At 37.2% G+C, this 144,179-nt stretch overlaps 4 protein-coding genes, 7 long non-coding RNA genes, 5 other non-coding genes and 2 pseudogenes across 26 annotated transcripts; 11 read left to right on the forward strand and 7 right to left on the reverse strand.

Moving 5' to 3' along the window:
- Nucleotides 1-10,539: 10,539 nt before the first annotated feature.
- Nucleotides 10,540-13,604, reverse strand: LOC147517579 (uncharacterized). Its single transcript, XM_086593639.1, has 3 exons — nucleotides 12,773-13,604; nucleotides 11,651-12,678; nucleotides 10,540-10,602 (listed from the first exon to the last, which is right to left on the reverse strand). Exons 1-3 carry the CDS (start codon nucleotides 13,602-13,604, stop codon nucleotides 10,540-10,542), a joined length of 1,923 nt encoding a protein of 640 aa, XP_086449765.1.
- Nucleotides 13,605-15,209: 1,605 nt separating this feature from the next.
- LOC147517580 (pentatricopeptide repeat-containing protein DWY1, chloroplastic pseudogene) lies at nucleotides 15,210-15,590 on the forward strand (annotated as a pseudogene).
- A 7,243-nt stretch (nucleotides 15,591-22,833) lies between these two features.
- On the reverse strand, nucleotides 22,834-26,593 carry LOC147517581 (uncharacterized). The gene is made up of 2 exons (XR_015211486.1): nucleotides 26,133-26,593; nucleotides 22,834-23,333 (listed from the first exon to the last, which is right to left on the reverse strand). It is a non-coding gene; the product is annotated as an uncharacterized LOC147517581 (long non-coding RNA).
- Nucleotides 26,594-28,377: 1,784 nt separating this feature from the next.
- LOC147517582 (uncharacterized) lies at nucleotides 28,378-29,702 on the forward strand. Its single transcript, XM_086589768.1, has one exon. It carries the CDS (start codon nucleotides 28,553-28,555, stop codon nucleotides 29,537-29,539), a length of 987 nt encoding a protein of 328 aa, XP_086445894.1. The 5' UTR covers nucleotides 28,378-28,552; the 3' UTR covers nucleotides 29,540-29,702.
- A 214-nt stretch (nucleotides 29,703-29,916) lies between these two features.
- On the reverse strand, nucleotides 29,917-34,797 carry LOC147517583 (pentatricopeptide repeat-containing protein At5g39350-like). Its single transcript, XM_086589767.1, has 3 exons — nucleotides 32,074-34,797; nucleotides 30,912-31,558; nucleotides 29,917-30,732 (listed from the first exon to the last, which is right to left on the reverse strand). Exon 1 carries the CDS (start codon nucleotides 34,665-34,667, stop codon nucleotides 32,451-32,453), a length of 2,217 nt encoding a protein of 738 aa, XP_086445893.1. The 5' UTR covers nucleotides 34,668-34,797; the 3' UTR covers nucleotides 29,917-30,732; nucleotides 30,912-31,558; nucleotides 32,074-32,450.
- Nucleotides 34,798-35,503: 706 nt separating this feature from the next.
- On the reverse strand, nucleotides 35,504-37,429 carry LOC147517584 (uncharacterized). Of its 2 annotated transcripts, none has more exons than XR_015211500.1 (5): nucleotides 37,332-37,429; nucleotides 36,632-37,038; nucleotides 36,404-36,518; nucleotides 36,233-36,283; nucleotides 35,504-35,759 (listed from the first exon to the last, which is right to left on the reverse strand). It is a non-coding gene; the product is annotated as an uncharacterized LOC147517584 (long non-coding RNA). The 2 variants fall into 2 exon arrangements; XR_015211499.1 differs by having other exon boundaries at nucleotides 36,404-36,521.
- A 348-nt stretch (nucleotides 37,430-37,777) lies between these two features.
- LOC147517585 (uncharacterized) lies at nucleotides 37,778-41,451 on the forward strand. Its single transcript, XR_015213901.1, has 4 exons — nucleotides 37,778-37,996; nucleotides 40,172-40,335; nucleotides 40,412-40,461; nucleotides 41,056-41,451. It is a non-coding gene; the product is annotated as an uncharacterized LOC147517585 (long non-coding RNA).
- A 1,325-nt stretch (nucleotides 41,452-42,776) lies between these two features.
- LOC147517586 (uncharacterized) lies at nucleotides 42,777-47,772 on the forward strand. 8 transcript variants are annotated; one of them, XR_015211492.1, is made up of 12 exons: nucleotides 42,777-42,930; nucleotides 43,358-43,510; nucleotides 43,614-43,663; nucleotides 43,810-43,868; nucleotides 44,040-44,133; nucleotides 44,222-44,332; nucleotides 44,417-44,655; nucleotides 44,741-44,815; nucleotides 44,959-45,021; nucleotides 46,751-46,840; nucleotides 46,944-47,027; nucleotides 47,125-47,772. It is a non-coding gene; the product is annotated as an uncharacterized LOC147517586 (long non-coding RNA). The 8 variants fall into 8 exon arrangements; XR_015211494.1 differs by having other exon boundaries at nucleotides 43,992-44,133; nucleotides 44,222-44,655; XR_015211489.1 differs by having other exon boundaries at nucleotides 44,222-44,655.
- A 13,137-nt stretch (nucleotides 47,773-60,909) lies between these two features.
- Nucleotides 60,910-64,266, reverse strand: LOC147517587 (uncharacterized). Its single transcript, XR_015213902.1, has 2 exons — nucleotides 64,159-64,266; nucleotides 60,910-61,134 (listed from the first exon to the last, which is right to left on the reverse strand). It is a non-coding gene; the product is annotated as an uncharacterized LOC147517587 (long non-coding RNA).
- Nucleotides 64,267-73,722: 9,456 nt separating this feature from the next.
- LOC147517588 (uncharacterized) lies at nucleotides 73,723-77,276 on the forward strand. Its single transcript, XR_015211495.1, has 2 exons — nucleotides 73,723-76,857; nucleotides 77,008-77,276. It is a non-coding gene; the product is annotated as an uncharacterized LOC147517588 (long non-coding RNA).
- On the forward strand, nucleotides 73,860-73,953 carry LOC147517589 (small nucleolar RNA R44/J54/Z268 family). Its single transcript, XR_015214679.1, has one exon. It is a non-coding gene; the product is annotated as a small nucleolar RNA R44/J54/Z268 family (small nucleolar RNA).
- Nucleotides 74,008-74,093, forward strand: LOC147517590 (small nucleolar RNA R44/J54/Z268 family). Its single transcript, XR_015214680.1, has one exon. It is a non-coding gene; the product is annotated as a small nucleolar RNA R44/J54/Z268 family (small nucleolar RNA).
- LOC147517591 (small nucleolar RNA Z267) lies at nucleotides 74,148-74,222 on the forward strand. The gene has a single exon (XR_015214652.1). It is a non-coding gene; the product is annotated as a small nucleolar RNA Z267 (small nucleolar RNA).
- Nucleotides 74,274-74,365, forward strand: LOC147517592 (small nucleolar RNA SNORD70). The gene has a single exon (XR_015214663.1). It is a non-coding gene; the product is annotated as a small nucleolar RNA SNORD70 (small nucleolar RNA).
- On the forward strand, nucleotides 74,906-75,060 carry LOC147517593 (small nucleolar RNA snoR145). Its single transcript, XR_015214691.1, has one exon. It is a non-coding gene; the product is annotated as a small nucleolar RNA snoR145 (small nucleolar RNA).
- Nucleotides 77,277-78,702: 1,426 nt separating the features above from the next.
- LOC147517594 (protein NRT1/ PTR FAMILY 5.2-like) lies at nucleotides 78,703-92,755 on the reverse strand (annotated as a pseudogene).
- A 70-nt stretch (nucleotides 92,756-92,825) lies between these two features.
- Nucleotides 92,826-96,091, reverse strand: LOC147517595 (uncharacterized). Of its 3 annotated transcripts, none has more exons than XR_015211496.1 (5): nucleotides 95,953-96,091; nucleotides 93,838-94,472; nucleotides 93,676-93,732; nucleotides 93,335-93,381; nucleotides 92,826-93,164 (listed from the first exon to the last, which is right to left on the reverse strand). It is a non-coding gene; the product is annotated as an uncharacterized LOC147517595 (long non-coding RNA). The 3 variants fall into 3 exon arrangements; XR_015211498.1 differs by having other exon boundaries at nucleotides 93,294-93,381; XR_015211497.1 differs by lacking the exon at nucleotides 93,335-93,381.
- Nucleotides 96,092-99,408: 3,317 nt separating this feature from the next.
- On the forward strand, nucleotides 99,409-101,727 carry LOC147517596 (uncharacterized). Its single transcript, XM_086589770.1, has 2 exons — nucleotides 99,409-100,341; nucleotides 101,337-101,727. Exons 1-2 carry the CDS (start codon nucleotides 99,603-99,605, stop codon nucleotides 101,417-101,419), a joined length of 822 nt encoding a protein of 273 aa, XP_086445896.1. The 5' UTR covers nucleotides 99,409-99,602; the 3' UTR covers nucleotides 101,420-101,727.
- Nucleotides 101,728-144,179: the final 42,452 nt, after the last annotated feature.

Consider the following 144,179-nt stretch of genomic DNA (forward strand, 5'->3'; position numbering starts at 1 on the left):
CTTAACGGGTTTTAATTGGGAATCAGGAACTGAGAAGACGAAAGAACGGTTTACTTTTTTTTAATTGGGAATCGCAAAACTGTGTCTCTGTTTTTGTTTTGTTTGCGGAAGACGTTGAGTTTTATAGTCCTAGAAATGCTTTAAATGACTGATTTACCCTTTCAATGAAGAACAAAAAATAAGTGGCTGTCTAACTTTCCGGTACCCTTCCCATTAAAAACTTTGGCATAAAGCGTGGAATACGGGAACTAATTGGGAAATCTAGTATCCGCTTTATATATAAGATTATTACTAGTTTTCGAACCAATCCTACGAACGGGTGCCGTTATATTAAATTATTCTAAAAAATATTAGCAACTATACATAGCTATGAAATATGAATATTATTTTAATCACTCATTCAAATTAAAAAGGAAGCAAAAGACATTGATAAAACCCATTAGTTAATCTCTGATTTTAGTTTAATGCCTTTGCATCCAGTTTATGATTTTCTGTTAATTATTCTTTGAGGTTAGTTTAATGCAGTTACATCCAATTTTCGATTTTATGTTAATTATTCTTTGTGGTGAATTCAATGCATTTGCATTAAGTTTCCAATTTAGTTAATTGCATTTGCATCTTGTTTCTGATTTTCCGTTAAATGTTTTTCTAGGTTAGTTTGATAGTTTACAATTTCTATACAGTTTTTATACATGTAAGAGTATGTTTTTATAAACTCACTTTCGTTTTGGGTTTCTAATTACTCGTAATTACTTATGTGAGAAGGATGATTGGGAACTCCTTGCTATTCAAGTAGATGTACTTGAAGAAATGATTACTCTTGTAAGTCTAGTTTACTTCTAAAGTACATTATCTGCAATTTTAGAACCCTTTTATGCATCTGTATCTAGTTTTTGGTTATTTATGCTTTGCGTGTGGCATGCTCCTTTAATTTTATGCTTCTATTCTGAATTTTGCAATGCAGAGGTTTCTTCAAGCACAGAACATTGTGAACGCTTTAGCTTACTACTTACATAGCTACTGGGATCTTTTTATTGCTTTTGCTTCTCACTTGTCTATGAGCTTTCAAATGGGCTTTTAAATGGGTTATGATATATTGATTTGGTATCTGCTTACTTTCAATTTCGTTATGTTATACAAAACAGAAAAATGAGTTGTAACAACACACAAATAAAACATTGTGTGATATGCTTTCCAGCTTTTTGCACTTTGCATAATTGGTTTAGAATTAATATTTTAAACCCAACACTTCTGATTATGTTAGAATTAATATTTTAAACCTAGCACTTCTGATTATGTCATACTGGCAAGTGGCAACGCAATTTTTTATTTATTTATTTTTGTAATATACATGATTAGAGCAATTTATCTGTTCAAAGATACCTGACATTTTTTCCCCGTGGTTTGGAGAGGATCATAACTCTACCATTCCCTCTTTATAATTGCCTTTAGATAATCAATATCTTCTTTTAGACTCTGAATTTCTTCTTCCTGAATTTGTATGCACTGATTTCTAAGCGTGTCGTTATTTTCTGCAATCTCAAGTTTGTTGCAAATTTCTTATATTTCTTCGTAGTTATAGTCTACTACTTCAAAGCCTATCTCACTGCGCATAAAATCAATTTTATTCAGAAATGCAATATATATATAGTGGTACTCTATTTTTAAATTATTGATACAGAAAATCAATTTAACATCTGTATTGATTTTTCCCAATATTTCGTTGGAAAATTCTGGGTCGTCTATCTTTAATATTTTGGTGATTAACCAAAAAAATATGAATGTTAAATCTATTTACCTTTTTATTTAATTTGTTGAGACTCGAGTACTGTTCTTTATTCTCCTTGATCATATATCGACCGATATATACAATATATCTAATATAAATTGTTGAATATGACCGATATTGGTGACTTTGACCAAATATTGTTGACTTTGACCGATATATTGTCAATATTTTCGATATAATCGATGATATTTTCGATATATCGACATACAAAACAAAATTTTGGCTGGTCACAAAAAAACTGGATATATCTGATATTTCCGATATATTCGATATATATCGGTTTTTGGATACACCGATATATTCATTGAATTCGATATTCCGATATATTCCTTGAATTCGATATCAGTTTTAGGATTGTAAAGAACCTCAGAGTGTGTGAGGCATCTAAGAATGTTGCTGATTGCCGAATTCTTTCGCACTCCCAATGGTGTGTTTTTTTTTTTTTAAAGATCATTTGGTATTTGGCATTATAATACTGAAAGAGGAACTCACTATCTCATTAATATTTGGAAGACACTGTCCAGTATTTACATTGTAGAATGTTAAGGGCATCCACTTATTGCAATATGGAAATAGCTGATCACCTATTATTCTTCACTTGTTTTTTTTATCGATATTTATTAATTGTTAGCTTATTTTGCTAAATTCGTTTGTAATAATAGTAAGGGAGGATAGGTAATGATTGCATTTACTCACTTTTTTTAGAAGGTCAGCAAACGAAACAATGCTATGATATGAATACCTACTCCAAAGATGACAAATGACTTATATTTTTTTCTATATCAAACACAATATAACTTAAAGTAGTCGAATTGGAAAAGCTAGCGTGCTAATATTATAAATTTAAACTAAAAATTGAAGGATTCAATAGTGACAAACTTTCATAAATAAGAAGCGTTAAACCTCGGCCATTAATTGTGATGATTTCCTTTTCTTTATTCTCAAATCTTTCTTCTCGTCTTTGCTGCTAATATCTTTCCAATCGTTTTTCTCTTTTTCCTTCACCTGTTTAATTATTTCCTTGAGCTCAAAGATCTTATCTCTGTTTTCTTTGTCTTGAATCATACAATATAGCATAAGGTTATTGAGGGTGTCAAGCTGATTTTGTTTTTCTTCAACTTTTTTTTTCTCTCCAACAGCTCTTTGAAATTGAAGTCTTCAATTTCTATTTCACATTCATCTTTTATAAACTTGATTGCATTAAAAGCAGCAGAATCTTGTGCCTTTTCTAAAGAATATGCAGAGCTTCCAGAGAATTCTTTAACTATAACGTCTTCATTATTAAAGAATATGTCTTTTGGTACATGTAGTGTTACACTGCTAATGAATCGTACATTCTCTATTTTTGTGTTGTACACTGGATCTTGTTGAACATCAAGAACTGCTTCTAGAATTTCTTTTAGCAACTTAGTTTTACATGAGTTGTAATTTTCATACTTTATGACCCTGCAATAGAATTTTTTATATAGGAAAACACAATTAAATATATAAAACTCATAAATATAGATATTTCGATTAAATTGAATTCTTTGTTATATAGGTACACAATATTGAAGAATATAAGAAGAATTGTTTACCTCAACTGTTTGTTTACTATGGCGTATGCTCTGGTTTCAATATGAATGAGTTTTATTTTTCTACATATATAGGTCTATTTATGTAAATTGATTAGACTTTTCTATGTGATTAGAAATTTAGTTTGTGTATTATTCTAACTTCATGTATACCTATAATTTTTCTATTTGGTCTAAGATCGCAAAATATTGGTTTTGGGTCTGTAACTTTAACTTGGGCTTCAAGCCCATTATATACACATTGATCAAAATAAGTCAACTTCATTTCCTCAGAGTTATTACGCGCCAAATTGGAAATGAATTTGAAATGAACAATAAACCCCAATAAAGTCAGTTGAAACCGAAATAAACCACAATAGTTTGGATTCGGCTTGGTTTTTGTTTGGTGTTTGTGCTTGTCTTGCACCCACGTTGGATTATTGGTTTGTTGAGAATCTCGATGAAAGTTGTTGACGAATATTCTATTGGGCCGAAGAATGCTCTGTTAAATATAGAGTGATTGGTTAGTACTCTTTTTTTCCTTTTTTTTTTGTTTTTAAAATATTGAAGTGAATTATAGTATGTGGTATATTGTTTGAGTAAATGTTTCATTGGGCTGTACATTTTTTTTTGTTCTGTTTTTTAATTTTAAAGAGTATTGTTAACGGCCTTTTAGCATGATATTTTGAGATTTTGCCCAAAAGCATTGTAAATGATGTAGCGAACTCATAAGTTGCTTCTGTAAGGGGCCGTCTTATGCTTTATCTAAGTAACTTTCTGTAATGCATAACAAATTCAGTATTCGCGCTGTTAATTTTCATATATTATATGGAAACTTGGTTTAAATTCCCTTATCTATAGTTTCTGTTATTATTATATTGTTTCTGCTTATTAGTTTTGGGTCATTTGTGACGGTAGGAGGTGACAAATGATCTTTATTAGTTATAAGATTGAGTGAGCTAAAGTCTTTGCTTCCATTCCAAAACTACAAAGATTGATTGGGACCTCTTTGGCTTGGATCGACTTTGGAGTGATTTTTGTATAAGGAAAGATGTCTTGGCTACTCAAAGCCTATTTCTTAACAAAATCGATTGTGATTTCCTTGCACAATCTTTTTCTTCTCCTAGTCAGAGCCTAATAGATAAAAAAAATTGCAAATAGCAAGTTGGAAGTAATATTTAGGACATTACAAGGGTGGTCGATGCCTCTTCAGAGCAGTGTCTTATGGGGCTTGCATGAAGTGTGGGAAGAAGCTCCTGATGGAAACCATCAGATAGAACTCGATGATGGCTTCTGGGACAGGTTCTCTCACCACTGTCTGATTGCTCTTCTAATTGCTACTTGTAAAATATGGGTCAACACTGATATACCCCTTTTTTTTTTTCCTTCGGCGGAAAAGAAAGAGAAAACTTGTTGTATAGGATTCTTTCTGTTAGTTGTCTTTGAGGTACAAAGTGTGATTAACTACTCATCTTCTTGGTTTTACAGGTACTTGGTACACCCACATGTGAAGAAATCAAATGTATGAATCCAGATTATACGGAGTTTAAATTTCCACAAATCAAGGCTCACCCCTCGACAAAGTGAGCGATTTCATTTACATGTGAAATGTCAATCTGATTGTTTGTTTTTAGTGCATATAATTGAACTTTATTTTTTGAAAAATGTTATGCAGATATTCCATAAACGCATGCCACCAGAAGCAGTAGTTCTGGTGTCGAGATTCCTTCAGTACTCTCCAAAAGTTCGGAATGGTTTCAGGTTTGAAAAGGCATTTGGGTTGTGAAGAGAATCTCTGTCTTAAATGTTGTTGGGCTTAGTGAAGAGGCTTAGGCAGCCCTTGGTGCAAAGAAAAACTACCTGTTCTATATGATTACCTTCAAAGTCATTATTGGTACGCTTATTTATGCAATGATTTATTATTTTTTCTTTCTTTTATCTGCTTGTCACTTTTCACGTAAAATTTCTTTTTGTAGTTTTTTAAGAATGTATGAAATATTTTGATTTTGCAATACCTTGTATAAATATATATGAGAAATCGTCCTGAGCTGTACAGTAAAGTAAATCACTATTTTCTGTGATTTGTAACTGATGTTTGTGTGTTATTATGATCGTTTGAAGTCAACTATAAAAGAATTTGTATGAGTGTTAAACATCAGGGGTGTAGGTTTCTTAAGATATTTCCAGCTCAAACAGCTACCCAACTTTCTTTTTTCTCCCCCAATACTGTCTCTGGCACTTTTTGCGATTGTACATTACGCAAAGTTACGGTCTAGAATTTTGTTATCATTGGGATTGTACATGCGCTGCTGTACTATATTCACTGCACACAACGAAAGAATTATACTTCTTGATTGGCCTAGGCTTATACCTTGGTTCAGATACTTTCTGATATAATCCGCGATAAGAGTGAAGGCCCTTGACAACATAGGAAGGATTCTGCAATAAGAATGAATGCCCCTGACAATATAGGAAGGCTTCCTTTAATCTTTGGGACTTGAGTGTACATTATTTTGTGTTCAAAACGTGGCCGTGACTTCCCACCCTGAGTCATTTCCTGATCATCTTATTTCAATGTCACTGTTGCTTGCGCTGTATTATTTTTATATCGGGATGTTAGAAAAGATGCAAGTTTGTAGCACTGCATCTGCCTATGCATTAATGCTCTTCAGGGTTGTTGTATGTATTTTTCGCTTCTCATATTTAGTAAGTGCTTTCACTATATATGGATTTCTATATAGATATTTTTTTAGTTCTTTATTTGTAATTGATAACATGTGTTTCTTTCTCCATCTATGACAGGTCAAAGGTGAACCAAACATATCATACATTTGCTCACGCTATTATCGAGCACCTGAGCTTATTTTTGGTGCGAAAGAATACACAACAGAAATTAACATATGGTATGTGGGTTGTGTCCTTGCTGAAAAATGTTATGCAGATATTCCATAAACGCATGCCACCAGAAGCAGTAGTTTTGGTGTCGAGACTCCTTCAGTACTCTCCAAAACTTTGGTGTACTCCTGTGCGTCACTATTCTATCTTCATTGTTTCTTTCCAGATATCAGAGTTCATCAAGTTAAATTTTCTACAGTTGGTTGATTCCTTCAATTCATTTATGATGAAATTAGCTATTTTTTAATATGTTGATGCAATTAGATGCCTGTGTCCATCCATTTTTTGATGAACTTCGTGATCCAAACACTCGTCTCCCTAGTGGGCGTCCCTTACCAACTCTGTTCAACTTTAAACCCCAAGGTTCTTTCTGCCTATGATCGTGCGAGTTAGATCGTTTTCAATCTTACTTAGGGAAGAGTGTAATTTTTCCATCTCGAGCATGCAGGGACCAGACCTTACAACATGGTTGTTAAGCTCTGCAGTCGCTCCAATAACCTGCGATGAGAAACGAAAAAAAATCAGAAGGACAAAGAAAGGTAGAACTAAATACATGCATAACAATAGTAAATAGGAAAACAGAAAGCCTCACCCCTGATAAGCATCTAGCTATGTGGGTGTAAAGCTGTGATGCATCCCTGTATTGGGTGAAGTACGCAATGTCAGCTGGGAGTCGAGCTCCATGAACTAACCTAAGAGCAACGTCATCCATGAAAGTAGATTGGTCAACTTTCAAGGGTCCGTTTTCAGGATTTCCACCAGTGAAAAACTCAGGGCTCCAAACAGTAGGACCTTGAAGAGGTAAGTTTCCAATACTCGGAGTATTGGTATCATCCCTCCTACATGGTTGTAACCTCTCCAACTGCTGCTCGGTTGCCTCTCCAAATCGCTTTGCTCGGTTGCCTCTCCAACTGCTTTCTTTGTGGTCGGAAAGGCATTGGAGCGAATCCTTCTTTGTGGCCACCCTTGCTGCCTCAATACCCTTTGCAACCAATGTTCTTTCTTCTCTTGTTTGTCGGATATGCTCGTAGCATCGGTTTCCAACTCTACAATCTCAGCAGAGGTCGAAGATGAAACTTTAACTTTCTTGAATGTATCGGTCCCTAGCATCCCCTTTCGCTTGGATCCGGAAGTCGATAATAACTTCGGTTCGGTCGGTTCGCGGGTGATCCAAAGACTGGTGGGCGACTTGGTAAGGGTGAGGTAATTAAACCTATAATCCATTCTTTACACTATGTTCTGTACTAAATAGAAGATTGTGTAGAGTGTAGACTGCCTGTTAGCTCAAACATAGGCGATATTATATCTTCTTGACACCAGAAGTAGTGTGTTCTGCATAAAATTAAGTAGACCTTGTGAACAATCTTACTATAAACATAAATAGATATGTTTAGTGTGTGGCAGGGTTTTGCCGAACTTGAATATGGGATGCTGCGTTACATGGGAGCTATTGATGACACAACTCTAGTTGTCACTTCTGCTAAGGATTTTGACTTGTAAGTTGTAATCCTTTCATGTATAGCTATTTTATTTTAGCAAATAAAATAAAATAAGGCAATCAATTATGCTGGAAACCTTTTGGTACTCGTCACACTGCAAGTATAAGGTTACTCATTACTGTTAACTTTCACTTCTTGAGCCACTTAGTTAATCAATAATATGAAAGACGCATCACATTCGCTTTCTCAACTTGTATTATTGCTTCTTTGCTAACTGGTGGTATAGGTTCTTGATCAGGATGAGACACTTTTCTTTACAGCGGGGTCTTTGGCGAAGGCATTGGTAATGATGCCACATCAGTATTGCTTTTCAATGCAATCCAGAATTTCAATCAGACAAACATCAACTACAACACCGTCTTAAAGCTTATTCTGAACTTTTTCTATTTATTTACTGTGAGCACACTGCTGGGAGAGTATTTGTAAGTCCCTCTCTCTCTCTCTCAATTTCTCACACACACACACACAAACTTTTATCTCTTTCTTCCTGCAGGCTGGGCAGTGCTTAAAAAATTCTGAGGTGTCTCTTTCTAAGTATCTTACATCGATCTTGGCTCCACTTCCTACTGGTCTGTGGTCTGTTTATCTAAGGATATGCTTTTCCAAACCACCATAGATCACATATGTTGTCAAAAGCATGTTCGCGGCACTCTCATAGAAAGACAAATATTTAATTTTGTTTCTTCTTAATACACATATTTTACAGTAAGGTAAGTAAATGTAGGTTGAGGGAGCCTATCTCATAGAAAGAAAAACCATAAATAGAACAGAGAAAAGTACAAACTACATCCCACACTTAACTAAAACAAATAGAATCCTCTAACATATGTTGTCAAAATGTGCTTCTTCACATCGGAAAAAATCGATTTGATTTTCTATTACTGCAAGAAATTAGATAGATCCAGAGTGGACTTCTCTTTCTTAACAAAAATCCCAGTTTCAATTTTCAAAAATAGAAAACTAATATGTATAGCAATGTGATGACAGCTTGGTTCCTATGACTATGTTTAACTTAGGGTACACTGCGACACAAACCAACATAATTAGAGCTGTGTCAGGTCCATTTGAATTGAAATAAACAAATAATGTCTATCAAAGCTATGTTGTTCTTGAAACTGCAACATATTGTCTATGCGTGAAAACTGGTGTTGGCAAATATATTCCAACTTTTTCGAAAGTTTGTCCTTGGCTTTTGTTTATGGTCATAGCTAAACAAACTTTTACAGGGAATTGCTTCGTTCTGAATACAAACGGCCATTTCGTATCGCTTGGTGACAATACTGTTCTTGGAATGAAAATTGGATCTCCTACTTTGTTCCCTGTAATAATATTTGCATATATCACTTTCAAAGCCAATTTTGTGACGATCATCCTAGTACCATTGCATAGTCCTTGACTCTGATTAATGTTTCTCATTAACATAATAGGAACACCAACTTTTAAATCCAGTTTGTGGTTTGGTATGCCGGAAAATTCTAGAGTGTTTAAGAATTCTGTCGGGTATAGAACATCTTGTTCAGCATGTTTACCTTCAATTGGACTTAGTGAGTTTGCACTTAAGTATGTCTTCAGTTCTGTCGAGAGTTCTGAAATTATTGTAGAGTTAATTTCATCAATCGTTTCGTTCCTTGGGGCTAGAATGCTTCTTTCTTTGAGATACTGAACATCTGTATATTTGTTGACCAAATCCGGATATATGCATGACACAATATCTTCTACTGGATCATCACTCTCAAGAATAAGCAAGTCTTCAGGAATTTTGATCCAAGTTGATTCCACTTCATCACTCAATCTAGAAGCAGGCAGATTTCCATCTCCAAGGTCTAAAACCCATTTGCTAGACTCTTCAATAGAGCTTGTTGTAGCTGAGTCTATATTTCCAATCTTCAGTCGCATGTTCTCAGTTAAGTGAAAAACTTTGCAGTTTTTCCATAATTTTGACTTATTGATAGAAGCATCAACAACATCAGTTCTTGTGCCCCTTGGAATGACTAGCAATATCTGTCTGAAATCTCCACCCATCAGGAATGTTTTACGACCAAAATCTTTGCCCTGTGGTTTCAAAAGATCCTCAAGTGTACGGTTTACAGCCTCAAATCCATGTCTGTGAGTCATTGGTGCTTCATCCCACACTATTAGATCAGCCCGCCTGATAAGGTTGTGTAATAATGTCTCATGAGAGATGTCACAATTGGTGTTTTCACTGGTCGGAATAACAATCTTAAACCTAGAGTGAGTTGTCCTTCCACCTGGAAGTAGAAGTGCAGCTATCCCAGACGATGCAACAGCAAGAACAATTTTTCCTTCAGACCGAAGTTTAGAAATTATTGTTTTGTAAAGATATGTGTTACCAGTTCCTCCGCATCCGTATACAAAAAAAACACCTCCTGATTGAGACTGAACTGCATCAGTAACAGAGTTGAATACCTCATGCTGCTTAGTATTCATTCCGTTATGAAGAATCTCGTATTCGTTTTGCAACTCCTTGCAGTTGTAGTCTAATTCTTCAGCAATCAATCTATTTTCTGTGGAGATCCTTGAAGACATATCAAATTTTGGGAAATCAAGAATGTTTGTGAGAGATAATCCTTTTTCAACCATAATTTGTTCAATTTCACAGAGTCTCATTTCTAATCTGGTCTTCAGTTAGTTGGAGCTTCTCATTATTGTTTTTCTTTCTGTATCGAAACAAAATATCATCTCCGAGGTGCTTTTGATGTTTCTCAAAAAGTTTATCAGGATAAGTCACCCCCCAAAACAGTATCAAAGTGACGAACAATTGTCTTAAAGATTTTGGAAGTTGCTAATGGCTTGCTTCCTCCATAGCATCATCCCATTCGCTGTCGCCCTCTAGTAGTCCATGCTCCTTGATATAAGAATTTAACAATATGATACATTAGAATTTGAATATACAAAATATAAATTAGTCGGTAATTTCAATTTTTTATTTTGATACAGTGAATATCTTTGATAGTAATTTTTTGGCTAATTATTACCTTGATAAACTTGGTTTTTTAATTTTTAGGTAATCCACCCTATTCATGAATTGTAGTTTTCCTTGGACGAATATGATAAGTGAATGCCTCTTTATCTTTGCTAGGGCAATCCTATAAAAACTATATATTTGATACTTGATGGTTACTTTTTCCAGTTTTTGAACCTTGAATGTCTCAAACGGCAAGATGTCGTCATCAAGTTAGAAATTGTCAGGTTTGTATCTATCCCATAAAGTGAACTTTAGCTATCATAAAATCATCTATTTCTGGACTCGATAATAGAAATGAAAGCTTATCTTAGTGTGATATGAACGTTGTCTCTATGCATGACTTTCCTTTAAGTGATACTAATAAGGGGTATCGCAGTTCTTGGAGGCCTATGCTGCAGAGCATCCCTGAGGAGCTATAAGCTGTTGAACTAACTTTTCATATCCATTATTTCGCAGGAATTAACAATCCCATTCTTTTGTATCTATGCCCTAGTGCCTATAAAGATAGCTATTCATCATTGATCTTAATCATGCCCCCTTTTTATCTTATGTTATTTACAAATTGGTATTCTCTGTTTAATTCTCCATACAATCATATGGTGATGATATGGACTCCTAGTACTTAACCTTCATTCGTTATAGCTTCAGTGCAGTGTAGGAGTAGAAGTCAGTATTAATTTTATTTTAAAAATCTGGAATATCAGAAAAGCTTCCCAAGCTGTAGTGAAAGCATGTGGATGAACATTGCTAAAAGACTAAAATTACTATTGTCAGTCCAGTGTAGGAGTAGAAGTCAATATTAGGTGTATTTTAATGCATTTACAACATATTTATCCAGTCCTTATTGTTTTTAACTTATAGATTATGTACAACATATTTATGTTAGAAACCAATATAAACTAAAGATAAAATGTCATTAAAAACATACCTGACATACAGCTTTGAAAATTGGATAAACTTTTCCATTAACAGTTCGAATATCCTCATAATTCAAAGGGCTTTTGACAATATTCAGAAATAGCCTCAAATAGAATCTCTCTCCTGATGTGGGATGTGCGTAGTACACATGTCCAACTTTCTTCCCTTTTTTCCTTAGCTTCCACTTCCTTTCTTTTTTATTCCATACAAATTTAGTAGGAAAATCAACATACGTAAGATTCCTGGCTAATTCTGGATACTCAACATTTGCCGTAAACCACTCCGTGAACTTTGTTTTTGAAGCATTTTCCCGATTTATTACATCTTTTAGATAATCTCTTTCACTATAATAAACCAAATGCTGACCTTCAAGATGGAATGGTAACCTTTCAACGCTTGGATTTTTGTATTGAATATCAAATTTCAATAGTCTCCAAACCGCTTCCGAAGCAAATAAGAAACGACAGTCTAAGAAATTTGCTACTTCATCAACATCCTTTACTATTTGATGATTACTGTCGTTGTCAGTAACCAAGTTTTCAACAATAATTGCAGTAGCTCTGTCCCTTCCCTTGTTAATGTATTTGAAAAGGTACTTGATTGATCTGGCCTTGTTGCAGTGTTCGACATTAATATGAGCTTGGTACTTTACTATCAAATCTACATTGTGTGGAACAACCCATCTGCTATCAACTTCTATTTTCTTTTTCATTGCTTTCCGATTGTTATTCCGCCTCCTGTAAATTGTGAATTCATTGGCATCAATAGTTGTCTCTTCACTAAAAGGTTTTGGATAGAACTTAGTACACTTCTTCTCTTCCATGCAAGGGGAAGCTGGGTTTTCATCACCACACGGTCCGTGAATCATGAATTCTACAACTGATTCATATGCAATTTTGTCCTCAATTGGGTCGGGTAACTTCAAAGATATGAGCTTATTGATTTGAGAAGGAGTAGTAGGCTTCGAAGTGTTGTCCAAAAAGAGTAAAATGTGAGCATGTGGTAAACCTCTCTTCTGGAATTCAATAGTGTATAATGCTGCAAAACATTAATAAAATTGTATCCAAGTAAAATGAGTATTATTTTGTTAAGTATAAATTTAATTATTAAAAAAAAAGTAAATCTAGGATACCTGCCCAAGCTTTTCCAAATCGTTTGCGCTTTTGTAAGTCTGTCATCAGTTCATGCAATTTAATCTCAAAAACTCTTGCAACAATATCGGGAAAATCATCGGGTTTATAACCAAGAGCTATCATGTCTATAAATCTTTGAATTTCTAGCCATTTGGGGTTGCAAGTTAAAGTAATGAAAAGATCTGGTGCACCAGTGTGTCTGCATATTGCAATGACATCTTGATAGTTTTGTACCATATAACGGGGTCCACCTGTGAAAGATGAAGGAAGAACTAATCGTTTCCCTACACAACCAGGCTTCGCGTCACCAGCAACAACAGCAACTACTAATCCTTGATACAATTCTGCATGAATTGTTTGTTGATTATTTCGAACCCATTCCATTCTACTTTGTTCAGTAGCTGTATAAAAATCTACACAAAACTGTTTTCTCAACTTCTTTCCACGAACCACAGTTTGGCCTTCACTGTGTCTCAGTTGCAATCTAAAAGCATAAAATTCTCTCATGCTAATATTTTTTCTTTTTCCAACTACTTTATTGTTTCTATATGGAATGTCAATTCTATATCCATCTCCAGCATGGGGGAACAAAAGTGAATATTGCATTGCCATGAAACTTGGAAGCAATTCATTGATTCTCTTCAATCCAAATCCTTTCTTGTCCACAATAACATCTCTGTGCTCATTAAATTCATCACCATTACCAACAATTAAACCATCAACCTCTGTTGATGATGGTAAATTATAAAATCTTCCATCTTTTTGTCTTCTATTAATCAGTTTTATGCTGATGTCTGCTACATGACATTCTTTAAATCTATCCCTTGCCATTCTCAGAAGTCTCAAAATGAGTTTGTTAGTAACATTCAACATATCTATCGGTCCTTGAACAATGCTAGGATCTAACTTCGTCTCTTGCCCTCTTCTTTACAATTTTCTTCTGAGTGAGTTCAACCTGTGTGTGAGACTTCATTTTCAATTATCATGTATGTACAACCGGTAAACCTTGGGCGACTCCTTCCGGTGGAAGCAAAGTTCCTATTTTATGGTGATTTTGTCCTTTTATTTTATAAACAAAGGGCCCCTTTCCATCGTTAATTGAACTCAGACTTGCACCACCAAATGGATGTGAACGCAAACATGGAGTTGTAGATGCTTTGATGTTTTCCATGTAATTTGAAGATTTCTCATCCACCTTTGCAATCCAATAGATTTCTCAAAAATTCAGGAGTTTCTTTTAGAAGAGGCAATTGAACCTTGCCGTTCTGACAACATATTGAGAATTTAGGATTTGTAGGTTTTTTGCTCATATCATTCCTTTCTTCATACCAGACAATAGCTCCACAATGAGAACATATTGAAGTTGGACAACCAATATCTAAAGGCTCAAAACAACTTCCTGCAAAACAATTATTAGATTATTTTATTGCATACACTAAAATAGCAATACGGTATAATTTAGTGTCAGAACACTTACTTGTATGTGAAACTTCCAAATCACAAATAGGTGGCACTTCTAGATTCAAATCATTGACATCGTCATCTTCAGAATCAGTCCTACTAATATGTGAGAGGTAATCGTCGTCATTTATATTAGCATCATCCAATTGATATGAATGGAACTGATTTGGAGAAATACCAAGTCTCTTATTTCTTAATATTTGACTTCGTTTAAACCGTCGTTCTCTAGCTCTTTCTTTAGTAATAACTGTTTAAAAATTTTAATCAGTCACAAATAATAAACTAAATGGTAAATTATGTGATATTTTGATCATACCTTTTTTTTTTTTTTTCTGGATTAATCTTGCCAGATGGATTTATTTTCGTCTTCTTTCCAGTATTTTCCTTCGTTGTTGTACACAAAAAAAATTACTTGATCAAAACAGGAGTTTGCAGCCCAATAAATGCAGAAACAATTTGTTTAATCTTCAAAATAGACAGGGCTACTAATTTCAGTACATAGACAACATAAGGTAGAGTTTACTTCCAAGCTTTAGAATTTGGTCTATAAAATCATACATACTTCGCTTGTTTGGTTCTTCTGGGCATGTGACCATATCTTTTTGTTTTATTTTCAAATTAGTTCTCTTGTTTTTTAACCAATTATTTATTTGTTTTTCAGAAATAGGACCATGTTGTATGAGATCATTGGTAATATTTTGTATTCTATCTTTACATGGATTGCAGGTCTCTCCATCAAAGATTTCATTCAAAAATCTTTTTTGAATTGGTTTTGGTGTCCAACGCTTCATGATCGACATGGAGGAAGAGAGGGATAAAGATGAATGTGATGAAGATTTATTGTAAACTACGTGAATTGGAGATGAAGAATATAGAATACGTATTAATTTATAAGTTTTTAAACTTCTATCGGTGGAAGAGTTTAGGAAAAAGGGGACACTATATAAGTGCAAATTGGGTGTGTTTAGGAAATTGATGTGGCACTCTAGGAATTCAGCAGGTGATAAGAGAAATGAAAATAGTGATAAAATCTACAAATTCCTAGACGAGTTGGGTGATAAGATGAGACTTGCAGGTTATCTTCCCAATATTGATTTTGTTCTGCAAGATGTTGATCAAGAAGAGAAGGAAGAGGTTTTGTGCAGTCACAGTGAGAAGCTTGTTGTTGCTTTTGGCATACTCAATTTAAGTGGTGGTTCTTCAATTTGTGTGTTCAAGAATTTGAGAGTATGTGGAGACTGCCATACTGCCATCAAATTCATGTCAAAGATTGTTAGGGTACAGATCACATTAAGGGACTCCTTGAGGTTTCACCACTTCAGTGATGGATTCTGTTCCTGTCGAGATTTTTGGTGACCCTCCTTTCATATAGTGGATGTGACTCTATCCAGAAGAATACTCTAGCTAGTGGCAAAAGAGCAAAGGGGTTCCTCAGAACTTGGCTCCTTTTTTTCGAGGTTGGCATGCTAAATAACTTCTCTCTCATGAAATAGCGAGCATTAGATGTTTCACGTCCAACCATCCACAAAGGATGTTCACAACAACCCGGCCTAAACTTTACGCAAGCTTAAGACCCAACTCAACCTTGTCCATCGCTGAAACCTTCTATGTTACTGGTCCCTTTGATCTGAAGCTTATTTGTTAAACATATCACAAAACATACTTGGATCCTCCTGCAAATTGTGCAAGCTCCTCATGATACTTGCCTTGATGTATAACCCTCATTGAATATGCAAGCAAACCATTGGCAGATTTTGCCAAAAGCCACTTTTTATTGGATTCTACTTCGAAGGAGAAAGTATCTAATTGTTACTCTTCGCATCAATCATCCTTTCTTATTTTATAGAATTAAGCTGTTTGGCTACAGTTTTTAGAGAGTTTTGTTGATTCGAAAGATACGCATATCTCACACAACCCCAAATACACAATGATTACCCCAGGGAATTTTGTTTCGATAATCAAATTACCCCAGGGAAGAGTTCTTTACTTGAAGACTTCAATATGATAAATATTTGCAGGAGCTATGAACTGATGGAACAGACGCGCAAAGTATACACCTACAAGGAAGGTGCAAGACCCGCCTTCCACCAAAATGTAAACCAAGGGAAGCAATTTGGTGCTTAAGGATAGGCATTGAAAAAGTTTTTGATAAGATGCTCAGCATTATTGTATAGAATGAATGCATATTAGAGTCCTTTGAAGCTTTAATGCCGGAGTTGGAATCTGATTTTACGGGTCATCGCACACCGCTTTGTTAACATTCCAAATTGAACTTGAACCATGACAGACTTGCAGCTTATAAGCAGAGTCACATTTTGCATTCAAATATTTCACCGTAAAGTTGACTACCCTTCGAGTCACACCAGAGTTTAACTACAGACTCTGGATTTTCATGTACCTTCTTTCAGTTCTTTGGAACAGAACTGGTGGAGCTGATCATTTTCTTGTTGCTTGTCATGATTGGGTACACTTCTCGTGCCTCCTTCAGACTTAAATTTCACCATTTTTTAGTTGAGACTGCAATTTCTTGTGTAGTCTCTGATAAATTGTGTATTTCCCAGGCCCCGCATGAAACAGTGATAAATAATTATTAATATTTGTTTTTAATGAGGTAAATAATGTTTGGTTAATGGGGTAAAAGGATACTGAGAATCAGGCATCTCAACATCAATGACCATATAGACTATAGAGCCATTTAATATGTAGAGATGTATATCTTTTTGTCTAAATTCCGTAAACATTCCTTGTCACAATCAATTCTTAAAGCTGTGTTGCAAGTTGGAACCCTGTGATACTAAGCGCACTGCTTTTTTGTTTGTTAATTCATAAGTGAAGTATTATCTTATTCCCACTACATAGAAAATTATGCTGAGAAAATGATAGTAGGGCATAAAGGAAGGTGCATAAGGATCATTCAACAGAACCCCGTTTGTTCAATGGACTCTGTCAACTTCATACAAAGCAACAGAGGATTGGTGATTAACATACTGAAAGCCATTTCAAGTAGGAAGTGCAACCATGCTAACCATCTTCGTAAAGGTTAAAAAGAGCCTAAATCTGCTAGAGCAGATCCACAAAGGTGACAAAGATAATTAATTATAAGCATTTGCTATACTGAAACGGAAGATAAAGATAACAGTCAATGGACAAAAAGAAACACGCCATGTAAAGTTAGCATGAAAAGATATTATGAAAGCAATCTCTTGCTGATTATTCTTGTTTCAGGTAAAACAAATATTAAGTTACAAATGACTCATATTAGTACAATCACAAGTTACATTACATGCTAAGGAGTAAGGCCTCAGGTTCTAAATTGACCATCAGGCATCACAACTCGATTGAAAGTAAATCTCTGAGGCATGAACCATCTATCCACCATCTCCACCAACACCAAATCATACGCTTTCTGAAAGAGATCGCAAGAGATTGCATCAAAACTGAAAGAGGATTTATAAATTTGACTTGATGTCTTGATCCAGATTCGACTTCGCTGTAATACAATAAGAAAAATAATTCAAGACCAACTTGAAAAGGTTATCAGCAAATCTCAATGGCTTGCAAAAATAAATTTGCTGTCTTAAGAGTCAAGAAAGGGCTAATCATCCTACCAAAAACAATGGAGTATTAATGAAGATCAATTAAATCAAGTCAATATTCAATGAGCAAAAAAGAACACGGAGAGTATTAGACATTAACAATGAACATACATGCTTAATTTCACGACAACTAAGCAGATGCAACAGTGGGGTAAAACCGAACTGTTGAATCTGATTCAACTCTTAAGAAAAAAACTCAGACTCCAATATTAATTAGACTGTAGTATGGAAGATCAACCCATGGTACATGATTATTATTAAAGGTGATAAAACATCTTAATGGTACAACATTTTCTAAAAACTCATTTATGTAAGTATCTAACTCTGTATCTGTAAGCATTCATGTAGGCAAGAAAATACAAATATTGAAATATATAAAGTAAAATAGGCATACTAAACAGCAAAAGCAATCATTGAAGTCACAAAGAGCGCCAGCAGTGTCCAATTTGAAGTTATCTAAGCATGATCTAGCTATTCCAATGATGGATCTTTATTTTAAGGTCATTCCCCATGTCACATTTAATAATCTGTCTTGCAAATAGGTGAAGTAGCATGAATTTCAAGCTAGGTTACAATAGGTAAAATCAAGTCTACACAATGTTGATGTTGAAATGTCGAAGTAGAAAAGCATAGTCGAAATTAGATATTTACCAAAAGAAAACCACGCAATAGAAATTCTTACTTACGTTGAGCAGATGGAGTGTAAGACTGATGACAGCAAACAATGATGCTGCAGTGAGGGTCTTTGACACTGAAAATTTTGCTTGCCTTGGTCGGTTCACCTTCCCCGGGTCCGCGTGAATGTGAGTACACCGCAAAGATCAACCACTTTAACACAATTTGTGGCAAGCAACTTGTCATCATATTTGGAATATTCTCGCTAACTCTTTGATGTCTACCGAGAACACTTCATTAGCCCCGACGGAAAAGTCGCTTGTCGTTCGGACAATGTGAATTGCCTTATTACCGATGCTTTCGGAAAAAAAAGTGCAATACTTGCATAATCAGCTAGTATAATCTTAATCAAGATTTATGGTGGTAACTTGGTTATATCCGAGAAGGCTGATATTGATTTTGTTGCGGTGGTTAGAGTCTTAGAGGACATTTGGACTATTCCTTCACCTCAGGCGTGGCACCCGATGGCGGATCCTAGCTACCGGTAACCGTGACAAACATGCGCACTTCGGGACATGAGGAATCCTTCTCAATCACTTGTCGTTCTCAAGGGTAGGATGGGAGTAATAAGAGCAATCAAGTTCACCGGATGGTCGATTCATGGCAATGTCCGAGCCAAGATTTTGTTCACATCTATGATACACGATCCGAAAGTACAGCCAGAGAGCGAGATTGATTGATCTTTTCGGTGAGATTGCAGGAATATCCTTCAATCTAGATACCGAGGCTCTCTTTGTGGCAGTGGCTGATCGTACCTATGGAAGCCTTTTGGAGTATAACAGGAAACGTAGCAATCAATATCTATACACTATCATCTAAATTGGGTTGCTGATGGTTTATTTAGAAAATTTTGAATACAGAATAGTAGTTCTCACGGGAAGTTCGATTAATATGTGTGCAATTTGCTCAATTCAAACGAAAAATCAATAATAATAACTTTTCGTTAATAATCAACAATTCCATATGTAATATAACCATATACCATAGTAATAAAAAAATTAGGCTACTCAAAAGTATACCATATCGTGGTCCTTATGTATACTACATCATGACAATCTCGCAATAATCAAAAGTAAGAGATAGTACGTAAAATTTAACCCTGCTAATTGGTATAAATTAATGCAATTATTCCAGTTAATGTGATTCCAGATAGCACACATCAAAGCAGTTGAAGTTTTACGTTTCCTCAACTGTAACATACACTTATGCAAAAAAAAAAAAAAAATCACTAAACATGCTTTAAATATATTAACTGTGCACACCAATGCCTCGAGGTTTCGATACAAATAAGTTTCATCATATGGGATCATATAAACTTAACTGTATTGGGTACCCAGGTCGACGCACAACCTAAATATAACTTGCTGGTCTTAACGTATCTAAAATTGAGTAGAATTCGAGGACTTTGGTTATCTTCGACTCTTCGCTCCAACAAAATTTCCACCAATCTATTTAAACAACAAAATAGATTTCACTAAACTACTATTGCCACCAATCTATCTGTCATACCCAAATTTGAATTGTTGGTAAAAGTAATCAATATTATATAAAAAAAAATAAAAAAAAAAAAAAAAAAAACAACAACAACAACAACAACAACAAACAAACCCAACACCTAGATTTACAGAAAATAGAGAAATCCATTTAAACCAACCAACAAATCGAGTAGTTATACTTATAAAGGGTATTCGCCTTGTTCCGTTAAGCCAAGGGTTTAAGGAATACCCTTTGTTCTGCAAATACTGCACGGCGCGGGAGTTAACTTTAGAACCGAAAATCGCCTTGGTAGATGGAACGATTTCATTCACGCTTAGGGATGTTGATACCGCGAGTATCGCCTTTGAGAGCAATGATCACAGCATGAGGAGAAACTACAGAATCAACAAAAGAAGTGAATTAACAAACACTCTACGCACTTTCAATGATAATCTCATTGAACCCAAATGATTCCAATAAATGTGAGTTGCTGAAGGAGCTCGTTTAACTTTCCATCTCCTTCAATTCTCCCTAACAGAAGCTTGATAACAAAAAAGAACTTCCCAATCGATCACTTCTTCTCCATTCTAAAATCTAGCCTTATTCGCAGTATACACATCCTTAAAAATCACAAAAGCAATCCCAGCACCCTATGCTCTAACTCAACGCCACGTGTTGGGAACTATATAATAGAGGGGACTGACACCACAAAGTTAACGTATCTGTCAATTTACTTGCTGACACGTAGCAACAAATCTCATTTCATTAACACATAGCATCTAACCTCCTAAGAGTCAGCAGTCCCCATTTAAAGCCCGAGATCTATAAAAAGCATAAATAACCTTTTGCATCCAAGTATCCAACATTCATCTTAATCCAGCTTATAAACTTTTTCCTTCCAAATTCAACCTCATTTTTTTTCACTCAGATTTCTTCACAATAAAAAAAAAATCTACTGACGGAAGAATGGAACTCCAATAACTTTAACTCCTAGGTTCTTTTGCTTCCTTAAAAATCAATAAGAGATCTCCAGTTACAGCAAAGCCCAAAACCATAGCTCAGCCATCTTTTCATATCTTCAAAGTACTCCTGAGGGATTTCTGAAGGAGATGTCATTGTTGCCACACATTTGAACTGTTTTCAGAAAGCACTCAGTTAGAATTGGATTGAGTTCTTATTGGGCTTCATGCAACAAAAAGAATCAGCAAAAAAAAAAAAAAAAAAAAAAACAAAAAACAAAAAACGCATCCATAAATTCACACCTTATGCTACTTGCATTTATCTCTTATTGATGCCAGTGTGCTTTCTTTTCTATGCAACTGCAAGTCATGAATCGCAAGGACACATTCCTTCAGATCAGACGGACTATAACCCGATTGGAACTGCAAGGTCGCTTTCTGCAAAGTGTTGAATAACGTTATTCAATACTCTTTTTAAACATAAACACTATTTTAAGTATCAAAGTAAAATTAACTACTTACCCAAGGGTGCATCTTTGGTAGAAGTGTAAAGTTGGTAAGAAAAATCACTGAGCTTGGCAATTCTATTGAGAAATCTCAACCTACATTAGAACAAGTATCAACTTTAACATCCACTGTCGTACCACTGGTCTTATATTGCATGCTAATATCACCGACAAAAATTTGATCCCTCACCAAACCAGCAGCAGTGACTAATTGCAACCAAATAAATACTTTGTACTGGGTAAAAAGACTAACTAATATTGAACCTCTGAAGATTTCTGAGGATAATTAAAGTCTTTGATTAGATTAAGGTTTAGGGTTTAGGGATCCTTCATTTGATTTGGTACAACAGAGTTTTTCAGGTAAGTCCTAGATAGGAGTGGTGTAAAGTTCTTTTTGACAAAGCTGCAGAAGAGAGTTTTTGTATATGAAATTATGAAGCAGAAAGAACCCACTCGTAAAGAAGGAAACCCAGATTTCTTATTTTGGTCTCGTACGTTTTCGAAACTTCCAGTTTTTCGCTCTGATTTGTAGTAATTAGTTGTATGACATGGACACTCTCTAAAGGCTCAAAAAATAGAGCCAAGAGGGTACAGTTATAATATATATCTAAAGATTATTATTATTATAGAAAAATAAAATAAAAAGACAGGGTGTTATAGGGAAACAAAAAGGAAATAATTACAATTTATAGTTTAGGTCCTTGGAATGAGTTTCCAGGAGCTACTGAACTTGTCTGTAATAGGTTGTAGCTGTGTCTTCTGTTTTCATCAGAAAACGTGGCTTACCATGCTGCCAAGCTTTGATCCCTTCTGCTAGCATTCATCCTTGTCGTGCACTGGTCTCCGCTGAGAAGTTTATCTCCTTCCAAGTATGTGTGATGTTCAGCCATTGCGCTGTGCTCCTTACCTGGTGCCACGCACTTCTGATTTTCCAGTGGACTTCATCCGACTGAAAAGCATTAACCGCATCTTTTGAGTGGGATTCAACCCATATGTTTCTCCATCTCATACTAAGAGCTTGTGCCACTCCCTATGAAAGACATTCATATCCAAGCCATGTAACAAAAGTAGATGCAGTCCCCCTTGCAACTGGGATATTGAGGAATAGCAGCCAGGGAAGAAATAAGCATTGTCAAGAAAACTTTCTACTGAATCGACTTCCTACTAGTAAAATCCAGTACATTGGACGTCAAAAAACTTATAGTCTCATGTTCGTCGTGACCAAGATGAAAATTTTCCTTCAACTCAAACTTGCAAATAAACGACCATTTATGTGCAGCTGCCAGGACATTTCCACAATATACAACCTTTTACAATCTTCCATAACCTCTGGGGTAATGTAAAATAAAGTCAACTTCAATTGTTTTTACAGCATAAAGTCAAATGCTAAATAAATGCTATCTATATCAAATCAAATCTGGAAGAGCGCATAATAAGCCTTATTGTAATACCATTTTTATTCTTTTACGGAAGTCTTATTACGTTCAAAGTTTGTACCCTGAAATATAATGAAGTTTTTGCTTATCCTAAGGGATGTTACTTCATCAATGGGGTCTCTTATGGAGGTTCACAATTGTGACAACAATCAGCACTAGGAAAATTAGAGCCCCAATCATAGATACGACTATAGATGAAATCACGAGGCTACAGATATAACCATAGGCAGAGCAGGTCTTATTCCACCCCGCCTTTGAGTTGCCATTGTACGCTAGGACAGCGACGTCAGTAGCTGCTCCACTTGCAGAAAACCACAATGCCATTATTATCAGATCAAGGACCGTTAGCGTCAACTTATGAAAACCCTTCAGTCCTGCTTGATATGCGAGTGATACCGTAAGAGATATTGTTGCGTACACGAACGCTAGGACATTTGCCACCATCAAAAACCTTAGCAGAGAAAAGAAGAGTGTTACAATGTTAGCTAATTTTTCCACTGGGGTGAAGAATAAAGAAAATATGAGTGAAATGAATTTAACATGTAGGGTTAAGAATATTTTACGACACGGCGGGAGAGAGAGGAATTCTGTTTTCCATCGTTTCTGATTTTTTTCAGTTATTTTTCCTTTGGTTTTATGAAACTGACCACCCACTCGACCATCTTGTGGAGCATTACCCCTGAAAGTGTTACGTTTTTGTAGGTATTTGTTATTGACAAACCGTAGGGGTGCAATTGGATATCCAAATATTCGAATCCTATTCGAATTCGTATTCTAAAAATAGGATATTATCCGAAAATTTCGGATTCGGATTCGGATTCGGATTTTTTTTTTTGTTCGAACTGGTTTCGGATACGGATTCGGATACTGACATATCCGCATCCGATAATATCCGATCCGATTTAAAAAATTAATAGTTTTTATATATAATTTATTTTTTTATTTTTTATTGTATAAAATATTATATAAAATCATAAACTAATAATATAAAACTATAATAACAAAATAATAATAATAAATGACAAATATATATATTTATACTAGTTTTTATAGTGGTAAAATGAATTATTCAAAGCAAATAAAATTTTAATTAATTTTTATTTTCGGATCGGATATTATCCGATATCCGTTACGGATATCCGAAATCGGATTCGGATAATTTTTTTAATATCCATCGGATTCGGATATCGGTATAAATTTTCGGATTCGGATTCGGATACAGACATATCCGACATATCCGCATCCGAACATATCCGTTTGCACCCCTAGACAAACCCCATATTGTGTTGGGCAGAATCCAACAAAAAAAAAACAATTATTACAAGTGTGTCATTAGTCCCAAAAAATCCAAAAAAAAAAAATATTACAAGTGTGCTATTGGTCCCAAAAAATTGAATTCGAAAAACCCAAGCTTAAACGACCCGACTAAACCGTTCATTGTGCAAATCCAACGATGTGGCCACACCGTTTGGACTAAGTCCCAAACGACTTGGCCGGCCATACCGTTTGGACTTAGTCCAAACGGTGTGGCCACATCGTTGGGGACTCAGTCCAAACAGTGTGGCCACATCGTTGGGGACTCAGTCCAAACGGTATGGCCACACCGTTTGAGATTTGAACTTTGAAAAAATATAAAATTCTGTTTTTTAGCGTTTGAGACACCGTTTGAGATTTGAACTTTGAAAAAATATAAAGTTTTGTTTTTTGGCTTCTTGACCAGTGTGGCCACACCGTTTAGACTAAGTCTCTCAAATGGTGTAGCCACACCGTTGGGGACTCAGTTCAAACGGTGTGACCACATCGTTGGATTTACACAATGAACGACCTAGCCGGGTCGTTTAAGCTTAGGGTTTTCGAATTCAATTTTTTAAGACTAATGGCACACTTATAATATTTGTTTTTTTTTTTGAACTTTTTAGACTAATGGCACACTTGTAATAATTGTTTTTTTTTTTGGAATCTGCCCAACACAATATGGGTCCTAAGAGCATCTCTAGGTGGTGGTAGTATACTCTTCAAATTTGAAGAAAAATTTTGAACAATCTGGTCGCAAATTTCGACCAACTCTAGGTGGTCGCCAATATCGACCGCAAATGCAATTGTAGGCCCTACCACGCGCGCCATTAGTATTGGCGCGCGCCAGTACTAATGTCGCGCGACATTACCACTGTCGCCCCCAAATTCAAAAAAACACTCACGCGCCAGTACTAATGTCGCACCAAATTGAAAAAGTTAAAAAAAAATAACTTGCGCGACATTAGTAGTGGCGTGCGCTGCATTCAATCGGGCTACCGTGCTAGTCAAAGTCAAAAAAAAACTTGGGGCGACATTTGCAATGGCGCGCAACATTACTAATGTCGCTCCGCATCCGCATCCAAATTGCCAAATTTGCGAACAAGCAGGTGATGCGACCACGAATGCGACCACCTAGAGTTGGAATTCCGGGAAATTCCGACGCATTTCTTCAAATTTGAAGAATGCGACCACGAATGCGTCCACCTAGAGATGCTCTAAGTAATAGGACCTTTTTTTTATAGGGGAAAAGAGAGTTTTCCCCAATGGTTTAATTTGTTTTTCGGTAAAGCCAATAACTGTATCAAATGGATTAGGCGGATAGAAAGTAAGTTTTCAAAAGTACACAATCCATCCAAAGCACACAAAAGATTCATAAACATATGCCCACAGAGCTAGCATCCAGACAGAATGTGGGATCAGACTGTACCTCAAGGGGTGTGTCTGGTTTATGAAATCCTCACGGGAGATTCCATTAAGGATACTTATTACTGTTAGGGTATTCAGAATTAGACCCTAAATTCTCTACGTGGAGTTCATCGCTAAATTTCCACACCTTAAAGCCACGCCACACAAGTGGCTAAAAGTTGATCCCGGGAACCACAAAATTGTACTAATTCGATTTATGTGCCATACGATGGCCCAAAATTTGATCTCAAATTGTCACACAAAGCACCCGTCATACAAATGCACAGAAAGTTGTGTTGCGCGCCGTGTCTCCAGAGTGTCCCTACCGTGTCTCAGCCGAACCCGTGCAAGACAGACAGAAAGTAACAAAAACATTCTGTTAAACTTATTCCACGAATGATCCTCTAAAAATCTGTGCTTAAGTACAACCTGTCTGGGGAGAAAAAGAGTTTGTATCTCCAATTCATTGGAAATACGTACATCTATCTTCGGAGCTCTAAAACTTGCATACTAAATGCGAAATAAAGGGAAATTGCACTATGATACTTACACTAGACTGGATAGATATTGCCATCTCGCAGTGGCTACGACAACTATAGGAGGCAAAAATGCGTCTTGGTAATAGTAGCCTACCGGCTTACTCTGCTTGCTAACTGCCAATACAATTATGGCCACCAAAGAAGTTATAATTGCTAGGAAACGCAGGATAAAAATAGTTTTCTCGGCCATTGATGGATTTGCTACCTTAACACCAATCCCTCCGGTTTCAGTCCTTTCTATTCCATCCATGTTAGGCTGGGATGATTGGGTTTCTATTTAAAAGTAAATTAGACAAAGTTCGAGCTTCCAGAAATGGAAACAGCTAGGAGAAAAATGAGCCTTATACGTAGAGGTTGAAAGAAATGGTAGAGAGAATAAAAGTTTGCCCCCAAATTCAAGTACGTAGGAATGAGGATGGGGGTTGATAGATTAAGATTTAGACCTATTTCATTTGTAAATTGTACTATAAATATGGTGGGAGATTCCACATATTCGTATATAAAGAATTAAAGAGTTGGTTATTATCGAAAAAAATAATAATTAGAGAACTAGATAGTAAGCGACAAGCAAAAACACCTGTGTTTCACCTGCGGCCATTGTAATCAACTAGGCTGATAAGATATATAAACCTTAGCACCTTGTATTGTGTTTATCAAATTTGATCATAGTAAATAATAGAGAGGCCAGCCAATAAAGAATGGCAATATTATTTTATTGATTCCAACATCAGTAAGGACTTTAACATTTGTAGGAAGAACATAATTTAAGAGGTACAATATAGTAGAATCATCCTGTAAGAAACAAAGTTTAGATGTTGAAAGAACAAATTTATCTAAGAACAAATTTTTTTGACTCCAAACTCCTGTAAGGACGACATCGCTTCTGACTACTGCAGGCTTGGAGCTCCAAAGTGGTGGACAAGACAAATACATAATGCTGGACTCCAAAGTCCAAATGCCTTTAAGAAAGACTTTGCTTCTGGTTACTGTAGGCTTGCACGGTTGGAGTATTCCAAAGTGGTGGAGAAAACAAAAAAAAATGTTATGATCTGTATACAGAGGTTCTACATTCTCTTCCTTGAAATGAAAGACCCATTTCAAAGCTGTATAACAGTTGTCCACCCGACCTACGGTCATCAGCACGGTAGATTCAGTACCCGCAGCTGGGATAATCAAAATCTATGACAGAGAATGAAGAATTTCAACGAAGGAACAAAGCATAGTCATGAAACTTTTTCACTCAAAACACTTCCTAGTAGTACAATCTAGTCTTTATACTTCAGTAGTACAGTCTAATATTTGTGGTGAGCGAGAGGGATGCTATACTCATCAAACTCAAATATGTGAACGACCATGTGACGCGCCCCAGACATTTCCACAAGATACAACCTTTCACAATCTTCCATAATCTCCGGTGGTGATGCAAATTCTATTGCCACTGGAATAGGGCTAGTGATATCACACTGCACATTCAATGCATTGATTCCCATAGTAGGAACAGCATAGTATTGACCATTAAAGTTCAAGACATCGTCGTCTACTCCTATGGGAGTCAGTCCAAAGGATTCCAACGTCGTACCACATAATCTAGCACAAACTAGTTTAACTGAAAACAAACTGTAAAATTTTGTATCTTTAAGACGAGTTTAAACCACCTCCAAATATGATTTCATCTCCATGTAGAATAAGGGTTTCATCTCGCATGAATCATGTGCAACTCGTATTACTGGTATACTCTCATAAAAAGCAATACTGACAGAATATATGAATTCTCTGATCTCTACGAGTTGATTTACATAATAAAAAAAAAGTTGATGTACTTTCTTCATATCTGCTTTCACTAATTCCCTACAAAATTAGTTTTCCTTTTCTTTCTTTCATTGGCTCTGAAGTTCTTTCATTTTCAATATACACCGACCTACATCTTTACCCAGCTTATAGTATTGTTGTAAAGGACTAAAGGTGCTACTGCCCACTACTCGCAGAGAAGTTGAAACTCATGTTTCTTTCCTTCTCCACTCTGAGAAATAAAGAAACCTCCTTAGCTTTTCCACTTTATTCTCTTAAAAGGAGAAGAGTCTCAAAGAATGCAGATTACCTTCAATTTGCGATTCTGTTTGCCAAGAATAAATGCATCAATCAATGCCAATGGATCTAGATATCAGCCTCAGAAAAAGCAGAATAATACCCTCCAGTGCGCACGCTTGGTATATATAATTTAGACATAAAGAGAGCCGCACATATTAATCTGTAAGCAGAATCTTATGCTTGCCCATTATTCCTCAAGTGGAATAACTTTGAAGGAACTTTGCTGCCTTACACCGATAGAAGAAGAATCGTTTTGACTGAATCCTATTTAAGGACTTAAGGAGAACTCCAGTTTTTAGTTATGTGAGAAGGAAAGTGCGAGAAAATAGTGCAGGCCAAACTAATGGCTGATTATAGCTACACCAACGGAGGGTACATGTCCCAAGAGAGGAGTGCGAGGGGACCGAGGTCCGATGGCTGGGAAAGCAAGTATGGGTCTGAAACACACTCACCTGGATGGGGTAAACCAGGCTTTGCAACCAACGGTGTAGCCCATCAAGATCACGTGTGCAAACCTATCATTGTTGATGCCCAGGGAAGGAAAAGGCCAATCATTTCCTTTGGCCCGTCAGTAGACCATCAATTGAATGCTATTGTCAGAAAAACAGAAACTATTATTGAGCAACTCCATGTGCCTCAGGCCACATATGGAAATGGCTCCCCAACAAAGGTCGGACAAATGAAAGACTATGGTGCTCTTAACCATGGATGGAATAGGCCTCTCAATCCATCTCATGATCGACCACCCAAAGTTGATGAATTTGTAACTAAGGTCCAGAGTGAAGCAAGTCGAGCCAATAATACAAATCCTGCAAACAGCAGGTACTGGGGTCAGTCAGGGAATTCCTACAGCTATAGCGAGCCAAACAGCTATAGCGGGAACTATGAAAATGGTTCTAGCAGATGGAACAAGACAAGTGGTAATAACGTACGTGATCCATATTTTGGTGGATATCAAGGGAAAAATCATATGGAACGAGATACAAACGAGGAACCTACCATAATCACGTCAGGTGGATGGGCAAGACCCAGCCACTTAGGATGGGCAATACCACCCAACAAAGACGGTTCACTTACGAACCCAACAAACAATATAGGAGCTGCCATTGATTACTTGAAGGACGCTACGGTGCATACAGCTGTGAACACCCCTGCAAAACCCTGGTTTACAGTGCCAACTCCAACAGTGGCTACTATAGACAGCAGAGAGGCTCGACGGAGATATGGAAGCGTCTCAGAATCACCCCAAGCAGTCAACAGAGAAAGTACCTACTCATCAGCCATAGACAGCAGGGAGGCTGTAAGAAGGTATGGTGGTCAGATAATGTAAGAACAAGAATCTTGTTCTATCGATTGGTTGATGAAGAATCTATTTCTATCCTATTACTATAGTTTAAACTTCATCTCCTCTCTAGTGCCTTGTTCGTTTCCTTCAAGTAACTACAGTGTGTAATTTCTGTTCTGATAATAAGAAAATAAGGTTCTTTTGTGTATCTGGTGTTGTTTAAGGAGCACATTGTTTGGACTTAAAATATTAAAACAAAGCCCTCTTTGAGTTAGCTTTGTTTCTTGAGTATGCAGCCAATTTGTGATATAGTGACGGACTGACGGTAACAAATGTAAAATCAATGTAACATAACTGATCAAAACCAAATTACCAAAGTATTTGGAAACTTTTCATGGAAGATAGTAATTTAGCCCAAAATATATGTGGTCTAAATGAAATTGGAAGAAGATTCACTAATGCCAACAATATCTTAAGAAACAAACTGAATGCTGTATCATCAAATATGTAAACGATGAAAGGGTTGCGCACTTCAAATATGTAATGGAGTAACCTAACCCAATACACGGTTCACACTTTTTTTTTTTTTTTTTTTTTTTTTTTTTTGAGATGGATTAGAGGTTATGGCTGACCTCAAATTGTCTGAAGTACAAAGATTCATTTTTGTTCTCCATTACAAAGTTCTGTAGCCTAACATCTACTGGAGAAACAAGTGTTTACATAGCCATCCTGTGACTGGCATGCATAGCTTTGACAAGTAGTCAGCTGCTTGATTACACTCCCTGTAGGTATGCAAGAATGATACATGTACAATTGACTTGCATAGTGACCCATAGCTGCTACCAGACTCCTACAGTACCAAGGTGGCTTCTCCCTACCATTTAAAATGTTGTTTTTTTTCGATAAGTAATCTATACTGATTGTAAAGTGCAGAAGCACAAAGTTACAGACATAGTTAAGGAGATCCTCACAGGGCCTATCACAGACTCACAATATCAAAGCATAAAACCTAAGCTTACAAGTTCACGCTCTAGTAATAACACCTGAAGATGATCCCATAATGACCTGCGGCCAGTTTAGTACAAAGTCCCTGAAATGATATTCATTACGGTGAGCAGAGCAAGACATTAGGGGTAAGGGACCTCTACAAAACCCTGCTTTCTGATCAAAAAAAAAAGCAGAGCAAGACATCCAGAACCATAGCAGCCCCTTTACTTCCATGTCATTGGCAAGTTAATCTGTAGCACACAAAAATAATTATCAATAATAAGCTGAAATCATCCAAATAATTTAGTTTGTATTAGAGATTCATGAAGACATTGGAGTACGTATAAACTAAAAGATATAAAAACCACATTCAAAAATTGTGCCACAAAACAACTTCATCTTGATAAGAAATCAAGTTTGTTTCTCTAACCTCTATTTTGTTACAAACATTTGGAGATCGAGACAATTACAAGATACTGATATCCCGTTTCTTCGCCTGTGACCTATTTCCTGAGCACACTTCTCAAAGTGCCCTTCACCGTAACAGTACAGTAGCTTGGTATCCGTCTGTGTAGTCCACCTCGATCTCATGTCACTTCAAAGCAAATCCCAAGTTACTTTCCAACATCTTCATTATACTTTACAAAGATCTTCATTATACTTTACCCAAACTCTCCAACATCTTCAAAGATCCGCAAGGTCCTCCTTAGAGAGAAATAATTTAACTAGGTTCCCTCAATCAGCACTTTGAATGTCTTGTATTGACTAGTTAGAACAGCATATTCCCCTTGTCCTACAGGTTCACGGCCTTCAGGACGTACGAACTGGAAGAAGCTGGTTAGTCTCTTTTTGGACATATGGGTTGCAAATCCTGGTCACGAATCTGCTATTTTATACTATCTTCCTGTATTCGCATTTGGAAACCACCAGTTCAAGCTTATGTCACTAAAAACTTTATCCAGCTTAATGCTTCTCTCTTCAACAAAATCAGCTAGACCACCAAAAATGTGGTTAACCTCACGATAATAAAACCTCTCACCCTTCCGCTTCAAACACTGAAGTGCAAAAAGGTTCTTCCTGGAACATATTGACAAGAGCCAATTTTTTTTAAACTTGACCAATCTTTAAATCAATTACTAATCAGTTTCCCGACAAAGCAAGACAAAACATAATCCATCAGAACTATATAGTGCTCATAACTATTGCTTTCCCATGTTACCTAAACTTATCATTGGTGTTTTGACCTCTGATCATGACTCCAATACTTAGTGTGTATTGTTTTGAACACAAGAAAATCCTGACGTAACCAATGAAACCCATTGAGTTCACACTTGAACATAAGTTTCTTTCAGAATACAGAGAAGATGATTTCAACAGTTGCATTAGTAGAAGCATTTAAGGGTAGATTGGATGTGAATAGTAGAGAACAGAACAGGCTTCCAAGTTCTTGACTTTGACAAGTGAAACAAAACCTCTACACATCTTCACAAAAAGTTTATTTTACAAAATTACATACTTATGGATACAATCTCAAGCATGCACCCATTAATTTCATTTTAGGTAGTTTGAAGGAAAGGGTCAAGAGTCTATACCTCTCAACTGAGAAATCCTGCTATGTAAAAGTCCCGTTGGTATACAGTCAAATATTTGTCCTTTAGAGAAATGATCTGTGAAAACCCAGTAGCAAATTCAACTCGATAGAGAAATCTCACCCAGTAACCTGCAAAAGCTCATATCACCAATAATCACCACAAGAACACTTCCCATCAACAAAGTGGTGGAAGCGGTTCACATCTCTGACAATGATCTCCCTCCTAACTATTTTGGAAATATACTTTGTTACAGTGTGGCAGTACCCACAAACACGGAGATTCTTAGTAATCCTAATCTAGCTTCCAGATGGGGTGCTTATAAGGCCAAATGCAATTGCTAATCTCTCACTATGGCCCCAAAGCAACTTCGCCTTCATCTACTCATCCACATCACGCAGCACACAACTTGTATCAGGAATGTATCCAGATGCTTCAATCTGCATATTTATACTCTCCAACATTTTATATATTTCTTCCCTGAATGGATGTGAATCGTCTCCTGCAAAGAATGCATGGACCACGTTTGCTACTTCAGTCAAGCTATACCCTGGTGTTTTTCTCAGCCCTCTCTTCCTCATCAGGCCTCTTACATAGTCTACTTCACTCCATCTCCTTCCTTCAGCATACATATTTGACAGTACAACATATATTCCCAGGTTCATGGCATCTAAAATAAGTAATCTATCTGCAGTTTTAATTCCTATATTTATATTTTTGTGAGTTTTGCATCCACTGAGCAGCGCTTCCAGCACAGCACTGCTAGGCTCAAAAGGCATATGTTCAATCAATGCTTCAGCCTCGTCAAGCCGCCCTGCCCTGCCCAGAAGATCCACCAAACAAGCATAATGTTTTTCATTAGGCATAATTCCATGGTCTCTACTCATAATATGAAATAAATTTATACCCTCGTCCACTAGTCCAGAGTGGCTACAAGCAGACAAAAGAGAAACAAAAGAGGTCTGATTTGGCCGAATTCCCTTCTTGTTCATATGACTATAAAGACCAACAGCTAGATGTCCATGACCATGCATACCGTAGCTGGTGATCATCGAGTTCCAGAGAACCACATCTCTGGACATCGATACATTTTCAAATACTTTCTTGCAAGATTCTATTTTCCCACACTTGGAATACATGTCAATAAGTGCGGTTCTAACAATTTCATCAAGTGAAAACACATGCCGTATCAGATAAGCATGAATGCTCTGTCCTTTCTTCAGAGAACCAACATGGGCACAAGCATGGATCAAGCTAACAAGAGTAAATACATTCGCATCAACTCCCTCTTCTTGCATTTGACAAAATATTTTAAATGCCTCCTCAGCATGCCCATTTTGTGCTAATCCCATCAACATTGCGGTCCACGAGATGACATTTTTCTCCTTCATTGCACTAAAAACAGATCTTGCAAGCTTTACAGCACCAGACTTTGCATACAAGTCCACAATCGCGGTTGACACAATGACATTTGATTCAAGACGTCTTCGTAATACACAACAATGGAGAACCTTCCCATTATCCACACTAGATAGCTGAGCGCAACCCTGAAGGAGGCTAGCCATGGTTCCAGAGTCAAAACCCCCACCACTTAATACCAATACACCAAATAGGTCAAATGCTTTGAACACTAACCCATTCTGTACGTATCCTGAAATCATAGAATTCCAGGAAATCAAATTCCTTGCGGTCATCCTGTCAAAAACCTGTCTAGCACTTTCAACATCACCCATTTTCCCGTACATATCAATCAATGACGTACCAACCAGTATGTCACAACACATTCCAAAACCATTCAAACATCTATGAATGCACTTTCCAAGTCTTAAACTTCCTATCCCTATGCATGCTTGAATCAAACCTGCCATGGTTATCGGGGTCGGTCTAATTCCACAACCCTGCATCTGGAAAAACATTTCAAAAGCTATATCAAAACTACCTACTTGCACATAACCTTTAATCATTGAGTTCCAACAAACAACATCTCTATGAAATAACTCCTCAAATACATCTCTAGCTTCATCAACCTTACCGAATTTAACCAAAAAGCTTATCGCCGAACTTCCAAAGAAACGATCCTTTTCAAACCCGTTCTCCCTAGCAATTCTCACTATCTCCATCCCACTTTCAAAATCCAACAAACGCGCGCACGCCTTAAGCGCGAAAGTACATGTACAACTATCAACCTCAACACCATTATTAGTCCTCATTTTCCTATACAACTCAACTACTTTCTCATACCTATCATTTTTAAGATACCCGCCAATCATAGCATTCCATACAAGTGTATTCCCATCAAGAATTTGACCAAACACTTTACATGCATCATTCAAATGACCCACATCAGAATAAGCTTTTATAAGTTTTCTAGCTACGTCTTCATTCGCAGATAGCGAACGGGTAATAATATGCGCGTGGATTGCTTCAACGCAAATGGGGTGTTTTGAATATTCTTGTAATAAGGCAATGATTCTTTGTATGATAAATGGTGGTGGTTGGTTGAGTGGGGTAGATATAAAGGTTTTAAAGAAGAAGGAAGAGAAGGGTAGTTTGAGTAATCTTTGATAGCTATGAAGAGAAGGTGAAAGAGAAGGCATGAATGGTAGAGAAGTAAACAAGTTTTTGATTTGACGAGTTTTAGAAGTGATGTTTTTGAAAAAATTGGTTTGGTCTCATTTTATAGTTGACTTAACGGTCAAGCTTTTTAACCAATCACATTAGTTCCCTCCAAATTCCAATTTTGTAATCTCTTTTTTATGCTTTTTTAAGGTTCATCATATATATTGAAATGTTGGTTTTTATTTGTCAAAATTTTCGAAAAAAACAATAGTTGAGAGAGGATTCCAGATGAAGTGTATTTGCAAGGGCAGAACATTGCTGCATCCAGAGCTTTGAAGTTCAGATTACAAGCTATTTTCAGCCTTGGATGCTAAAGATTTTCGATCGAAATGGATTTATTCCTTTGGAGATTTAACAAATTCTCCACTAATGTTTGTTAAACCAAAAGGAGACCATTCCTTTGGATTCTATTAACAGATATGAAGGACATTATGTCCTTGTTGTAGAGGATCCCGTTCAAATTTAGCGGAAAACTTTGCGGCAAACAAGGCAAGTGACGCACACTTGTATGATGGCTCCTGATGCTTATAAATCAAGCTGATCAACCTATATACAGAATAAGTGTTCCAGTTGAACCAAGCAGGTAAGCACCCCAACTCTACATGCAGCTGAGTAGCTGACGCATAAGCGTCATTTTTTTAAGAATTAAAGCAGTCATATAAGATCATCTAGCATTTGAATGCAAGCTGACTGAGTCTGTTTCGTAACTGAGTAAATCATGTGCAAGTTCAGAGTTCTGACACAAGTATGTAAAGGAAGCGGAAATAAGTCATTTAACTATACGATCAACTCAACGAATGGTGACACAAGAAAATGAAGATCATATGTTAAATCATTTATCGTTATGTTTGTATACAAAAAATCACTGTACTTATCCGTAATTGTGAGTGCATAGCACCAATATAATTGAGTTCTTCAAATCCAAATTAGATAATCAACAAGGGCTGCAAACCATCGTACAAATACTACAATTTGACTGTAAGCATTGCCACAACATAAACAACAACTCTTCTCGTTCCTTTCTTGAAGTGGACTAAGATGCTTCAAGTCAGTTGTCAGCTGGGCAAAATCTGTTGTACATTTCAGAAACATAGAGGTTATGACCATTTCAACAATTTAAATTAGTAGATATAACGCACTGCATAGATATGTTTTGTCTCTAGGTCTTACATCTCCACACTCACACACCAATTTGGTGGTGATAACGATGAGATATGTACATATTAAAAATGTATGGCGTGTGTGTCTGTGTCTGTGTCGTGTGTGTATGACACCCTAAACTGACACCAACACAAACCAGCAGGTGCCTTTTTTCCTTAAAAATGAGAGTTTTCATCACGGTCAGGATCGCTCATTGATCATAATGACCGGACCAATAAATCTTTAGATTGTGAAGGGTGAAACAAGGTAATTTTTAGTGATGACAAAACCAGAAAAGAAGTAAAAGCACAACACTTGCGAGTAAAGCCTCCATTTATACAGAAAAATTGCCAATTAAAATAGCTAAGGACAAAAGTGAACAATCAAGTCGTCCAAAAGTTACCTCAAGTTGGTAGCAAGTCAAAAATGAGATTGTTATCTGAGATTTCATTTCCTGGCCATGTTAAAGTGTTAAACCATACACACAACCATTAAATTGTGTATACATATGAATAAAGAAACTAAACAAAAAAACATGAAAGAATAAAACTAAACTGAGGAAAACAAAAAGTACCATGCATTGTGAAATACGATATAGCTACCAAGCCACTAAAGAACACCATCCCTAATGAGCAAAGTACGTCAACTCTCAACCGGTATGTAAACTTGAAATCAACATCAATTGAAGGCTCCTTCACCAAATCATTCAAGAGTGTTAATACTGAATGACATTCTGCACGATCCAAAACACGAGTAGAAACGGTTACCGAAGAGTGTAAAGTATGATGCCCTCCAAACTTACTTGATACACAATACAGTCCCACAATTGCATAGATGTTTCCAGCAAGTTCATCTACCGGTTGCCTAAGTAGCTCATCCTTTTTAAGAATATAATTAGTCTTCACAAAACTCTGCTTGATTGAGTAATACGAGAGCCCAAAACAATATATGAAGCAACACAAAACCAATAGCATCCACCTCATGTAGCTAAGCCAATCATCATATTCTAAAGTATGTAGACAGCGTATACAATTCGTCCCAAAGATAAGAGAAGTAGATCTTGTTAACCATATAATATCATTATTTGCTTCCTCCATAAGCTTAAACCCTTCCTCTTGGTTACCATATTTCATCCTCTCCAAATATTTTACATATTCTAGTTGTTCTTGAGTGAGTTGCTGCACTGGCCTAGTTGAGTATTCCATAGTCCTGAGACAACAAATCAAAAGCAGTACTATTTATAACCCAAATTACATTGATACGGATACGTGTCTCTTTATCCGACACGGACACCAAGGGCGGAATATCAAACATTGAGGTATCACATACAATATGTGTCTCACAAATTATTATGAAGAACATTTATTCATATCATTAATCAAACTTAGGGCTAAGTAACACGAATAGAAATTCACTGTTCTACGCTCTTTATTTCAAATATTCAATGCAGACAGATATGAAGAATTAAGGCAGAAAAGCGGAAAAAAGGAAAATGTGGTTACCTTAATAGGTTAACTCGAAGAGCAAGTACACTGTCCACTTCAGCTCAGCTCAGCTGCTCTACATTTTGTAGTTGGACTGCGGACGGACAATCTTTACATTTACCCATTTTCGGCCCAGGTAGGCCCATTAGCCAATCCTCATCTACTATAATAAAACACAATGGCAGGACAAAAAAAGGTCTGGATCGTCTAGGGATATGAGTTAGATTGGGGTAGATGTACGGTAGATATAGTTTTAAAACCCTTTCCAGACTAATTCTGATTGATACTTAAAAAATTTATTTAATGAATTAAATGTTTTGTAAATGAATTAAGAGTTTCTATGAATAAAATGGTTTGTAAATTAAATGAATTATTATATTTGGAATCACAATAGTTGGGCTTTGGGCTTCAATTGTGGGCTTCAAAGTAGGTTAAATTAATGCCCATTTAATGCCTAATTAAAAGCTTAAGAGGATTGCAAGGGAAATGAATGTCTTCCAAATTAAAAACAGGTTTTATTAAAAAAAATAAACCCCGCGATCTTCCAAGCACCACCAATTAAACGCCTCTCTCATGGAGTCTCTTTAATGTGCCTCTTAATTGTACCACTATAAATTCTCACCTCGCCACGCACTCTCTCTCCAAAGATAAGATGTAACGATGTCAGGAAGGGTCTTCAGAAGGTACAACTCGAGAATTTTTTTTTTCCCTAAATTCAATAATTGATTCTTATGGTTTAATTGTTCTGCTTTTGTTTCATTTCGTCCAAATTTTAAACTTTATTTGTTACATAGCACCTTTGACACAGTACATAGCTAAAAATGTGAACGCTACATTTGAATGTGTTTCTATAATTGGTTCTTCATATATTTTTTGTTGCTTCAACTTTTGTTTCACTTTTGGTTGGGTAATGCATAACTATAAATGGTTGGATTTGGTGTTTAGTGAACTGTCAAATAGTTGTTTGCGTAAAGGTCGAAGAGAATGCATAAATGAGCTATGGGGGTTATACGTAACTGATCTAAGCATTCTATGTTGAGTCTGAGTTTGTCAATCCGTTTTTGTGTGGTCGTTTTTTAATTTTAATTTTTTTCTCAATGGTAAATCAATGTTCAAGTGAAAAAGTTTATAAGAGTAAAAGAGATAAAAACCAAGGAATGGAGTTACATAAAGGAAGTCATTCAATTGTAAATACATGACTGAATTACTAAAGCAATTTGTCAACTCTATCCATTGCTTTTTGGTATGTATATATAGTGATGTTTTGGAAGAAACCGAAAATAGATTATGTTTATAATCATTTTATGGGGAACCTGATGTGAAGACAGATTTGGGTATTTTTACATTCGTTCAAGACTTTCATTTTTCATTTCTATACTGACTTTTCTTCTCCTTCTGCAATTATCTTTTGCAATACTTTTTTCTAGCGCAAAGGTTCCTTTTCCAAAGATATGAACTCTAGATAAGGTGAAACGTCTTGCGTTCGATTCCCACCTTCATAGTATAATTTATTGTCATTGTGAGCTTTCATACTTTTCTATATTTATCTGTTTAATTTTTTTTTTTTCATTTTTTGTCCTGTTAGGTTTTAGAATATTTTTAATATTTGACAACTTAGTTGATGACGTGATTTGATAACTCAAAATCAAAAGTTAGCATTCTACTTTTTTGAAAAGTCTAATTTCTAATTCATTTTTGCCCCACCTAATATGCGAACCAGAGGCATATAACCACCTTTTGATGTCGAGGTGTATGGACACTTATATCAATACATAAAGTTACTATTTTTTTTTGTGTTCACCGAGTAGCTTAATTATAAGATCATACTGGGGAAACTTCAAATGATCTCAATACTTGAGTGTTTACATCCATTAATAGTTAGCTTAGCATTGGATGTTGAAGGGGCTTTGGAGAAATGATATATATTGGCACTTAAGTTTCGTTTCATATAGTAGTAGACTTATAAAGTTATGGATTATGTTTTTCACTAAATAATGGCACATGCTTTAAGCCTTTAACACACATTTAGTCTTAATTGGTTTTTTAAGTTTTAGTTGTTTCGTCACATTTTGTGTAATTAATATATGCCAATTCAATTAAATATTTTTAAAATGAACTGAATGAATTATGTTTTGAAACCCATACCGCTTAGAAAGAGTCGAGTCGTCTCTCACATAACTCCCCAAAAGAAGTTTAAATGGTCCAAAAAAAATGAAATGGTTTTTAATTAGGTTGCCCCACTCTCTCATGTATTACTTTGCCGGTGTTTCCGTCATTATTTTTTATTTTTTATTTTTCATTTTCTTTAGTTTTTTCCCTCTCATGCACCTTTATGAATTCTGTAAGCACTCTTTATGCTCTCTGTGTGAGATTTTATTAATTTGTTCTACTAATTTGTTATACTGATTTGAAGAAAGCGGGCTTGGCAACTAGAAATCAAATTCAAGTGTGTATTTACTTACTCATAAGGCTTTTCAAGAATTTGTAATTAGTTTATCTCCTTAATGTTACCTTAGAATTAGTTCATTCTTTCCAGGGTCATATGGGTTTATGAGTTCAAATTAAATCTGGCATAACTACTGCTTCTTCTAGCTTTGTTAAGGGCACTTTTTTTTTGGTAGTCTTTAAAATGTTGATCTCAGTCCGTAACTTCTTAATTATATATTTGAACGACTCATTAAGTGATTTGTGAAAATCAAATGGTTGTTGTAATTGGAAAATGTACTTTAGGAAAACAATGTAACTCGCATAAATTTGAATTGTTATATTCGAATAGTTATTTGAAGTTTTACTGCTTTGTAATTTATCTATTTTCTGCCATCAATAGTTCATTTCTAATATTTGTTGAACAATTACAGAATCCACTTGAGGATTGATACATCGCAAATCTTTATGGATTGCACTCAGCGTAGGTGTGTGACAGTGTTGTCAGAGGAGTTAACGAGTGATGGAAATAGAGTTAGGAGTTGGACATGCTATATGGTGGAAGTTGTGACTGGGGCGTATCGATACCGTAACAGAGGTAAATAAATCCAATTTTTTAAAATTTAAACAAACCATCTGATTTGCTCCCTGCAAAAGTATATCATCTTTTGCAGGATTCTTTTCTAGCGCGGCGGTCCGTCTTCCAAATATATCGTTATCTAAGGTTGGTCTATTTTGAATTTTATATCCACTTCACTTTGGGTTTGAGTTGATTGGTTTATTGCTTTGATAAACAATATTGCTTATTTGGGTTTCTTTTAGTTTTCTCCACATTTTTTTTTATCTTAGTGTACCTGTGCATTCATAGGTATGGCTCATGTTGTGATGTCCATGAACACCATGCCTTGCTTATTCATGGTACTATTTTTCCATTCCTATTTGTCTATGCCTTTATCATTTGTCCATAGGTACCGCGAATCAATTTCATCACTATCGATATGTTTATACCTTGATTAACTTTTATGTACTGCATAAGTTTTGGCATATCTATGGAGCTTCATCTCATTGACCCTTTTAGTTACCTTTGAAAGTCGAGTTCAATGGTAGATTGTTCGTGCTATGAAAACATTCAATGTCTAATATCCAGTTTGGTTCACAGTTGCAATCGCAATGCATTAAATTCTCATTATATATATATATATATATATATATATATATATATATATATCAAATCAAATTCTAAAAACATATATAAATAATATTTTATGTTAGTATAATGTTCTAAAAAAAACTTGGTCCAAACATCTTATACTTGAAGGATGCTGCTATATATATTGAAGATTACTTGAAGGCTTGAAGCCAACAGACGTGCAAGCGACAAGCATTATGGACATGCAGGCTGGTTAAGGGTGAGCTAAAGAACATGAAGCTGGGAAATGGTTGACGTCAAGCAACCACAAGCTTTTATGGACAGTTGAAACATCAAGTGAAGATGCAAAACGTCAAACTGGTGAAATTTGATCCATCATACATACTGAATTACTGATGATTCCAATCATTTTTTATTTCCATTTTTCGGCGTCTATTTCTTATTTTCTTACATTGTTTGTCGTATTGGTCTATTTATTTATTCACCTGGAGAAAGACATTGAACTCCACTAGAATGCTTTGTGGATCCCGTTTTGTACTTGATTAGTTGTGTATTTGTGAGTAGTCCATTCTCCTCGATTATTATCACAAGAATATAGGTTACTGCAACTAAACTACAAAGACAATGTCTTGCTGACATCATTATTTTTTACGAGCTTCAAATCACATTTGATTATTTCATGTAACCATTGATGAACCCTTTTGAAGTTTTGCATGTTGAATTTGGGTGGCTTTTACTTTGTCCAGTCTATTTGGGTTTTGTTTTTGTAAATGTACTTAATTTGTAGCTGAGGTTAAATAGCTGGACAAATACACTATCACTTTTCCAAATAGTGCCTGACTAAAAAAATTGAAGGGGTCTCGAGATCTCATCTTCTCAAGCTTTTCTTTTCTTTAGCAGTGCAACTATTTTGCTAATTTCACTGCACGTTCATAGAATGTTAGTACTTGAGGTTTGATGGATGGCGTGTGGCTCATAATTATTTTGAAAGGTAATTACGCTATCAAATAAACTAAGCAGAAGCACATGACCAAGATTAATGCCACAAACAAGCACCTCATAACAAACCATGCCGCAGGCACGGGTAATATCTAGTTCCAATAATAATAGATATTTGAGTCGTACATAAGTACAACATTTTTTCAGAAAGGAAAAAAATTGATCGATGTCTTACCAAGAGGTTACAAAACTTTGTGAGGGGGAGATCTACCCTTTTTCATACCCAAACTACACCACTTGCATGGCTGCATAAAAAGAGACATACTCCACATACTTGCACACATTTGATCAGACGTTTTGAGGAATACACACAAACCACTTTCATCAGTTCCTGACAATAAATGATCCCGTGGATCTTAGGTACATTAACCGGTAATCAGGACTTATTGCGCAGACTGTTTGTTCAGGTTAAGCTCTTAAGCTTTCTGACATGCTCTTTGATGAACCATTAAGTTAAATTTGCCTTAGTCCTTAGATACAACTAGCTAGATAGATTCAGTCTTATTAGAATCTCAGCATTTATTAAGAAATAGCATCAAAACTTACATAGTCTAGGGAAGGCATCGGGTGGGGAAGTACCTGAAACTACCTCGGTCTATGACCTCACTGGACTTCAGGACTTGGTTCGGTATTATAACACCCTTTGTATTTCTTTTACTTTTGCTGGTACCATAATAATCTTATCTTATATATAAAGCGGATATCAGATTTCCCAATTAATTTCCGTATTCCCGGTTTTATACTAAAGTTTTAAATGGGAAGGATACTGGAAAGTTAGACAATCACTTATTTTTTGTTCTTCATTAAAAAGGTAAATTGGTCATTTAAAGTATTCCCATAACTAACTATAAAGGTCAACTTCTTCGGCAAACAGAGAAAAAGGAACCGTTTCGGCTGGTTCACAATTAAAAAAAAAAGAAAACCTCTCGTCTTCTTCGTTCCTAACCAATACTCAAATTAAAATCGAAACTAGAAATTTGATAATTCCTAACTTGCTCTCCATCAGAACAATTTCTATTGAACCAATAGCCAATCATTTTAAAGGTTAGTATGCATTTTTCTCTCTTAATTATTCTTTTAACTTCAAACTGAATTCTATGGGAATTCTTAATTTTAATTGCAAGCACTCCTTACATAATATTCTTCTAATACATTTGTTATTATCTTTCCAGTATGCATACTTTGTTATTCATGTTGACGTTGTTGTTTTTTTCCCCCTTTTCTTTTGGTGTGTGGGTGACGGTGGTGGGGAGGGAGTTATTGTTGTTGCCTTATTTCTAAAGACTGATACAGATTCACTTTGACTATGCTCACCATTATGCAACGCTGTAATACATTATTTTCAGCAATGGAATTTCCTCGGAATCTTTGTTGTTCTTATTAAATACAAGAGTTTTTCGCATCACTATGTTCTAATTTTACAGAATTTGCTGTTACCTTCTGAATTTTGCCCTCATAAAAAAAAATGTAGGTGATCGAAGTAATTTGTGAAGAATATGAGCTTGAATATGGGACAGATCATCTAGAGATGCATGTGGGGGTCGTTCAGTCTGAGGAGCGTGCAATAGTTATAGATGATTTGGTTGCCACTAGCAGAACCCTTTCCCTGCAATAAAGCTTTTAGGTGAGATTTTAGAGGTCCTCTTTTGGCTCTTAGTTCTTTTTCTTCATTGTGGTCATCTGCTTTCTAACATATGCATGGAACTGTTTGGGCATCATTTTACCAGAATGGGTAGGAGCGGTGTTATGCATTACTCATTGGTAATTCGTTCACAAGGTAATGGTTGATACATGAGACCTCCTAGGTAACGGAAAGCCATTTTGTTGTAGAATCGTGTACTTGCATTACTCTTAAATGCAAAAAAATTAGTGCCACTTTGTTTCAGTGTTTTAAATTTTATTTTTAGGTTTGTTGTTGTGTAGGGCGCGCATCAATTCACTGTGTGCTCCTCGTCTGCGAAAATACGTTCTCTAATAGATAGGTATGCACGAAAAAATTTCTTCTCTCCACTCTAATTGATAACTATTCGTTTTTTTGTTTATCGCCCACTATTATGATGAAACTTACTTGATGATGAAATATACTGTATATCTGCGTCTGGCAGCTTTTGGTCTAGCAGCTTTTGGTCATATTACTTGGGACTTTTTTGCAGATGGTGAAGAGGACAAGGAGGAGTATTTTTTCAACAAAATTTTTGTTCAACTAGTATTAGAGAACGATATTTGCTTTCTAAGTAACGAGTTCAGGTTTGGTCCTAATCTCTGTTGCCTAATCTTTATTGGAAAAAATGAAAATCTTTTTGTTGCTTATTGCTTTTCTCTTGCTTCCTTCCAGTTTTGAAGAAAGGGAAAGGAGTGGGAGTGGTGAAAGCGCAACTGACGATATCGACAGACAAGAAAACTTGAAAACATATCTACTGTATCATCAAGGGTATTGGTCAAAATGGTTAGTTTTATTTCATTTTGCACTTACATTAAAGTTTTGGAGTGCTTGGTCTAATTTTGTTTTTTCATTTTGCAATTAAATTAGAATTTTGGAGTGCTTCGTCTGATTTCCTGATTTAAATGGGGTTGTATTATGTTACTTTAAATGGGGTGAACAAGAACCCTCAAAACTATGGTTCTGTTAGGCACTCAGGTAGTATGAGCTCAAGCATTTCCTTACATATAAAGCGGATACGGGATTTTCCAATTAGTTCCCGTATTCCGATCTCTCGGCTATTATCAATGCGTTGTCTTCTTCACCAAAGCTAATGGATGCATTTACAGGTAAAGTTTCTATCCTCTTTTCTTCTTTTGCTTCAGTTGTTCTTTAATCCCAAATTTTAAATGGTTCAATTATAATAAACTAAAGGCCTGTTACGGATTGAATGTGCAAAACGGGTAGGAGCGGTGTTACTTCAAAAGGTGTTAGCCCAAGAATATTTAGGTGCGTTATAATAAACCCTGCCTATTACTCACATTGATTAGGTAAAAAGAAAAAGTATATTTAATAAAAGTTTAAGATAGATAGACAAGACATTATTTTTTATTTATTCAATGCATACTTTCTTTTTGTGATTATAAATGCAGGCCAAAGTGGAAATTCATACTCTTAATACTATCTACCCAAATCCTATATCCGAGCATCCAAAAGTGAGTGATTCTAAACTAATCGAAAAAAAAGTTTTTATTTAATTGTTTACTTCAGATAACTGTTATATATATATTAGAGAGAAAATGTATATACCAATATGCTATTACATATTTTTATGTGTAATTAGAGATAAACTTTTGAGATAAGCTATTGTTTTCGCGTTTTATTTAGTATATAAATTTACATACTAATACCTTCATTAGTTATGTTGCCTACCTTCTTCATTACTTTCCAAACCCTAAGCTGCCTACATATTCACTCGACCACTTCAAAAACTCAAAAGATGCATACTTTAGGATTTTGTAGGAAGGTTAATGTAAAGTTGATGAACAATAGCCTTTTTTTATTCTTCCTCCTTTTCCTTTCTCACTCATTTGAAGCTTTATCAAGAAAGCTAATTAGACTTCTAGGTACAGAATGCATAAATTAGTCACAAAATATAAACCAATCCAATCATTAGCGACATTCCAGAAGAAAAATGTCATATAACCCATTAGAAAGGAGAGCCAACAAATCTGCAGTCAGAGAAACCAAGTGAACTGATCACATTGCAGGATTTTCCTAGAGGGCAATTGCACAATGAACGATAATGAATTAGCGTTGTATCATGCCATTGGTTTGATACCTGTCACTGTGGATGAAGGGGTTGTTACTGCAAATTTAGTTGGGGCGTCACTTTTTATTTTTTTCCAAGAGAAGGTTTTTCTACATGAATCTTCCTTTTTTGTAGGTAATTTTGATCCTACTCCTGATTTTGTGGTTAAGTTTTTAGAAGTTTGGGGAGCAAAGAATTTGGGTAAAATATCAAGTAGGAAATATTCCTCTTAGAGCCAACAAGCCCTTACAATTTTGCCTGTATTTTCTTAAAAATGAGTTGGAATAATTCCCACAAATTAAACACACTCTTGGTTCTTAATTAACTCTTCTGAGATGTCTAAGATTTTGACTGAGCTAGCTCGGCATGTGCGGGACAATGGTTAGACTGCCAGTTTTTTAGTGAGTTGGTGATCTGGCTCAGGAGCTTCAAACCATTAATGGACTATCCGTGATGATTGATATGTATCTCTCTCTTATTTAGGTTAGGGATGTGTAGAGATTTGTTTAACACGATGAATCACGAGGTACGTAGTGCAATATCAATAGAAAAAACTCTGGGGACTTGAGTTATAGTTATGTTTGATGAAGTATTCTTGAAGAGGATGAAAAAGTATGGTTAATATGCTAGCATGTTTTTTTCATGCTTTATAATGAGATAAGTATGGTGAATATGTGCATGTTGTGTGTATATGCTTTATAATGAGTTAGTTGTTGACCATGCGTGTTTCTGCTTTGTTATAGAGGTGTATGCATGCATGTGGTTGTAGATGTGCTTACCTGCACCTGAACGTGTGTTAGTGACTTCGTGGGTATGCTAGCAAGTTTTTTTCATGTTAGTGCGTGTAAGGTGCTTGGGTTCATGGATGTATATTATTTTTAAAATCTGTATGATTATAACGTTATAAGCCATACCATTGTTTTTGGCAAAATAATTAAAAATAAATAAAATTGTTAATTCTTTCAATCTTCAATCAACCATCGGTAAGTTCTATGCCTTAAAGTATGTTATCTGTTGCCATCTTTTATTATTTGTAACAGGAGGTGTTTCAATTAGAAAATTGAATATTATTTTGTTAAAAATCATGTCTTGGGTAGGGTAGCTCATTAGCAACTCAATCCTTCTTGATACAGATATTACCATTTGAAAATTCTGTTGAATGGCCTGGAACCTCAACTAAGGAAACAAAGCCTAAACGGATGCATAGGAAGTCCGAATGTGTGGTAAATATACAACCGCAATGATTTTTAAATATTTGTTTTTATCAATTCTTTATCCTTTATAACTAACACGAGGGGAAAAAATGTGCATATTATGTTGGCACAGGAAATTTATCCATACAATTTTAGTGAAACCGTGGAAATTTCAGACACGACTGCTGCATCTAAGAGAATCCGCAAAATTTACCAGGTAATAGACTTTAATTATGTTCAGTAAAATGCTAAACTTCCATCTATTGTTATATTTAGTTTAAATAAAAGTTTGATGAAAGAATATGTCGTTATAGGAGTGAATGTGTGTGCTGTGGTGTGGTGTTGTGGATGTGGTAGTGTATGGTGTGGTCTGGTTTGGTGGAGGTGGTAGTGTGTGCGTGTTTTGTGTGTATGTGTATGCTGGCAGGTCATGTGCTAGAGTGTTGTGTGTGTGACGTGGTGTTGTGTTGTGTTGTGCTGTGTGTGTGGTGTAGTGTTGAGTGTTGGGTTTTATTGCTGCTGTGTACTTGGTGCTGCATTCTGCCTTCTGCTGCTGCGTGCTAGGTGCTATTTTCTGCCTTCTACTATTGCTGCTATTTATCGCCTTTGCTTCCAAGTCTTTGCGAATTTCTTTTTTTTGATGCCTGGTGGTGTGTGTGTGGTGAGTGTGCTGGTTCGTATCTGTGTGCAAACTGGTGTGTGATGCTGTAGTAATGTAGGTGGCAGGTGGTTTAGTAGTGTAGTTGACTTATTATGCTGCTGATGTTGCGGTTTGAGATTGGAGCATGTAAACGGTTATAGGACTCAATGCTGGAGATGGATTGGACCATGTCGTTATTATTATTGTCCTAAACTTACTATTGTTTTATTATTTATGGTTATTAGATATTTTGTTCTTGGAATTTAATTTGTATTGCAACAGTGATGTTACTAATGTCTACTAGATTTGCTCTGCCATGTAATAGTTGTGCAATAGGATTTACATAAATAGGTGTTCTAGCAAACTACTAGATTTGCACTGCCATGTAATAATGTTTGTTATGATATTGGTAAACAAGCGATGTACATAAAAGGACAAATCCTAATTCTAATTGGAAATTTGGGGTGTAACACCGTGGGTTTCAGAAACTTACTGCTATGTACATTCAATGACAGTCAGTGCATGAATTCTCATGAAAAGATGTAAAAACTATTGCATACGTATTAACTTAAGTTTCTAAGGACAAATCCTAATTCTAATGCTAGGGTGAGATTTCTAGATATTTTTCATCACATAAAAGGAAACGAGACTTTGTCACTAAATACACTTATTTAGACAGAAAATAAAGCTATATACAACCTAGAAATACTTAATTTTTGCGAAAGGTTACAGTAGGACGCTGTGTCCTCAAAGTGTCAAGATGAAGAAAGAATATACCTGAGAGGCTTGAGCAAAAATAAAGCTGATATCTGCAACAGAAAATTATGCTAACACAACATATAATATACAAAAACAAAAGGGAAAGGGCACATAAAAAACTAAAACAACAAATATGTACATCAACTTACACTTCCCTAATTAAGAATTATGGGTATGTCCATTCTAGCTTCATCTCTATCGAAGTGCCATTCTTTGGCATCACGCCAGTTTATCATGGCCTGCCAAACTTCACTCCACTTTCTCTTTTTAGAAGCATCCAAATGAGTTATCATGTCTTTGTCTTTGGGGAAGCAACGAACGTACTTCAAGTACCTTGAAGAGCGCCGACGCCAGACCCAAAATCTCAAAGAACGAATTATCCTGTTCGCCGGACACATAGAATCTACTTGTACCCAGTCATGAAAAGTGGCTGAAAACTGTGGGAAGAATGCCCTCATTATCCAGCATGCGGTAACGGGCAAGGTGATATAATGGTGCCGAAAATCACGAGCCCTTTTCAGGTTCTCAATTAAGAGGTTCGTGATGTCGAAGAAAGTGTGTTGCTGAGCGAGAGCATGGAAAGTCTTGCAAGCTGATTTGGTGGTAGTAGAAAAATGTCAATCCCCCATGATGTTCAGAAGGATAAACAACATGGCAGTCCCGACATTCATTGTCATACTTGCTAGGGGAATTGTTTTGTCCGGCCATCAGCCAGCTTCCTCACGTTCAACCACTCAGGTGAGGCCATCACCGCAGAGGCCGGCGAAATCTTCCCAAAAGTAGTGATTAAAGGAGTTCTGTATGATGTATTGAATTGTGGGGGTGGGCTCGTGATAGGGAAGGTCCAAAGTGATAGCAATTATTGGCTCGTGAAAGATATGTCTGGTGTTACCCATACGAATTGTGAATCTGTTAAAAAAGAAACCACGTGCACCATTAAATGTTGTTGTATCCTCCATATGATCATAAAAATATGCCGCTAAACGTGGAGAGTATGTCTGCTCAGGTTGTAGAACGAAGGAGGACCAACCAGCTTGGGTGATAAGGTCTTTGAAATAAAATCCATACGAAGGAGAATCCAACATAACCTAGAAGGATTGTTTAGAGATGATCTTTGGAGGTTCCATTATTGGAGATGCAGATAGGAAGGCAGGAAATGGATGAAAGAAGACGTGTGATGAAAGACACCACTTAGAGACAAAGGTAAACCAATTTTTAGAATTTGATGGAAATGACTGAGTAAAAACAAATAACGTTGATTACAACAGGAAAATTGCACTACACGTAATTAGGGTTACTAAAGAAAAAATAGAAAACGACAAAGAACGGAAATTCGAACGGAAATTTGCAAAATTTAATTTGGGCCATGGCCAGAGTAATGGTGAGGATCCTTAGGTGGGAGAAATCCATTTCTAAGATTCTCGACTAAGTCAATCCGTGCAACAGCCTGTTGCAACAGGGCGCTCTATGTCTGGTAAATCTCGGATTGGTTCTCCATTATGAGATTGTGATTTGTCAAGAACTAGTTGTGGATGTGCAAGAATTGTGCTTGTTCCTCGTCGTGCATTGTCTGAAGCTCGTGAAACTCAAGAAGACTGGTAATGATGATGTTCTGACGTGCAGTGTGTATAATGTCATTAGTCCTTGGTGAATTAAACGAAGGCCTTCTATAGGATTAAATATGTTGTGTATTGCATTGTCAGCGAAGATGTTTACAGAGGAAAAAGCTTCGTCGGTTTCTGCACCAGCATGGTTCTTTGCAACGTCGAGAGTCCAAAAACCATTCATACAAACGGAGTGAATGGTGAGAATGTTAGCTGTTCTGAGATAGGTAGTAGGAGCAGTAATAGGAAAATCCTAACGCACTATGATAAGTGTTACAATGGTTGGCAAAGGAGCTGACTTTTTCCTGACACGTGCGATCGCGTTCCAGAGAAATTAAATTATGCAAAAATCATTGCTTTTAGTCTACAGGACCCAGAGTAGATGGAGGAGGGGTTTGGTTATTTTGGAAGTCTTAGATGTGCCGAGCACATTATGGGATGGCCATTGGATCACAACTAATTGGTTCTTTTGCAAGGATCGCTGATAAACAATGTGGTTTTCTGGTTGTATTCACCATAAAGGATAGTTGCAAACATTAGATGCTTTATATTGTCGAATGGTGAATCTTGAAGGTGTACCCTATGGTTCGTTATGGGAATTTGAAGGACCTCGGAGATGATTTTCGGAGTCAATTCGCGCTTGCATCCGTTTGCACGGACAAAGAATTGCCCGTTTTGGAAATAACCGAGGGTATAGAAATGCATAACCAATTCTCTTGAATAAACTGCCTCCTTATGATGTAATAGAGGGAACCATCCGTGACGTAAAATTTCAGTGTCAAAATATGGTTGAAATAGACTGCTCTGAAAATTTTCCATAAAGTTTTGCTCGGGCACGAAAATTCGAGTGAAGGCCATTGAAGATGGAAGGAATGGAGTGGTGAAGATAATTGAGTGAAAAAAGGAAGATTGGATTTGAGAGGTGTCTAGCCTAGCTATAAATAGGCACCAATCCGAAAGTTTAGAAAATACATATCAAGGTGTCACAGGGTAGTTAGACCACGTGTATCTTCTCAAATAATTCTATCAAGGTACTTGCCCAAAAAATCGTTTAAAGTCAGATCCCTGAGACTGTGAGTTAGACGTGGGAAGAGATAGAATATACGAGAGAATGTTTCACAGGGTAGTTTGACCAACTTGTATATTCATATATCAATTAAACAAGGCGCAAAAGTGGATGTAGTGTGGAGGGGAAAGAATAGGGCATGTGACTACAAAGAGTGACGCACTCTACCTAATTTTATTATTATTATTTTTTTAGCAAGATCTCTAGACGTAGAGTAAGTATAAGAACAAGTAATACAAATACGTAAATAAGATCTTACATTAAGTTGTAACAATGTACAGGGATGTGAAAACACACCATAATGACAACGGAAAAAATACAAATCTAGATATTAGATATGACTATATGCCACATCAACAATATTACGATAATAAAACTAACGAGCATGAAGACGTGAGTAGCATATTCAATTTGCTGCTGCTCAAACTTTTCTAGTGCATCCATGAAGCTGAAGATTGGTAAGAACAAAAGCGTAATTGGAATTAAAGAAAAAGTGTAGAAGGGAGAAAATGAAAGGAGTGAATGTGAAGGATGTGGTGAACTTTATATGTATAGAAAGGAAATGGAGCCGTTTTTTTTACCGTTGTGGTGGCGGTTTTATGACCATTTTCTAATCGTTGCAGATCGTTAGTTGACGATAAAAATTATCGTTATGTGTGACGTCAAACTGTTATATATATATATATATATATATATATATATATATATATATATATATATATATATATATATATATATATATGTATAGAATAGATATTGGAGATATATAAGATCTAATATAATACTTGACAAAGCAGAATTTTATGGAAAATGTAGGAAATATAAGACATACGTAGGTAGAAAATTAAAATGGAAACACATAAATAAATTATTTGACATAAATAAAATACAAGTCCAGAAAAATAAAACGTCTACTGGGAATCCTCAGGGGCTACTGAAGAAGAACCATGATTCTTGCGATGGCATGCAGGACGAGCTCCCATGGAGACTAACTGCTCCTGGATATCGCCTAGAGTATGCATCACCTGGGCTTGAAACTGGTGCTGGTTTGCCATGAGCATTCACTGGAACTGGTTCTGGCGAGTACTTAGCTGATCCTAAAATGCATCCATGGAAGTGCACATTTCTTGCTGAAATTCGCTCATGGTACGGTGTCGGTCAGTGAATCGTGGCGAGTGCGCATATCTTCCCTAAATTCACCCATGTAATGTTCCATCAATACTTGGTGAGTATACATGTCTCACATGCCACTGTTCATAGAGCGTAGGGCATCTATAGGACGGCTCATCTAGCTCATAGCAACCTCATCAAAGAAAGGTGGAAGGGATGGGGGAGGTGGAGTCACGTTATCGTGTTCCGTTGTCATGTGAGCTGTGGGTTCCCATGGGAACTGTACGCACTTCTTGAAAACATGCATATTCTCATATTGCAGCATAGGAACTAAAGGTGTAGCAGACAGGAAACCCAAATTTATCATAACTTGCTTGACAAGAATAGCAAGAGGAGCTGACCTGAGTGTGGCATGAGTAATGATGTCGAATAGAAATGTCACAATGCAAAAGTTTCCCTTTCACTCTTGGAGGACCCATAGTAGGTGGAGAAATGTCTTGTTAATGTCAGATGGCTTAGAGGTGCCAATGACATTCTGACCCAGCCATTGAGTCACTACAAGTTGGTTCCGATACAGAGAACGTTGATAAGGGCATTTCCCATCAATATTATAACCACCCATGATTAGTGTGTCGAGCATTAGGTCGTAAGTCTGTGGATACACGAACTGCTGCTGAGTCAGCATATGGTCGACTAGAGGTATGCCAGTGATCCCAGAGATCAAGGCGGGTGTGACTTGGCAGGGCACGTCGTCAATGGTGACCCAAAAATGGTCGCCATTAAAACCGCCATTGTTGTAGAACTTCAACACCAAATCTGTCGAATAGAGATCGCCATTGGCATACAACAGATACTCCCAACCTCGAGATTGAATTTCAGTATCAAAAATGGGGAAAACATCCCATTTTCAAAGAGTGATCCAAAATTCCTTTCTATTGAAATTCGTCTGTTTCCGGCCATTTGAGGATTTGAGGAAGAGGACGGCGATTGTTTTGAGATGAGAGGAATAATTTGAAGTTGGTGGTGGAACAGAAATTGAAACGGGGTTGTGGTTGTCTCGTACGAAACTGGAGTTGAATTTGGGGCTATCTCGTGCAAGACTCGAATGGAGGGGAGCGAGATCCAGTTTTTGTGGGAGAAGAAGTGAGGGAATGGTGAGACATGGTGAGGTGTCTCGGGTTATAAATGGGCCGAGAATCATGAGATTCGGTCGGGCCCAATTTTTTTCCCAAGCCCAAATCAAACCTGAAAAATGTAAACGCGCACACATGACTCGTTTGAACTCCAAATTTGATAAATGAGCTGTTGAAATGATCGGCATGAAAAATCTCATCCAATTTGAGGTGACATGCTTAAAGGCCAAAGGAATTTTTGAAAATAAGGAGGAATGTTTTATTTATAAACAATGGTTTTTTTTTATATCTATGGTTTTATTTCTATACAAGGGGGATTAATGTGAACAACACTGGATGGCCAGAAGACTCTCTATCTAAACTCTCAGGCAACTGTCATGTCGGCTCTGGAGTGAACCCAATCCAACCAGACTGTGGCGTCACCTTTATATATTGTGGGTTTAGGGTGCAGGACGGTACCATCCTTGACTGTGCACGCTACAGTCTAATAATATTACCCTTATTACATATTGTTAGCCTCAAACCACCCCAAAGGGAACTCAAAGTAACCAATATCTAGGGGTTGGCCTGGTGGAATCAATTGCCCGTATCCCAAGTAGGCAACATCCGAGGTTAAACACGAATCTCTTTGTGCACAGCGTTAATGCAAGGGAAATTTTAAAAGACATCAATATATACATATATACAAGGTGAGTCTTTTAACGACAGATCCTCAAGATGAATCCCAACCTGTGGGAGGAACTACCTTGTGAAGTTGATCTCTAGCTACTGGTACGCTACAGTCTAATAATATTACCCTTATTACATATTGTTAGCCTCAAACCGCCCCAAAGGGAACTCAAAGTAACCAATATCTAGGGGTTGGCCTGGTGGAATCAATTGCCCGTGTCCCAAGTAGGCAACATCCGAGGTTGAACACGAATCTCTTTGTGCACAGCATTAATGCAAGGGAAATTTTAAAAGACATCAATATATACATATATACAAGGTGAGTCTTTTAACGTTAGATCCTCAAGATGAATCCCAACCTGTGGGAGGAACTACCTTGTGAAGTTGATCTCTAGCTGCTAGTGTCAAACAACTGTATATGTTATAATAAGCACCTTCACCAAGCGGCTGAAGACCAGGGCAGTTAGGGGTTTCACAATGCATACACCACCCCATTCTGCACGCACATCGGCGATGAGCAAAAGTACTATGACCTTGTCCTATTCGAGAGGGGTGAGACTTTGTCCAAATTATGATTTGAATGTGGGTAGGAAGAGAGTAGAAAAGAGTGGAAAAAGAAAAGGGAGAAATTTTTGGAACCTATCGTTTACCAGTAGGAACGTTTGCTCGCGTTTTAGAAGACATTTATACTCAGTTCTAAAATAGAGTTTTTGTGGATTACGGCTCCGGTGCTTGCAACCACACACTTCAAAGTAATTTTGAGATCATAAAATAGAAGATGACCCGACTACCAAAATGACGTACCCTCTACAGAAAAACAAGATTGAGTACGCTAAACAAAACATCTAATCTATGCAGATTGGATCCTGAAGAAGAGTATGTTCAACAGTTGGGGAGCATAACTCATGATAATGTTTGAGGCATTGGCCATTTACTTGAAATTCATTGTTATCTTGTGGATTAAGCAAAGAGATTGCCCCATAATAGGTCACAACTGACACAATGAAAGGACCAGACCATCGTGTTTTCAATTTACCAAGAAAAATGTGTAATGTGGAGTTGTAAAGTAAAACTTTTTGGCCAATTTTGAAATCTTTACGCAAAATGTGTTTGTCGTGCACTCTTTTTATATTAGCTTTATAGGATTTTGAGAGATCATATGCATCACTCCGAATCTCCTCAAGCTCATTTAATTGCAGTTTTCATTTTTTGCCTGCCGCATTGATATTATAATTGAGGCTTTTGATGGCCCTTAGAGCACGATGCTCAAGTTCAACCGGCATATGACAAGGTTTTCCAAAAATGATGCGATAAGGAGACATCCTTATAGGTGTCTTAAAGGCCGTTCGGTATGCCCACAAGGCATCTGATAAGCGTAGAGACCAGTCTTTCCTTTAGGGATTGACATTTTTCTCTAGAATGGACTTTATCTCTCTGTTGGAGACTTCCACTTGGCCACTCGTCTGTGGGTGATACGGAGTAGCAAATTTGTGAGTAACTCCATATTTCTTCATTAAAAACCCAAAAAATTTATTATAAAAATGTGTACCCCCCATTACTGATGATAGCTTTGGGGACACCAAAATTAGAGAAAATATTTTCTTTTACAAATTTCATAACAGTTTTATAGTCATTTGAACGACATGAGAGTGCCTCAATCCATTTGGACACATAGTTCACAACGAAAACCTTGAGAAATAGGGAAGGGTCCCATAAAATCAATGCCCTAAACATAAAAAATTTCTACAATTAAAATGGGATTTAGGGGCATCATATTGCGTTGGGTAATGCAACCAAGGTGCTAACAACGAATGCAAGCTTTGCAATGTTCGTGCGCATCGTGAAAAAGGGTAGGCCAGTAAAAACCACATTATAAAACCTTGGCCGCAGTTTTCTTCACACTGAAATGACCACCGCATGATTGTTTATGGCAAAAAGATAACACGTATGTGTGTTCCCAGTCCGAAATGCAACGACGAATGAGTTGGTCAGAACAATACTTAAAGAGGTAAGGGTCATCCCATAAATAATATTTTACAGTGGATAAGAACTTTTTATGATCAGGGCATGACCAAGAGGAAGGAACTTCCTCAGTAACTAGGTAGTTAACAATATATGTGTACCATGGAAAGGAGAAAATGGAGTACAAATGCTTGTCTGGGAAGGAATCACAGATGGCGTTAGAATCACTATAAATGTCACCAACCAGCCTAGATAAATGGTCGGCCACCACATTTTTGGTTTCTTTCTTGTCTTTGATTTCCAAGGTGAATTCTTGAAAGAGAAGGATCCAGCGGAACAATCTCTATTTCACATCCTTTTTCGTGAGTATGTACCGAAGTGCGGCATGGTCAGTATATATGATGGTTGAAGATCCGACCAGGTAAGGACGAAATTTATCCAAAGCATAGACAATAGCTAGGAACTCTTTCTCAGTTGTCGTGTAATTACGTTGAGCGTCATTAAGAGTTTTACTAGCGTAGTAAATGACAACGGGTTTGTCATCACGTCGTTGGCCTAGTATGGTGCCAATAGCAAAGTCGCTAGCGTCACACATCAGTTCGAATGGTTGAGACCAATCAGGGGATTGAATGATAGGAGCAGTAGTCAGGGCAATTTTTAGAGTTTCAAAAGCTTGTTTGCAATTGAAATTGAAGTTAAAGACCATATCCTTAAGCAGGAGATTGGTTAAGGGTCGAGCAACTTTAGAAAAATCCTAAATAAATCGCCTGTAAAACCCAGTGTGGCCTAAAAAGGCACGGATATCGCGAACTATTCGGGGGATAGGTAGAGAAGCAATTTTAGCTTTATCAACCTCTATCCCGTCTTTCGAAACAACATGACTTAGAACAATTCCTTTGGTAACCATGAAATGACACTTCTCCCAATTAAGTACCAGATTTTTCTCTTCACAACGCATTAACACTTTAAAAAGGTTGGATAGACTACCATCAGGATCGAGATGCACGTACTTCAAATAAGAGGGTAGAGGTTTTAAATCCGGAGTTGGAGGAGTGGGGATTAAGGATTTATGAGGGACCGCATCTTCAATGAAAAAGAGCGAGTCAGGTTCTTCTGAAACGGTTGGTAACGCAGCAGTAAGGTCAAATAGTGGTACTGACTCTAATAATGCGTGGACATCCTTAATGTACGAGTCATCGTCAAACTCAGGATTATCAAATTAAAAGAAAGAAATGGGTGTACCTCGGCTGTGGGAAAAGAGTTTGTGAAATATTCCTATGCTAGACTATCAACCATGTTAAACTCACCCACAATGTCAAGATCGGGAAGTTGTTTCATTAAGTTGAACACAATGACTTCTACAGAAAGGTTCCCAAAATACATTATCATTGAACCATCCCGACAATTGATGAGAGCGTTAGCAGTTGTAAGAAATGGACGTCCTAAAATGATAGGAATGGAGTCACAGGCAACTTCGGTATCTAGAATGACAAAATCAACTGGGTAGTAAAAATATTGGACCTTAACTAGGACGTTTTCTACTATGCCCTTTGGGTACTTGATGGAGCGATCCACTAGTTGCAGGGTCATGCTGGTAGGTTTTAATTCATGAAGACCCAACTGCTTGAATAAGTAGTAGGGAAGTAAGTTAACACTCGTGCCTAGGTCTAAAAGGGCAGTAACGGTATACTTGTTGCCCAACGTGCATGGCACAGTTGGTTGACCTGGGTCTTTGTATTTAACCACACCATTGGTAGCAGTAATGGAAGGAAACTGCTCAGTGAAGAACGCTTGTTGAGGAACATTTGTTCGTCATTTGGTGGTGCACATGTCCTTCAAAAACTTGGCATGCTTGAGCAAATGCTTAAGTGCATTGAGTAAAGGTAGGTTTATGAACAAATTTTTGAAGGTTTCTCGGATCTCATCGAAATGCTCGTTAGGTTTGTTCTTTACCAAATGGGCAGAGAATGGAGCTTTTAGGTAGAATTGCACATATGGATCAGTGGAGTCTTTCCCCAGGGACGTGGTTGCAAATTTGGAAGGAACAACTTCGTCCGATATAAGTTGCGAGGTAGGAGTTGGAAAGACGTCAGCAGCAACTTCCGTCGGTTGAATGTCTGGCATATGTATGTGATTGTCGACGGTTCGGCCAGAACGAAGGGTGATGACGACATTCACCTCACCTTGGCTGGGATTACTAGATCCTGGTGCATTGGTGAGTTCAAAAGCAGTGTTTGTGGGCTTAGGGTTGGGAACTGCTTGGCCAGGAAATACGCCCTTTTGACTTTTATCTTGTGCTAACAGCTGAAAAGACTGTTGGATAAATGCTAGAATTTGAGATTGTTTATTCATGTAAGTTAGTAAAATTTCAGCCATTTTATCAGTAGTGGATTGCACCAGTGGGGCAACAGGAACGAGTTCATGGTTATTGTTTACAGGTTGATTTTGGTAGCATTAACTTGGAGTAGCGGGAATAAGGCTGCGGTTGTTTTGGTACCCTATATTGGCGGTGTTGGGAAATTGACTTTGCCATTACAGGAACTGCTGAGGATTCCCTTGATGGTAGGAATTGTAGTTCATGGATGGCCATACAGGAGGGTTGTTGAAACCCGGAGGGGCTGACTATTGGGCAGGGGTACACCAAGCAAAATTCGAATGTTGTCACCAAGGTGTATTAGGGATGTTAAAAGCACAAGCCTCTTCAGATGGTTTGGGAGGGCACTCGTATGCCAAAGGGCAATATGAATCTGAGTGCTCAGGACTTAAGCAAATAAGACATGGGGAAGCATTTGCGACCTTGACTTGTTTGGATTTTGATCATTCACTTGAACAAAAAGAGTATCGACCTTTTTGGTTAGGGACTCAATCAGAGTTGTTAATTTTGGATCGGGTTTGGCCTCGAACATAGACGTAACTTTGGTAGGAGTATCTTTAGAAGATTTGGAAGAATCAGTGTTACCCCAATGGGTGTTTCGTGAAGCCTGTTTCTCGAGAAAAGTGTATGCTTCAATAGCGCCTTTGTCCATTAAACAACCACCGTTCATGATATCTAGTGTTTCCTTTTGATGGTCAGAGAGACCATTAAAAAAAGACGGGACTAAGACAGCAGTGTCGAGTTGATGATGGGGACATTCGAGAAGCAGATCAGTAAATCTGCTTCACGATTCCATAAAGGATTCATGGGGATGCTGGCGAAAGAATTGAATCTTCTGAAACATCTTTGTAGTTTTCTTCCGAGTATAGAAATTTATCATGAATGCTTGAACGATCTTGGCTTATGTGTCAAGGGATTGCGGCGCTTCGCCCGCGAGCCAAACTGAAGCTTTATCAGCTAAGGTGAAGGGAAACAACCTAAGCAAGACTTGTTCGTTGGTAACGGTCGGATGGTGGAAAGTGGTGGCCACTTGCTGAATCCGACTAAGGTGATTGTACAGTTTTTCATGGTCTAGACCATGGTAAATAGGTAACAGTCCGAAAACATTTGGCGAAATGCGAAAATCACCTGCAATCTCATCGAGTTTAATATAGGAAGCAGGTCCTTCTTGTAAGACAGTATAGAAGTCCGAAAACGGTTTCTCTACTGTGGGATTTTCCTGGGCCATAACTATTGGAGGTAATGGCAACTGAGATACTTGACGAGGTTGGTTTACGGAGGAAGAACTATGTCTAGGGGATATAACTTATGTAGTTGTTTATTGTATTTGCGACGACGATATGTATGTTCTAATTCCTTATTAGTACCAGAACGTAGTCTCATGCAAACACAAATTTTAATTCTAGGTTCATAAGGAATGAATTATTACATGAGGATTAGTAATTACGGAAGGAGGGAGGTGAACCACGTCCTCCTGAGCTATTGCTAATGTGAGTAGGTAAGCTAGGATAATGTGTGAATATTCCAGTAGCCAGGTCACATGAGAGAATTGAGGGAGGTTATCTGTGCTAGCACATTCCTTAATTAGATAACCTCAATCTTTCAAGTTTTCTAGACATTGATGGAATAGGATGATGATTGATTATGGTATATTATGAGATTATTATTAATATGATTATGATAATTTTTTTTTTTTTTTTAAAGTTTACATAATTAATGTATTATGGAGAAGAGGGGAAAACACATGTAATATATTCGCGCAACCGTATATGTAGCCTAAACATGTGATTAGATTATGAAACATGCAAATAAAGACGAGAAATGCCAAAATAGATGACTAATCATGCAATAAGCACATGCTAGTTATACACAGAAAGGCTACACATGCAACCCTATATTACTCATACGTGAATAGAAACACGTCCTACGCATGCAATAATATATAGCTACGCATATATAAAATACAACCTACACGTGCAACTAGATGCGAGGTAGAGGAATATCGAGAATGAACTCATGCACAGTAATGCCGCGTATGTGAATGGATGTAACATACACATATAAAAATAATCTAAGCAGGCAGGTTGAAATCATGCAGACATCCAAATATATTCGAATTATATTAACCATATTAATGTCAATATGCAATGATGAACCACACATACTCTGGAAAAATTCTATACATGTAAAGAGTTTTTATGCCAACATACAAATACGCAATGTAAAACAGGTTATAACAATCAACAAAACAATTTCCGCAACTCCACCTATTAGAATTAAGCGACCGAATTAACTCCTGAAATGAGTTGAACTCGTGCACGTACTGGAAGTTAGCTAAACAGGTCTAGAAAGTCCAAAACAACACTGAGAAGAGAAGTGACTTGGGCCTGAAAAATGGAGGGCTGATACTCCAGGGCAGTCTCACGCATAACCCTTGAAAGTCTCGTCCGAGACTATGAGATAAATACAGTACTTCAACTTCTTACAACGTTCTTAGAAAGTCCTAAGGATGATACTTCCGATCTAGTTCACAGGTAACTAACTGTAAGCAGAAAAATAAAAATCGTTACGAGCAGTTAAGGGAAATGGTAGAATTGCAAAATAAATGAAAAATCAAAAAGAGAAGAGGGTAGGAAGGGGGGAGGGGGTTCCCCAGTGATGTAATCCAGTTGTTATATTAAGTGTCACACCCCGAATTTCGACAGAATTTGGAAAAACATTATTTGTCCCCGACTCTTCGATCTCCGAGGTGTGACGCACTCTCCACTTCCAAAAGCCCATAAACAGTTTAAAATATGCGGATAATTAAAACCAATAAAATTTTTAACTTAAACAAAGTCCTCTTCATTATAAAACAATTTACAAATGAAAATGCAAATAATATTATCTCAACTGAAAATCTATATCACCTCAAGGGAAAACAAAACACAACCTGAGATGCAATGCTAACGCAAACCACAAGCAGCAACCAATCTTCTTCATCACTAAACCTGTCAAAACTTATCAACTATGTTCATTGAATGAACACACCCGATAAGCAAACATGCAAATCGGGTCAGCATTATAAAATGCTGGTGTGAGTAGCCCTAAAATACAACATATAATTATACATATACATACACAATCCATACGGCAGCTTAGTTCCTCCATCGAGGCTTTAACTTTTAACGACTAATACAACATCCTTAAGTTCAATAACTAAGGCGGTAGTTCCTCCAATCGGTAGCTTTAACTTCCCACTAACCACACAACAACCTATACTCATAATAAATAAGGCATGTAGTTCCTCCATCGAGGCGCCTTAGGTTCTAACTAAACTATAACCAGCCAAGCATATACAATCATCTATCCAAAGATACATCATTAACTAACATATTACCATAATTAGATTATTTCAGGCTTTCTTTGTGTGTCCCTAAAATCATGTCGTATCTATGTCTTACCTAGTTTCCCTGGCTACCACAATCGCTACCCAACGCCGAACATGTACATCCACATGCCTCCCTTTACATAATAAGCCACTCAGGTGCGTAACCACCACTGAAATGGATGCCGCGACACCGTAAATCCTCACACGGAAGCCAAATCTATGTAAGCACCGCCACTATTCGGCATAAAATATTTATGCATCATCGTTCTATTTTGCGAACGGAATAATCAAGCCACTATTATTCGGCTACGCCGGGAGGGCGCCGAAGGCCATTCAAATTTTAACCGAAGCGCCCGGTCGCCTGGCTAACCATTCAGATTAACTCAAACGCCGGAAAGGCCAATCACATGAGTTGTGGTAGTCGTTCTAGGATTTTCGTTATGTAATTTATTCAGTGTCATACATTAATGACTCATAAACATTTCTACTATATATCGCGGGGTCAATTACCTTATTGCACTAAGCCATAATATCTAGAAATATCTCAATTATATCTCATAGTCACTTTCATTCTTTCACGGGCCAATATATTATTGCACAACGCCACACTCCCGCGGCAAATATTCACCGATGCTATACTAGCATCTCACATATAAAATAATGGAGTGTATATACATTTCTCCAAGATATTGCATCAATATATTATAACGTATTATATCATGTCATGTCACAATGCTTCCCACGTGATCGCATACATTATTTATTATAACGTATTAGGAATATAATGTCTCCTAACATCTCAATATCGTCGCGTGTCAAAAATACACAACATCATCATCAAATCTTTTCTTAGACGGTGACTAACCAATTATCATGGTTTCCGTACCATTTTATTTTATGGCTTGTCCATACAATATACAACATAAAACGTAGAGACAATTAGGCGATCAAAAGTCTACAATCAAAGCCCAATATTTATATACTTTACACACTACTCACTAATGCAAATCTTAATTAGATAATGACCAACCAAGTTATATAATATCAACAATATTTTCTTACTATATATATCCATATGATCAAATATGTGAAAAAACCTGAAAAGTCAATCGGTCAAAAGTCAACCGTCAATGGTCAACGGTCGACACGCCATGGTCAAGGTCAAAGTCCACATGTCCCGGTCAAAAGTCAAAGTCCACATGTCCCGGTCAAAGTCAAACCGTCTCGGTCAAAGTCAAGTCCCGGTCAAAGTCAAACCGTCTCCGGTCAAAGTCAACCGGTCCCCGGTCAAAGTCAACGTGTCCTTGTCAAAGTCAAACCGCCGTGGTCAAAGTCAACGGTCCCGTCAAAGTCAACATGTCCCTGGTCAAAGTCAAACCGTTTTCGTGTTCGACAAGTCTAGGGTCATAGCCATGGTTCATGGCTAAGGTCAAAAGGTACATGGCTCGTGGGCTCATAGGCTAGGGGCATAGTTCGGACCTAACCGACAAGCCCAAACCTTAAAACCCGAAGTCTAAAAAGTCGGAAGACCCATGTAGATCTATTTTAAGTCCAATGGACTGGTCCCAAGCAATATTAGAAACGGGCCCAAAACAGTTAAGTGGTTCGGTCCAAAAATAAGAGAAAACCGGCCCACAATTACAAAAATTAGAACTGGCCCATAACAAGTTATCAACTAATAGGAAAAGGGCCCAAACAAAAATAGAAATGAACTGGCCCAATACTTTAGAACATAATCGGCCCAACCTCTAAAAATATAATCCGCCCAACCAATTAAAACAAACCGGGCCCAAAAACTTAAACATTTCGGCCTGGCCCAACAGCCATCTAAACAAGCTAAGCCCAAGAGAGACCGACCCAGGCCCAAGCCCAGCCGGTCATCTCCTTCCTCCAGCAGATCCAACACCACCAAATCCGGCCACCACCAAGCTCTAACCGACCGCCCATTTCAACCCCACGGTTTTGACCCTCGTAAAAAACCAAACAACTTTAATACCCACACCACTCCCTTTCCTCCACAGTTGAGATCGCTCCCAAATCTAGATCTAAAAGCTTCTGACCGCCATTAATGGCTTCCCACAGCCCACACAACAGCCCTCACTCACATTCCAACATCAAACAAACATCAAATCCAAACAAAAGCGGTTCAAACGATTTTAAAAACGATAAACCCCAAGTTCTTCAATCCAAGAATGGCGTTAACGCCATTAACGCCTCTTCCCCCGAGCTCCCAATACATACCCGACCACGGTATTCCATTCCATCCCACAACAAGAATACAACAACCAAAATCCAACTAAAGCAAAACAAAAAAACCAAAAGCGAATCCGGGGTTTTCATTTGCCACCATTGGCGCTTCATGCCATGTCGAAGCTTCGGCCAGTTCTCTCAAATGTATCGACACCCCACACAAAACAAAGATTTAAAACTATGTTGACGCTTTTACGTGAGGACGACGCCATTGACGCTTTGTTCAAAGTTTGAACAGAGTTCCACGATTCAACAAAGACAAGATCACAAGATATTACGGTTTAATTACAAATCCGAAATTTAAATAAAATTTAATAAAGCGAGAATAGCACGAAGTCCAATACAACAAAAATGAACAAAGATCAACACGAAAAACCATAAGTTCGGTGAAATAGCAAAATAGCTACTCACCTGTCTGAACAGCTCCTACGAATCCCTCGTCGTCCGAACCGTCGCGCTCCACCCTCCAGAAATCCAGCTTTCATCTCTGCCTCCATTTTTAATATTTTATTATTTTATGAACCCTATTTTCTAGAAAAAGTGTTTATATACTTGGGTCCGAAACCCAAGCCCAACACAGACTCGGGCCCAAAAACCAGGCCCACGTATCCCGAGTCCGGTCCGACGAATTTTGAAAATAATTAATTAAATTAATTAATAAATAATTAAATATGTCTTTTAAAAATACGGGCGTTACATTAAGTGTCTGGAGTCCTTAGGCGTGCAGCGACGCCATTTGATAATCAGACTTTTTAGGCTTGTTATTTTTGAATCCAAAGTCTATAAAACGTTCGACTAGTCAAGTTACCTTACTCACGTGGGTTGGTAGCATAGATCAAGTAAGGGATCGTCCAAACCTTAAGACTAGGCAAAGTTCACAATTGAATTTACAACTTCAAGGGAATTAGTGAGTAGGATTTTAGGTTATTTCTTATGTCGCTAAAAATATTCTCAATTAAAACTTGGAATGCAAGTTAACGTAGAACTACAAAGATTAATTTCTTAGTAAACTAGAGAGAGAGAGAGATATACATGAAGAGGGTTAATCATAATCATGCAAGATCAGTTACAAACTTTTAAAGCACCTTATCACTACATCTCTAATCCGTCTCTAGTTTATAGACAAACCCGAAACGGCGTCGAGTATTGATCCCTAGTAAGATGTACTCATCTTTGAGTTCATCTCACTAGCATGAGGAGTTGAATTAACATTCCATCTCTGGAATATCACTTCAACTCTTGGTTTAATTATACACCAGCTGGAAAAACTAGAGGGCTAACAACTAGCATAGGATCTCGCATGAGACTTGACCAAGTGTTAACTGGGTCTCGCACGAGATTGATCTGGAGTATCAGCACTCCAAACTTGATCAAACTCAGTCATTTTGGGACCGAATGTATAATCAAAACCTATTTTCCTAAGTAGTGATTTTGGACTACTAAAATGCAGCCTAATCCTCACATGAGCATCATTAGCCCTCCCCTTATGAGGGTTTTAGCTCATGATCCTTGGATGGATTTGATGTCTTTGATGTATGAAATGAAAAAGTAAGAAGAAGCAAAGTAAGAACTGTAAATTTAACTTGAAGAAAACAGATCTTATTAGAAGTTCAAGACTTCTTGTATTAACCTAATACAAAAGCTTCAAATAGAAGAAAATACCATGCATGAAATGTAAATAGCAAAAATGGAATGCAAGAATGAATGCCCCTTTCTCCATCCCAAAAAATATATCCCCTTCCTCTCACGTGAAGCCTTCTCACCTTTTATTACAAGCTTGTCTTTTTCCACCAAACCATGCCAAAAGTTAGCACACCTTTCCTACCTACAAGTCTAGTCAAGCATTTATTGTTTTGTCTTGTCTTTTCTTACAAGGTGTCACAAAAGTGTCCATAACTTGCCATTTATCCATACATGATGACTCATCACTTCTTGTGGACCCATAGAGTGGGTCCACGTGTTGTGTCCAGTGGCGGGTCGGGATGTTGGCGTTTTTACAACTTCTTGTCTTTGCGAATAACTTGTCGCCCTGGTCGTTCTGGCAGTTCACTTGCCGAAATCGGAGTCCAGGTTTGAAAGATATAAGCTTCAGAAGTTTGTTGCTTCTTTGCACGTGATCCTGTTCTGCATTGGTTCTGTCCCGTTGGAATCTTCGGCTTTAGTCAGGTTTTGTTGGGCTTCACTGAGGCTGAGTGGGAAGACTTCAAGCATGCACAGTATTCCCGTGCTTTGATGCAGGTTTTATCATCATATTCACATTAACTGCGAAAACCTTAAAATGTACGAAAATATAATTATTTCATGATTATTAAATACATAATTAACCAAAATGCTATGTCTCTATGGTTTAATATTACAGTTTTGGGTGTTTATCATTAAACCTCACGTGCTCGTGGAGGGAAACTAACTTAGCTACAAATGCTTGCACCAGATTTGGAGCCAATTTAACAAAGGGCGTGCCAAGCAATGGTGGGATGATAAACCACCTTTCATGCATCATATAGAGAATCAGCACCAGATGTACTACATATCCATGTAGTAACCTAGTGAGATTCAATCCAAATGTAAATTTGGAGATGTCTACACAAGACACTCAACTGATACAAATGTTTTTTTTTCTTTTGCTATTAATATAATTACCCATTTAGCGAAAAAAAAACTTGGAAATTATAATACGTTAACAATATCAGTTAAATTCACATAAACTTCCTTTGGAGGCCAAGCTCCTTGCCTGACTACCTGACCTATCCTGATGGGGCTGGAACTGGTTCTGGGCTGGGCTTTGAGCTTCATCCTTTAATTCTTACAAGCGGAGTTGATAGTTAAAACAGAAGGCCAAGACATTTCCCATCAACCTTTTTTTTTGGTTAATGGTGAAATTTCCCATCAACTTATTGAAAAATACTATCAACTTAGCAACAAAGACACGGTCAATTATAATTCTTGTGACAGTTTCAAAGTCAGAATATTGTCCACACCTCTTAAGAGTCCTATAAGTAGAACACCATGCACGTTACAATTCACAACATCCTTCGATATGATCTTCTTCCAATAGTGAATCTAATACATAAATAATCTTCACTCATCGATCAACATATAATTATAGTACGTATGTTCAACATATTATCATCTATTTTGCTTCTTGCTTTCCTGTCCATCAATAGTGCAGTTTCCAAAGACGTTCTCCTCAGTGGTGCAACATATATTGAACTCTAATGAATTCATTGAGAATGGTCCTTACAGGTTCATAATGCAATCAGATTGTAACCTTGTCTTGTGCATCAACCAAAATAGGACGCTCTAGAATTCTACAACTAATGGAAGGGGGCACATCATGTTGGGCTACTGTCACACCCCAAATTTCCAGAAAATTAAAATAGGAATTTTTTTTTCAAGATATAAATATCTCAATCGCCACCTTATTCAATCATCTGAAAACCCAGGGCGAAACGAAACCCTAATAACATATTATCAACCACGATATTAAAAATCTGAGATCAAATTTAAAACCAAAAGGAACAATCCTTCAATCACATTATTAAACTACAAAGAAACTACCCGATTCTATTACATTTGTCTCAAAACAAAACCGTACACTTCAGAAAAACTTAAGCCAGAAGACTCCAAGAGCAAATCTAAATCACGTGTCCTCATCCACTGCACTCCATCATTTATGTTTCCAAGAACACACCCACGTTGCAAAACAAAGCAAACATGGGTCAGCAAATTGAATTTGCTGGTATGAGCAAGACAAAAAATATAAAATAGTATAGCAGTATGTTTAATCTTTCAAATCAAAAAATATATTATTACAATCATTTCAACTTAGAAGACAATTTAGTCCCGTATTCTCAAAACGGCATGCAGTTTCTTCCCAAGTAATATTTCACCCCCAATATACAATTCCAAAAACCTCATATAACAATATTCATCATTCTCACTTTCCAAAAAAATCACAATATAATTTCCACTTACATTCCACTTATTACATACATATATGATAACTTATTTAAATATGAGTTTGATACACTTTACCTTTAAGCCAGCATGTCGTCTGAGTGTAGGACAACGTCTCTGCATAAAAAGTTAATAAGTCCTACCCTCCTGCAAAAACAAAGTTTGATTTCCCAAACGTAATCATTTGTAGTATACATCTATTTCATTCTCACTGCAACCATCATGGGTACATATAATCTGGCATAATATATCGCCAATATTAACATTATGTCACATCATCATATCCATTATATCATAATATATCACCAATATTAATTAACATTTATATCACACCACCATATCCATCATATCATAATATATCACCAATATTAACTAACATTTATATCACACCACCATATCCATCATATCACACTAACCATATTCACATTCCTTCGTAAGAAATTATATGCATCATATCATAATATATCACCAATCATATCCAACAACTCGCTCATACTTAAAACCAATATTTTTCTTAAAAACCACTCATCTACTTATAAGGTCGAGAAAATATATCACAACTAGGGAGTACATTCATCCCTCATGAGTATCAATTCACACAAACCACATATGTATTTCCTTGTAAAAAATCATGTACATCATAATACATCAATATTCATATATATGTAATAACTCAGTCACACGTAAAATCAATATTTTACTGTAATATCACTCGTATACTTATGAGAACAAGGAAAAATTCACAACCAGGGAGTACATTCATCCCTCGTGAGTATCAACTCACACAAACCACATAAACATTTCTCATAAGAAATCATATACATCATATGCAATAACTCCAGCACACGTAAAATCAATATTATACTTTGCTTATTAATTATCTCGTTGACTCATTTATTAAAAGGCATAGCTCAACCTTTAGTTCCTACTCCACGATTTGCACTTCACACATTTGTCAAATCACACATATCTGTGTGCCTCACTCACACCGAGTACCACTATAAGACATATGTCCCAAGCGGGGATATCGCCTCTAGGAAACATATTTTTATCTTGTAAACTCGTAACTTGTGAGTCACAGCCATCTATAGGCTTTCCATACACATACACAAAGCCTCTTTTGGGCATAACAAAATATCAGGTCATTCATGACATATTCAATGAATACCTTGGGTCATTCCTGCCATATTCAAGGAATACCCATCATAACACTAATAGGTCATTCATGGCACATTCAATGAATACCTTGGGTCATTCCCACCACATTCAAAGAATACCCATCATAACACTAACATGTCATTCATGGCACATTCAATGAATACCTTAGGTCATTCCCGCCACATTCAAGGAATCTAGACCTACATTTCCGTACACTCAAGGAATGCAGCCCACCCGCAAGGTGAATGCGTTAGTTCCTCTCTAAGGCAGCTTTTCACATGACATCATTAGTCATAAACATTTATTTTCATCAAAGAGGCGTGGAGAGATCTAAAGATGTGGGCGACACATTAAATTTTCACTGAACACTTTTACACCGGATTTTAACACTCAAGAGTTCTCATTCATTATAATATTTTCATTACAAAACAAACACCGTCTCAAACAATAGGATCATTACTAAAGATTCCAAATACAATAACTAATCACCAACCGAAATAAATCAACAACCCATTTGATCATCCAAACAATTTGGTTCACACAACTAAAGACAATATAATAACTTGCAAAATTCATATAATATAAAAATTTTGGGGCAGTATATCTCCATTAACAATTTATAACAATTCGAAAATTGTATTAGGGACAGTAGCTAAACCATATATTCGACCATACTGATCAGCAGTATGTATTCAAATTCGACAGCATATAGGGCAGAAATGAGTAGAAGAATAATGAGCAGAAACCTTATATATATTTGACCGTTTTTACACAAAAGTAAAAATCTAGGTTCAATGAAAGATAAAAAAAAAATATCTACTCACCTCGATTGTGTTTACGAGGGACGTGAATGAATATAAACTTGAGAACGAAAAATGTCACGTAACAATCGTCAGAAAAACAATCACAATAATCTTCACCATTCTCTCCTTTTTCCACTCTATGTAAAACTCTCTCTCTCTCTCTCTCTCTCTCTCTCTCTCTCTCTCTCTCTCTCTCTCTCTCTCTCTCTCTCTCTCTCTCTCTCTCTCTCTCTCTCTCTCTCTCTCTCTCTCTCTCTCTCTCTCTCTCTCTCTCTCTCCCTATTTAAAACTCTCCGTGTAAACACCTTTTTTTCAAAAACCCCTTAAAATAGGGAATGGGGTTTATCCTCTTTACCTTATCTCTTTCTAATCATTATCCTTTTTATTTTTATCTATTATTAATATTATTAATATTAATATTAATATTATTATTATTACTATTATTTAACTTTATATATATATAATTAAAAAGGAGAATAAAAATAGGGGTGTTATAGCTACCTTACAGAACAATGGCAACCTTGTGATTTTATCTGGTACAGATGTTGTGTGGAGTACTGGGAGTGCACGCGGTCCCAATGACTATCGCTTGATTTTTAAAGGCTATGGGAATGTTGTGATCTATGGTGCATCTTTTTGGACTACAAATACTATTCAGAGTAGGAGATGATTATAGCATGCAAACCAAAACTTGTGTTAGTTTGATATTTGTGGCTTCTATTATATTTACTGTTGTCTTAAATTTCTTAAATTTTTGTTTTTCATTCTTTGTCCCCATTTGATCAACTAGAAGATTGTAACCACTTTGAGCTTGTTCTTACTTATCATGGTAACATTTATGCAAAAAAGGGAGAAACAAAATAAAAATTATGAAACAATTTAAGCGTTTAGAAATAGTATATATACATAGCCCTCCCAAATATCTGAGTTGTTATGACTTAGGGCCATGGAATAAAATATATTCAGTATGTCGCCAATGTCATTGCAGCATTTCTGCCAAGGGTCCGATTAGGATTAGCTAATGGAGTAGAGAAGAGGTAGCACGTATCATACCTGCTACGTGTAAGCATTTCTTTCTGGACTTGGATACACTATAAGCATTTATTTCTCTCACACTCTTAAACTGGTGACAGATGAAGACAACTACAACCTCCCAAGGATCCCCGACTATATGGAAATTAAACTAGGTTGTACTCGGTACATTTATTGTGGAATAGCCTCAAATTTTACATTGTCTAGGGAAGGCATCGCCCGGGAAATTAGTACCTGAAACTGCCTCGGTCTATGACCTCACTGGACTCGGTTCGGTATTCCTGTCCTCCGCCTTAGAACCCACAATGCCCTCTATCTCTATTATTTATAGCAAATTAAAAACGGTACGGTGAATCCAAGTATCTAGCCTATGTGGGACAAACAACAATTTATGTTTTCAGTGTAAAACTTGCATGGGTTATTCGGCATATCAAATAGAAAATGCCGACATATATCTTCAATCCTTGAAATGTCAACTTATGGCGAGATATCGAAGAGACGTTCATCGTTGTAGGACTGGGATTGAGCTTCAATAAATGTGGTGCCCCCTCTAGAGAATATTCTTGTGGTGTCATCGGATGAGTTAATTGAGTTTGATGGCAGAAGACATGTTGACCGATTCATAAGACACGTTACTTTGGGTTGTAAAAGAAGAGAGTTGGAGGTTGTAAGGCTGAGTCCAATGGTTTGGTGTGCAAAAACACCAAATCACAATAGAATAGTGGATATAGTTAGCGGGTTCGCATTTTGACGCATCATTAGATTATAGTTTTCGGCATATTTGGTGGAATGGTGGATTACAATTTTCGTCATATTTGGTGGGATGGCACACCATTGGACATAGCCTAAGAGAAATGCACCTCTTAAAACAAATGAACTTCGCATTTATAAGACATTGAGATACGGTGATTTTATGGTTGTTGAAAGAAATATATATAAACATTAAAATACGACTAATGGTAGATTCCAGACAAAATGCGCAAAAGTAACCAAAACCCAACTTTTATCATTAGGGTTGGGGGTTTTTGTTGTTGGGCTTTTGGGTTGTAATCGGATATGACCCGCCTACGTGGTAAGTCATACATGACACAACCCATTAGAGCATCCCTAATGCAAGCAACAACTTGTTACCTCCACATATGACTATTTCCCCTCATAGCTACCTTAATTGCTGGTGAAAAACTACTTGGGGTTGCCCAATGCAGAGGTGACTTTAAAGCTTCGGACGGAATGCTTCATTCCATCTAAATGAATTTTACACCGAGTTGGAATGAAACATCCCGTCTGGCATTTTATAACTATATGGAATATATGAAACATCCCATCCTATCAGTCTAATTTAACATACTCGAAACATACGAGTTTACTTCATCTTCTCCGTCTCCATTATGATTTTGTTGCAATTTATTCAATTAAACCTTGCACCTAATGACTTCCCAACCCAATCCCCCAATGATTCCCCACCTGTCTCACCACATCAACAGCATAGTAGATGGTTTGGAAAACACAAAATTACAAAAAAAAAAAAAAATGGCAAAAAGGATCGCTGTCAATGACTCGAAATGTGGATGTAGATGAGGATGATGAAATTGAGTTTGGCTTTAACTTTCCACCGTGTTGTGAAGTCGACCAACACCCACCATTAGCGTCAACATTCGTCTAACACGTAGCAAATAGAGTGGTGGCGTCTCAAGTAAGTTTTAGAATTTTTTTATTTTTATTTTTATTTTTTATTAGTTTATATCAAGTTTGATGTTATGTATAATAATTAGTTTGAATTTGTTGTATTGCGTTAAAAAAATTTGAGTTGAAATTATATTGTGTTGAATAGTTTGTTGTATTGCGTGTAAATGAATGCAGACAATACACCTATGAAAAATGCGTTGGGCACTTTCAAATGCAATGTCATGGTGGCGTTGTTTGAGATCAAAGACATACCCTAACTTTGTCACAATTACTAACATTATAGCCGCCACGCCATTTGGGAACTTGTTATATTCAAATTTGGGGGAAAATGATCAAGCATTGTTGCTTGGGATAGTTGAGCGGTGGTGGCAATTTATCCACACATTCTATTTCCTATGGAATGAGCTTGGGATTACCCATTTGATTTCATCATGCTCACGGGTATCCCTATTGATTATGAAGATGTCGTTCCTTCTAATAAAAATTTAGAGACTTTTACTATTGCAATGAGTTTCTTTGAAGGTTTTGACATTGTATAAGATGATGAGGAAGACGTGTTCTTTAGATTATCGGCTGATCGAGCACTTTAAGGGATAAGGTATAAATACGAGTTGGTTTACTTCGAGATACTTAAATATGCTAAAGAAGAAGCCGAGGGACTATCACATTGGCGTTGAGTCGATCGAATAATATGTGCACGCCTTCCTCTTTTACTTTGTTATTGCGGTATTATTTGGAAACTCTAATAGTTTCTTACGTATAGGGTGGATGGGCGTTGTTTTAGACGTAAAGAGGTTATGGGATTATGGCTGGGGCCAACCGATCTTGGCGTACCTTTACCATTGGCTAGACCTCGCAGTTGAGACATCTCCATAACCAATATTTCAAAGTTTAATTTTGACCGTTCTGACTTTCTGACCATTGCTAGATATAAACTAGCTATTAGGACTCCGGACGGGATGTTTTATTCCATTCGGAGAAAAAATATATATATCAAGACGAGATGTTTTATTCCGTTTGGTGAGTTTTGTAATCTGGACGGAAAGAAACATCCTATTCAAAATTCATAACTCAATAGCTATCTCCTCATTGTTACTCAGTGAAAAATTATTCTCATTGTCACCCTTGCATTGGGCATTGTTTTAGGCTCATAAAAGTAACAAGTTGCTATTTCCCCGTGCTCTTACAACACAACAGGGAAATGGATTACATGTAAAGGTCTAGGTCTCCTGGACCCGATTCTCTTCAGGCCCATAGCCCATAAACCATAACCCACTAGGTTTAAGTGTTTAACTCAATAAATATTTGAGCCTTGGTCCACTTATTATTATGCCCTAAATTGGAGCAGATCGAACCTTTGCCGCTGTCCACCCTCTCTATATAACCACATCGCAAAAACCCTATTCGCCACTCTCAGTTGTATGTAGATCTATATATTGGGTTTATGTTCAGGTTAGACTGTTTTAGTGATTTACCAATGCAAGTGATAAAAAACTAGACAGGGACATCAGACTCTTTATATTATTTGAGAGTGATGACACAGTCTAAATGGGAATCTCTCTGATGCATTACTCTTATAAATCTGCATATATAGATTTTTTTTTTTTTTTTTTTTCTTTAAAAGATTGCAAGTGATGATAAAAAGACAGGGACATCAGCACTCCTTTTGGAGAATGTTGACTCGGTCTTTGGGAATCTCTCTGATGCATTGTTTGTTTTACATATTATCTGTTATGATTTTTTTTTTTGAAGCTTAACATTCCTCAAGTGCCAGTGATGGGTTTAAATATACTTTGAATTTTTTTTTTATAATGAAACAAATTTAATCTGAGGCACATTTGCAGTTTCTAATCCTTTATGTTTTATGGACTAATGACTTTGTTACTGATGTGTATGTATGCCAATGATGCATCAATTGCACGTATTATCAGAATAAATGATGATGATTATGTAATTGTCACTACCACTGAGGCATACATATACTGAAGTATTTTTACAATTTTGCTTCTTATTGATTTCGGTAACCATATTTAAAACATATTGGGTTCTATATGTTTGAAAATTTTGTGTTTCTAATGGAAATTGTGTTGTAACTTTTGGGCGTTGGCTAGGTTTTGGTGATATTCCTTATAATAATACATTTAAAAAATACCTGGCCTTTTGAGAACATTTTTGGTTCAATTAAGGGGGGAAGGTGGATTGGTTTGGTCATTTACTCACTGGAAAAATGTCTTCCAATGTCTGACTTGGAATGCATATACTGTCAATATATATATTCTTTGTTAGATTTTTCTCAATTGATCATAACATTTAAGTCATTATGCATTGGTCACGATCGTTCTATTCCTTAGGAAACCAGGATATGAGGAGAGGAATAACAAACCCTGGGGATTGGCCTTTTGCTATTGGATATATGTATGTGATGGAATGTGAGCTTTTGAGTGTGTTTATTTGTCTTGGCTATGTCAGTTTGGTGTTTTTCGTTCTAAAATGTGATGACAACTCTTAATTTAGTGGTTTCTTAGTGAAGGTCCCAGCAGAGAGGTAGGACCTCTATAATTGAGTCCTCTCTAACAACAAATCATACCTTCATAGACTAAGATAGTATTGGCTGTTTCGTATGGTGTCCAAAATTGTTATTATTTTTGGGGCATCTTTAATAATCAGCTATATATCATTTGAGAAGTTACTATGTATGTTATGTTGTCTGTGTTATTACTTTTACTGTTTACTGCTTGACGACCTTTCCTTTTGGGTTATAGTTTTTCATGCCTGGGTTTGTATCCCACCAATCACTTGCTGTGGATTAGGTTACCATTTTTATTTTTGAGAAAAAGAATTAATAGTGTCAATTAATTCTTTATTCCTATGGCCCTTGATAACAGATTCTTGTGTTTTGGCATATGTATGACTTACCTTTTGGTTTGCCCGTTTCTTTGAGTTGATGTCCTTGATGTTTTGGATAAGCACCACTATACAAATTTTTATGTATTTAAAATTTTGTATTTGGAATTTTGGGTTATCTAAATTTTTTACGAGTTTTTAGGTTTTCTTACCATGCCGCTGGGCTGTTTATTTTCTCTTTGGCGTGGGTTACATATGATCTGTTATAAGAACTTTATCTATGTTTTTTGAATGTTTTGTTAGTTATAATTTATGAAATTGATCTTCCTGTAGTAGTTTGTGGGGGCCTGATGATTGCTATAAGAACGGAAATTTGAATGGTGTTTTTTGTTGAAGCCTAACAAATGTTGGGCTCCAGAAGACATCTATGTAATCAACAGTTCTACATCCTAAAATGAAGGCTTTTATATACAAGTTTCCCTTTATATATATCTGGTTTTATTTTCTCTTTGATGATTTAACAAAGTAAATCCACATTTTTGAAGTGGCTCACTGTATTTACCTTTCATGGTTTTCTAAAAAAATTTGGGTGTTTTTGGGAAAGATACTTATAATGTATTTTGTTTTTCTCCTTTTTTGAAAATTTTCAAAGTTGTTGTAGCCTTTTGAAGTAGTTTTCAGTCGGACTATTTTTCCTTCAAGATTTTATATGCATTTTGATTTGATTGTATTTAATAATGTTCACTTATTTTCGGTGCTTTGGTTAGTTGATGGTGCCACCTGCTTATTTGAAATGGTTTGTTTGCTTCTGTTCTCTTGAAATTATTTATTTTGTAATTGATTTTGATTTGAGACCTTGCTGATTGATTGCATAATATTATTTGGGGTTGCTTCTCAAAATTCTAGTGCCGATGGTTTTAAATGGAGTTCAGTGAAAAAAATGGGTATATCTTGTTTTACTGCCATTGGATCTTTTATTTATTTTATTACACTCTGTAAGATGCTTCTAGTTGACCTAAAATTGTCGGAACCAAAGTGTAGTGGAGATTCAACTTCCAGACATTTTGAGGCATCCCTAGAGCAGGGATTGCTTTTGTGGGAGAGATGACAGTAGGACACCAACATTTTGTTCCTAGTTTGGAAAATCGTAATCCAATTTTATCAGGGAATGCACTTGTGGGACGGATGACAATAAGACACCTTTTGTTCCTTGACTTGTCACCCTAATCCAGTTGGATCATGGAACTTGGGGAGGGATGACAGTAGGACACCTTTTTGTTGCTTGACTGGAAAACCCTGATCCGGGTATATTAGGGAATGGACTTCCCTTTGTTGTAGTTGTAGGCGGTTCTACTTTGATAGTTTTATTTGGACTTGTTTTCTTAATTTTGAAATTAAACTGACTCAGAGAAATGTGTCTTTTAAAGTTGGATGGGGGAACCTTTTGAGAGATGTTGGTCGTCTTGACCACTGGTTCCTAAGATTCTTGTATGGCACCAACGGTTTTCAAGTCCCTCTCTTGTGCCTCTCTTTCAAGACTAGTTGTGCTCTTTGTGGCCAATGCTCTGCCAATTTTTAAGTGGTGCCCATATTCGAAGTTTCCATGGCCCGTTGCATTGCATATTTGTATGTGAGTTCTTGGATCTCTTTGAATATTTTATTCTGTTGGTCTCCTTGTTTCTGTAAACTGGCTGTGGATCTCTGAGCAGTTAGTGTTTTTTTATTGTGATTCAATTGTTCTGGTGGCTATTTGCTGAATTGTCTGCACATTATCTTGCAGAGTGCTTATTAGTTGAGTGCGTATTGGGTACAAAATCTGTTAAGCCAGGTGGACTATATGGCTAAGCTGCAGAGTGTTGAAATTACATGTCATTTGAACTAATCACTAAATAAAAAAGTGATGTAAATTTCTATGCTGCTTGTGATAGAAGTAGAACCAAGTATTGCCATTGTGCCAAACGTTTGATAATTTCATCTAGGGCCAAGTTTTGTTAGTAAACAGGTTTTTCCACTGTATTTTATCTAGGGCATAACAAAAAAAATTGGAAAGTGGACTTTTATCTGGGGCTGGTCATCGAGTCGGGTTGTCTGTGGGTAATTCGAGCTTGACTTGTTGAAGGCTCGACTCAAACTCATTCTTTCAATAATATGAGTTGTTGAGTTTGAGCACATTTTAAAACTCGAACTCGAGCTCGAACTCGAACTCGCGAGCTACTCTCAGTTTGTACTTTATATAGTTATGTTAACGCTTATTTGAGACTAGGGTTTGCCTGTGCCGTACGGCACTGAACAACTCGCCACGCCTTCAGTGAACGCTACCTAGTACCTTTGCATGCCCATATACATATTTACACCAAAACATCACCTGGTAACTTGATTATCGAAAGAAAAAAAAGAATAAGCGGAGGTGACTTGAGTAATCAGTTCCAAACATATAAGGTGCAATTGCTTTTCGAATAAAATGTTTTGGTTTAGGTGTTTCATAATACGTTTACATTCTGTTTGATTCTCGTTGTTTGGAGTCTGGACTTAGATGCTCTTTGCAATCTTATAAAATCATGTTTTTAAAGGCTTTGACGTGAGACAACAGAAGACTGTAAAAGAAGGTTTACGTATTCCGGTTTAGCAAATTCAAATGCATATGCATTCACTGCCATTATTACTTGATCTCCATTGTTTATGAACTATGTACCAAGTCATCACAAACAACAAAAGGTTATGTACCAAGTAGCAAAAGGTTATGTGAAGCAAAATAATGCTCATATGGGAATAAAGACATTTCTTTGATGTTTGTGAAGTGAAGTTTATACGGAAACTTTGTGACTGTAGGACATATGTCAGACTGCTCTATGCCAAAATATGCAAATGAAGATGCTCCTAAAACAGAGATAGAAAGGGAGCAACACATCTGAGTATCAGACTACTCGCCTACTCCAAAACCACTTAGTAACAAATTAGTTGCAGATGGTTCCAAAAGATGTCCATTTTTGCTGAAAAATTCCAAAAGATGTCAAAATACCCAATAACTGAACTCAAAATCTTCTTATTAGCATTTACAAATGATCCACATAAACCCAAAAACTAAAATAGGAGTTCAACCATTTTTAATAGCAGTCATCATCCACTAATCAAGTCTTTGACTTTAAACAATTAACATGGTCAACAATTAACAGTCACAGATAACAATAAATGATCACTAACCAAAACAGAAAATCCATACTGAATTGTTGAAGAATGCCATTTTAAGCAACCGGAGGGCAAAGAACATGATCTTGTGAGGTATCAACTGCTGCAGGTGGCATGAATTGCCATATGGAAACTCCAGGGTAGCCGATGAATGGCATCAGCTTGTTGCCAAGCTTGAGGAGCAAATGCAGTTGGAATGGCAGAAGGGTGAGGCATGAAGCTTGGCTAAGAAGTCATGGCTTTAACTTGTTGTTCCGCTTCTCTTTCTCTGCTTTTCGACCTTTGCTTCTCATCCACGAAGCTCATTTTTCTCGGACTACATAAACAAAGTGCCAAAACCATAAATAAAGAAAATTCCATCATCCAAGAATTCAAAACTTCACCACTTGATTAAAAACCATAAATATCTTTGATAGCATGGCCAAAGCATGATAGCATACAATGGAATATGCTCCTCACCAAGAAGGCGCATTCTTTTTTTAGGCTTCTTGCAAATAACGAAGAGTTGTATTCATCTTTCCTATGTCCTTGTACATCATAGCTACATTTATGAAAGTTGCGACCACGTCCGGGATGATCAAGACCACATGATAAACTTAGTAGGAGCAATGTCCCGACATATGCCGTAGAAGCGAGCTCCGTTTGGTTTTAGACCAGGGATAGAAGAGAGCCATATTGCCATAGTCAGAACAATGAAACCAGTTATTCAAAGGACACATACACAAGCCAACAATAATCTGAAAGCTAGTATATAACGTTAAATAAGGAATCTGAAAGCTCTTTGTGTGCTGCTTTATGGAGGAGTTTTCCCTTCTACAATTATTATTATGAGGGGATTGACAGATTAATTGGTACATGTGAGCAGTAGCTGGCTGGTCCAATCCGAGGCTTAATACAAGAGTTGCACAGAAAAGATAATAAATGGATAATCTTTTGCGTTGACGATGAGACTTTAGTTTTCAAAGAAAATTCAGAAAAAATATTATGGTACCACTAAGATAGTTGGTAAGGAAGAACAACTATCTTAGTGAGAAAAGTCAAGGGGTATATAAGAAGGGAGAAAATTCAATATATAAATGGTAAATTACCGGCAGCAATTTGCAACCTCTCGATGCATGGGACCGATAACAATCACCCTTGATCAAAACGAAACCTGAGCGCTTAAATTATTGTGTTGGTAGCACTAAAAAGTGATGCTTAAAAAGGGAAAAAGAAAATGGAAACCATGAAATGTGGGTATATGGAAAGAGCATACTTGCTGAAGTATGGAAAATGCAATGGCCAGGCAAAGTGTAAGCCTCATTAAGCATTCCCTTAAACAATTCCCAGAGCAGAACATAGCATCCACCAATCTATCTAATAAAACAAAAAGGAAATCTCTACGGGAAGTCCCCAGACTTTTCATGCTTTAAGGTGGTTGGTCGTTGAAGAATTCAATCTGCGCAACTGCTAGAAATGCGTCAGCTACCCCCATAAGCACAAATTGAGGGAGTAATATGAAGATACTAAGAGGAACTCTCCCGCCATTTACCATAACACCATGATCTTTAGCCACACCAAGCCTCCTCATTTCTGTAAGAGATGCATTTACCATGACTAAAATGTGAAAAATGAATCCCATTCCCATTCTTTAAAGAAGTGTTATCCCTCTCGGATTTTTAGTCCATTTCCGCATGATCTTTACAAAGAAACGGCCATATAAAACCATAGATATAAGCATTGTTAACGCCCACGAATCCACTTAAAAGGGCCGGAGGGATTTGGAAGCTCTTTATACCTCGGCAAGAGTTGTACCTTGCTTGACAAAAAGGGTGTTAACCTGAGCTACCATAGTCTTGGACTCTTTGGGTATAAATGTTGCAATCAAAATCGGAAGCATGCATATCATTTGTGTTGTCTCCCAGTACTTGGGTTACCGTACTTAGCATCCATGGATCGCATGAACCAGGTTTTAACAACACTTTGTTTAGGAATCTGCGTGGATAATGCATTGTAAGTGAACATTTGAAAGCCTCAGTAGTTCAACCCGGTTTGAGACTTTGAGTTGAGTTTAAATCTTGGACAAGTCTAGGCTGACACTATATTTGATCTATAATAGAAGTATCGACAGTGTAATTGATATACCAAGTCAAGTTGCTAAGTTAGTTGAATCAAGTCGACTTGTCCAAGTTTGAATTCATTTCATGCCTTTTATTATGTTCGGTATGTTATCCATTAGTAAGAAAAAAAAGCTGGCCAGAAAAAACTAACCTCAAAGAAGGTGTGGAATTAATCACATATTACGCTTTTTAGCATATTCAGCCATGTCAAGCTCATAAAGTTCTTTGGATCACTTGGAGCAGTATCCTCCATTTCCTTATAGCGAAGAACCAACACTCTAGACATATTGGTAAAGGGACTCCCTATGGGTACCTTGTGTCTATAGAATGGTGCTCTAACTAAAAAGATCAATATCGAAATTGCCAAATCCGGCTGTTGTTGTAAGCCCATAGCCAACGCTCCAACCCACATTGTCTTGTACATACGGGAGGATGGTGTTAGCAAAGAGTGTCCCAAAGAAAATGCTTGAATGTCCACCATTGAAGAAGGAAAGCTTTTAGTTTTTTTTCTTTAGGTTCAAAATCGTCCGAATTGGCTCGAGAGGGATGAAACACAAAAAAAAATACCTCTGCCAACCGAACTTTCCCGTTTCCACAAGATCCCTAACTTCTACGAGTCCCGATTAGCGAAACACTCAAATGGAGTGATGCCCGAGTAGCGGTTTTATAGAGTCGTGAGTGAGGAAAAAACTTCTTAATAGCTATCCCGTTTTCTTCTCCTAGGTATGACACAACTCACAAGCCTCCTGTAAAATCTCAAGTCCTGTAAAGCTTATGAAATCACATCAGATGCTAGTATTATGCTTTAGGCGGCATATCAGGGAAAACCTCATTATTTGGATGAAAAAACGGCAACTTCTGGAATCATAAATTCACCACAACAAAAAAAAAATCAAAGTGAACCTTGGGATATCATAATCTCCATCGAGAAAAGTAGAAACAACAGAAATAAACAAACTACATATTGACTCCTAGCAGCATCAAACTACATATTGATTCCTAGCAGCATAAAAGTTTCAAGTACCAAAAATAAAGAAAATTCCATCATTCGAGAATTCAAAACTTCAGTCACTCGATGAAAAAAACCATAAATCTCCAAAAGGAAAATTTCCTAATGAGAAAGGCTCCCAAAATTCCATTTCTTTGCTCAAAGATCTTGCACAGTCAAACCTGCAATAATAAAAGAATGACAAATAAGAACAGTAAGTCAGTAACATAAAAAGGGCACTTCAACATAGAAAAGGGAAGGAACATACCGGATAAGAATAGATATGAGAATCAAAGTTTCTTCGTTCAACATAGATCTTTAGGTTTTAAAGAGCATAAACAGACATCACCACTAAGTAGGAACTGAAAATATATTTGTATAGAAGAAAAAATTCAACTAATGTAAGGTTAAATAGAATGAAGGTGTGTAATGAAGCTAAACTGATGTATAGAAAAAAAAAGTCACTAACCAAGGTGCGTAATGAAGTCTCTAGCACAGAAACAGATAAAATGAAAATACACTCCAAGTCGCAGAACTACATAAATAGAATGAAGCACATTAACCAAGTCAGAGCCAATACACATGTATAAATTTGATGACCATGAAGTCAATGAGAAACTACTCAAAGTAAATGGGAAAAGAACTTACGAATTATAGTAAGACTTCTGGGTATACAAAGTTTGGGGTACGATTTCCCGAATTTGGAGGGAGCAGAATATTGATTCTCGGTGCGAGAAGAAGTGCACCTTGATAGGGCAACATATAATTGACCATGACTGAAAACTTCGGTCATGAAGGTCAATTCCCACATATTTCACATCGATTGTCCTTGTGACTTATTTATAGTCATTGAATAAGCAACACGTACAGGAAATTGTCTTCTTGTCATATGGAAAGGAAAATCAGAAGACGACGGCGACAAAGATATCCTTGGAATAAATGCATGATCACCTGCCTTTTCACTAGTTAAAATTCTTGCAAAAAGAACATGTGGCTGACATTAGACCACCATCAAGCGGGTTCCATTGTATAATCCATCTTTGGGAGCAATATTTCTCAACAACATTATAAGACAGCCAACTTTAAGGTTGAGACGAAATGGTGGCAGACTAGCTGGGTCAAGTGAGTTTAGGTACTCATTTGGGTATTGATTAATATTGGCTGGATTGGTTGCATCCTCGTCTGTCATCTTGTCTGCAGCTAGAAAGAGAGTGCTTTCCCCTGGGAACATATTTAAAGTAGTTGCATTAATGTCATTGACATCATCATTGCGTGCTGATAAAATTGTGTAGTGGAAGCTTGATCAAGCTGAGGATATGTAGTAGAAATAAGATCTTGAAGATTTGCACATCGTTGAATTGTGGAGGGTAGTTCAACTGTCTCGCTTGGGTCAGTTCCTATCTAAGCATGGCAAGGAGAAAATAGTAATGATATTAGTATGAATAAAAATAGTACACAGAAGGATGCAAATCAATATTAGAATGAAGGAAAATAGTAGAAAGGAAAATGCAAAGTTTGGTACCTCCATTAAGAAATTTGCAAACGCAATATTTACAGAGTTTCCATTTTCCAATCGCATGTTTTGGGCAAGAGTTAGAACATGAATGTGATGCCAGAGGAAGGAAGAGCGCAAGGAAGCACGCACAATCTATTCCCGAACCCCCTTTAGGTATAACTGGAAGGCGCGCATTGATGGAAATCACCACCAAGCACCACTGTTATTCCACCGAAAGGTTTATTATTGTCGCGAGTATCCCGGAGTGTCTGATCAACTACCTCCACACAGAACTTGTTTTGCATTGGGACTTCATCCCAAATAATAAGTTTAGCTTCCCTGAATAATTCGGCATGCATTGAATTCTTACTGAACCCATAAACAGAGGTATCAAGAATATCTATTGGGATACGAAAAGTTGAGTGAGCTGTACGACTGCCTGCCAACAGTAATGAAGCTATTCCAGATGAAGCAACTATAATAACAATATGCCCCTCAAGACGACCGTAATGCGAGCGATTGTGTGTTGTAGACAAAAGTTTTGCTGTTCCTCATTTGCTCCATTAAAAAAAAATAGCTTCCCTTCATCTTTGGAAACCGAATCTATCAACGCTTTTATCACGAGAATTCTTGCTCTGCATTAAGGAGTACCACATTGTTATGTGCTTTTTCATTTTGAGGGTCAAACTGAAATTGCCGTTGGTCATATATGAGATGATTTGCAAATGACTAAGTTCCATCCGGGTAGTTAACAGAGGCATCGGCATCGGAGGGAAATTAGCTAGTGATTTACGACTCTATTAGAATCTCATTTAAGAGAAATAAACCGTAATCTTGCACTTCAGCAGGGGTAGGTTCTTGAATGTTGAACAGTGTGCGAAGCTTGTGTGGAAGGTCATCACATATATTTTCCCAGAAATCATGCCACAGTGTATGGGGTTGCAAAGGATTGCACTCTGCGAGAATAACACAAAATAGTCGGCGAAGATGATATCCAGTTTGCATAATTGCAGCCTCTTGTAGACATTGCACCCATTCACTGTCATCCTCCAGAAGTCCGCGTGCAACACAGGCATCTTTGAAAGTTGGAAGTGGAGGACCATTTCTAATCCTCTTCAGATCATCAAATGAATGGGGTCCTTTTACAACTGTGAGAAATAAGCGCAAGTAAAATCGCTCACCGGAGTTAGGACTGGCAAAATACATTCCACCAATAGCAAATCTTCCTTCTTGTCTCCTGTATGTCCAAGTCTGTGATTGTTTGTTCTAGACATAGTATTCCAGGAACTCTTGATAAGTGAGGTTGTTTGCTCTTGGATCTGATGCACAACACTCAAAGAAGGCAGTCAAAGTTGACTTCTGATGCTCAGCTCTTGATAGTATATCATTTACTGATTCGTCTGCTTTATAAACTACGCGGTGCATTCTGGGGAGATGAAGTGCCAAGCGTACAACTGTGGGAATCTCCTCGTGCATATGGAAACTTAACAACCTCCAAACAGCTTCAGGGGGTCCAATGTATCTCGCATCCAAGTATTGTTAGATCTCATCCAAGTCACTGTACACCATTGTTGTCCTGTCATGCCCTTTAAATATATACTTGTGAATGTATTTAACACAACGGATCCCAGCACAAACTTCGACATTAATGCGGCAGTTGAACATTTTAGAAATATAAGGATTATAAGGAACAACATCCCTATTATCAACTGTATGCCCTCTCACAATATATGATCTACCATTATCACGACGACGGTAGATAGGATATCCATCTTTATCCATGGTGGTAACATCTGCAAAAGTCCTGGGGTAGTGATGCTTGCATTGACCATTTACCATGCATGGAGAGTTAGGATTTTTTAGTCCACATGGACCATGAACCATACATGTGAGGGCGGGTCCGAAATAAATCGAGTTCGGCTCTTTGGATCGAAACTCTGCACATACAATGCGATCAACCTGAGCAGGTACGCGGATCTTGTCAGAATGTTAAAGATATATAAGTGCATGCATATGTGGCAACCCGCGTTTTTGAAACTCAATGGTGTAGACATGTGCAACTGCATTACCAAGCACACCTTTTTTTTTAATTTCCTTCATCAAGGCCCTTCGCTTTAGTTCAAAGGCACGGGCCACCACCTTAGGTCGATGAGTTGTGGTTTGGTGTGTAGACAATGCATCAACAACTTCCTCCCAGTGTGGGTTTGCAGTCATAGTGAGAAATATATCAGGATGCTTATTGTAACACGTGATGGCCATGGAATCTTGAAAATTTTCGAACATGTGCCTTGGGCTGCCGACACAAGATGCTGGTAAGACCACTCGTCTTCCTATTTGGTTTGGGTGGAAAGCTTCAGCTGCGACATTAGTGATACCTTGATAAAGGTCGGCCCGAAGCTTGTCTTGTTATTGCCTGTAATATCTCATTTTGTTTTGTTCAGTCACTGCCCACCCATCGACCACAAACTCTTGGAACAGTTTGTGCCCTCGCAAGATTGCAGAATATTCTCCAGGGTGTTCAAACAACCGATAAGAATAGAAATCCATCTGTGTCAATCGGTCATTAGTGGCTGCTGCAGTTAAACTGTTTGAACGTCTCATGTCAGGTGACCACCCAAGATCTCTTGGAGGAAACATTAGCACATAATGCAAAGGCAAGTAAGTTGGATGACATTCACTGATTTGCATGAATTCTTGCCCTCCTTTAAGATAGATGACAATATCTCGCATGCTTCCCCGTTCGCTGCCATCCCCAGGTAAAATGACAGCAATCTCATCTGCGGTTGGCAAATTGTAACGACGTCTGTCTCTAGTAGCACTATAATGCAAATACGCGGGGACGTTGAAGTTATCACCATGGTCAAGAGAGGCAGATCTAAGAACATTGTATGCATGGCGGAAAATAGCAGAGAAATGATTATACTGGAGCATAGTTTCATAAATGATTTTAAGAACATCTGTGTTCAAACCCGGATTACGAAGTTGACGTAACTCCAATGCAGCACTGGGATCATATATGTAAAGTTGAGAGTAAGTTGGCTGCCGCCCAGAGTCAGGAATTAGAGCTCCAGTCCTATGACGCAGCTGACCATGGATAGTAAAAGGCCGTGGACCTCGTCCAGTAAACACATGCTCATTTCCTCCAAGGCTCGTAAATGCAAAAGCTTGATTGTATTGCCTCATGTACTTGTGAAATGTACTTGCGAAATGACTTTGACTTGCTATCATTTCCATCATATAGAGCTTTAAGAGCTGGTGGTAGTGGTCGTAGTGGAGGCAATTTGACTTTCCCTTGCAAACAGCAAGTCCCAAATCGAGGATGTGATAATGATGATTTGGTTAGCCGTTCATCCATCCAATGGAGTGCATTACAAAATGGGCATTGAACATCCATCCTCCCTAAGGAGTGTCTTCCTTGTTCAATCGGACGGTCAGCAGGAATATTGTCAGCTTCGTCTTCATCATCACTGATGTCAACATTATTAGCAGAAATTGGACGGTCAAAACTATTATGGTGAACATCCTCACAGTACTGTGCAAGATCTCCAAATGGTTGTGGTCTGTATGAGAAAAGAATTATTTAGACAAAGGAGCTAATTTTTTTGAATTCTTGTTTTAATAAATGTGAAGAAGTATACCGTGAATTTCGGGTAGTTGATGATGATGCAGAACTTGAAGTTGCATTTGACGAAAGTGGTATTGTATGGACTAATGATGAGGTAGTAGACATGCAGCTTCGCGCACTGTGAAGAATGTAGAAGAATATTATAGTTTTTTTTAAATGTAAACCAGGAAGAACCAAGAGAAAGGTGCATTGAACCCCATACTAACCTTGCATTTTGGTGAGTCCGCGTTGGCACGAAGATCTCATTGTTTTGATTTATTGAATCAACATGGGCACTTGATGCGACATATTCTTTGGGGAGCGTAAACAACCTGACAGGATTAAGGAACGATAGAGATTTCTGAAGAGACTCATAAGAAGAAAGGCGTCTGCATGGTGTCGCATGAGGTGTAATTGTAGTACTTTGTGCTCGCCGCCCGTTAGATTTAGATGGAGTTCGTGGAAGTGAAGGAGAGGCATTTAATGCTGAACCTATTAGCTGGTGGCTAATGACACGACGCGTGAGTGCTTGTACACCTCGGTTGGCGAAGTCTGAGATGCCTTTCTCTTTCCCTTCGAGCACGCTGTCCTAGTATTGCTTTTGTTAGTTCTATCTCTTTGTCGGAGAAAGGGGTTGTTCTCTTAAGTAGACGGATGGGGAGAAAGAGGAATAAATTAGATATGAATAAAGCAGTAAATGGTAGTTATAATTTTAAAAAAAAATGTGGACCAGAAGGATATGAATAAAGCAGTAATGGTAATAAACAAAAAGAACATAAGCGGGGAAATAAATACAATAGTCAAAAGCAAGAAATACCGAAAAGCCAGGAGGCGGTTGAAGATTGAGCCAATCTTGGGGGGCTATTTCTTTGTTGCTTTGCTTAGAAGGGTCCAAAGGGCGTTTCCCTTTGTCGAGAATTGGTCGCGTCGGAAGCTATATAAACCAAATAAGCAGTTCAAAAGAAATGATAACGAACGGACAACATAAGCATTTATTGGAGCCAGGTGATAGGATTACCCGGGAGCGAGCAGGTTGTTGAGGAGTAGGTGGTTGGAGGAAGAGTCTATCTTGGACCGGAACAAAAAATTGTTTTTTCTTGTTTGATTGATCCTTAGAAGGGTCTATTGGACGTTTACCCTTATCCATGCGATCCTGTAGAGTATAAAAAGATAAACAAATAAATGGAAGTTTGGACTTTGCAATGGGCGTTAAGGAATATCTTGAAACGCATTACCATGGAACCATAGAAAGTCGAAACGAACTTGTTGTTTTGATATCGAAAAAGCTCCCCGAAAAATACAAAACACATTCGTCAAGGTGCACTTCATAGTTTGTCGACACATTAAATTGCCAAGTCAAGTTGACACTATATTTGATCTACAAAACACATTCGTCAAGTCTAGCTGACACTATATTTGATCTATAATAGAAGTATCGACAGTGTAATTGATATACCAAGTCAAGTTGCTAAGTTAGTTGAATCAAGTCAGACTTGTCCAAGTTTGAATTCATTTGCCTTTTTATTATTATGTTCGGTATGTTATCCATTAGTAGTAAGAAAAAACTGCCAGAAAAACTAACCTCAAAGAAGGTGTGGAATCAATCCTGTACTCTCGCTTTTAGCATATTCAGCCATGTCAAGCTCATAAAGTTCTTTTGGATCACTTGGAACAGGTATCCTCCATTTCCTTATAGCAGCAACCAACACTCTAGACATACCGGTAAAGGGACTCCTGGGGGTACCTTGTGTCTATAGAATGGTGTTCCAACTAAAAAGATCAATATCGAAATTGCCGTCCAAATTGTAAGCCCATAGCCGACGCTCCAACCCACATTGTCTTGTACATACAGAAGGATGGTGTTCGCAAAGAGTGTCCCAAAGAAAATGCTGAATGTCCACCAGTTGAAGAAGGAAAGCTTTTTAGTTTTTTCTTTAGGTTCAAAATCGTCGAATTGGCTCAGAGAGGATGAAACAAAAAAAAAAAAAAAAGCCAACCGAACTTTCCCCGTTTCCACAAGATCCCTAACTTCTACGAGTCCTGATTCGTGAAACACTCAAATGGAGTGATGCCTGAGTAGCAGTTTCATAGAGCTGTGAGTGAGGAAAAAACTTCTGACACAACTCACAAGCCTCCTGTAAAAGCTCAAGTCCTGTAAAGATAATACTTGTTCTATGAAACTATTATAGCAAAAGATAAAAGATAGCATGTTCTATGAAACTCAAGTCCTGTACAAAAGCTAAACCGCAAGATAATACATACAAAATTTAAAAGATAGTAACCCTAACAGAAACTATTATAGCAATGCAGTAATCATTTCAACTTGCTTTCCATCCACTCAACATTTAGGAAGAAGCCATTTTGTCAAACAATTTGAATACAACAGTCCGTGTTATGATTCAAGTCAATGATTGTTAACAACCACACCATTACTTAAGTACTTAACCATAGAACCCATGCAGCCAAACACGCTTATATGTTTGTTTACAACTTGGCCATAACCATCCGGCCCATCCCTTCTTTCTAAAACTCTACCCATTACCACAAAGGATGATGTTGATGGGGAATGATGGAAAAGGTTGTTCCTTTGGAGTTTTAAAACTACTACTAAGTAATGTGCCAACTAAAAAGACAAAAAAATAAAAAGACAAAAAAATGACGGAATCGCCAACTAAAACCGAAAAACTGAGAGAGGAAACGAAGGATGCGGCAGTAAGAAAAGGTAAGAACGACTGAGAGAGAAAATACCAGCTGGGAGAGATGATGCGGCAGTAAGAAAGTCGAGTGATGCGGAAGAGATGAAAAAATAAGAAAGTCGAGTCGCATGGATCCAGATGTTGTGGAATGAAGCAACATACCAGCTGGGAGTCGCTCTTTTTGCCATGTCATATTTTGTTGAAATTGAATTGTAGCCGTTGGATCAGGCCCTTTGGGTCCCACACTTCCCTGTTTTATTAGATAGATAATTATATATGTTAATGTGTCGGATTATAATTACTCAACACATTGATTGTATTTATAATGTGCATACCTTGAAATAGTTGTTTGATAGTATTTATTGTGGTATTAGTGAATTGTAGTTGCATTTTAGTATTTTATTTAGATAAGTTTAGCAAGTTATTTTGGTCTTGATGTAAAATTTAGAGTCTATTTGTGCTCAATTATCTCTAGTTTGTGGTTGAAGGCGAGCCTATACATAATACAATTCAAATCAAACTCTAAAACCTAAGATCAGATTTAAATTTGTAGTCTAGAAGAATAGGAATCTAGCCTTATTGAACTATTCGAATACTCAATGAGTCGAGCTTTAGTATGAAATAAAGCTCGAACAAAATTTGAGCTCGACTCGAGAGATACACGAGTCGAGCTTGAGCACCCTAGTATTCGACATGAGTAGCTCGATGAGCCAAGTGATCCATTAGCTCGATGACTCGAGGAAAAAAAAATCTCACTCTTTTGTATTAGTGTTAAGATGGATAGAGAAGTCGAAGAAAACTACAATAATGTACCAATCAATCTAACTTTCATGGACTTTCTAATAGTTATGGTCACAGTGATCCTTCAAACACTTCACAGTAATCCTGACATGATGCACACAAATAATCATTTTAACGAATTTGTACGAATTAACATTTTCGTCATTGCCGAATTGATTTGGAATTGGGTTAAGTAGTATTTCACTATTACCTCCCACTAGATGAGTTTGGGTTGATCCTAATTTCCCCATCTAGTAAGGGGGAAATCCTAATTGGCTTATCTAGTGGGGAGTAATATTCCTTAACCCTTCCGAATTTGTGACTATGGTTTGAACTTTTGACTTGAAGTTATTTGGTGGATGACTATGGTTTGAACTTTTGACTTGAAGTTATTTGGTGGACGTATGACACTTTTTTGAAAATTAGAAGAGCCTCAAAAGTGTAAAGTTAGTCCTTTGGTCCGGGGTTCCGGGCTCATTCCATGGCAAAATTTGAAAAAAATGTTTTTTCTAAGCTGCGGGCAGGTCTGCTAGTGACTAGAGTAATTGAAGCGGGCTCCGGCATTCTGTGAGGCTCGATCATATTTAATTCTCTCTCCGCATTTGCTATACCCTCCGCCTTTGCTATGGATATCAGATTGAGAATATAAAGGATTGAGAGTGTGCCTAAGGCTGAGTCCAATGGCTCCCTATTCCTTTAAAAGTAGAGTTAAAGTCAACAGATTTTACTCTCTATCATTAATTTTCTCTTTATATATACAAAGGATTCTACTCTCTATCTCTATTTTACTCTCTATATATAGAGAGTAAAATAGAGATAGAGAGTAAAATCCTTTGTGTATATACATAGAAAAATAATGATAGATAGTAAAATATGTTGACTTTAGCTCTATTTTGTTGACTTTAGCTCTACTTTATTGACTTTAACACTACTTTTAAAGGGATAGGGAGCCATTGGACTCAGCCTAAGACATATCGTCTCTGCAACGTTTGGTTGCACCGTCTCTATGCAGGGCTCGCTTTATCCTACAGCAAAACAAACAGTTTTTTAGGTTCCGCAGCCCAAAAGGCCCCAGTATATTCTAGTCCATATACAATACACAGCACAGTCTATTATTGTTTTATTGTGAAAAAAAAACCCACTATTATTTTTTTATTTATTTTAATCGGTTAAATAAATATTTTTACATTGGAAAATTAGAAATTAAAAAATCGCATTAAACCCATTAGTTTCCTTCACGTTTTCGCCTTCTCCAATAAATAAACAAACAAGCTCCAGCTAGGTTCGTCTGTCGCTTAAGATAATAAATAGCAAGTTAGCAACTAATATTAGTGGTAGGGTGCAGTGGGCTGTGGGCTGTGGGCCGTCACACACTATTAAGTATTAACTAATCGACTGGGATGATCTAAATGAAACCCTACAAATTCCATGATCCTCATAATCCAAGTCCTATTTGTGAAATTAAATTGCATTTTGTTATTTCAGAAAACCCACTTTTGCCCTTTTTATGCTTTGTCTGGTTGATGAGACATCTATTTTCACGAGATATGACTGCATTCTGTTGAGTTTCAGCAAGGTTTTCATGGTGGATTCAGTTTCTATGCATTGACATAAATATTGGTTCTCAAAGTTAATAAAAATGAAAAGATATTTGTAAAATTGGTGGTTGAATTTCTATTAGTTTGATAATAATTGGTTGTAAATTATGGCAATCTATATGGATTTTTTTTAACCCCCAACACAGCAAATTTTTGCTTTAAAGTAACCTTTGAAGTACAACAGAGTAAATTGCGAGTCCCGTATTGCGTCATTCCCTGAAAAATTGCATCTCCTCAACGAGTCTTTCCTTTGATCTATGCTTATTCAATCATGCTACCAGGGCGTTTGCAAGGTTACAACCTGGGACCTGGAAAAATCTGCATCCATCGGGGACAAGACAAACAGAACATATGTAGAAATGAAGCTGTTTGTCGTAAATGGTATCCCAGAAAGTGGAAAACAATGTCTCAGTAAAGGGTCCATGTTTCAGTAAAGATAATGGAAGGAATATACCCCGACAGGATGCAACCAAAAAAGAATCTGGTTACGGCGCTCGTAAACAGTATGATAGTGAACGCATTGAGCATCAAAGACCGCTTGTGGAGGAGGATTTGAAAGAAATTTCCATTTTCCTCCTCCACTGAGATACTAGCGCTCACCCCAATTTTCCCTAGTTATAAAATTCATATCCTGACTAGTTTTTTTACCACCAAAAATATAAATAACCTTTTTTTTTCCATCTCCAACAACTGCCACTTTAGGAAAAGACCTTGCGACATTCAACCGAGGGAATTCCTCCCATTTCTTTAAAATGAAACATAATCAGAGTAAAATGGTGTAAAGTAACCAAGAAACTCACCACCGATAAAATAAGCTTTAGAGTTGCATACAACACAGCCATAAAAGGCAGTTCGAAACCAGTTCAAGTTTTCCCAATTCGCTTTCTTTTCTTGTTCCAGTAGTGTGGATTAACTTTAAGCCAATACACAAGCGGACTATTAAAATCGTGAAGGGATGTTTAAATCATTGTGTTACCATAATATTTCTCTTCTTTATCCTCGGTATCCTCGGTGGTGTTGGTGGTGGATGGTATTCGTGATACTGATGATGATGATGATGCTGATGCTGATGTCACAGCCATTTTCTTCTTCCCCCTTCTTTTTCCCATTTGGTTAGATAGATGATTCTCGGAGTAACAGCGACACATGATAAAGGTATAATACCACCTCCTTCCCATAAAATGTATTATTGGCGTATATTCATACAAGCAAACTCTCACTTTGTATATGTGCGTCATCAAAGATTCGTTTACATAAAAAAGAACGGAAAGAAATATCAAGATGTTTCCTATAAACCTAAACACTTCAGTTAATGATACTACACTCTACTATCAAGGAGTGTAAACCATGTTAAAAAAACAGTGAACTTTGACCTTTCGCACCAAAGAGTTAATGCTCCATTGTTCTAATTCAAATGAGGAGTTTGAAGCTTCCGGTCATCTGCAATGTAGAGAGAATCCATTGTACATCTAGTAACACTTACAGGGAGGTCTGGATGTAAACAGAAGAAAGTTGAGTCAGTGTACCATTTGTCATACTTACGCGTCCAACAAGAACACCCACAATGAGAAAAGGAGTCCTTTTTTATGATGAAAAAGAGACAGACATGACCATACATACACTGTATGTTGATGTCAAACCATATGAGTGATTGTGTGTACCTTCGGCAGCGCAAAGTGATAACAGCTTAAACACCCAATAGCACGCTCTATATTTCATCAAATTTAATGGACAAAATAAACTCATCAAGTTAAATCAACGCATTAAAAAGACTGGAGCAATAAGCGAGTGGTTATGCCTAAGTGTAAGAATGTATATGTTTTAATGAGCAGTTGAGTTGTACTCAGGGCATGCACAACACAAGGGAACTGATAGAAAAGCTACAAATGTACGAGAAATGATGGGGAAAAAAAACACCAAATCCAATACATATGTGCTTTTAGAGCAATACAGTGAGAAACCTAAATAACAGGAAGGAAAATAAGGCATGTCCAAAAGATACCTCAAGTATATTTGGCCAGCTGAGTGTACACACTATATTCGTCTGAGCTCTCATCTCCTGGTCAAGATAAAACACATCCCAAAGCTTTAAATTCACAGAAGCAAACAAGCTAAACAGGAAGAGCAAAGAAGAAAAATGGATACAAAAGAGAAAAAAAAATACCAATCATTATACAATGTGAATAAGCTGCTAAGCCAATGATGAACAACATCCCAAACAAAAAAAGTACCGCAACTAGGAATCTATATGTAAACTTAAAAGTTAATCCAACCAAAGGTTCCTTGACTGATTTCTTCAAGAGTGCCAATTCTAAAACAGAGTCCCCATGATCCAAAATGTGAGGGAGAATTCTGATATTAGTCTTAGTATTCACTCCTTCTCCAAAATCACTTTCTACCTCATACATCTCCATGCTATCTCGCACATTTTTAATAAGTACATCTACATCCATCCTGAGAACCTTGTCCCTTTTTAGCAACCAATCAAGTTCTTTGATTATCTGGTTGATTCTGTGATATGTGTCCAAACACACCAATATTACTCCAATAAGGCACATTAGTATCAGAGTCATAAAGTTAGGCCATGCATCAGAGTCTAAAGCATTTCTACAGTGGAAAGCAATAGAACCTAAGAAAATAACAAGACACTTCACAAGTCCTTTGATGATTTCAGTTGCTCTCTTTTTAAGCTCTACCCCTTCTTTTCGATAATGGCATTTCATCCTTTCACAAAATTGCACACGTTCTGATTGTTCTTGAGAGAGTTGTTGCACATTCCTAGTTGAGTTGTCCATTTTCCTGAAACAACAAATCAAGGTCATGAGCATAAACAATCAATCCATTTGCAAATAGGTGTATGAAAAACAAACTTCGTCAATTAAGTAAACACTATCTGGCAATCCAGGAAATTAAGCATAGGAAAAAGATCTATGTTACATGGACACCAAAATTTTAAAATAATCCATGTCGGATACATATCCACGCGTCCGTGGCGGACACACAAAGACACATTGTATGTATTATACCTCAATTTTTAAAATTTTGCCGTGTTAGACACTTTGTATCCGTGTCGGATATGGACACACATATACATGTTAAATAGATAATTTCTTGGATATTATAATGTAGTTATCTTGTGTGTAATCCTAAATTCTCTCTTCTTCCCCTAAAAAAAATACACATGGAAGAGACAGCCTTGCACGAAGAAAAAAATAACAAAATAGACTCCTTGTAGAAGTACATATATGTGATAAATGATGCAGTCATACCCAAAAGCACAAAATGCTATTATATGATAATGAGAGCTGAAATATTTAACATTAATGATGATCTCCTGAGGGACGTAGCCACATGGTTCTGAATTCTGAGGTCGGAGACATAAAAATCAAATTTTACTTTCTCTTAATTATGGTTCTTGCTGGTCAGATATAATTCCCACCACCAGCGGAATGAAAAGTGTATGTGCACAACTTCTCTCTTCTTTTTTCCAATCATGGTTTCCACAAGTGGTGCACCTGGAAAAACTCTAGCTGCAGCCTAATCTCCTCAATCAGCAGCCATCAAACAATATGTTCCTCATTAACGAAAAGCACCATAAAGTATCACAGAGCTAAAAAAACCCTTAAAACATTCCAAACCTATTGCAGTTAAGACTTTCATAAGAAGAAACAAAGCAAAACCAGATGTTTTTCTCCAAGTAAGTAACAAACGAGACAAGTGTCTAGCTTACTCTACCATTACGCCAAACCTAGTACATCTTTTGCACAAAATCTATTATATCATACAACAAGAATCACACCCAAAAAAAAAAAAGACACCCTTGTGTAGATTATTCGTTTCAGGCATTTATAATAAGGCACTTGTAAAGTCTTAAATGGTAGGCTAAATCATTTTAGCTATAAAAATGCAACAGACACTGCATTAGAATAATCTATAGATTCTTAAACATAACATTATAATGGAATTAATGTAAAGCTAATATTCCTTTCCACTTATCAGCGTATAAGTTGCTATTAATGTAATTATATAATTATATTAGAATGTAATAAATGAAAGCATTAATAAAATTATTTTCTTCTTTATTCTCATAGTGGAATCTCAATACAGTTCCTTTCCTTAGCTATTTTTTTACCACTAAACCATTTTTTTTAACAGAAATGACCAAAGTAAAGTAATATTTTATACATGGTTTACAATCAAACGGTGAAAGCTGAAGTTGGAAATTATTCTAACTCTCCCAACTTAAAAAAAAAAAAAAAAAAAATTGATGGAAACATACCGTGGGATTTACGGAGTGAGCCCTAAGTTTAAAAGAGCAACTCGTCTACTCCAACATTACTACACTTTTAGAGTTTCGAATCAGCATCTCTCTCTAGCGGAATACTGGAATATCTGTTTACTTCGGTCAATAATTCAATATGCTTAAAGCAGGTTTGTGGAGGTATGGCACGCGACACTTAGTACGGTGCACGTGCCATTGAACTTGGGCTTCGTTTTTTTAATGGGCCAAGTGCATTGGACTTCAATTTTAGGCTTTCAGCTAACCAAGAGGTCCGGATATATTTGCTACAAATATTTCGGAATTCATAAATTTATTTTTTATTTTTTTATTTTTTATTAACAAGTCTGTTTTAAATGAGATTAGTAACTTTTTGATACAGGGCAGAGTTGAATCCTCACACTTCTAGTATCATCACCCAAAAGTTAAGAAACTGCCAATCTGAAAATTCCCAGTATCCGCTTAGAAGTTAATTCGTATAATTTTGTAAGCTGAAAAAACTTAAACAGAAATGTGCAGCGAAATTCTGAAAATTTTGACGATTTAAGATTGAGAAATACACACCACAGCTTGACCGTTGAAGTGCCTTCTGAATACTTATGCCATCGTCGTATGACAATTCGAGCGCCGTCCCATAATTTCTTGTTATTTTTTATTGTAAACGGATCAAAATATCAAATTGGTGTGTTCAATGTTTAAAAATTCAAAGAATCGGGTGAGACTTGAGAGCAAGTTCCCTGACAAAATAGCGAACGTGGACAAAACTGTTGTTAGGCAAACGTATATAAATCGAGAACAATGTGTAAATTGGGATGTAAAATCGTAACGGCGCTTATCTGCTAAAATTTACACTGCCATTAAAAAAGAGTGCGAGGTTTACTATTTACTAATTTTCATTCCATTAGGCACGACTCATTGACCAAAAGATTCTAGAGATCCAACTTTCGGTATAATTAGTAGTTGGTAACGCCGTAACACATAAACTAAGAAGAAAGTAATGTTGGTGCAAAATACCAGTTTAACCTCCAGACTTAAAAAAAGGTGCAAGTCTCAGATATGTTGACACTAATTTCAGATACTTCATCACGAAATTGATCATCCTCTTTCTTAAGACTGCATTTAAAATAATAAATCGGAAGAATTAGATGAGTCACACCCTCACAGTCACAGTAGCAAATTCAGTCAAAAGAGTTTTTGGTTGTCTAATCAAATTAAAAACTTGTCCAATCAAATTAACAACACGACAGAGGCGAAAATGATTCAAACGATAGCGCTCTCTAGAACACGTGTCCACGTTTAGTGACGTATGTGTACGGTTTATAGACAAGTGGTGATCGATAGTGCAGAACTCAACATTCAAATACTGTTCTTCATTTTTGTTTCTTTTAACATGTCCATTTCATGCGGACTGGTCATAAGCGGTCGGTGATGGATTTCTTAATTTAACTTCTTGATCCATTCATAACGGCATAAATATATATACTAGTATATATAATCTAAAGCTATTAAAAAGTTTAAAATTGTGATCAGACAACTTAATTAATCTGTAATCCTATACAGCCTTTCCACTTCAAAAGTTGATTGTTAGCGACTGACCGATTAGAAGAAATGTGAGTTTGGGTCAGATAAAATTACACAATTCTCTAACATTTTATCTGACACGAAGTTCACTGATTTCGATTATTCTCAAGAAGGTTTAATTGTAAATATTAACTATTTTAAAAAATCCGGCTCCCACTACAGTATTGCAATAGTAGTATTTAAATATTTATTTATGTGTCGACTCTTAGTCTATTTTTTATGATTGTTTTGCCTATTTTATTTTATGACTGTTTTGCTATTTTATTGATCGTTAATTTACACATAGAATAGTGTTTAAACTACAAGTGCGTAGCATGTGTATCATGCTAGTAATCAGAATATCAATGATATAGATTCTTAGGAGTTATCCTCATAGGAAATAGGAATTAAGTCATTAACACGAGCTAAATTGTATGTAGGGATTGGTTTGGGTCAGATTCTGAAAAATCCAAAACCGATAGATAAGATAATTGGGTATTTAAAATCGAACCGAACCGATAATATTATATTTTATCTGAAATAAAACCGAACCGATAAAATATATTGCAAACTGAATCCAAATTGAAAACTATAAAATCAATTAAATTTTAAATCAAATCAATTAATTTTAGTCACACAATTGATAAACTCTATAAAAAAAAATTAATCATAAATATTACTAAAATGTCATTTTATCGGTTGTGTGGATGACAAATCCAAAACCAAAACAATATTTTATCGGTTCAGTAGAACACAAACCAAATTACTAAAACTTAAACCATTTTTATCGGTTTGATTAGGATCGGAACCATTGACAATTTGACAGGCATACATAATTGTATGTATCCCAAATTCCCGAAGTCCCAACTCCCACCACAGGCCGGTATAGTCCATACTCCAAAGTGCAAACTAGCTCTTAAAGGAGTGGCGCCATAAGGTCCCATGGCATTAATTGGTTTTGAATAGATAGAGTGTAACTATGATTCCCGCATTAACTCATACAGGAAGCTGAACCACTTTATAACTAACTAACTATAGAAACGGTGGTTGGATGCGTGGGCCGTGGGTGCTTGTCGATTATGACCACTTGTGGTTTTATGGATCAGTCCTTCTCTTGCATGCTTTCGGCATCTTCAGTATTGGGATTCAGTGCCAAGCCCATAGTCAGTACCCAGTACCAATGTGACAATGTATCATTCTCATCTCCCGTGTGGTGACATAGAGAGCTGATGCAATTCACGCAGCTGTTGTCCCCTTCCAATTAACTCATCCAAATCCATACAGCATATGTGGCTGGGTGTCTAGCCACTGGTGGTGTGCTTTTTCGCAGTAAAAGACAAATAGACTCACTTTTTGCTATTATCCGATCCGGTGTCTTTAGACGATTATATTTGTGGATTACAATAAGACGGCAAAATAATTGCATTTGTGATTTGCACAAGCATGGCCTGATTCATTTCATCAAATTTTCCAATTTTGAACTTTCAATTAAGATTTTGTGCGCTGCAAATTTGCAATGTTGCATGGGCCTATGATAGCCTCGCTTTCTATTTTTCTTTTTCTGTCTTTAATCTGAAATTTCTAAAGTTCGTGCGTGCAGGTGATAAGTGTTATCCATCATTTCTGTCCCTTTGCAATTCCAATTCTCTTGGGTGAAGATATGATGAGCACCTTCTTGTGACTTTCATATATGGGCATATTATATAGATGAGTAAAGTCAGCAACCTAATATCTACAAAAAAATAGAAAACATATTTAGACCATAGACAAAGTAGCATTCTCCTGCCTTCATTATTAGAAGGGAATGAAATAACATGTATGCCCTTGATAATGTAAGATGTGGGCAAGTGGCATGTGGCTATTACTATATATATAGATAGATAAGCAAGTTTTTCTTCCTAATCACAAAAACAAATTGTGAATGAGAAAGGAAAGTACTTTTGGTTCATAGCCATAAGTTTATCACTCCATCACAAGTATAATTATACACTCCACTCTTTTCTTCTTCTTCATCCACTTTTTCCTTTTTTGTCTCAGTGTCTCACTCCCTTTTTTCACAACTGGTCCGTTTTCACTTAAAGAACAGTAACATGGCTTCTGATGACTCCATGACTATCAATTCATCTATGCATGAAGATGACTATGAAGAAGAAGATGATCATGACCATGATCAGCATCACCCCCACAATTTGTCTAGGCTTTCCATTTGCAGTAGCAAGCAGTCCATATTCGACTTCGATGATACTTGTGCTGGTGGTGGTAGTGGTGGTGACATGATGATGATGTTCATGTCAGGTTTATCAATTGAGTCTTCTTATGGTGAAGGAGAGGCAGATGAAGAATTTTCTGATGATCATAGCAAGGGAGAAAATGTTTCTGGTGCATCTTCAGACTCAGATAAGGATATAGGTTCATCATTATCACTTCCAGGAACACCACGCACATTGCAAAAGCATGGTGATGCTCATAAAGAGTACTATTGTAGTGAGACTGAAGCCGGTGGCAAGGGTTTCATAAAAAATAAGGCAAAGAGGAATTCAAGAACGAGAGTTGCACGAGAGAAATGGCTAGAAAGCGAATGGGAGAAGAAGCAGCATAAAGCAAAGTCCATGGATGGGGAAAGTGAGGGTTTAGTGCTTACTAAGCCTAATGGTGGGAGGAAGTCTATGTGTATGGACTTGGGGGAGGTTAAGGCTTGTAGAGATCTTGGTTTTGAGCTGGAACACCCGAGGATGCTGGAGATACCTACTCAACATTCATTTTCTACCATGGATACTGCTAGTAGTGGTGGCAATTCGCCCATCTCTAATTGGAGAATTTCTAGTCCAGGTGAGGCATTAAACATTTTTCTTCCATGTATCTCAGATATTTACTAAAACAGAGTCAACAACAGAACATTGCATCCATCATTGATAAATATGTGTCTTGTTTGCTTATCGTGATCATTGCATGCTAATTAAGTTACCTGATAACCTGAGCATCTCCGCCTAGCTGCCCGCTTGCCAGGTTGAACAGAATTTGTACCATTGAAATTTCCCCAAGTATGACCATGTACATATAGGCGAGACAGGTACATCAACCGGTAGAGCTTTTATAGACTGTGATGCCTCTATATAATGGATACAGTGATACATAAAACACAAAGCTAGCCTAAATTCCACATCTCTAGTGAGTACTCATTCGGACAGATTTTATACTGTTCTAAGAACGCAACTGGTCTTTAAGCTGTCCAAAGAATCCAATCCCAGTCGAACATCTACATTCACGGCTAGTTTCATATATGTTATCGAGGGACTAGACTAAGTTTATATTTGGTATATACTAGATTACCTATACCCCTATACGCCAGGGGTCTAGCAGAACTGAGTAATGAAGGTGCATTGAACGATTCTCAATTAAGAACAGAAGCCAATATATACCTGAGACAAGGCTAAATTGCTTGAGAATTTTCTTAGGATTCGAGAATTTGATAACAGAGTACCAGTTCAGTTCGGCGTATTCCTTAAGTGCAGTACTAAAGAGGATTGGTTGTAGAAAACTGAGAAAATATCTGAGTTTGTGATCATTCAATAATAATAGAATGGAAGTTAATTTATGAAGCATCAGTATCGTGTTTTACCACTCTATTACTAGTATGTTTTGTATATGGAATCCCTTCTTGACGGGGACTGAGCCAGGAATCGAATTTTGATCCGAGGTTCCTTTTTTTGATTACCTGTTTTGTTAGTTGTTCCAGTTCCGCTAAATCCTTCTATGACTACGTACTAGACTATGAATGATCCATGATTGTGATAATTGATGGAGTAATGTTACTAATAATTCAGGTGATGATCCGAAAGATGTTAAGGCTCGGCTCAAGGTATGGGCACAGGTGGTGGCGGCCTCTGCCTCTCGTCTTGTTGCCTAACTCGATCCAGTTATGGTTGAGAGTTTCTGCTCAAGTTTGGGATTGATGAGTGATTTGCTTCTATAAGATCTTCACATCATTTTTGTACATATCAGCTTACAAGAGAAGAGATGATTGACTCCTTACTATATAATCTTTACTTACCACATAGTGCCTCATGTTTGTATTAAGAGGCCTCTTGTATTAATATCTCTTCGTTTTTTTTTCTCTAGTTTAGGTGTGTTTGAGCACGCATTGGTTCTCATGTAGTCATATGTTTGGGCTATATATATTGGTAATGAACAAAGAGAAGTTATTTGATTCACTAATTAACGTTCGAGATTGATTTGTGCCCTCCACTTGCACAATTTATTTATTTGTCCTTGATATTATCAACTTTTCGTATCTTCTATACATGACTCTCAACTCCACAAAACTCAAGCATGTATGTTCTTATAGACACCAGGAGCAGGATATGTAATATCCAAATTCACCAGTTTGTACACACAGCTTTTTTAGTACAACCCTTCCTTTAATATTAACGAACAAAAGAACTTGAAGTTTTTGCGTTATACAAGGGTGCTAGTCCAAAATGTTCAGTACTTCAATGTAAACTCAAACTCATTTCCAGCATTTCCTTGCAGCCCGTTGTAAAAAAATGCCTCTTCGACAAAAAAATGGTTCGCAGCATAATATGTTGATTACCTTACATGTAATCAAACTTTTATCTGTACATGAATCTTGCTCGTTTGTTGATTCCTACGCAAGAGCTGAAATGTCCAGACCAAAGGAAACCATTCAATCTCCTCTGCCCTCAACTTTCTGTGTCATCTGTTTGTGGTATTTCTTGGAGATACTATATATCTACACTGATAAAAGTTCCAACGGCTTAAATTTCTCTGGCATAGAAGGTTACGTATTACTTTCATGAGCTTGTCATTAGTTGGAAATATTGAAACAAGTTACGAGTTTTGATAGAGAATTAGTGAAACCACCTGGCTGATAACATCTTAGTTGTCATGATGTCGTTTCCTATACGGCGCCATCAATACTATTTTTTTTTTTTTCTTATTCCTAAAGTGGTGTTCACCGCCCTTCGAGTGGTCCTATTCACCACGGAGTCCTGCCAGCCCACCAGGCGTTTCTCAACTACATACACAACAACGTCTAATTCATTCCTTGTTCATCACCACATACTAAACAGAAAGTTTAAAACATATATATGCCACAAAACTCTTCTTGAAGGAACGCCACAAAACTCGTCTTGAAGGAACACCACAAAAAGGTGCCGAGTTATGTTTTGGAAGTTCCAAGACCAACCAACAATTGCCTGACAAAACAGGCCAGCACTACACACTGAAACGCAACAATCACGCGACCATGCCTATCCATATAAGGGCACTCTCAACAAAGATTTATCCATATCCATATATATAGTATAACACCAGGCAACCTGCAAATCAGTCGTAGTAGTAGTGTAGTACGACGCGCACGTTTGGCTCATGTTGCATTCCATAACAACAGCTTCCCACAATTGAAATGCGACAAGTTTCAATTTCGAAAGATCAAATTGAAAAAAAATGTGATTTGTTGCTTATTACCATCAAAATTCGAAAGAAGATGAACGTGATAATTGATAAAGTAAGTTTCCTAATGATGACCACCCGAATTATATTAAGGCTCGGCTCAAGGTATGCCGTATCGGTACCACAGGTGGTGGTGGCCTCTGCCTCTCGTCTTGTTGGCTCGCTCTAGTCTCTGACTATTATTGAGACTATTTGCACAAGTTTGAAATGGATGAGCGATTTGCTTTCTCAGTTTCTCCAACATCTTCACATCATTTTCGTGAATATATGGTTCACTCACTATATGATTTTTCATTTATTTTCACTTACCACATTGTAAGGGAGTGATATCCCCCCTTAGGAATATCAGGCGCGTACTTAGCACAGTGGAACTATCACACCGACCTGTGGAACCAGATCGCACCTATAGGCTAAGAGAGCGTTCCAACACAGTTCGCACCAGTACGCGAACTATGCTACACTATGACTCAGCTTGCCTTCTAGAAGCAATCATGAGCATAGGAGCATAGGCAATGCATCAACGCCACCAACTATCGACCCGCATGCGCCAAAGCTACTTGCCCAGACTACAAATCTCCATCATCACAGCAGACCTATAAGGACAGGTCTCACACGCCTCTTTGATCTAGACCCCACGTTGGTGACACACTTTACACGTGGTGGGCGAGGATTCATTCTGAGCATCTATAAATACCCCTCCCTTGAACTATGCCAGACCTGATTCTTGCATCCCTGAAAAACCCAGAGCAAGACACGTAGGCAGTTCGCTCCTAAGCCGAACTCGGTCCCCCCTTATATCCCTTATTCAGTTCCCATCCGACTGTATATGTAAAGGAAAGCTAAATCACGCCTTTACATTGGCGCCGTCTGTGGTCTCGATTACTTGAGACATCATCTTCACACAAACCAAAAGAATCAAACACCAAAAACCACATATCTCAAGCCCACGAAGCATGGCAAGCCAAGAAGCTCAGGTTCAAGTCCTCGCAAATCAGTTAGGCGTAACCAATGAGAGCATTTCCTTGCTCAGGCAAGAAAATGCTGCTCTTCGGGCACAAGTTGACGCTCAACAACAGCCAGCTGGTAACGTTGCTGAGAACGGCATCAACGAAGTTAATCAAAAAATTAATGAGTTGTTGCAACGAATCGACCAGAGCGCAGTACGAAAAGACGCATTCCAGATCGTCCAGAAAATGCTTAAAACGTACTGCACTTCCCCGTTCACCACAGAGGTACTCAGTAAATCCTCTCCTCAAGATTTCGTCCAACCATGTTTTCCAATGTATGATGGCAGCACATGCCCTGGCCAGCATATAGCCCACTACATTCAAAGCCTAGCCCTTTACAGCTCCCCGGAGTTTGACTATCTTCACTGTCGGCTCTTCCCTGCCAGCCTCAAAGATGGCCCACTTGATTGGTTCTTTTCACTCGAATCAGACTCGATCAAGACTTTCGAAAGCAATTTCGATCGACCGACTTCCCGGCCGAGACGCGCCAAATGAGGGCGTAAAAAGCAAATCTTGATTCACTCTTCCAGCTATCATTTGGAGAGAATGAAACTATACGCCAGTTCCTAGGTCGGTTCAAAGCCGAGCTATTATGCATGGAAAGTGGCCTCAAAGAGTCTTTTGCCATACTGGCATTCTCCAACGCTTGTCGGGTGCGCAACACCGACCTCTCCAGGTCGTTGATGAGGTCGCTCCCAGAAACTCTATCAGAGCTGTACGCTCGGGTCGACAAGTACATCAAACAGCAAGAGGGTTTGCGACATCATGGTCTATCAGACGACCAAGAAGTGGCGGCAATCTCTGACGACACTCCACCTGCAAAAAAACGTCCCAGGTCACCAAGCACTAAATCAGGCAACCGCCTCGATAACAACAGAGAGTTCGCTGTCCTGACACGCTCTCCCAGCTACATACTGGAAAAGATCAAGCGAGCCTCTTACTTCCAGCCTAGCGTGCGGCAGCTTGCAGACCGACCTGACATGCCCTACTGCGCGTTCCACAAAGCAAAATGTCACGAAACCGACGCTTGCTGGGGGCTCAAACATTATCTCCAAGATCTCATCGAAGCAGGACAAATCAAGCAGTACACCAACATTGCTGACGGTGACTTGCGCCATAAACTTATGGCCCGACGAGTGCGGAGCAGATCTCCACCCTGCAGGGAACGACAATACCTCCAAGCTCGCTCCCGCAGCAGAGGACGCCCCGTCGACCGTCCCCAGCATGATCGTCACCCCCACTCGTCAGATCGTACCAACGGCCGAACCATCCATATGATTACTTTCCTGGATGACTCTGTTACTTCTTCCAGAGAAAAGCGGAGGCGTGTTGGTGCTCTCCAAGAAGTCTACCATTTTTCTTCACAAGCAGCACATGCCCCGCGACATTCGGGTCGCCACTCAGGGGATATCACCTTCACAGAAGCCGACCTCACCAAGGTCTGCCTCCCTCACAACGATGCGCTCGTCGTCCACGTCAGGATCAGCGACTAGACAGTTAAGCGTGTCCTGATTGACCCGGGCAGCTCATGCGACATTTTGTTTTACCACACAATCCAAGAGATGAACCTACCCAAGTCAGTATTCATAGATCTGATCGCTCCTCTTTATGGGTTCAATGGCTCCAGAGCCGACCCAATGGGTGACATTATACTCCCAGTATTAGTAGGATCAAGAGAGGATAAAGTCAGCTTCAACACGCGATTCAGCGTCCTGAACATTAAGTCGTCCTACAACGCCATCCTAGGACGGCGTTGGATTCATCAAATGCAGGCCGTACCTTCTACACTACATCAAGTACTCCGTTTTCCAGGCCCCAGGGGCACGATGGAGCTTCGTAGCAACCAGCTGGAAGCCTATCACTGTAATCAAATCCACTGTGCACACAAGACTGCTGAGGCCCTAATCAGCGTAAGAGATGGGCCCACCAGTTACACTATGGCTAAAGACCTGGTTGCCGAAGTCAGAGGCCACGCACCAACTCAGAGCGCTGGAGGCTCTAACAAGAAGACCTATCCATCTGAATAGACTCCGAAAAGTGTCAAGGAAGCCACTCACTTACTCGTCAAGACACCAGGGCTCGCCTCCGCAACCAGCATTCCACCTGTGCAAACCACAGAGGTCGCCTCGTCAAATCCACCACCACCGAAACAGCTTGGGCAGCATGATCCAAGTTCTGTTGTTATAACCACAGACGTCATCCTAGACTCTGTGGTCGTAACCATAGAAAACGCTCCAACTCCTGCAACAAGTCAAATCACTCATCCGACCAACAGTGCAACCACAGAGCTCAAACCACCAGAGGACGCTCTCCCAACACAAGCTACGGCACCAACTGACGAGAGGCAGCGAGTGAATCTAGGAACAGAAGACGACCCTAAGTTTGTCTATATTGGGGCAAACCTCGACCCCACACTCAAAACCCAGCTTGTAAACATTTTGTCCATGAATAAAGATGTTTTCGCTTGGTCGTACATTGATGTGCCAGGAATAGATCCCAACGTCGCCTGCCATAGGCTGAACGTCAACCCTAGTGCCAAACCAGTGCGACAGCGACCGAGGAGACTATCACTACGGTTTCAAAAAGCAATCAACGATGAGGTCGATAAACTCAAGCAAGTCGGGTTTATCCGGAAGGTCGATTGCCCAGATTGGATCGCTAACATAGTGGCGGTTCCCAAAAAGAACGGCACAGTTCGCCTCTGCGTTGACTTCACCAATGTCAACCAATAAACACCTAAAGACAGCTTCCTGTTACCAAGGATCGACCGACTTGTGGACCAGACCTGCGGCCATGAACTCCTCTCCTTCATGGATGCTTATAGTGGCTACAACCAAATACCACTTGCCGAGGAAGATGAAGAGAAAACATCCTTCATTACCGAACAGGGGGTTTACTGCTACAACGTTCTCCCATTCGGCCTCAAGAACGCAGGCGCAACGTATCAACGAATGGTAACTGATATGTTCCAAGACATGTTAGGAGACACCATGGAAGTATATATCGATGACATGGTCGTCAAGAGCAAGAAAGCAGGTGACCACCTCACCTACCTCGAGCAAGCGTTCTCCAGGTTACGCCGAACTCGTATGAAGCTGAACCCAGAAAAATGCCTTTTCGGAGCGTCCTCCGACAAATTTCTAGGCTACCAGGTATCACAGCATGGAATCGAAGCTAACCCAGATCAAATTCGCGCGTTCTTGGATATGCCTAACCTGCAGACAAAGAAGCAGATACAGAAACTATCAGGCATGGTTGCTGCACTTAACCGATTCATATCGCGGGCATCAGATAAGTGCCGACCATTCCTACAACTCCTCAAAAAAGGCAAGCAGTTCTCATGGAAAGATCAGTGTCACCAGGCCTTTTCCACCTTCAAAGAGTACCTCACAACACCTCCCGTCTTAGCCAAACCAACAGACGGTGAAACGTTGGGGCTGTATCTAGCAATATCAGACTTCGCTATCAGTTCGGTCCTGTTCAAGGACGATAACAACGCAGACAAACCAATCTATTTCACGAGTAAGACATTAACTCCAGCCGAAAAGAACTACTCTTACATCGAAAGAGCAGTTTTAGCACTGTTATATTCTGTAAGGAAATTCAGGCCATATTTCCAGGCACACCCAATCAAAGTACTCACCGACCTCCCGTTGAAGAAGATTCTTCACAAGGAAAATAAGACAACTCGCATGGCAGTCTGGGCCGAAGAGCTCGGCGAACACCACGTCGAGTTCGTCCCACGCACCTCGCAGAAGGGACAAGTCGTTGCTGACTTCCTTGCCGACTTCCCGGTGGATGATCTACATTGGGAGCCCGAGACAGACATCAAACCTCCCAAACACAACGACAAGACTGTTTGGTCCCTCTTTGTAGATGGTTCCAACAACCCCGGCGGAAGTGGCGTTGGCATCGTACTGGTATCGCCCGCCGGAGAAGTAATGGAGAAATCGCCAGATCGATTTTTCGCGACCTCAATAACGGCGAGTACGAAGCAAGAATTATAGGGCTTAGAATGGCGCTTACATACCGGGCGGCGCAAAGAACTTCAAGTCTTTAGTGACTCGCAACTGGTCGTTCGCCAGATTGCTAAAGAGTACATTACCCACGAAGGTAACCTTTCCAAATACCTTAAAGTTGCTAATCAGTTATTCCTATCTTTCAAAAGGGCCACCATGCTGAGAATGTGGCAACCATGCTGGAGGTCGTTCTTTGGCCCACAAAGCGATCTCTCAAGGATACTTTTGGCCTCGCATGCAGATCGACGCCAAGGTATATGCGCTCAAATGCCTCAAATGTCAAACATTTGGCCACAACATCATCCAGCCTTCTCGGGAGTTGATTAGCATTGCAAGTCCCTGGCCATTCCACATGTGGGGCATGGACATCATGGGACCATTCACCCCACAGAAAAGCATTGGGTTCCGCTTCATTTTAGCGGCAACCGATTACTTCACCAAGTGGATAGAAGCAATTCCTTTGGCACATGTCAAGGAGTCACACGTCAGAAACTTTATTTGGACTCACATTGTCACCAGATTTGGTCTGCCACACACCTTGGTGATGGACAATGGTTCCCAGTTCAAAGGCAAAAGGATCAAAGAATTTTTAGCCAAGTGGAAGATAGTTCATGCATTCTCCACTCCACAGTACGCTCAAAGCAATGGTCAAGCAGAAGCCAGCAATAAGGCCATTTTAGAGAACTTAAAGAAAAAGATTGAAAAGAACAAGAGCTAATGGCCAAACCAACTAGAGAACATTCTGTGGGCTCATTGCACGACAGCTCGCTCCAGCACAGGCGAGTCACCATTCTCCTTGTGTTATGGCACCGAAGCTGTTATTCCAACCGAACTGACAATCACAACAACTCGATCCGAGCTTGTCGAGTCAGGACATAATGACTCGGTCCTAGCCTGAGAGGTTGATTTGCTGGAGGAGCGCCGCGATCTGGCAGCTATCAAAGTGGCATTCTATCAACAGATTCTAAAGAGGTCCTACAACAAACGAGTACATCCTAGATCCTTCCAGCCTGGTGATCTAGTTCTGAAAAAGACACAGGATGATTCTAAACTAGCAGCAACATGGGAAGGACCGTACGTAGTAGACCGAGTTGTGGGTAATAGGGCCTACTGGATAAAGACACAAGAAGGGACAACACTTCCACAACCTTGGAACACTTACTTGTTAAAGAGATTTTATCAATAAAAATTCAGTCTCGTACACAGTCATGTTCTTAATCTTCGACAATTCAGATAGTTTAGTTATATTTGTATTGTCGACCACTCCAGTCAAATACTTATGGGATTAATTTCGTGAGAACGCTCTCAGCGAGCCATACGCCCCCAGCGGCTAAAAACGCTCTTCGCGAACAGAACACTCTCCGGAGCTTACAGGCTCACAGCCTCTCCAAATCTCACCAAGTTAAGGACCCATACCCCTAGGATTAACCCGGAGAACGCCTCGATGAGCAATACCCTCGGGGTCTCTTAACGCTCTCGGCGAGCCATATCCCCGGCTAAAAACGCGCTCTTGGCGAACGTATCGCTCTCTCCGGAGCTTACAGGCTCATAGCCTCTCCAGATCTCACCAAGTTAAGAACCCATACCCCTGGGATTAACTTCGTGAGAACGCTCTCAGTGAGCACTACGCCCTTGGGGACTCTACTTAACGCCTCGGCCGAGCCATACGCCCCCAGCGGCTAAAAACGCTCTTCAAACGTAACGCTCTCCGGAGCTTACAGGCTCATAGCCTCTCCTGATCTCACCAAGTTAAAGACCCATACCCCTAGGATTAACTTCGTGAGAACGCCTCTCGATGAAGCAATAATACCTCGGGGGCTCTGAACGCTCTCGGCCGAGCCATACGCCCCCAGCGGCTAAAAACGCTCTTGTGACGGCGCTCTCCGAGCTTACAGCTCTCACCTCTCCAAATCTCACCAAGTTAAGGACCCATACCCCTGGGATTAACTTCGTGAGAATGCTCTCAGTGAGCAATACGCCCTCAGGGGCTACGAACGCTCTCAGTGAGCAATACGCCCTCAGGGGCTACGAATGCTCTCAGCGAGCCATACGCCCCCAGCGGCTAAAAACACTCTTCGCGAACAGAATGCTCTCCAGAGCTTACAGGCTCATAGCCTCTCAAGATCTCACCAAGTTAAGAACCCATACCCCTGGGATTAACTTCGTGAGAACGCTCTCAGTGAGCAATACGCCCTCATGGGCTACTTAACGAGCACATCGCTTTCTTAAACTAAGTCTTAAGCTTCATATCCACAATATGCTACAATTATCATAAACGGAATAGTAGCCAAAAGAGATCTAGCATAAGCAAAAACACGAATTTCATGCATATTCGTTAAAAGTACGGCGGGCCCAAAGCCCAGACAGTGTTCACGCTTCCACCGACCTGCTGGGTTTACCCAGGAAATCCAGATCGGCAGCCATTACATTCGTTAAAAGGCACCGAGCTGCCACCTTCGTGGAAACCAGCTCGTCAAGTATTTAACAACAAAAAAAGAGAGGGCAAACTGCTCAGGCAAGCCTGAGAAACCAGCTCTATTGTTAACTCTCATATAGAGAGGAGGGATCACAACACAAACAAACAAGTACTACGTTCAAAGCTTACAAAGAGAAGTTCGGGCAATCAGCGTCATGTGTCTATCACAACATGCTTATCCTTGGGCGCGGCACTGGTCGAGGGGAGATAGCTCGCATTACGGGCAACAACAAGCGCGGTGACGTCTTCAGCTTCCTGGTCATGCTTCTCCAGGAGCTCCACGTACAACTCCGCCAATACAGAATGATCTTCACAAGTTTGATCATACTCTTTCTGTGCCTTACGAGCCACCATTTGACACTGTTTGGCATACTCAGTCACAGACGGCAGCTGCCTTTGCAGATCCGTCAGTGAGTTTACCAACACAGTCTTCTCCCTCAGCGTCTCATGATGCTTGGTCCGCAGGGACGCCAACTTCTTCTTATCGGCCTCCCATGCAGAACGCATCATCTCCAGCTCGGCCACGCCACCATCACCGCTAACAGGTCGCTAAACAGTGCGTTTCAATCTATCATACCCTGCCAAGAACTGCATGCAGGACGTTAACGTTTAGTCGTCCTCATTCAAGCCACAATAACATGTATCAACAGAGAGCTTACCAAACAACAAGCCGCGTCGGTGGTCTTCAGGGTCGTCTCCAAGCTTTCACCCTCCAGCTCGGCTTTGTCACCATCGAGCACTATCCCTTCCAGGAGACAGCTCGATATAGCAGCCGAGTGGAAGCTACAATTAGAACGCTTCACCATTCGCTTCTTCCCAGTACGGCCCACATAGAAGAAGTCGCTCCCCACATCACCACGACGCGGAGACGAGCTGCCAGACGCAGCATGGCGATCCTGCTCCCGATCGTCACCCCCTCCACGACTCGGAGACCTGAAGACGACCCCCCAGGTCGACCACCCCCTCCGACCTTCGCACGCTTGCCTTTCCTAGCACCAGAATCTTCAGCCTTACGCTTACCATGGTTTGCCAGCGGGTGAGGTCGGAACGCCATCTCCTCCATCATGAGGGGTGAAGTCTCCCTAGCCCCCTCGCTACCACCAGCACTCCGGGCGATACGTCTAGCCATCGTCAGTCCTACACAACACATTCAAGCATCATCGAACTACCACGCAAACAAAGTTTCCTAAGATAAACTACGAATCAAACAAAGCACAGACGTACCTGAGATGATTAGTAGAAGCTGGAACCTCGCACCGTCAAAGAAAGCAAAGCAACTCGAAGAAACGATAGACAAATACTCTTCAGTTTCTCGGAATAGCTCTATTTATGCCTACGAAACGTCTATTCCCAAGACAAGACATAATGGCATTGAGACGCCAAACAGCAGGCCACCTGGCACCTATAATTTCATATCTCTCGACCGCCCATCTTCTTACACGTGCCACGCACGCACTGTAGCTCAGGCAGCTCTAGAGTACAGAACGCCCCTGGCGTCCTCATAGACACATGCGACCTCAGATCGAATAGCACGCACGACGAACCAGCGAAGTCCCATGGCATCGACACCTTACCTTCCACACGACAAGTCGCAACAGCATACCCAGGCTTACAAGTCCAAACATTCAAAGCATACACACGACTACGTATACAGAGCAAAAGCAACAAGTTTCACATTCATAAAAGAAGCGAACTGACGACATCAGGGAAGCCCCAGTTCGCAGACTAACCGTGCTGCTGAGAATACTCAAGAAATCCAGCACAATTAGTCACTAGTTATCATAATCAATGACAAAGCAGAAAACGAGCCGCCTGTGTCAACCCAGAAACCAAATTTATTGTTTTACGCCCGAGGCCGATTCTAACCACAAACAACAACAAACTTTCTAAACAACATCATCAAGATCTTCTCCAAGAGCGACATTCAACACTGAGACAGAGCTCGGATCACCAGAAGACGCCACAACCGCCTCAATAGCAACCACGCTGAGCTCGCCCGGACACTGAAGTTGATCACCACCACACCAAGAAGGGAAGGCACGACAAGAACAAGCTAGCATCTTCGGGCTCATCCGCGCCCGCATTCTCCGAAATTCTGCGTTCCCGCTCCTCCCCGCAGTCGCCTAGTTTCTTCTCCAGCCTCCTCCACCTCAAAGACGGATGGTGAGATAGGCCTCTTTAAACTGCGGGGTGGAAGTCTTACATCGTTCAGCATAGGTGTTCGCTGCGACTAGCTGGCCCCTCAACGCCTCCACCTCATGGTTCAGCCCGATCGACTCATTCACTGCAGATGTCTTCTCGAGTCAAAGGCGGTGGTGGGGGCCTCGGCGCATCGGCTTCGTTCTTCTCGTTCTTTGCTCGATTGTCGGCTCGCAGATTCGAAAGCTCGTCCCTTAGTGACTTGACCTCCGTCTTCTCCAGGTCAGCGATCTGCGCGGCCGTCTTCAGCTTCTGGTACCCAGCGATCAACTGCGACAACTCGCACAACATATCACGTTATTATCAAACAACAGCATGTAACGCGATAACACAGCCAAGTTGAGCGCAAAGGTTACTTACCAGGCACATCGCCTTATCCATCCCCCTCAGATTCGACTCCAGCTCCTTTGCATCCAAGTCCTTCCTATCACCGTCTAGGGTCATACCCTCCAGCAAACAAGCAGCTATGGGTGCGGACTTATAGCTGCAGTCCGACCTCCTCACATAGCGCTTCTTCCCGGTCACTTCATCTATGTACATCAGGTTGCGCTCCAGCTCGTCTTTTCCAGTACTGGAGTTCCCCTTACCAGTCTCTCTCTCACACCAACCTTCCCCTTCATCTTGCCAGAAGGATCTCTAACAACCCGGGTTTGAGCGACCTCCGGGGCAACCTCCGGGGCGTCCTCACCTAGGACGTTGAAGTCGGGCATCGGTCTCGTCCTCGAGTTGCGAGCCGCCCTTCCCCCGGTTCGCACTTCACCTCCCCCCAGTGCGGTCTCAGCCACCCTCGCAACCTTCGCAGGTCGAGACTTCGGGACTTCGAAGAGAACGTCCTCCACATCGAATGGAGTGTCCTCTCGGCCCTTCCCCACTCCAGACCCTGAGGCCCCAACACCTCCAGCGGGTCGCTTCACCCCGGCACGGCCTCGGTGCCTATCTTCCCTCGTAACCAGATCACTCCTACGCTTCTCCATCACAGGGTTCTTCAACGTCCTCCCGCTCACCTTATCCCGCGCTCTGGTCTTTTGCACTTGCCTTCTCTCCCTAATTGCGGGTCCTCCCCATTCTTCAAAGAAATGAGCAACTTCCGGTAGCTTTGCTCGTTTCTCAGCTCGCGTCAACCTAGCGAACTTCTCGATCACCTGTCGGCTCAACTCCTTTTCCAAGTGGATATCTACACAGACAATGAAACAACAGTTTCAGTATAAGATCAACCAAAGCAAGTTTGATATTATCAGACAACGCACTGGTACCCACCAGTAAAGTCGCATATTTTATTGTCCACACTAAACCCGCTAGTACAGTAGCTTCCAACAAGCAGCAGTGATCGTTTATCCCATGACTCGTTACTCTTACCATCCAGAACGCTCAACAACGTAGCTCGAGTCTGCAAGCTAAAGTTCAGTGACCGAGATCGCTTTAAGAGGTAATGCTCGATAACATCAACGACCTCTATCCGGTACTCACTGCTGACGTTCAACAGGTCAAAAACCTTGAACAATCGCCATGTGTTACCCACAAACTGAACAGGCGCCTTGCCACAGCGGTTCAGGAACTCTCAAACCAGCTTGGAGAACGGTATCGTCATGTACGCCCTCAGCTGCCCCTCACAGATGATCACCCCATGATTTGGTGGGGTGTACCTATCGCTATAAACCATAGCATTCTGGTCAGGCTCATGGATCTCCAGACCACTTATGGTTATCCCATATTTCTCTCTTAAATATGGGAACGCCCTCAAAGCATGTCTGTCCACAGCCCTAGGCGGCAGCCCACTCAAAGATGACCTCTCACAAATGACACGAAGTGCTTTCAAAGCAGCCTACTGACGAAGATCGAGCCGCATCTTCCTCACTACTAGCCCCCTCAACCGCCTCATCTTCATCATCACCCTCAACCACCCCACACACAGACTCATCTTTCTCTTCCTCTGCGTCATCCCAGCCAAGAGAAACCTCACGAATCTCATTAGATCGCGTGTCATCTGAGTTAGACATTTTTCTTCTAACCCTAACAATTCTAGCCACTAGTACCTAACTGGTTATCCTAACAACTCTAGAACAGAGGCTAAACACGAAACAAGAAGCAGGAGTTCAACAATGGCAGAAAACTAACCTGAAGGATGTTGCGGTAATGAAGTGGTTTCTACCAGACGAAGCAGCCAAATGAAGTTTCAAAAGAGCCAGCGAAATTTTTGAACAACCGCCCCTCCAGTTTCCAAGGCATCATGATTACACCCCAGCCCTAACTGCACACGACTTCCAACCAACTGTCCTGTCTTTTCACATCCCGAAAAAACGGGGCGACACGTTTTCTCTGCAGCTGCTTAGATTCTCCCACGTGCTGATCACATGTCAAACATCTACGCTCACCAGCCCACAGGGTACCACAGATCGTTCTCCCCAGCTCGGCGGATATCTCCACCTCTAGCATGACTCACACGCGCTACTTGTTTTCTCTCAGCAAGCCGCTCTTCTAACCAGCGCGTCCTACTGCGAGGGGGCTGTATAAGGGAGTGATATCCCCGCTTAGGAATATCAGGCGCGTACTCAGCACAGTGGAACTATCACACCGACCTGTGGAACCAGATCGCACCTATAGGCTAAGAGAAGCGTTCCAACCTGATTAACCACCGATCACGAACTACGCTACACTATGACTCAGCTTGCGTTCTAGAAGCAATCATGAGCATAGGAGCATAGGCACAGATTACTGCCACCAACTACTGACCACTGCCGCAAGCTACTTGCCCAGACTACAAATCTCCATCATCACAGCAGACCTATAAGGACAGGTCTCACACGCCTCTTTGATCTAGACCCCACATTGGTGACACACTTTACACGTGGTGGGCGAGGATTCATTATGAGCATCTATAAATACCCCTCCCTTGAACTACGCCAGACCTGATTCTTGCCTCCCTGAAAAACCCAGAGCAAGATACGTAGGCAGTTCGCTCCTAAGCCGAACTCGGTCCCCCCTTATATCCCTTATTCAGTTCCCATCCGACTGTATATGTAAAGGAAAGCTAAATCACGCCTTTACACACATCTATCTATTAACACTACTAAAAGGTTGTCCATTACCGTGTGCTCAGCGCTCCACGTTGGAAAAAGCAGTTATCCTACAAAATTGGAAAAAGCAGTTATCCTAAACCCAAAATAACACACGGTTAAAAATCCCCGAATAACTAATCCTTTTGATTTCACTTCTTTGTTCCCAAAGGCTGCGATGCTTCATTTTAAACATACTCAATCGCTTCATCAGTCTCTCTATATAAATGGCCATTCCTTTATCAGGTTTACAGACTACAGCGGTTGTCGTAAAAATCAGGAAAAAGATAAACTCAAAAGAGACAATCCGAAAATGAATTCTTTTCAGTTTTCACCTAGCTGCTTCATTTGCAAATAGTGCGACACTTTCATTTCAAATCGCCATTCCTTAATTTATCATCAGTTTTAAGACGATTTCTTCTCAGCAATCGAGCAAATTAGCAAACGGTTTCTTCAGGTGCGCCCTTCTTCTATTTTCTTCTTCTTTTTCTTTAACTTTTTCTTGAGAATTTTTCTTCTTTTTCTTTAACACTTTCGTTTTCCCTATGTTGTTTGACAAAATTCCTAGGAACACTTTACTTCCGCATTTCTCTATTAACTATATGATATTGTTTATGAAAATGCCTAAGAAGATTTTACTGCCGCCTTTTTCACTTATCTATATGTTCTCGCCAGGCATTCGAGTTCTAGAGAATTATATTACAGTTCAATTTAATCACTATCGTATAGTGAAAGTTTTTGTTTAGTGAATCGGGAAACTTTTCGTTTGTATTCTCAATCCTATAACTTCTATTATTTTCATAATTAAAGATGAAATGGATAGACATGATCCTTTACAATGTGTAATGTATTTTTCTATAGTATTTTATATTGTAAAAACTCTGTTCTTTTAACATATTTAGGTTCTGCTCTTTTAAAGTTTGAAGTTTGGGGGGGGGGGGGGGGCTTCAAGTTTTAAAGTTTTAACATATTGGGTTGGGTGTGACGTGCACATTGGTTCTCAAATAGTAATTATCTTATACTAGTAGAGGGCACGTGCTACGCACATGATTGTAAGCTACCATCGTGTATAACTGCATTTAACACCTTTCAAATTTTGGAAAGCCGTTTCCGTCAAAATATGTATGATTGCATGTTTCTATCAGAATACCGCTATCTAATACTCTCACAAAATTACTTAAGGGTGGAATTTGGGTTGGGTTAGTCCAAACCCGATAGACTAAAATCCGATTTTTGTTGGTCTTGGGATAACATGTCAGACCCGTGGTCCAGATTTGGTTTTGTAAAATCAAAACCCGACTTGATTTTGGGTTGGGCTCGAGTTAGAATATCAAAAAACCGGAAAGGCCTAGCCCGTGTGCATATATGTTTTTATATCTTTCAATTCATCTATTTTTGTAAACAATAAGTTTGAAAATCTCTATTTTAAGAGGGAATAATATAATCAACAAGTTTAGTTTTCTTCTCAAATAATCAAATATCTTTGATTTCATTAAAAGATTTCAATTTCGGTGTTTTTTACCTCCTAATTCCAAAAGAACCAAAAGAAAACCGAAGAAAACCGAACTGGTCAGACTATAACTTGGGCTGAAAATTGGACCGACTAGGGCTTGGTTTTGGGCTCGGGTTGAAGTAAAGTATTTGAAACTCGAGTTGGGTTCAGGTTATGCCTTAACCCGACCCAGCCTGTCCAAGTTCCACCCCTAAAATTACTGGTATCTATATATCAAAGACCATTAATACTGAACAGTCGAGAATACTCCCAAGAAGCCACCTCAGCCCCCTTTTTTCTCTAAGGTGGACACGTCAGTTTTTTGGCAATCATTCGGCAAAACAAAAGGAAAAACACGCCCTTTTCTCCTACTTTCAATTGTTCGCCCAATTCAATACTTAAATACCAAGAGTCCAAAAAAAACAAATAAGTCGAGAAAAACCATCATCACCCTCTCTCCAACCTAGATAAAACAATAAAACATACAACGAAAACCAAAAGAAAAAAAAAACCATTCCCACCCAATTAATTCTATTTTTTTTAAAACCCTCTCAATTTTTCTTTGTCATCAGAGATTGATCAATTGATTACTCTATTCAATGAAAACAAAAACAATATCATGCCCAAAGTTGTTAGAAGCTTTTCTAAAAATGTTCACTCGCTCATGCTCACAAAATTAGTAAGTTGCTGAAAACCGCGAGAAATCGCTCTCTCTCTCTCTCTCTCAATCCAAAAACCTTATCATCACATCTTTAATTGATCTTTCTTTTTTACTCTTGAATCAAAAAAGAACCCTCATCATCTTCAGATCTATTTAGTCTTATCTTTCACTGAATCTATTGAAGATATTATGTGGTTGGTGGGCATGAAGAAGAATTTGGAAGTTGATTTTTTTTAGAAGAAGAGATGGACTAGGCAGGGTAGATGTGAACAATGGAGAAGCTAGCAATGAGGGCTTTGGAGAAAAAAGAGTAGAGTAAATTTGGTAGTCTTTTCAAGGCTGTAAAATTTTGGTGACAGACCTTGACATTTGCCAATAGAAATTTGGAATAGTGTATTGAGGAGTGAGAAATGCAAATACCAAACCGTACACTAGCTATCTGAAAACAAGTTCTTTGAGAAAAAGATGAATGAAGATGAGGGGGGAGGGGTGTCGATTTGAACCAAAAACAATGGCATTCTTTATCTTACCCGAACCAACATCGTAAATGGATTGCTGCACAAATTGATGCTCAGAAGCAACGTGATTAAATCCGAGTCAGTTTAACATACTTTCATGATTATTTTTCTTCTTCTCAATTCTTTTTTATGCACTAAATTGGTATCTTCTCCACTAATTGTAGGATTTGAGGATGAATTCTTTGTTCATAACAGGTATTGCTTTTGTTTATACAAATTGTCAAAATACTCCTTTCCTTGAAGATAATTATTGGAGATTTTTTTTTCATTCTTGACAACTTGATCAGGCTTGGAAAATTCTTAGTTTGCTTCACCGAATGGAAATGAGAAAGGGAAACCAAGATCGTGTTGAAAGGATTAGCAAGTTGGAAAATTCTTAGTTCGTAATAACATTGGTTATGAGATCTGGAAAATTTGTAGTAGTCTTTGGAAGCTATTAAAGTTGCATGACTACGGCTCAGCCCTTTTAACTTTAACATTCTCTCCTAAAACCATTAATACGTTTACCACTCGCATGCTTCAAAATGTGGGTATATCTTGGGATCATGTTGATAGCCCGACTATTACGATAATTGACTCGCTTCTTGATAAGGGCTCAAAACTGTAGTTTAAACCTTTTAATAGTATTTCTATTTAACCAATTATATTATTAATAATATAGGTTTATCACTAATTACGTGCTTTTGAGTATTTCAGGCTTTAGAGTTGAATAAATGTAAATTCGTTACTAAATAGGCGCTAAAGGAGCTAAAGTGATTGCTATTAAAGTTCTATGAAGAAAGCCCAAGTTTCATAGAGAAAAAACCCTTAAAAAGCTCAAGTCAAAGCTGTTAAGTGAAAGTCAAACCGGATTAGAAAACTGAAGAAAAGTCAACAGAACTTCAAAAGGCCATATCTTTGGACTCAAACCTTGGATTTGGGCCCATTTTATATCAAAATGACCAGCTTAGAAAGCTTATTCCAATGGTCCATACCTTGACTCGATCAGAGTAGTATAATTTGGTGAAAACTCATGCTACAGTAACACGACCAAAATTGGAAGTCCTGGATTCAACAAATTGGGTTTTGGACTTGATTTATGGGTCCATAACCTAGCCTAAAATCCCATGCACAAAATTGTAAACCTAACCCTATCCTATATAAAGAGGGTTAAGGCAAAATAAAACTTGGCTACTCCCCTCTTAGTTTAATTAAATTAGCTCTCTCTCTCTCTCTCTCTCTCTTTAGTATAACTTAATTTATGTTTTCTTTAGCCTAGCCACCATTACTTCAATCCAATTCAAGTTATTATTATGACTTCTTTTTCTTGCTTAAGTTTAATTATTCCAATGATATCAGGCTAATCCCCCCCATTAGAAGGAGTGATTATGAAGCCTAATGAGGAGTAGAATTATTTAATTGTGTATGTATTTCAATGAATTTACTTTATTGTATGACTTCCAAAATAAGCATATAGTAAATTAAATTAGGGATTTTTATAATTAAGTCGAGAGACTTGGTTGTAATAATCCTACATGTTAGTAATAATGACTATAGAGATGTAGGTTGTTGCTAGGGATGATAAATGTTGAGGCTTTAGGTCAAATCATTGCGTGAAAACCTAAATATGACATATTTTCAATGAATAATTCGATTCTTGTATGAAACTAGTTATTAGGTGGATTTATTACTCTTCTCTATAACTTTCTCTTCCATCAAAACCCTATTTTTATTAGTTTAGTTAATTTAGATTTATTTGAATCCATAGTATAATCGTAGAATAGAAATCTCTCAACATAACATTACTCTCACCATTGTTTCTTTGTGTTAGATTAATTGGATTCTATTTAGTCTTGATAGATTAAGAGTGGAACGAATCCTAACTCTCTATATTGTATAATAAATTAAGAGTAGGAATATTGATCTAAGTACTTATTTAGTTAATTGATTATTTGTGTTTATGCATAGATAGTTAGTTAACGTAAATTTGTAATTATCACTTCTTAACCTTTTCCACTGGTTTCTTATTAATCCCCCATCAGGCATCCCAGATTGGATCGTGGCGTGTGCATTTTCTGATTTTTTTGTATTTGGTATGTGTTATTTTGTATTCCCCAATGAGTTTGCTGCGACAAAGCTTGATATAGCTAAGATGGCAGTTGAGTCTTCACGCAAGCAAAATGTGTACATGGCCAAGTTAGCTGGACGGGCTGGGCGACACGAGGAAATGATCAAGTTTATAAAACAGTTGCGGAATCTGTGGATGTTGAAGAGCTTACATTAGTCGAGTTAAACCTATTGTTGGTGGCGTATGAGACTGTGGCAGACGCTAGGTGGGCATCTTGGAATGTTGTATATTCTGTTGAGTTGGAGGAAGATAATAAAAGAAGTGAACGCGTGTCGAATGATTCTCGATGTATAGGAGCAAGATTGAGTCCGAGCTTGACAAGATATATAATGAGGCTTTTGAAGGTTCTCGTCACTCATACCAGTTAATATTGCTACACGTATATTACTTGGTTAATATCTTTTTCCGTTATAACTTTTATTATGCGACCAAAAATTTCAAAACTATTGGTGTAAGTTTTAATTACTACTCATCATTTTACCCTCTAAAAAAGTGTATTTTCTCTTATTTTAGCAAATTGCAACACTTATGTAACAATTTCTTTGGTTTCTCATGTTGTTACTAATGAATTCATTGGTGTAAGATTATAATGGTTTCATTAATTTTTTTGATGATACAATAGTTGTGAAAACATTCATAGTTTTTTTGCCATCTTTCACTTTCACTCCAAGTTGTACTTATTGATGTCTTCCCATTCTTAATCTTTCCTTGACAATAGTTTCTTGGAATTCCACCAACAAATTATTCAAAATTAATAAATGGTGAAAAGAATAAATTTTAGCATTGGGAATGTCTTATTAAACAATTTTCTTTGTTTCTATGTTAGATGTGGATGTCTTAACCGTTGAAGACTTGAAGTAGTGTAAAAGTGCACATGAACATGAGTTAATGGGATTTACGTGATTTCCCCCCCTTCTTTTGCTTATTGTAGTAATTTTAATTGAGAGGTTAAAGAATCTCTCATGTCTATGTCTTCTAAACTCACTTCGCTTTTCAAGTCCCGATGTTGAATTTGGACTATAAATCGAAAAAATAACTTGAAAAGGTTGATCGACCTCCCTAGACGACCTTGGAATTTCGTTTTGAAGTTATTATGTTTCAGATTACATACAAAAGATTATCTTCCTTAATGTTATGACAATCGGATAGTCACTCACTATATATAGTCAAGATTGAGTCCGAGCTTGACAAGATATATAACGGGCTTTTGAAGGTTCTCACGTCACTCATACCGTTGATATTGCTACACGGGTATATTACTTGGTTAATATCTTTTTCCGTTATAACTTTATTGTGCGACCAAAAATTTCAAAAACTATTGGTGTAAGTTTTAATTACTACTCATCATTTTTACCTCTCTAAAAAGTGTATTTTCTCTTATTTTAGCAAATTGCAACACTTATGTAACAATTTCTTTGGTTTCTCATGTTGTTACTAATGAATTCATTGGGCTGTAAGATTATAATGGTTTCATTAATTTTTTGATGATACAATAGTTGTGAAAACATTCATAGTTTTTTTTTGCCATCTTTCACTTTCACTCCAAGTTGTACTTATTGATGTCTTCCCATTCTTAATCTTTCCTTGACAATAGTTTCTTGGAATTCCACCAAAAAAATTATTCAAAATTAATAAATGGTGAAAAGAATAAATTTTAGCATTGGGAATGTCTTATTAAACAATTTTCTTTGTTTCTATGTTAGATGTGGATGTCTTAACCGTTGAAGACTTGAAGTAGATGTAAAAGTGCACATGAACATGAGTTAATGGGATTTACATTTATTCAATTCCCCTTCTTTTGCTTATTGTAGTAATTTTAATTGAGAGGTTAAAGAATCTCTCATGTCTATGTCTTCTAAACTCACTTCTGTTTCAAGTCCTGATGTTGAAGTTGGACTATAACGAAAAAATAAGTTGAAAAGGTTGATCGGACACTCCTAGACACACCTTGGAATTTCGTTTTGAAGTTATTATGTTTCAGATTACATACAAAAGATTATCTTCCTTAATGTTATGACAATCGGATAGTCACTCACTATATAGTCAAGATTGAGTCTGAGCTTGACAAGATATATAACGGGCTTTTGAAGGTTCTCTGGTCACTCATACCAGTTGATATTGCTACACAGGTATATTACTTGGTTAATATCTTTTTCCGTTATAACTTTATTATGCGACCAAAAATTTCAAAACTATTGGTGTAAGTTTTAATTACTACTCATCATTTTACCTCTAAAAAAGTGTATTTTCTCTTATTTTCATAAAATTGCAACACTTATGTAACAATTTCTTTGGTTTCTCATGTTGTTACTAATGAATTCATTGGGCTGTAAGATTATAATGGTTTCATTAATTTTTTTGATGATACAATAGTTGTGAAAACATTCATAGTTTTTTTTTGCCATCTTTCACTTTCACTCCAAGTTGTACTTATTGATGTCTTCCCATTCTTAATCTTTCCTTGACAATAGTTTCTTGGAATTCCACCAACAAATTATTCAAAATTAATAAATGGTGAAAAGAATAAATTTTAGCATTGGGAATGTCTTATTAAACAATTTTCTTTGTTTCTATGTTAGATGTGGATGTCTTAACCGTTGAAGACTTGAAGTAGATGTAAAAGTGCACATGAACATGAGTTAATGGGATTTACGTATTCGAATTCCCCTTCTTTTGCTTATTGTAGTAATTTTAATTGAGAGGTTAAAGAATCTCTCATGTCTATGTCTTCTAAACTCACTTCTGTTTCAAGTCCTGATGTTGAAGTTGGACTATAACGAAAAAATAAGTTGAAAAGGTTGATCAGACACTCCCTAGACAGCCTTGGAATTTTTTTTGAAGTTATTATGTTTCAGATTACATACAAAAGATTATCTTCCTTAATGTTATGACAATCGGATAGTCACTCACTATATAGTCAAGATTGAGTCCGAGCTTGACAAGATATATAACGGGCTTTTGAAGGTTCTCACGGTCACTCATACCAGTTGATATTGCTACACGTATATTACTTGGTTAATATCTTTTTCCGTTATAACTTTTATTGTACGACCAAAAATTTCAAAACTATTGGTGTAAGTTTTAATTACTACTCATCATTTTTACCTCTAAAAAGTGTATTTTCTCTTATTTTAGCAAATTGCAACACTTATGTAACAATTTCTTTGGTTTCTCATGTTGTTACTAATGAATTCATTGGGGTAAAGATTATAATGGTTTCATTAATTTTTTGATGATACAATAGTTGTGAAAACATTCATAGTTTTTTTGCCATCTTTCACTTTCACTCCAAGTTGTACTTATTGATGTCTTCCCATTCTTAATCTTTCCTTGACAATAGTTTCTTGGAATTCCACCAACAAATTATTCAAAATTAATAAATGGTGAGAAGAATAAATTTTAGCATTGGGAATGTCTTATTAAACAATTTTCTTTGTTTCTATGTTAGATGTGGATGTCTTAACCGTTGAAGACTTGAAGTAGATGTAAAAGTGCACATGAACATGAGTTAATGGGATTTCACGATTCGAATTCCCCTTCTTTTGCTTATTGTAGTAATTTTAATTGAGAGGTTAAAGAATCTCTCATGTCTATGTCTTCTAAACTCACTGCTTTTCAAGTCCCTCGATGTTGAAGTTGGACTATAACGAAAAAAATAAGTTGAAAAGGTTGATCGACACTCCCTAGACAGCCTTGGAATTTCGTTTTGAAGTTATTATGTTTCAGATTACATACAAAAGATTATCTTCCTTAATGTTATGACAATCGGATAGTCACTCACTATATAGTCAAGATTGAGTCTGAGCTTGACAAGATATATAACGGGCTTTTGAAGGTTCTCTCGGGTCACTCATACCAGTTGATATTGCTACACGTATATTACTTGGTTAATATCTTTTTCCGTTATAACTTTATTGTATGCGACCAAAAATTTCAAAAACTATTGGTGTAAGTTTTAATTACTACTCATCATTTTACCTCTAAAAAGTGTATTTTCTCTTATTTTAGCAAATTGCAACACTTATGTAACAATTTCTTTGGTTTCTCATGTTGTTACTAATGAATTCCTTGGGTGGGCTGTAAGATTATAATGGTTTCATTAATTTTTTGATGATACAATAGTTGTGAAAACATTCATAGTTTTTTTTTTGCCATCTTTCACTTTCACTCCAAGTTGTACTTATTGATGTCTTCCCATTCTTAATCTTTCCTTGACAATAGTTTCTTGGAATTCCACCAACAAATTATTCAAAATTAATAAATGGTGAAAAGAATAAATTTTAGCATTGGGAATGTCTTATTAAACAATTTTCTTTGTTTCTATGTTAGATGTGGATGTCTTAACCGTTGAAGACTTGAAGTAGATGTAAAAGTGCACATGAACATGAGTTAATGGGATTTACGTATTCGAATTCCCCTTCTTTTGCTTATTGTAGTAATTTTAATTGAGAGGTTAAAGAATCTCTCATGTCTATGTCTTCTAAACTCACTTCTGTTTCAAGTCCTGATGTTGAAGTTGGACTATAACGAAAAAATAAGTTGAAAAGGTTGATCAGACACTCCCTAGACAGCCTTGGAATTTCGTTTTCAGAAGTTATTATGTTTCAGATTACATACAAAAGATTATCTTCCTTAATGTTATGACAATCGGATAGTCACTCACTATATAGTCAAGATTGAGTCTGAGCTTGACAAGATATATAACGGGCTTTTGAAGGTTCTCTGGTCACTCATACCAGTTGATATTGCTACACAGGTATATTACTTGGTTAATATCTTTTTTCCGTTATAACTTTATTGTACGACCAAAAATTTCAAAAACTATTGGTGTAAGTTTTAATTACTACTCATCATTTTTACCTCTAAAAAATTGTATTTTCTCTTATTTTAGCAAATTGCAACACTTATGTAACAATTTCTTTGGTTTCTCATGTTGTTACTAATGAATTCATTGGGCTGTAAGATTATAATGGTTTCATTAATTTTTTTGATGATACAATAGTTGTGAAAACATTCATAGTTTTTTTTTTGCCATCTTTCACTTTCACTCCAAGTTGTACTTATTGATGTCTTCCCATTCTTAATCTTTCCTTGACAATAGTTTCTTGGAATTCCACCAACAAATTATTCAAAATTAATAAATGGTGAGAAGAATAAATTTTAGCATTAGAATGTCTTATTAAACAATTTTCTTTGTTTCTATGTTAGATGTGGATGTCTTAACCGTTGAAGACTTGAAGTAGATGTAAAAGTGCACATGAACATGAGTTAATGGGATTTACGATTCAATTCCCCTTCTTTTGCTTATTGTAGTAATTTTAATTGAGAGGTTAAAGAATCTCTCATGTCTATGTCTTCTAAACTCACTTCTGTTTCAAGTCCTGATGTTGAAGTTGGACTATAACGAAAAAATAAGTTGAAAAGGTTGATCAGACACTCCCTAGACAGCCTTGGAATTTCGTTTTCAGAAGTTATTATGTTTCAGATTACATACAAAAGATTATCTTCCTTAATGTTATGACAATCGGATAGTCACTCACTATATAGTCAAGATTGAGTCTGAGCTTGACAAGATATATAACGGGCTTTTGAAGGTTCTCTGGTCACTCATACCAGTTGATATTGCTACACAGGTATATTACTTGGTTAATATCTTTTTTCCGTTATAACTTTATTGTACGACCAAAAAAATTTCAAAAACTATTGGTGTAAGTTTTAATTACTACTCATCATTTTTACCTCTAAAAAAGTGTATTTTCTCTTATTTTAGCAAATTGCAACACTTATGTAACAATTTCTTTGGTTTCTCATGTTGTTACTAATGAATTCATTGGGCTGTAAGATTATAATGGTTTCATTAATTTTTTGATGATACAATAGTTGTGAAAACATTCATAGTTTTTTTTTGCCATCTTTCACTTTCACTCCAAGTTGTACTTATTGATGTCTTCCCATTCTTAATCTTTCCTTGACAATAGTTTCTTGGAATTCCACCAACAAATTATTCAAAATTAATAAATGGTGAAAAGAATAAATTTTAGCATTGGGAATGTCTTATTAAACAATTTTCTTTGTTTCTATGTTAGATGTGGATGTCTTAACCGTTGAAGACTTGAAGTAGATGTAAAAGTGCACATGAACATGAGTTAATGGGATTTACGTGATTCAATTCCCTTCTTTTGCTTATTGTAGTAATTTTAATTGAGAGGTTAAAGAATCTCTCATGTCTATGTCTTCTAAACTCACTTCTGTTTCAAGTCCTGATGTTGAAGTTGGACTATAACGAAAAAATAAGTTGAAAAGGTTGATCAGACACTCCCTAGACAGCCTTGGAATTTCGTTTTCAGAAGTTATTATGTTTCAGATTACATACAAAAGATTATCTTCCTTAATGTTATGACAATCGGATAGTCACTCACTATATAGTCAAGATTGAGTCTGAGCTTGACAAGATATATAACGGGCTTTTGAAGGTTCTCTGGTCACTCATACCAGTTGATATTGCTACACAGGTATATTACTTGGTTAATATCTTTTTTCCGTTATAACTTTATTGTATGACCAAAAATTTCAAAAACTATTGGTGTAAGTTTTAATTACTACTCATCATTTTACCTCTAAAAAGTGTATTTTCTCTTATTTTAGCAAATTGCAACACTTATGTAACAATTTCTTTGGTTTCTCATGTTGTTACTAATGAATTCATTGGGCTGTAAGATTATAATGGTTTCATTAATTTTTTTGATGATACAATAGTTGTGAAAACATTCATAGTTTTTTTTTTGCCATCTTTCACTTTCACTCCAAGTTGTACTTATTGATGTCTTCCCATTCTTAATCTTTCCTTGACAATAGTTTCTTGGAATTCCACCAACAAATTATTCAAAATTAATAAATGGTGAAAAGAATAAATTTTAGCATTGGGAATGTCTTATTAAACAATTTTCTTTGTTTCTATGTTAGATGTGGATGTCTTAACCGTTGAAGACTTGAAGTAGATGTAAAAGTGCACATGAACATGAGTTAATGGGATTTACGTGTTCAATTCCCTTTTTTTGCTTATTGTAGTAATTTTAATTGAGAGGTTAAAGAATCTCTCATGTCTATGTCTTCTAAACTCACTGCTTCAAGTCCCAAGTCGATGTTGAAGTTGGACTATAACGAAAAAATAAGTTGAAAAGGTTGATCGACACTCCCTAGACAAACTTTGAATTTCGTTTTGAAGTTATTATGTTTCAGATTACATACAAAAAAGATTATCTTCCTTAATGTTATGACAATCGGATAGTCACTCACTATATAGTCAAGATTGAGTCCGAGCTTGACAAGATATATAACGGGCTTTTGAAGGTTCTCGGTCACTCATACCGGTTGATATTGCTACACGTGTATATTACTTGGTTAATATCTTTTTTTTCGTTATAACTTTATTATGCGACCAAAAATTTCAAAAACTATTGGTGTAAGTTTTAATTACTACTCATCATTTTTACCTCTAAAAAGTGTATTTTCTCTTATTTTAGCAAATTGCAACACTTATGTAACAATTTCTTTGGTTTCTCATGTTGTTACTAATGAATTCATTGGGCTGTAAGATTATAATGGTTTCATTAATTTTTTTGATGATACAATAGTTGTGAAAACATTCATAGTTTTTTTTTTGCCATCTTTCACTTTCACTCCAAGTTGTACTTATTGATGTCTTCCCATTCTTAATCTTTCCTTGACAATAGTTTCTTGGAATTCCACCAACAAATTATTCAAAATTAAAAAATGGTGAAAAGAATAAATTTTAGCATTGGGAATGTCTTATTAAACAATTTTCTTTGTTTCTATGTTAGATGTGGATGTCTTAACCGTTGAAGACTTGAAGTAGATGTAAAAGTGCACATGAACATGAGTTAATGGGATTTACGTATTCGAATTCCCCTTCTTTTGCTTATTGTAGTAATTTTAATTGAGAGGTTAAAGAATCTCTCATGTCTATGTCTTCTAAACTCACTTCTGTTTCAAGTCCTGATGTTGAAGTTGGACTATAACGAAAAAATAAGTTGAAAAGGTTGATCAGACACTCCCTAGACAGCCTTGGAATTTCGTTTTCAGAAGTTATTATGTTTCAGATTACATACAAAAGATTATCTTCCTTAATGTTATGACAATCGGATAGTCACTCACTATATAGTCAAGATTGAGTCTGAGCTTGACAAGATATATAACGGGCTTTTGAAGGTTCTCTGGTCACTCATACCAGTTGATATTGCTACACAGGTATATTACTTGGTTAATATCTTTTTTCCGTTATAACTTTATTGTACGACCAAAAATTTCAAAAACTATTGGTGTAAGTTTTAATTACTACTCATCATTTTTACCTCTAAAAAAGTGTATTTTCTCTTATTTTAGCAAATTGCAACACTTATGTAACAATTTCTTTGGTTTCTCATGTTGTTACTAATGAATTCATTGGGCTGTAAGATTATAATGGTTTCATTAATTTTTTTGATGATACAATAGTTGTGAAAACATTCATAGTTTTTTTTTTGCCATCTTTCACTTTCACTCCAAGTTGTACTTATTGATGTCTTCCCATTCTTAATCTTTCCTTGACAATAGTTTCTTGGAATTCCACCAACAAATTATTCAAAATTAATAAATGGTGAAAAGAATAAATTTTAGCATTGGGAATGTCTTATTAAACAATTTTCTTTGTTTCTATGTTAGATGTGGATGTCTTAACCGTTGAAGACTTGAAGTAGATGTAAAAGTGCACATGAACATGAGTTAATGGGATTTACGTATTCGAATTCCCCTTCTTTTGCTTATTGTAGTAATTTTAATTGAGAGGTTAAAGAATCTCTCATGTCTATGTCTTCTAAACTCACTTCTGTTTCAAGTCCTGATGTTGAAGTTGGACTATAACGAAAAAATAAGTTGAAAAGGTTGATCAGACACTCCCTAGACAAACCTTGGAATTTCGTTTTCAGAAGTTATTATTATGTTTCAGATTACATACAAAAGATTATCTTCCTTAATGTTATGACAATCGGATAGTCACTCACTATATAGTCAAGATTGAGTCCGAGCTTGACAAGATATATAACGGCTTTTGAAGGTTCTCTCGGTCACTCATACCAGTTGATATTGCTACACGTATATTACTTGGTTAATATCTTTTTCCGTTATAACTTTATTGTATGCGACCAAAAATTTCAAAAACTATTGGTGTAAGTTTTAATTACTACTCATCATTTTACCTCTAAAAAAGTGTATTTTCTCTTATTTTAGCAAATTGCAACACTTATGTAACAATTTCTTTGGTTTCTCATGTTGTTACTAATGAATTCATTGGGCTGTAAGATTATAATGGTTTCATTAATTTTTTTGATGATACAATAGTTGTGAAAACATTCATAGTTTTTTTTTTTGCCATCTTTCACTTTCACTCCTAGTTGTACTTATTGATGTCTTCCCATTCTTAATCTTTCCTTGACAATAGTTTCTTGGAATTCCACCAACAAATTATTCAAAATTAATAAATGGTGAAAAGAATAAATTTTAGCATTGGGAATGTCTTATTAAACAATTTTCTTTGTTTCTATGTTAGATGTGGATGTCTTAACCGTTGAAGACTTGAAGTAGATGTAAAAGTGCACATGAACATGAGTTAATGGGATTTACGTATTCGAATTCCCCTTCTTTTGCTTATTGTAGTAATTTTAATTGAGAGGTTAAAGAATCTCTCATGTCTATGTCTTCTAAACTCACTTCTGTTTCAAGTCCTGATGTTGAAGTTGGACTATAACGAAAAAATAAGTTGAAAAGGTTGATCAGACACTCCCTAGACAGCCTTGGAATTTCGTTTTCAGAAGTTATTATGTTTCAGATTACATACAAAAGATTATCTTCCTTAATGTTATGACAATCGGATAGTTACTCACTATATAGTCAAGATTGAGTCCGAGCTTGACAAGATATATAACGGGCTTTTGGTTCTCACGGTCACTCATACCAGTTGATATTGCTACACGTATATTACTTGGTTAATATCTTTTTCCGTTATAACTTTTATTGTATGCGACCAAAAATTTCAAAAACTATTGGTGTAAGTTTTAATTACTACTCATCATTTTTACCTCTAAAAAAGTGTATTTTCTCTTATTTTAGCAAATTGCAACACTTATGTAACAATTTCTTTGGTTTCTCATGTTGTTACTAATGAATTCATTGGGCTGTAAGATTATAATGGTTTCATTAATTTTTTTGATGATACAATAGTTGTGAAAACATTCATAGTTTTTTTTTGCCATCTTTCACTTTCACTCCAAGTTGTACTTATTGATGTCTTCCCATTCTTAATCTTTCCTTGACAATAGTTTCTTGGAATTCCACCAACAAATTATTCAAAATTAATAAATGGTGAGAAGAATAAATTTTAGCATTGGGAATGTCTTATTAAACAATTTTCTTTGTTTCTATGTTAGATGTGGATGTCTTAACCGTTGAAGACTTGAAGTAGATGTAAAAGTGCACATGAACATGAGTTAATGGGATTTACGTATTCGAATTCCCCTTCTTTTGCTTATTGTAGTAATTTTAATTGAGAGGTTAAAGAATCTCTCATGTCTATGTCTTCTAAACTCACTTCTGTTTCAAGTCCTGATGTTGAAGTTGGACTATAACGAAAAAATAAGTTGAAAAGGTTGATCAGACACTCCCTAGACAGATTTGGAATTTCGTTTTCAGAAGTTATTATGTTTCAGATTACATACAAAAGATTATCTTCCTTAATGTTATGACAATCGGATAGTCACTCACTATATAGTCAAGATTGAGTCTGAGCTTGACAAGATATATAACGGGCTTTTGAAGGTTCTCTGGTCACTCATACCAGTTGATATTGCTACACAGGTATATTACTTGGTTAATATCTTTTTTCCGTTATAACTTTATTGTACGACCAAAAATTTCAAAAACTATTGGTGTAAGTTTTAATTACTACTCATCATTTTTACCTCTAAAAAAGTGTATTTTCTCTTATTTTAGCAAATTGCAACACTTATGTAACAATTTCTTTGGTTTCTCATGTTGTTACTAATGAATTCATTGGGCTGTAAGATTATAATGGTTTCATTAATTTTTTTTTGATGATACAATAGTTGTGAAAACATTCATAGTTTTTTTTTTTGCATCTTTCACTTTCACTCCAAGTTGTACTTATTGATGTCTTCCCATTCTTAATCTTTCCTTGACAATAGTTTCTTGGAATTCCACCAACAAATTATTCAAAATTAATAAATGGTGAAAAGAATAAATTTTAGCATTGGGAATGTCTTATTAAACAATTTTCTTTGTTTCTATGTTAGATGTGGATGTCTTAACCGTTGAAGACTTGAAGTAGATGTAAAAGTGCACATGAACATGAGTTAATGGGATTTACGTGTTCAATTCCCCTTCTTTTGCTTATTGTAGTAATTTTTTAATTGAGAGGTTAAAGAATCTCTCATGTCTATGTCTTCTAAACTCACTTCGTTTCAAGTCCCCGATGTTGAAGTTGGACTATAAATCTAAAAAATAAGTTGAAAAGGTTGATCGAGACACTCCCTAGACGACCTTGGAATTTCGTTTTCAGTTATTTATGTTTCAGATTACATACAAAAGATTATCTTCCTTAATGTTATGACAATCGGATAGTCACTCACTATATAGTCAAGATTGAGTCCGAGCTTGACAAGATATATAACGGGCTTTTGAAGGTTCTCTGGTCACTCATACCAGTTGATATTGCTACACAGGTATATTACTTGGTTAATATCTTTTTTCCGTTATAACTTTATTGTACGACCAAAAATTTCAAAAACTATTGGTGTAAGTTTTAATTACTACTCATCATTTTTACCTCTAAAAAAGTGTATTTTCTCTTATTTTAGCAAATTGCAACACTTATGTAACAATTTCTTTGGTTTCTCATGTTGTTACTAATGAATTCATTGGGCTGTAAGATTATAATGGTTTCATTAATTTTTTTGATGATACAATAGCTGTGAAAACATTCATAGTTTTTTTTTTTGCCATCTTTCACTTTCACTCCAAGTTGTACTTATTGATGTCTTCCCATTCTTAATCTTTCCTTGACAATAGTTTCTTGGAATTCCACCAACAAATTATTCAAAATTAATAAATGGTGAGAAGAATAAATTTTAGCATTGGGAATGTCTTATTAAACAATTTTCTTTGTTTCTATGTTAGATGTGGATGTCTTAACCGTTGAAGACTTGAAGTAGATGTAAAAGTGCACATGAACATGAGTTAATGGGATTTACGTGATTCCCCCCTCTTTTTGCTTATTGTAGTAATTTTAATTGAGAGGTTAAAGAATCTCTCATGTCTATGTCTTCTAAACTCACTTCGCTTCAAGTCCCGTTTGAAGTTGGACTATAACGAAAAAATAAGTTGAAAAGGTTGATCAGACACTCCCTAGACAGATTTGGAATTTCGTTTTCAGAAGTTATTATGTTTCAGATTACATACAAAAGATTATCTTCCTTAATGTTATGACAATCGGATAGTCACTCACTATATAGTCAAGATTGAGTCTGAGCTTGACAAGATATATAACGGGCTTTTGAAGGTTCTCTGGTCACTCATACCAGTTGATATTGCTACACAGGTATATTACTTGGTTAATATCTTTTTTCCGTTATAACTTTATTGTACGACCAAAAATTTCAAAAACTATTGGTGTAAGTTTTAATTACTACTCATCATTTTTACCTCTAAAAAAGTGTATTTTCTCTTATTTTAGCAAATTGCAACACTTATGTAACAATTTCTTTGGTTTCTCATGTTGTTACTAATGAATTCATTGGGCTGTAAGATTATAATGGTTTCATTAATTTTTTTGATGATACAATAGTTGTGAAAACATTCATAGTTTTTTTTTTTGCCATCTTTCACTTTCACTCCAAGTTGTACTTATTGATGTCTTCCCATTCTTAATCTTTCCTTGACAATAGTTTCTTGGAATTCCACCAACAAATTATTCAAAATTAATAAATGGTGAAAAGAATAAATTTTAGCATTGGGAATGTCTTATTAAACAATTTTCTTTGTTTCTATGTTAGATGTGGATGTCTTAACCGTTGAAGACTTGAAGTAGATGTAAAAGTGCACATGAACATGAGTTAATGGGATTTACGTATTCGAATTCCCCTTCTTTTGCTTATTGTAGTAATTTTAATTGAGAGGTTAAAGAATCTCTCATGTCTATGTCTTCTAAACTCACTTCTGTTTCAAGTCCTGATGTCGAAGTTGGAACTATAACGAAAAAATAAGTTGAAAAGGTTGATCAGACACTCCCTAGACAACCTTGGAATTTCGTTTTCAGAAGTTATTATGTTTCTGATTACATACAAAAGATTATCTTCCTTAATGTTATGACAATCGGATAGTCACTCACTAGGCACACTTGAATTTATATATGATAGAAAATATTTTGCTACCTCCTTTACCTATTTTAAAATCATGGGTCAAGGTATAGTGTTTGTAAGTTTATGGAATCCATGTTGTAAACCAGAAGAACTGCCCAAATTGACTTGACTATCTATTAGAATAATTATTTTTGTTTTCTATCATATATCTTTTCGTGACCAAAGAATTTCCCTATTCAGTTTATTGTCAAATGTCACTAGTCTTGCTGTTCTGATATTTGGCCAAGTTTACTCTTCATGTTCAATGAATATCACAACTCATGAACTGGCAAGTTTTCTACAACCACTATGTTGACCTGCCACCCCCCCCCCCCCCCACACACACACACACTCTCTTTATTCGTTTGATACATTCTTTTATATTTGGGTTTTTATTAATTTAGATTATTACTTTAATATTATATATTGTTTTATATGGGATAGTATAGAATAGGTTTTTTACATCTCAACAATTTCCTTGAACTATCGATCTTTTTCTCAAGGTGTTTGTAAACAAGTGTGAATGTTCAAGACATGCCAGGGGCTTTGTCTTGAATTTGGAAAAGGAGTATTGGCAATGGAAATATCCTCTCCTTTCTTTACCACTCAAGTGACTAGCTCTCCAAACTATGGGAATGATCGGTTCAAAAGCATTCTACACTGGCCATGCATGGATCCATGCCCCTATGGAGGAAAGCAGGGTACTACTTATTTTTATCTCCAGACTTGACATCTACTAAAGTCACGCAGCCCAAAAAATGTCTATGATATTTTTCCATCTTTTGTTTGCAAGGAAGAAAAAAATATGTTTGTATTGAGTCCATAGTCAGATGATTTGCTGCTATTGTAGATTGAGCAAACAATCTCCACTTCCAAAGAATGCAAGGTTACATATCTATTTGTTTGCTCAGTGTTTTTTTTTCTTCTTTAAGACCCAGTTATTATATCATCCTTCTCAATGTTTAAGTAATTATATTTAATGATTGCATATTATTGTCAATCGGTTGATAGATCTTCTACGGTGCCTTAATTCTCAATCAATTTCTTAGTCATTGCGTAGTAAAAGATCAATTAGTGAGTGTATAAGTTACTACACTATCGTTTCTTCATTTCTGTTTTGGTTCTTGATTGTTGTCATTTGTTAAATGATGTACTATCACCAGTGATGACTAGCGACCAAGAAATGACAATAGAAGTGATGACTAACGACCAAGAAACCTCTTAATAATTCGATTCTAATTGGGAAGCTTATGCACATTTCTTTCGTGGAAATAACCGAGATAGTTTCCTTTAATTTTGCTAAGACCATTAATTCTTGATCTCTTCTACCATTCTCGATCTTCTTTTAAAACAACGGTGGAGCAAGATTAACAACTTCTTCAAGAAAATAATAAAAGCACGAAAGCTATTTTCTTGCCATGAAAAATTATGCCTAGCTAAGATGTTCGTGTCTCTCCCTCTCCGTAGTCATCTTCGAGTCCTTGCTGGGTTAGTATATATAGATGGATTTGATGCATCTTATGAACATAAAATTTGTTGGTTTATGTTACGGAACCACAAATGTTATATGTTTAGTTGATGGAGATCGTAGTTGTGGTATTACGATGTGCAAGCTGCTAAGGAATTTCATGGGATTACATGGACTATTTGGCTGGAAAGAAATCAAAGGATCTTTGATGATAGGTTTTGTGATTTAAATAGCATTATTTGTAATTGCAAATATATCATTTGGGGTTGAGCTTCTCATCTTCCTACTGTTAGGAATTTGAATTTTGAGTTAATTGTAATTGATTGGGAAGCTATAGTACAACTTTGATGTAACTATTATAAGGGTAGTGTGAACCTCTCACACTGATTTTCTAATACAATACTGTTTTATAGACAAAAAAAAAAGTTGTTAAGGAATTTCAGTGTGCGTGAGATATTTTTACTGTTAAGACGGAGAATCGGTGCTTCTACGTGGCCAGCTATGTGATTCTGTTAGTTAGCAGTGGAGTTCTCCAAAGCAACCTCATTGAATTTAAATCTCCTTTACATGTAATTCTTTTCGTAGTTTATGACCCATTATTTGTGCTTAAATATTCAGGAAATAGATTCACAGTTAAGACGGAGAATTAGTGTTTCTATGTGGCCAACTATGTGATTCCGTCAGTTAGCATTGGAGTTCTCCAAAGCAACCTCATTGACCTTCAATCTCCTTTACCTGTAAGTTCTCATTTATTATGATTATTTCCAAAGTTTAAGGCCCATTATTTACATTATATTTTATATCTAATTAGAATAAAAATGCAACAAGACTTTAGTAGCATATTCATCAAAAATCCTATAGCTAACCAGAAAAGTGATCATTTGTCTTGATCAATACTACTTCCTATCATATAAAAAACTATAACCAATTTTCTTTTAAAAAATACTTTTACGTACATGCATCGGAACCTTCGTAACCTCATACTGACAATTCTGTAAAAAAAAATGTGTAAGTAGTTATCCCAATGGGTTACTTATGAAGCGTGGATGGTATAGATTGAAGAAATTCATGAGCATCGTGTTTGTCATTGTTTATCTAATAATAATGTTCAATTCATTTAATAATTCGTCATTATGGAGGGAAAAATCATAAGGATGTTGACTGGGAGTACATAGAAGAAGAGCTTGCAGGAATTATTTGGAAGGCACTTGAGTTGTACAAGGCCAAGGTTTTTTTGTGGTCAGTGAAATATAAAGGTTGTTGTGCATAATCCTAGCCTTTCTAGGAGTTCAAAGGTTCTGATAGAATAAGGGTAGTTGTATTTGTCTTCCGTTTCGTAGTAATCCCTTAAGCTCCTTTTAGACAATGAAATAGAGATTAGCGAGAGGAAAATCATGAGAATACCGTTATATACATAAACAAACCAATTAAAAAAGCTGTGTGGAATTCCCTCTCTCTATGTCTCTATGCTGCTTATATTTGTGTGAAGCATATTCATTGTATCCACTTTTGACAAGTCCAATGAATTTTAAAGACTAATGAAAGTAAGTAGTTATGACAAGACTCATTTACTGGGGACTTGAGCCAATTAATCTTTTAAACAGTCGGACTGAAGCCTGCATTTGCACATACTTTCTAAATTATTATGCCAAAGCCTAGATTGGCTATCTAGCTCTGTAGATGTAACTGTGGTATGCGCTTTGGAATATTTATAACTTAAGCATAACATTTTGGTGCTTATAAGGTTTACGTTAATGTGTTTTCTGCCTCTAACAAGTCTCTTTTTCTTTTAAATCTTATCTAGCAATGTACTTTGATGCTACTCCACTTACAAAGAAGTCTTATTCCATTGAGTAGTACTTGAACACCACAAAAGAGCAATTAGGAGCTTCAGGTCAATAGGAGCCGTTCAAGATCATATCGATCAAATTGAAGGTTAATTACATGTTAAAGGTGTGTTTTTCTATGACTTAACATGGAACCCATCTGTCCAAGCTTTCCTGAAATGCACTCCTTCGTTTCCTAATGTGATGTTAACACATGTGATTAAGATTTTTGACACCTAACACCAGAAAATTAAGTAGCTCCTAGATATTGCCTTAGCAATGTATATCTCCATGATAATTTATTGACTTTAAGTACTTTTACAAATAAATAGTAAATTCTTTTTGAAACAAATCACAAGATTATGATTCCCAAGACTTATATGAATGTTTTTACATGGAAAACCTACATTTAATGTAGAGCTACTGAGAACTGAATGAACTACATAGTCCAAACCTCCAAAATTTACCTACAACATTGGTACATAGAGACATGCACAATAGTAGGACTAAAAAAACTCTATGAAACTTTTACGAATGTTGATTGAAACACTAACCTTATAAATCCTTTATCAATGCTTTAAGACAAAGAACTTGGTGATGAAGTTTAGTGATTGCATCAAAGATGAATGAATATTGTGACATTTGACCTAGGTGAGTTACTACTTTATCAAACTTAAATATATATTCTATGCTTCACTTTGGGATACCCTTGGTTATCGATTCCATGATGGCCCTAATAATTTGATCATCGAAGTGATTGATAGAGTTTTAAATATTAATATTGCCTTAAACAAGCTCATTGAGTTAATGTTCTACGTGTAAGATATTTCTGATCGAGGAAATATGTTGTTCACAAGAACACAAGAATTATAATTAATAGAGTCATGTATAATGTGTTTTAAAGAAGCTTTTGTATATGATTGAATGAATGTGATGGTTTCTCTACTGTACTATGTGGCTCGATAATAGAACAATGATGTTAAGCTTAGTTGGTAACAAAGTGACCCTTTCTATTTTTTAATGGGACCCAAAAGCCAACTATGACTTACGGGCCCAGTTTAGGACCCATCCAAATCGAACAAATCACCAAAGCCCCATACACCTCTCTTTAGTACTTTTGTTGGTCGCACTTCTCACACATGATTGGCAATTCCAATTCCATTCAACTACGTTTGTTACTTCGGGTTTGATGACTGTCTTTGCATTGGTACGTGTGATATTTATATGTGTGTTAATGTCAATGAGTACTCTGAGTACAAGTGTTATACTATAAAGTAAATAGATATGCAATGTGGACAAATGGACAATGATGCACCTGTGTTAAGCAAGTTAACGTTTGAATCTGGACTTGGTAGCACTAAGGAAAGGTACAATACTCTATTGATTTTATTATGTAAATGAGAAATTTGTTTTCATGGAATAATTGGTTGTAGTTTTGAAATACTAGGGATACTCTATATTGGTTCAATGTTGTTTTTTTATATTGGTGCAGTTGTCCCTCGAACAGTCTTCACAGACTTATAGGATAGTTGATCCTTCATGAAGTTAAAGAAATTGGTACTGTTTATTTTGATACTGCAACCATGGTTTCCTAGATATGACTCCAATATATATGAGATTTTTGTAGTGAAAACAGTTTAAGTCAATTGTCAACTAATTGGGTGTGTTTGATTGTTTGTTTAATCAGATTGGTTAAATGGTCTTAGATTTAGTTATGCTTTTAATCGAGTAGATATTGTTGTTTCATTTTCTTTCCATTCCATACTTCATCATATTTTTCCAGTTTGATTTGAAGTAGGTTGTTTGACCAGTTAAGACTCCTACATAATTGATTAGTAGGTTAGTATATCTTGGGTGGTATATCTTGGGCTAGCTTGAATCTATTATAAGTAATGATTAGCAGTTTGGTGTATCTTGGGCTAGCTTGAATCAATTATAAGTAGTGATTAGCAGGTTGGTATATCTTGGATACGGTGGTATAATCACTACTTATTATACCCTTGAATCTTTTAGTATGTTGTCTCGATCTAATGCTATCATGTTAAACGTTTTTCTTCACCTTTTACCAATGTGTAATGCGTAGGGGAATGGCCATAATCACCAAGCTTTAATGGAATTGGACCAGTTCCATCAAGATGGAAGGTACCCGAGACTGGAGCTCCTTGCAGCAGGTATATTTTCTAACCATCTTTGAATTAATTCTCTACTAAAAGTTATAGTGGCAACACTTCATCAAAGAGTTCCATTGACTAATTCTTCTTTTTCTCATATGCCAAAGTATAATTTTTGTCGAATTAATAAAAGTTCTTAGATTTTTGGTTTTATTTGATTGGGCATTTTTATTTTGATGTTTAAGTCAAGATATAACTAAGATTTCATTTTATTAATGCCAATGAATTTCTTGGTTTTGTATCTCTTCAATTAATTGATATTGCCTTAGCCCTTCGAGAAATTACATAGTTTAGTTAAGTAGATTTACTTATCATTATTCTCATGATCGTGCACATTGCCTTCTTGGTCCGGAGAATAATAACTCAACACCGCCAAGCAAATAGCTACACTGAATATGAAGGTAAGAATTTTTAATCTCTTGCCTTTTAATTTTGCTATTTAATATCTTCAGATTTTTAACCTTATGCTGTTGTGACACTGTGCCCGCTATTGAGAGGCATTTTGTTGTTCTCATAGCCAAGTTAGTTCATCTTAGCTACATCTCTCAGTTGATTTCTTTCTCGAAGCGTCCACTTCTTTGCCATGAGCGATTTTGATAGCAATGACTTCTCAGATCTCCTGCTAATTCTTATACGATCCAAAAGTAGGTTGTTCTGCTATGACTTGAGGCACAAGGAGTTAAAGAAAATTTCATTTTCATACCTAAGCAAGGAGCAGAAGCTACGTATGTATTACTTCTATTCAGAAAGTCTTATCAGTTGGCAATGAGGATCCTCCAATTCTTCATTTACTTTCAGTTCTAGGAATCTAGCTACTTTGAACTGGTTTCTACTTTGCATTATACATTTAACTTAAAGAAAAAATGACCATTTAGTACCATGAACTTTGGTGGTTTTATCAATTTGGGCCACGAACTTTTTTTTTGAGCAAATTGGGCCATGACCTTTCTTTTTTGTATCAGTTTGGGCCACCGTTACCATTCCGTTACTTCACATGCTTATGTGGCGTGCCGGATGTATATGTGTCCGACCAAATGCTTATGTGTCACCGTTGAAGTGCACACCTAATCACTGGTGACGTGGCATTGAAATTTCAAAGTGTTTCGAACCTGAAATTTCACATAAGTTTCACAGAAATTTCACCGAAATTTCAAAGTGTTTCCCCAAATATTGATTTCGGCCCAAACCCGCATATTGATTTCGGCCCAAGCCCAACAAAACCAAATAAACTTCACTGTTCATCTTCCTCACCAACACCTCCACCACCACCACCACCGGATCAACTCACGTCTGGCCACTACTTCTCCCTTCCTCATCACATCGGTTTTGATCCTTGACAAAAACCCTACCTCTTTAATTAACACACAACACACTTTTATCTACTGTCAAGATCACTAATTTTTATTTCCACGATATTAGCTCAGGATGCTAGTTTTTGATCCGTTTGATCAACATTGAGAGGCATAAGCTTTGCATTACCGGTCTACGTGCATTGGTTAAATCAGACTCCTCCAAAAGCATGTCCCCGTGCATGTACTTTTCAATTTGTGTTTTTGTACTTCTGCTATTTGATATAGACGGTTTTCAGTAAATCACCTCGTTGCTCTTGCGCTTTTCGATTTGTTAGTAGTGATACTACAAACACGAATTCAAGTATGATCTTTACATAATTTCTGACAACTTGCATAATAACTGCTAAATTATAATTGTCACAGCTAAATTGTTCTCATGAGCCAATTAAGACAAACAAACAGTTCTTTATAATCAATCTCTCATCATAAGTCAGGATGTTTGAACTTTGAACAGGAAAAGTTACATATATGAACACTTCCGGAGCTAAACAAAGCAAAGAAAAAGCAAGAAGAAAAGAGATTAATCACTCCTTACGAAGATCCATTCCAGCTTTCTTGGCAACTGCATCCAATCCGTTCTTCTCAATTGTCTTAAGTGCCTTGGTTGATAATCTCAGTTTGACATAACGCTTGCCTGCTTCCCACCAGATTCTCTTGTATTGTAAATTGACAAACTGCAATTTCTTTGTCTTATGGTTGGGGAAGCTAAATGTGTATTAAGACCATTTTTATGAGTGGTGTATTCTTCAATGGGGTTCAACGATTGCAGGTTGCCTGAAACCCAACATCTAAATCGATCAATCCCAGCTAGGAGGAGGAATACTAGTTGCCTGGGCTTGTGCTGGTGTTGGTGCTGCAGCTGCAGCCCATTCATCTGCTACCAGCGAAACTGGATTTGGGCCCATTGGGTCCATGGGTAAGTCCAACACACATAAACAGACGTTTGTACACATAGGCAGCCGTTTGTACACGTAGGCAAATTTTCTAACGGAAATACACCGGTGGCCCAAACTGATACAAAAAAGAAAGGACATGACCCAATTTGCTCAAAAAAAAAGTTCGTGGCCCAAATTGATAAAACCACCAAAGTTCATGGTACTAAACGGTCATTTAATGTAACTTAAATTGATAATTGTTATCTTTATGTCTTCTCTTTAAGTTTTGAAAATAATGTTCATTCGCATTGATGATTGATGGATTAGAGTTTGATGGATATGATTTTATTTATTTATTTTGAAGGTTAAATTAAACTAGACCCTCACCTGTTTTTATTAGTAAAAAGTTTTAGTGTATGTCCTACCAGATGCCTCCTCTTTTACAATTCTGTGTGTTTCAATATCAAGAGGAGGCACAAAGTACACTACGTTTGATGGATATGATGATAGTAGAGCTAGCATGTGTTCTCACAAGAACCGAAGTTGTAGTATGATCAATACAAATACCTATGTATCTCTACTTCTAATTTTACAGGTAAAATGACTTCTAATTATAGTCTTTTGGGGAACAAAAATACTAAGGTAATTAATAAGGGTTAATTAAGCTAAGGAGGGCCTTAAATAAATCGATGTACGTATTGCCTTTGGTTTCAATGTCAACACCCATGGATATACTCGAATTACTCCTAGCTATTGAAGAGTATGTACTCGAAAGTTATTCATAGAGAATTAAACTTTAATTTTTTTTTTTTTTTAATAGTTGTTTATGCCTTTGTCGTAATTATTCTTCTCCTTCTTAATTATTTCTATAAGCTTTAAGAACCGGATTTTAACTGTTTACTTAATTTTATTATTGAAAAAATAAAATAAAAGACTCCACTAGAAGAAGTCTTTTCGTTATTCAGATTTTGGAAATGGGGACGTATGATGTGTTCATCGGCCCTGAAGTCAGAACCTCTCGAGATGAAGCCTATACAAAGTAATTCATGAAAGATATGAAGGATATCTATCTACAGTAATAACACAAAGATTTTACAACTTTACTGCCTAATACTCAGTTTGGGTTACTAATTGGCAAGCTAAATTGTTTTGTTTAGATAGCATACCCATGTGGTCTTTCTATAAGCTTTATCAACACAATCTTGCAACCCATTAGCCATTGCTAGAAGTGCTACTGAACATGTTGCACCAATTATATTTTCTTTCAAAATCAATTTGGTATGCGATGCTAAAGTTTTGTACCCCCAAGAGCCAACTTAGGTAGTACAGACATTTCATATGTGTGTCCTTTTCAAAATTTTACACTTCAGTCATTTGCACTGATTGATTTATCTGTATCGGTTTAATAGACAAGAAAGGATGTTAGCGACGCAAATGCATCATAGGATGTGGAATGGAAGATTTATGTATCACCAAGCAGATTAGATTGTTCCCTTGCACTTCTAATATGAAGTCTGTATGATTTGACTTTAATTAGGTTATTAAGTTTCGTATAGACTTCGTTTAAAGCAAGATATTCACTTAACATCTTGATAAACTATACATGGTCATTGGAATTAAAACATTCCAATGTTTATATCCAGTGGCATGTTTGAGTTTTTTCAACCACCTACTTATTAACAGACACCGGTCTACTATCTTCTCTCAACACTCTCTCAAATTTAGACACAGACCATTGGTCTTAGTGAGCATTAGAATCTGCCAGTAGTTCTCTCTTTTGCCCTATTAAACCACTTATGTGCTTTTACATGATGTCGAGTTAAGGAAGAAGCGAAAGCATTTCATAGGAGTGAATAAAGAAAACTTGATTTCTTCAATAATATTGTGGATAGCATTACACTGACTTTATTTACGTTGTTGGGTGGTGTCCACAAGATCACTCATGAAGGCACTAACCCATGAGGAGATATTTGTTTTTGTATTGTTGGAGATCCTCTCTTTGGCAACTCTCAGTTTCTCAAGTATGAGACTTATTATTTACATATATGATTTATTTCCTTTGAAGGAAACCAATATTCTTAAAAGCTAACCTATATGTTCTATAACAGCCTATATTTTGTATGTAGACAACAACATTAGTTTCACGATCCGTTTACACTCTACACCTCTGGAAACTCACCATATCATGTATTACAAGTTTAACTACATTTGTGGCCAAACAAATAGAAACCGGAGAGCTCAGATTAAGGTAGTTTTTCCGTTTCATTCCATCACTATCTTGTTGTACTCCAACCGTACTTCTTAATTGTTTTTTAGTCTTTGCCTGAAATATTTTTTTAGTACATTGCTCTTCTAAACTTTATATTTTCGATTTAATGTACAAATACAATGTAACGGGGTTTGCAGTTAGTAATTTATTGATTTACTAATTTGGTCTCCCTTCTCTCATAGGTTCAAAATGCAAGCTAGTTATAGTTTGGTAAAATCATGAGCATTTGCCCGTTT

The sequence above is a fragment of the Coptis chinensis genome, chromosome 2 (assembly GCF_015680905.1).
Source record: "Coptis chinensis isolate HL-2020 chromosome 2, ASM1568090v1, whole genome shotgun sequence".
Classification (NCBI taxonomy): domain Eukaryota; kingdom Viridiplantae; phylum Streptophyta; class Magnoliopsida; order Ranunculales; family Ranunculaceae; genus Coptis; species Coptis chinensis.

What these genes read in the sequence shown, in the direction of transcription:
- LOC147517582 (XM_086589768.1), top strand. Translation starts at nt 28,553, where the DNA reads ATGGCTGATTATAGCTACACCAACGGAGGGTACATGTCCCAAGAGAGG.
- LOC147517583 (XM_086589767.1), bottom strand. Translation starts at nt 34,667, where the DNA reads ATGCCTTCTCTTTCACCTTCTCTTCATAGCTATCAAAGATTACTCAAA.
- LOC147517596 (XM_086589770.1), top strand. Translation starts at nt 99,603, where the DNA reads ATGGCTTCTGATGACTCCATGACTATCAATTCATCTATGCATGAAGAT. An exon ending in TTGGAGAATTTCTAGTCCAG is followed by an intron (nt 100,342 to 101,336) that starts GTGAGGCATTAA and finishes CTAATAATTCAG; the next exon opens with GTGATGATCCGAAAGATGTT.
- LOC147517579 (XM_086593639.1), bottom strand. Translation starts at nt 13,604, where the DNA reads ATGGCAAGGGATAGATTTAAAGAATGTCATGTAGCAGACATCAGCATA. An exon ending in ATTTGGAAAAGCTTGGGCAG is followed by an intron (nt 12,679 to 12,772) that starts GTATCCTAGATT and finishes AATGTTTTGCAG; the next exon opens with CATTATACACTATTGAATTC. An exon ending in TTTTCAAAGCTGTATGTCAG is followed by an intron (nt 10,603 to 11,650) that starts GTATGTTTTTAA and finishes TCTTATATCAAG; the next exon opens with GAGCATGGACTACTAGAGGG.